This window comes from Saccopteryx leptura, chromosome 2 (assembly GCF_036850995.1).
Source record: "Saccopteryx leptura isolate mSacLep1 chromosome 2, mSacLep1_pri_phased_curated, whole genome shotgun sequence".
NCBI classification, from domain to species: Eukaryota; Metazoa; Chordata; class Mammalia; order Chiroptera; family Emballonuridae; genus Saccopteryx; species Saccopteryx leptura.
Window position 1 is genome coordinate 373,294,223 of NC_089504.1, and position 126,462 is coordinate 373,420,684.

The following is a 126,462-nucleotide window of genomic DNA, read 5'->3' on the forward strand; positions in this document are numbered from 1 at the left end:
TACTCTCATTCTACAGACCAGTCAAAATCCACATCAAGATGAGTCTCAAGTTAGAAAGCTCTTCCTTTGGGCTCTCACAGGCTCACCACCTATGCAATGAGCTGCTTTCCCCCATACGTACCTATTTTGACTCCCTGGTTCTAATATGTAAGGTCTACCGAAAAGTTCTGTTTCTATCACAAGTTTAGACACGTAAGCACGTTTATTTGGTGCATGTGTGCCTCTCTATTTTTTATCACTTAATGTATACATACTGACGTAGCAAATTAACTAAAACAAAGTTGATTCACGCCACTGTAATTTTTACGAATTTCAACAAGGAAGAAATGCTACAGAAGCATGTCGCATCCACCATATTGCCCGGACTTATCACCCTCCGACTAGCACTTGTTTTTGTCCTTACAAAATTTTTTGAAGGGCAAAACACTAAAAAATGAAGAAGATATCAAACAAGCACTGGTTCAATTTTTCGCATCAAAAGATAAAACATTTTTCAAAAATGGGATATACAAATTGCCCTCACGCTGGCAAAAAATCATTAATAATAATGTCAATTATATTATTTAATAAAGTTTATTGACGGTAAGAAAACTTTGTATTTTGTTTTATTCCAAAAATGGACAGAACTTTCCGGTAGACCTTATATTATTGAAAGGTCAGCAACAGGTCTCTAATCAATAAAGAATAACTTCAGAAATATTGAGAGTAATTTATTAAGATGCAACCACCACTCAGGAAGCAGCTTTGCACAAGAACCTGGTTCAATAGCTGTAGGATCAGATGGCTCTCTAGCCTTCTTTATGTCCCTTTCCAATCGAGAGAAGGTGCTTGTGCAGACTTTGCACTGGCAGCTCTTTCTTACTTAATGCATTACTCTGGTGACTGTTCTTATCCACTGACCCTAACCAACACCATCAATTCTCCCTTCCAGCCAATAATAAACTGCAGTAGGCAGTTTTACTCCATGAAGCATTAAGATATTTTAATGAGGAAAAACCCATATCTTATTCTTATGTTTCTATTCAAAGACACGCAAAACCAGTTTTTTCCTGCCCATCCCTTCTAACTTTATTTGTGACCGTGTAATAAAGGCCAGTTTAAAGATTTTTTTAAAAAAAAGTTTAAACTTTTTAAAAAAAGATTTAACAACCAGGCTAGCAAAAGGGTACTCAATACATACTTTCCTTATAGCAAACGAGCTAATATTTCAGTACAATATCGCTTTACAGAATATATACAATACACATATGTGCACAAAGCAAACACTAGAGGCTCAGAACAGATTTGAAAAACAATATTCACATTGATTACAATAACTCTAAAAATGATTGTAACGTTCAAACGGCACTTAGTTTACAAAAAAGTCACAAAAATATATATATATATATATATGTAGTCACCAAGAACTATGGTTCCTGCAAAATACTAATAGCCAGATATTAGTATACAAAATGTGAAGTTCTGACATTGTATACATTTTTAGGAAATAAAACAAAATCCAAAAAAGAACCATTTTTGTTACTTTTGAAAGTCAAACATGCCAAGTAACTTAGCTATGGCAACTGTCACCAAGTAAAGCCATACTTGAATGAGATGACAACTGGATACAGAGCTGGTGACCTGGGACCTGGCCCAGGTAAGAGGGCTGTACTGGTTCTAGGAGGGTCGACAACATAAAACACCCATCGGCCTCATTTAACTCACACTTCCTCCCAGCATTACCATCCCCCAAGGGTTTCACTAAAATTCAGTGCCCCAAAAGAATTATAACTAGCAAGGCCTCCCCCCACTTCCTTGATGTTGGGCGATAGGTGAACATGAAAGCATGCATCAGCTAAATAGAGTGGTCATCGTCTGGAAGACTGTGGTGCAGTTTCCTCCAAGGCTGGCTGTGCTGACAGTACTCCAGTTTGAAACGGAGCCAGAGCTATACGTTAGCTCTGTAAAATACTGAGCTAATGTAGCAGCAAATATGAAACTACAGAAACAAAGTTTTATTTAAAAATTCATTTCTGTTACATCAAACCAGACATCAGTTTCTTCTATTGCTGATTTATGGTCTATTATCTCGATCTGACTTTCTCATTTTGTTGCTGTGGAAAAAGAAGTGTCCCAAACCTGGAAAGTTTAATTTACTCTTAAAAATGGAAATACAGGAATTTTAAAGTAAAAGAAAAAAAAGGTCTGTTCTATAAGTATCTCTCACAAATATATATATTTAAATATTAAAATAGGTTACGTAGGATTTTTATAAAATGGCTTTTGAAAAGATAGTAGAGGTGCACAGACGCCACATACTACCCTTCAACTGGACGTAAGGTGCCATCAAGGGGCCCTGCGAAGAGGCGGGCAAATCTCATCTGCTGCGGGAGCACCGGTAACAACAGAAAAATCAAATGTATTACTGGGGGGACTTGGATTGAAGCCAAAGTTTACCCTTTCAGGGACTGGTGTTTTTGGACTATATCTTAAACACAGGCATTAGAAGCCATCACTTTGTACAATGAAGAAAATGAATCAAGTTCAACGATCTGACTCCTTTCAAACACCCGATGGCACACACGCATCGCAGGCACCTGGAGGTGGAGCAGTGCAACCCCCTCCCCCGGTCACTACGGAACACTCTCAGTATGAGAGACTTTACGCATCTGCCAACTGGAAAATTCAATTGATAACTCAAATAAAAGAAAAATATACTTATAACCTAATCATAGAAAAGGTTCTCTCTAGAAAAAGGTGTTTCTAGAAGCTGCATGAAGGGTTCCCACATTTAGATGACCACAGTCCCCACTCACACCAAGGGGAACAATGGGTGCTATGAGGTGACGGGCTCCTTAAAGTAGGGAAGACTTATTCTTCCTCAGCAGGTACTTTGGTAACCTGAACATTTATTTATAGGACATTTTTAAAAACTTAACTGAATGAAATCTAGATATGGTTAGATGGCATTTGGGAAAACATGGACAATTTAATAAACATCATGAAACTATAACCCCTCAAACCATTAAGCCAAATGTTATCAATAAATCATCACAATGGATCCCAGGGCTCTAAGCTTAATCAGGAATAGTATGCAATGGAAAGGAGAAAGGCAATCAAAAACTTTGATTATATAAACCAGCACTTCAAACTGAAAATTAAAAGATGAGTTTATTTTTTTAAAAAGTTTTTGTTTTCTACCAATGGTCTGAACTCTTAAATTCTTTGTTAACTATTGTGTAAACAGGAACCTTGGCATTAGTTGGAACTGACCTGGGTCCTATACCGAGGGAGCTTACTTTCACTCAAGTAGCACGAACACTTTAAGGCAGCTCACTGTTGGGATACTGCCCAACGGAGATTCTGATAACAATGTCTTACATCTGTGCACAGACTATTTGCAAAGATGTAAAGACATGGGCCTATTATTTTTTTCTATCATGAAAATATAGTCACTACGATACAGTGAAAATACCTAACTGTATAGTTTAATGCTGTATCAAGTTAAAAAAGTACAACTGTGAGATCACCAAGAATCTCCATCCCATAATCTGGCCGATTTAACTTTCCACTAATAAATCTCAACATACTGATAATGTACAAATGAACTGCCCACAGAGGGTCTGTTCTTAGGTGAACCTGGAAATCGGTTCAATTTCACTTCACTGGTTAATATTGCTTTTTGCAAATCTGTCTTGCTGCCATCTTTCTATTGTCACTGCATTCTGTCAAGCAACTGAAAGATAAAAATGGGTATAGGCAAAATAAAAAATTACTTCATTTAAATTTTGATGATTTTTAACTTAAAGCCTGTGTTTAGGTATAAATATTCCTCATGGACGTGTTCACGATAACAGAGCTTCACCCTATTGTTTCACTGTGTCAGGAAAAAAAAATCAAGTTTCTACAGTCTTCTCTCAGTAACTTTCAAAATCTAAATATATTATAAATAAAGCATTTAATGTTAATAACTTACAGTGGAAAGAAACATTTATTACCTTTTGGCAACTTTGGGTCCTTTCAAAGTGAACTTTATGAGTCCCCCTAAATTAATATCAACATCTAGGAAATTATGACCCCTTGCATGGGTGTATTTCAGAGTTACAACTTCACATTTTGAAGATGAGTGAAAATAGAGTTAATTGCTGTATGGAAGTTTCTAATTCTCTTCAGCAGTTCCTTAAATCTCAAACTCCTTTCAGTTAATATTATAATTTTAGGATTGTTCATTCAATCAAGTAATAAGAATTCTCTCCATGTAGTATGGTACAAATCACCACACAGCAAGATATTTTTCAGGGACTACAAAGCTAAGAGAGACTAAAACACAGTCTGAGCATCTTCAAAATATAAAAGCCACTAAACTAGGTAAGTGGCCTCTATTTGGACTGAGATGAGTACAAGAATAAAAAATAGTAAGAAAATACTGAAAGAGCAATACAACTTTCAAAGGCTCCCTGGGAATCCTTTACTCATTGGGAGGGCCTGGCTCAGTAGTTGGAAGGTAACAGTTGTGTTACCAATAATAAGTACATTAGATGTGCTGCCTAGTCCATTCCACTTGGTAAAATACTTTAGTGAAATGGACTTTTTTTTAAAAAGTCAAAGGCAGGGGTCCCCAAACTTTTTACACAGGGGGCCAGTTCACTGTTCTTCAGACTGTTGGAGGGCTGGACTATAAAAAAAAAACCTATGAACAAATCCCTGTGCACACTGCACATACCTTATTTTAAAGTAAAAAAACAAAACGGGAACAAATACAATATTCAAAATAAAGAACAAGTAAATTTAAATCAACAAACTGACCAGTATTTCAATGGGAACTATGGGCTTGCTTTTGGTTAATGAGATGGTCAATGTGCTCCTCTCACTGACCACCAATGAAAGAGGTGCCCCTTCCGGAAGTGCGGCGGGGGTTGGATAAATGGCCTCAGGGGGCTGCATGCGGCCCGCGGGCCATAGTTTGGGGACCCCTGGTCAAAGGGCATGTGTGATAACATGAAATCAAATTACTGTAATCCAGATGGTTGCTGAAATGTTAAAATGTAAGGCTCAATGAGGCTATTTAAACATTTTAGTACACTCTGTCTCAAAAAAATCAAGAACTTTATTTTAAAAACTGACAATGTAACTAAATGTGTAACTGATTATTTGAAATAAAAATTACTTAAAATTCAAATTAAGAAAAATCTATTTAAATATATTTGAGGGCAACAATCTCCATCTGCTTCCTTTTACAGAAAACGTAAAAGAACCCACCCACCAATATGAATCCCGTTGTTTCTGAATGTGCAGTCACCGCCATGTGACGCGCCACTGTCAGAACTCACTGTAGCCACAGACACCGGCGAGTGGGGCTGCAGGAAGTGCGGCCCCAGCTCTACTCCAATGTCAGGACACCTATTTGGTAGCTTAAAAATGGAAAATAAGCATTTTTCTTGTATAAAATACTTGGTTTTAAAAAGGGAATTTATCGTCTACCCTAAAATTGAAGCCCTTTAAATATCACAGTCACCCACCTGGGATTTAAGACAAGACAGCTCTACTTAATTATTCTAAACTGGATTCTTTTATGTTTAGTTATGATAGTTTCTCACGAATGAGATAATGTAACTGGCTTTCATCCGTTTGCAATGTTCTCCATATATTCTGGTAAAATTTACATACAGTATTTAAACACCCTTCACTTAGATGAATTTTAAATAAATCTAATTAAAATGATATATAATTACCCCTTGCAGCTTAGTTTTCTAAAAGAGATCCGCAAGCTAAATACCCCAAAACTGTGTATCAAGGAAAATGTAGAGCCTCCCTGGAATAGAGAAAAGAAGGCCTCTGTTTATATTGTTTTATGTTAAATACTAGTTAACCATATTGTTAAGGTCTGGAGAGTAAACAAGTAACCAAGGATGCATTTACATAGTATTATATTCAAAATTCATAAAACTTGAAAACCTGTGCAATCTGTGATTACTAAATGAGAAGCTAAATTTCCCTCGGGGAAGAGCAGCCAGCGGGGCAACCCCGTTCTGAGAACACCCAGTGCCGGACCACCCAAACCGTCCCTGGCCGGCTGAGTGCGTGGGAGAGCAGTGCTGAAGTGTCAACCAACAAAATCCCCAAAGGATGCTAATATATTTCATTAACCCTATTTCTCTCCTTTTTCTTTCTTTTTAAAATAACCTTTAGATCTGAGGGTCACAATCTTTGTCTTGTCCATATAAAATTTAAAAATTAACGTTGACACTTACCTACTGGTAGGCATAACAGTTTTCAAAGTATATGACGTTACAAACAAAAGCTCCTGACCTTTTTAGCTGAGAGGCAGCAGTACTCTCACTACTAGTCCGTTGGAGAAAGTCAACCCTTTGAGTAAAGAAGTGTAAGTCCTGGGAGCCCACCACAGCAGGCAGTGTTGGCTTTCCCGAAGGCAATCCATACACGCCTGGGAGCAAAGGGGTAAAACAGGTATGCAGGAAGATAAGGAGCTGAACCGAGTTCAAGACGGCACACTATGCAAAGAGGCTGAAAGACAATTAGCCTAAAAACTCTCCATCTCCAATGAGTTTCCTTTCCCTTCCTTTACATTTGTGGGGGATAAAATAAATTACAGAATTAGCAAATTTTAAGAAATGAAAAAATTATATTAAAACTTAAAAATGTATTTTATTACTAAGGTCTAGCACCTGGAGAAAATTCAGATCTTTTTTATTGAGTGAGAAACTATTTTATTTCTTTTTCTCCTGATCTAATCAGGTGCTTTCCTAATTATTAAACTTTGGGGACATACATAGGGAAAGAGTTATTTAAAAGTTCACTGTTCACGAACTCATAAACATTTAGGATCAAGGTAAGTGATAGTTTTAAATGATACTAGATCAAAGTACACTCCAGCCAAGAAGAGTACCATATAAATTTCGACTATAAACCAGGTTTCATTTTTCAGCAGCAAATGAGGTGTTATTCATTAATTTTAGTTTTCCTTTCATCTAACAAGTGTTTTCTCCCCCAGCTTTATGAGTCACTAACCATCATTTATAGCCTTTTCTCATCTTTTACATTATTGCTTACAGTGTGTAGAAACTACACTAATTGATTTTAATAAACTTGGCAATGTCTAAAAATATTTTTGAACAAGGGCACTATATCACTGTCATATGGGATTTCTGTAAACAATCTTAGTTGGGTTAAGAACATAGCCTTACCAGAGAATTCTTTATTTTGTTCAAAACAGCATAATAAAAACATCCCCAACAATACACAAACCTACATATAAAATATAGAGTATCTCCAATATTTTTCCTTTATATAGTATCATGACCATATATATATGCAGAGAAAGTATTGTTGATGGGGCAAGAGGAAAACTGATTTAGGCAGTGACCTAATTAGTCAGATATTAACATTCAAAGACCAGGTAAACAATTTTATCGAGAAAAGCAGTATTAAAGAGTTCCTATGAAACTGAGATTTACATATTACATTCTCCATTCCTGGTCATTTCATGCATAGCTTAACTATTCTCCATCATGGTTCTTTGCCTTCTTTTATAGAAGTAAAATAAGAATATCTGGAGGACTGCTACTATTAAGGTACAGGAAATGCTTATCCCAGTATCAAATTTTCACCATGAAGAATCAGAATAGAATTGACAAAACTTACCAAAAAAAGAGTACCGGTATGTTGGATTTCAGAAGTATTTATCCTAATAATTTTTAAGAAAACTTACCATAAATACTTCCCAAAACAAGTGGCTTTACAAAATACTGTACAATGTCAGGTGTATAGGAGTAGATGTCTATTCAGGCCACCTGTCAAATTCTTTTTAATAATTTGTTTTTGGTGTACCTTTTCATCCCAGGAAGGTCAATATTCATTTAATCAGAGCGTAATGATCTGTTGTTAGCAGACCTTTACCAATGGAAATCGAAACTGATATGTTTTAAGTCAACTGGTTCTCCTGAAGTCTCATAGTTTTCTTTCATGTTTCAACATGTTACTGTGACTTACAGAACCAACCTCCCAGCCATCAAAAATAAAACAACTGCAGGGTTTACAAAGTAACAAGGAAAATTTTTCCCCAAACCCTTTTTTGTTTAAAAATTAAATTAAAAAGTACAAGACAAAGCACAGGCACTTTCCAAAAACTAAAATGAAGCCAAACCATGAAATTACTCAATAGTTATAGAAGACAGCTCTGGTTTTGGGGGGTCCTCTCTGGCTGCCTCGGCACAAGCACTGGTCTTTGGCTGCTCTGGCATTTCTTCCTCCTTCTCTGCCAGTCCACCAAGAGACCCCAAGGGAAAAGTGCTTTCACAATTCTGGGTTGAGGAGACCTGTGAAATCACAGGCATCTGAACAGAGGAGTTGTTTTCAAAACTGTGTTCTCCAAGATCATACTGAACAAGGGTCTCTTCTTGCTCGTGGTTTAAGTAGTCTGGTACTAGGAAATCACTAGACAAGAGGCAAAGGATGAAACACAGAGTTAATTTTCAAACTGGTAATAAGACAATAAAAAGACCTGATTTGTAAAACAAGATTGGGATTTTTTCTTTCTCTAATTTTTGAATGAAGATCAAATTCAGGAATTTAATTTCTAAACTGTCCTCAATATGAACCAATGCAATTCATTAGAGCCAAGTACCTCAGCTCTTGTTACCAGCAACAACAGGTAAGACTCAGTGTCACCTCGAACACCTAAATAGTCATTCTTGTTTTACATAAAAGAGTTTCTGTTAAGCAAAGATCATTTAAATAACTTATGCTTAACCTTTCTTGGACTATATATTTATTAAAAGGTATATATTGGGCCCTGGCCGGTTGGCTCAGTGGTAGAGCGTCGGCCTGGAGTGCAGAAGTCCCGGGTTCGATTCCCGGCCAGGGCACACAGGAGAAGCGCCCATCTGCTTCTCTACCCCTCCCCCTCTCCTTCCTCTCTGTCTCTCTCTTCCCCTCCTGCAGCGAGGCTCCATTGGAGCAAAGATGGCCCAGGCGCTGGGATGGCTCCTTGGCCTCTGCCCCAGGCGCTAGAGTGGCTCTGGTGAGTGACGCCCCGGAGGGGCAGAGCATTGCCCCCTGGTGGGCGTGCAGGGTGGATCCCGGTCGGCGCATGCAGGAGTCTGTCTGACTGTTTCTCCCCGTTTCTAGCTTCAGAAAAATTAAAAAAAAAAAAAAAATTAAAAAAAAAAAAAGGTATATATTGGCCCTGGCTGGTGGTTCAGTGCATATAGAGAGCATTGGCTTGGCATACGTATGTCATGAGTTTGAGTTCCGGTCAGGGCACACAGAAGTGACCATCTGCTTCTCCCTCCTCTTTCTCCCTTCTCTCCCTCATCCCCTCCTGCAGTCAGTGGCTTGACTGGCTCGAGCATGGCCCTGGGCGCTTAAGATAGCTCTTTTAAGAATAGCTCGGCCCCAGATGGGGTTGCTGGGTAAATCCCAGTCAGGGTGCATGTGGGAGTCTGCCTCACTATCTCCCCTCCTCTTATACCTTAAGGAAAAAAAGGTATATAAACCTAGTTTTATTACTTCCTGAATATAAGTTAGTTAAGAAACTAAATCCTTGTGCATAAATTATCTTAAGCAGAATCTACTATACAGAAAATTGTAAAAAACTAACAAGTGTATCCTGCTGTTAGATTTGGCATATGAAAACTAAAAAATTACATTTGACTCAGAATTTGCAAATGAATGCCATGAAATTAGTTATATTACAGTCCTCAGAGGCTATTTAGTTTCCTGATAACTCAAAGTATTTAATAATGTATTAATATAAATTATAAGTATTTAGTTACTGAATATAAAATATACCAGAAATTTAGTAACAGTACATATATTCTTGAGTAGTGAAATCAGAAAAGGTCTTTAATTTCTTATATTTCATACTTTTTTATATTTACTAAATTTCAACTATAAGTATTTTCATGGTTAAGACATTGATAAATAAGTCTTATCTTAGATGCTTTCTTTAAATCTTTATTGCTTTATTATATTAGAAATGTCAACTAATACATTGAATAGTTATTTTATAATTGTTCAGTATTAATAAGAAAATTAAAGTCTGAGCATCTGTAAAAGCAATTTAAGATGTGTTATGTTATACTATACATTCTATAAAGTTTTAAGGTATTAGATAAGAGAAGTGGAGGACAGAGGGACTTCGTATAGGAAAGATATTGACAGTCGGAGTGGTTAACGGGGACACTATTTTAGTCCCAAACAATGTTTAATATGACACGGATAATCTAGATGTAGTGATATGATAACCAGATGCTCAGTTAGAAATAATTACCTTAAAGCAAATGTCTGATCTGAAAAGCAAAATCTATGCAGAAATATTTGAAATTTATTGAGAAATAAGATTTAAATAATAAAAATCATTTAAAATTTAAGGTTCATTTTATAAGAAACTGAGCATTCCTACACATGTATATTAAAAATAGACAACAAAATTTTATATGCAGAAGGAGTCTTAGGAAACACCTTTCAAGCTTACACTTTATCTTTTTCTAAACTTTCAAGCTTCTCCATCTGTTAGTGACATATTCCATCACAATAGCGGTTAGTGGCAGAGCTAGAAGTAGGATCTGACTCCCTTGCATACCCTATATATCAGAAAGGTAATTCTATTATAAATTAGTAATAGTAAAAGCATGAAGCTGAAAGAAAAAAAGAAAAACTTGATTTGACCTAAATAATCACATCCATTACAACTGCTACTGAAATCTCTCTTATCTTATATTCTTTTATACAGAATTTTGAGAGAAAGAGAAATGGTCAAAAATTTTACGAACATCCGAAGAGTCTGAAATGACCCAATATCACTGAGTATGGTAAGCTTTCCAATACCGCCTATTTAAGATCCACTATAGAATTACCTTAACCTTGTATTATTAAAAAAAAAAAAGGGGGGACAGAAAACAAAAACAAAAACAAACCCAATACCTAAGAGGATAAACAGTCTACTCCTACAGGAAGAGAGTTCTAATTTCAAATGTAATAATATATTTAATTGTATATACTTAGAAGATTCAGCAAAATTTTATCAGATCAGGAGATCGGAGGATGGACAGTGGGAACTTAAAAGGATTGTGACTGATTACCAGGCAACCTGATAGAGCAGACTGCCCTAAAAGCAGGAAAAGAGAGTTGAGAAAGCAGTTTTCCTGGTTCGGTTTTTGTTGTGCACCTCACCTGCTCTGGAAGTAGTTTGCTAGCTCTGACGCTTCATGGTTCAGACTCCTCAGGTGCACGATTAAATTTCCAGAGTTGGTGAACATGGCGCCACATGTTTTGCACTCGTAAATCCGAGGCTTGCGGATAATATGCCGGGAAACCCTCATGTGGTGTTTATATTCCCCGAAGGAAGTGAAAGTGGCACTACATATCTGGCACCGGAAACAGCGTTTACCTTCGTGCTTTAGGCGATGCATCTTTAGCGAGTAAGCCCTGGTGAACTTTTTCCCACAGCGGTCACACTGAAATGGTTTAATTCCTATAAAATAAAGCAAAACAAAGTATTATCTAAAAACAAAATGGACAGAAGGGTCATAAACCTCCCAAACTTCTGAACTATAATTTTGCAGCAATAGAGAATTTGAAAAGACAAAATCACCAGCAAAAAATAAATGCTAAATCATTATCTCAGAAAAGGCACAGAACATCTGCAGTCATTACTGCTTGTTTAAAAAGACAGAAAAGCAATGGGGGGTGGGGTAAACAAACTAATACATTGATTTCTGAATACCCTTCTAAATCATCTATTTTGAAGACTTCAAAAGACAACTACAGTATTTAAATAGAATCCAAGTCTCCATATAACATTTATTTCACTAAAGTAGTAAAGTTTACATTGGAAAGATGTGAGAAAGATCAGTACCTACCCTTCATTCCAAACCTCAGAGAGAAATAAGAAGATAGAAGAAATATTATAACTTCTCTGAATATAATTAATGATCAGGACAGAACTACCATTTGGGCACTTGGGTTTTGGGGTATTTAATGTAACTGTGATAGAAAAATATGTAGAAATTAACATGTACATTATAAATTACATTAATGGTTTCTAACTTATTACTGCAGTTTTGGCAAAAAAATTTTAAAGCCTTCACAATATTATCTGTTGATTTAACAGTCATAGGGAACTGGTAGTAATCACCGAGTATAGGTGTTTTACCTACAAGAATCTTGTTGCCTTTATGTGATCACTGAACTTAAGTTCCAAATCTGCTTTATATATCATTTATCCAAAATCTCTTTCATACTAAAAAAGGATTACAAAGCTAACTAGTCAGGACACAGAGAAATTGAGGATTGCAGAATTAAAATTTTAAAAATCACTTATTTGAAAATAATTTCAAACTTCGAGAAGCTGTAAGAGCAGTACAAAGAATACTTACACCTTTTTATCTCCCTTTGCTTACTATCTGTATTGTGCTTCTCCACCTCATCACACACACACACCTCACATACCCAGTACCTTTAATTTACATAATACACACACACACACACACACACACACACACACACACACACACACTCTCTCTCTCTGCTCCAAGTTCTCATCGGAACACTTATGGAAAACATATCAAGGAAACAGTGTTCTGACAGTGCACCACTTCAGCCACAGACCTAGGTTTATCTGTTCTTATTTGACTTCTCAGAGATACCTATATATTTTTGAACTCAAAGCCACCTGTTTTCTATTTTTAACTGGGATTCCAAAATAAAATGTAGAGTACTCATTTATGGCATAACAGGAAAGATGACATTACCTGAGTGGATGAGCATGTGCTGTTTTAGGTTCTGAATACGGGTGAATCGCACCCCACAAGTTGGACACTGGAAAGGTCGGTCTGGACCGTTTGGACTTGGCCGTTCTGTACTGCTGGTAGAAGGAGCAATGTAGAGTTGGTAGGGATACTGAGCATTTTCCAATCTAAAAAACAGACCAAAGAAGGCAACCAGGCTCTGATTTTTAAGTTGAACAAACATTTCTTCTGCATTTTAAATGAACAAATGAAAAACACTTAAAAGACTTTTTGAACAATTTAACTGTTAGATGACAAGTTTCACTGACAGCGATATGAAGAATGCTATTGTCCCCAAAGGCCAGCATCTTAAGCAAGGATGTACGGCCACAGAACATATCATAAACAATAGTCCCTTAGGTATCCTTAATCTTTCAAATCCTCTTCTACCACTGCTTTGATTTAGGCCCTCATCAATTCAAGGCTGAATTAATAACTCCCTCTTTAACCTCACAGCCTTCTAAGCCATCATTCTGCTTCACAATGATCTCTCTGATTCTATTAGCTCTGCTTCAACTCCTGCAATGGTTCAGTTACCTTCATAATAAAGTCTAAACCCCTCTGTAAGGCACTCCTAGGATATGGGTTCTGTGTACTCTTCCAGCTTCATGTCTTGTCATACTCCCCAAACATGCTCTACAACAAACAGTTCCTCCTAATAGTTCTCTCAGTGCTGCAGTTTGCACATTTAACTTTCTCTCCTTGCCAATCTTCTTTGCATAGATAATGCCTAGTCATTTATGAAATGCAGCAAAATCACTGCCTCCTCCTGGAAGCCTTCTTTGACTTATCTGTGTCTTAGGCAGGTAGCTTCCTACAAAGAACAGTAGAACCCTCTCTAGATCACTCAAGATTATGTTTACTTGCCTATCTTCAACCTCTCTCCCTCCCGTAAAATTGGTTCATCTCTTTGAGAGCAAAGATTACACATTTCTTTTCTTCTTTTTTTAAAAGATTTATTGATTTGAGAGAGAGAGAGAGAGAGAGAGAGAGAGAGAGAGAAAGGCGGTGGGGAAGGAGCAATCATCAACCCGCAGTTGTTGCTTGTCGTATGTGCCTTGAGGTAGGCCTGGGGTTTTGATAGGGCAACCTCAGCATTCCAGGTCGAAGCTTTATCCACTGTGCAAACTGTACCACCAAAGGTCACATTTCACCTCTAATATCTCTACCACTTACCACAGTATCTAGTATAGAACACATAACCTCATTAATGTTTGAAATTAAGAAATCTAGGCATATTTTCATTTGTTTACACCTTCATTAATTAATTCAAGTGATTCTTGTACCTAACCTGCTGTGCCAGGTTTAGCTATTCAAAAACAATAAACTTTATTTGAAGTCTTTAAATTCTTCAAGTTTTCAACAAATACAGTTTTTAAGTCTGTCCTTAACTCTCTGTGAGGAGTTAATTCAGTGGTCAGAGACAGATTAATACTCAAGAAAATTATCAGAACATAGAATTAAATAGGGTGAACCAACAGTGGTTAATGCTGCTTTATTTTAGACTGGTGGTCAGGAAAAGCTTCCTTGAGAATTGACACTTATCTAGACCGTGATCTGAAAGTCAAGGAAGAAGCCAGCAACATTAAACTCAGGGGAGAAAACATTGCAGGGAGAATAAAAGCCCTAAGTGGCCGAAAGGTCCCAAAGCAGAAAGAAATACAGGCTATTCTATGAACTAAAAGGAGACCTACAAGGCTAAAATGTAACATGCAAGGAGGAGAATGGCTTAAAGGGACTTAGGCAGAAATCATACCATGTAGAGCTTTAAAAGACATTAACAAGGAGCTTTGATTTTAAGTGTGACTCTGTAGAAATCATTTAAGAATCTACTGCTTAGCATACATAACCTGACTTAAAAAAGACCATTCTAGTTGCTACACCTAGAATGATTAGGGTAGGGGGAATGCAATCAGGGGCTAGCTGAAGGCTACTGTAGTAGTCAAGCAAAAGATGGTGGTGACTTGGGCTAAGGTGGCTGTAGCAGAGATGGAGGAAAAGTGGACTGATACGGGATATGTTCTGGAGGTAGAGATGTGAGGACGTGCTTAAGGATTAAATATGGGGAGGGGCAATGGAGAGTGAGGAAAAGAACAAGTGTAATTACCAGAGATACTGTTTGAGAAATTGGAGGAATGATGATGTTATTTTATTTACTGAGAGGGGAAAGACCGGAGGAGTGGTCTTGAAGGGGAGTTAGAAGCCTTGAGTTCTGTTTTGGCCATGTTAAGTCTGAAACGTCCCTTATATATATCAAACAGAGTCAATCCAAAGATGACTTAGGAATTATGGGTATATGGATAAGGGTTTGACAAATACGATGTGATACCACCTCGTTATTATGAAAAATATACTAAAATGAGGTCCCAATAAACTTCTTATATAATTCCCAAATAAAATGCTTAAAATGACATACTATGTTAGTACTAACCGATCATCATCATCTGCATGAGCATTAGTGCTAGAAGTACTTTGAAGTGTAGGTAACCCTTCAGTGACACCTTCATCTACTGAGCCTGAAAACAAAAGAAGACAGCTGTCAATATTTTGGTATAAATAAGCCAAGATATTAATTGCAAGCTGTATCTTCAAGTCTTGAAAAAGACTAATGTATACGTATATCCTAAGTGTTCTATAATATTTCACTTTAAATACTGATGGAATTTAAAAAGAATTTGTATATAAGATAACAACAACCTTATTACTAAAATTCTTTTTGGAATATTTCTTTGATAAAAATTTTAGAAACAAGCAGAGCAATTCAAATGTAAACTAAACAAAAATTCATGTAAAATTAAGTATTGTAACAATCACTCAAGGAACCAATTTTTATCTTAAAAATCTTTTGTGACATATCCCTTTTATGTAGAATTAAAAAGGTAGCTACAAAGTGAACATATGTGCAACTTCCACACAAGTTCCACTGACACTCCTGGAACCCTAGAAGTCCCACCCACCCTTCCCTGGTCACAAACCCCTCCTTCCAAGAGGCAACCGTTATCTCAAATACATGTGCCTATAAACTAGGGGTCATTCTGCAGGGATACAGCTATGTACCACCAACCACCATGTACTATCATATTACAGTGGCAAAGTGGAGTCACTGAGGGTGCAACAGTGACCATGGGGCCGTTAAGCCAAAAATATTCAATATCATGCCCTTTCAGGAAAACTCTGCCATTATCACCATGAACACTATAGTTTAGTGTTGTCTGGTTGTAAACTTATATAAATTGAGTCACACTGCATGTATTCTTTTTTTTTTTTAAAGTATTTATTCATTTGAGAGAGGAGAGAGAGAGAGAGAGAGAGAGAGAGAGAGAGAGAGAGAGAGAGAGAAAGGAGAGACAAGGGGGGAGGAGCAGGAAGCATCAGCTCCCATATGTACCCTGACCAGGCAAGCCCAGGGCCTTGAACCTGGGGCCTCAGCTTTCCAGGTAAATGCCCCATCCACTGCACCACCACAGGTCAGGCACACTGCATGTATTCTTGTGTCTTGCTTCTTTCCTTCAATACTGTGGACTTATCCATGTTAGTACAGGTAAGTAAAATTTAAAAACTGTCTGATATTCATAACCTATTTCACTCTGAATGGACCATTTCAGGCTGTTAAGAACAATGCTGCTGTGAATATTTTTGGACAAGTAACTGAATGCATATATAGGAATTGAATTGCTGGCTCCTAAGATATGTTTATCTTTGACTTCATTAGAAAATGTTAAACTCTTTTCAAAAGAGATTATACAAAATTTACATTACTACCCAGTGTATGAGGGTTATGTTGTTCCACATCGTTACAGATACTTGGTATTGTCAAATTTTTAAAAATTTGCCAATCTGGTGGGTGTGTTGCAATATTTTACAGTGGTTCAAGTTTCATTTCCCTTATTACTAACAAGGGCAAACACCTTTTCATATATTTATTGAACCTTTTTTGGAAAATGTCTTTTTATTGAGTTGTTTGCTCTTTTATCATGAGTTTCTTCTATCCCGAATACAGGCCCTTTGTCAGCGATACATGTAACAAGTATTTTTCCTTCTTCCGTAACTTTCCTTTTGTGGTTTCTTTTGATGACCAAAGTTTTCGATTTTAATTTAATTGAATTTTGTCTTTTCCTTTACAGTTATAGCTTTTAGATATTGTTTTTAAAAATCCCTCCCTATCTCAAAATATCTTACAAAAGATTTGTATTTTGCCCTTGACATTTACTTCTTTTTGAAAATCCACCTGGAGTTGATTCTGTGATTGAACACATTTACTGACAAGCCCGTCTTTTCTTCTCTGCAGTGCATTAAACACACAGTATGCGTCCAAGTTTTCTACTCGTTCCTTCCACTTGTCAGTATCTGCCTCGGTGCCAACCATCAGTTAACACAGCAGATCTTCTTACCTTATTCTTTATCTTCCTGAACATCTTAACTATTCTTGGACCTTTGCATTTCTTTATATATTGCATAATCAGCTTGTTGAGTATAAGTGGTAATAATCATTCCACTTCTCTCCTTTTATTAATTTGGAAATTACATGATCATAATATTTTCCCATTCTTTTTTACTGGTAACTTCAGAAATTAGACCCATACTTATCAAAGTCTAAAATTAAAAAATTCATTTACTTCCTTCTGGATAATACAGTATAAGATCTTAGAACACTTAACTCCATTCCCACTTACTTCCATTCTGCAATTTATAAGTTATCGTGTGATATTTTACTTTGTTTTGATAAAGCCTCACAAGACATTATGACTTTTACACAGCAGTGTTTACCTATACTTGTCTACATACTTACCTTTCTTTGCTCTTCATTCCTACTTGTATGTTAGACCTTTCATCTGTGCTCAGTTTACTTCTGCCTGAAGTCTACCCTTAAGAATTTTTTCAACTTTTAATTTCTCAATTACAGTTGACACTCAATATTATATTAGTTTCAGGTATACAGTATAGTGGTTGGACATTTACGTAATTTATGGAATGATCCCACCAATAAGTCTAGTACCCACCTGGCACCATATGTAGTTATTACAATATTACTGACATTCACTCCCTATGCCGTACTTGACATCCCCAGGACTATTTTATAACTGCCAATTTGTACTTAATCCATTTTCCACCCATCCTCCAACCCCTCCCCCCTATCCGGCAACCATCAATTTGTTCTCTGTATCTCTGAGTTTGTTCATTTGTTTTTCAGATTCCACATATAAGTAAAATCATATGGCATTTGTCTGACTTATTCACTTAGCATAATACCCTCTAGGTTCCTCCATGTTGCTGCAAATGGCACGATTTCATTCTTTTTAATGGCTGAATAATATTCTATTGTATGTATGTACCACACTTAAGAAATTTCTTCAGTAATGATTTGCTAAATTGTTTTCATTACTTTGAAAATGTCTTTATTTCACTTCCATTCTTGAATGATACTTTCACTGTGTGTAGACTAATAGATTGGTAGTAATTTTCTTCAGCACATTGAGGACATCATTCTACTGGCTTCTGACATTAAAAAGTCCTATTCTTCTCAAGGCATTGTCTTTTTTTCCCCCCACTGAATTGTCTCTACAATGTGTCTAGTTTTGTTTCATTATTCTTATTTGGGATTTGCTGGGGTCTTCCGTCAATTCTGGAAAATTCTCAGCCATTCTCTTTTCTCCATTTAGGACTTCTGTCCAACCTATATTGGCATTGTCCATAATCCCTATCTTCTCTACTGTAGTCTTTACTATTGTCTCTGTGATGGTTAATTTTCTGTTAACTTGACCGGGCTAAGGGATGCCTAAATAGCTGGTAGAACATTATTTTTGGATGTGTCTTTGAGGGTATTTCTGGAAGAGATTAGCATCTGAATCTGTAGAGACCAAGTAAAAATCTCCTTACTGATGCTGGTGTGGATCATCCCATCCCCTGACCAAACAGAACAAAAGCTAAAAGAAGGGCAAATTTGCTGTTTGCTTGAGCTAGGATATCCGCATTCTCCTGCTCTTGGACAGCAGCCTTCCTGGTTTGCAGGCTTCTGGGTCTGGACTAGAAAGAACTACACCACCAGCTTCCTGGGACTCCAGCCAGCAGACGTCAAGCTGTGGGACTTCTCATCCTCCATAATTATGTCAGTGTATCTCTCCTAATAAATCTCTATCTATCCTCTTGGTTCTGTTTCTCTGGAAAACCCTAATACAGTCTCTTCTAATTTATCTTCTGATTTACCAGTTCTCTTTCTGTTAAGTCCCATCTGCTGCTAAAATGTGGACTGAGTTTTTTATTTTGGTCATTTTTCCCCCCTAGAAGCCCTATTTGTTTTTTTCTCAAATCTGCTAAATTACTTTCTAGTTTACTATTCTCTGCAATTTTTGTCCAAACTTGTTTACTTTGTTAAACATAGTAAGCATATTTCTTTTATATCTGTGTGAAAACGATGTCAATTGGCTATGCCAATTTATTTCTACAGCCTGCTTTTCCCCCCACTGGCTCTGTCTGCCATGCTTCCTTGTAGCCTACTTGTTTTTGACAGTGATTATTGCCCTTCAAAATGGTTTGTAAGGAACTGATGTGCAGAAGTTAGGATGACTATGTCCCTTTTCATAGAAGCTTTATGTTTCCTTCTGCTAGGTTCCTGGAGGGCACTACCTAAACCAAATTCCCTGAGATCCTTTTGCTTCCTTCCCCAAGCAAGCAATAATCAAGATGTAAATCTGCCAGAGGACTGAGTGCAACCACAGCTTCTCAGGGCTGTGTTTCCCATCTGCTTCATCTTCTAGTCTGCCCAGTGCCAACACAACTGTTTCCACAGTCCCCTGGAGTCTGGAGGAAGGGGAGCAGGTTTCGTTCTATTGGTATAGAACTTTAGGGCCCTTACTTAAATCCCTAGACATCCCCTGGGTTTTGACTTCTATTTCCTTCACTCTGAGTTGATGAACCAAAGCTCATGTGTGTTTTGGCACACACATCTTAGGGAAAAACTGTTTTAGTGCTCTGATAGTTACTTATCTATCTGGGGTAGGCTATCCCCAACCATTTTTTCAAATACTTTTAAGGTACCTTTTAAAAAAATCACATTGTTGTTTTTACTGGGAAGGTAGATCCAAAAAACTAGACCGTCTTCATCAAGCACTGCACTTTGCTGATGTCTTTACCATATGCAAACAAGCTGTGTGCAAGAGCTGAACAGGCCTGAGCTGCTGACGCTGTGCAGTTCATTAACAGCAAGCAAACTTTTGTTTGCAACATTCTAATGAAAGCTAAAACGTACTAATCATAATAGTTTACACAACACCATATATGTGAACATTTAATAAATACCATCTGTTAATAGATACATAGGATGAAATTACTTCCCCATAAAATTTAGAATCCAGTACTTCATTTCTCTCCTTTGAAACACTTCAATTAGTTGATATTACTAGGAAACAAACACATTTTATACTTAATTAAAAATTTCTGAAAAACTAAATCACTTTTTTGCCTGACCAGGTGGTGGTGCAGTGCATAGAGCATCAATGTGGGACGCTGAGGACACAGGTTTGAAATCCCCAGGTCACCGGCTTGAGCACGGGCTCACCAACTTGAGTGCAGGATCGCCGGCCTGAGCGTGGGATTATAGACAGGACCCAAAGGCTTCTGGCTTGAGCCCAAGGTTGCTGGCTTGAGCAAAGGGTCACAGGCTTGGCTGGAGCCCCCTGGTCAAGGCACATATGAGAGATCAATGAATGAACAACTAAGGCGTCTCAACTACAAGTTGACGCTTCTTATCTCTCTCCCTGTCTGTCCCTATCTATCCCTCTCTCTCTGGCTAAAAAAATAAAATAAATTCCTTTTATGGCACCCATACTTACTTTATTAAATCATTTCTGCCAAAAAAATTGTGACAGGATTACATTTTGCCTTGACTCTTTAAATAAAGAATACTAAATAGGGCTCGGGCTGGGTGACTCAGTGGATAGAGCATCAATTCCGGCTCAGCAAGGTTGTGGGTTTGATCCCTGGTCAGGGCACATACAGGAATCAACCAATGGGTGCACAACTAAATGGAACACTAAGTGGAACAAGTTGATGCTTCTCTTTGTCTCTCTCCTCCCCATCCCTCAGATTTTTGGAAAAAATTTTAAAAATACTAAATATATGTATATTTTGTTTCTTGACAACTCACAAAAATCATCAAGAACACTAATCATTATACTCTGTTCTAATACACCGAACAGGGTTCTGAAAGGAGACAGTGAGTTTGAATCACCCCACTGCACCCTCACTCTTCCTGCCCCACCCTCCATCTCGCCCTTGCTGTGTATACTTAGCAGTTCTCTGCTGATTTTTCTTTTTATCTTTCCCTTAATGTGGAAGATATGTTGGCCCAACCCCAAATATGCCTATTTATCCAATTCTTGATCTTTCTGATTTTTTTTTTTTAACAGGGACAGAGAGAGAGAGTCAGAGAGAGGAATAGATAGGGACAGACAGACAGGAATGGAGAAAGATGAGAAACATCAATCATCAATTTCTCGTTGCGACACCTTAGTTGTTCATTGATTGCTTTCTCATATGTGTCTTGACCGCGGGCCTTCAGCAGACTGAGTGACCCCTTGCTCAAGCTGGTGATCTCGGGGTCTCGTACCTGGGTCTTCTGCATCCCAGTCCGACACTCTATCCACTGTGCCACTGCCTGGTCAGGCTCTGATTTGTTTTTAATTCAGATGTGGGTTAGGGGGCAAGACAATGCTGCTTTTTGTTTAAAAAGGAGCTGTTCACTTATCAATATCATGCCATTCTCACTTTTTCTTTAAAGAAAAGGGAACTAAAGACTAACATTTCAATCTGTCCTAGGATAAAAACTGTAAAAAAAATCCAGTATTTGGACCTGGTCACCATGGACACATACACAAAATAACTACTTTATAGCAATATTCTGCAATTATTCAGAATACAGGCAATATTAAATCTTATAGGAAAAACTTACAAAAAAGGCCTGAAGGTATGATTAGGGCAGGCCAGGAAGACTGATCTGACCTTTTCTCTTCACCACCAGACAAGCTATATACTACTTCTAGGCGGGGGTGGGGTCTTGGCAAAGTGAAAATAAAAGCCACTCTCCTTTGGATTGAGTCTAGTAATGCCAAGGGTTTGCTTCAAAATATGGAGAAAAAGGACTAAAATGGATTACCAGATCTTGCAGATGGTCTCTCTTAAAACAAAGCTATTTCCATAACCTAAAATATCACCTAAAGCTTGGCCTCTAGGTCCCTAATTTGATGAAGAGTGAACATGGAAAGTAAAACGAAGGGCACTCTCCTCTTGCTCATGGCTATTAAATGAGCCAAAGGCTAAAAATAAAAACCACTCCAAGCTAAATTAAGAGTTAACAAAATACATGTTTAGAATTCCATTCACACTGTGTACATTATAACACATTGTATTGCATCACTTATGTAACTATTGGGAATAAATAAATCTTATAAACTCTTTTTCCTGAGACTGTTTTTACCAATGATAACAGAAATAATCATATGAATTGGGGTTTTAACTGAACTGATTTAATAGTAGGCTATACATGTAATATTATTTTCCTAAGGTGGTAGTGATGTTTCTTAAATTACTAAAATGAAGTTTTCTTTATATACCATAGGGATTCTGCTCTCGGCAGTTGGGGCTAAGAATTCTGAACAGATCCCTCTCACCTTATGAGACAATAAAGCTGATTTAGAGAAACAATCAGCTTTATACGGTGAGGACTATCTTACTAAAAGAGACGGTACTCTCTTCCATCAATAAGGAGTGCTGTATGATAGCTTCTGTTTCATCAAACAGGCTTCTGTTTTTTGCTGCTAACCATTGTTTAAGTACTTAGGACACTTATTTTTCTTTTTCTTTTTTTTTTTTACTTATAATTTTATTTTTTTAATGGGGCGACATCAATAAATCAGGTTACATATATTCAAAGATCAACAAGTAGGACACTTATTAAAACTCTTCTCTGGTGGTGGAAAATAATCACAGTGGCTAATCACTACTCAGCATTTATCATGTGCCAGCCAGTGCTCTAAATGTTTTAAATATAATATTTCACGCCTGAGGAGGCAGCCTCTAATATTTAAGAACTGGCCTGACATTGACACTGGCCTGGTGGTCACAGATGAGGCCTGCTGTCTTCCTGTTGGACATAAAACAATCTCAAAGAACACCTACCTACATCAGACCAGGTCACATGGTCTGAAACAAAACAGAATTTTAAGCACAGATAAAAACAAGGTCATTGTGTAATCACAAAAATACCAAACATCCTCCTTTCTAGCTAATATAAATTACTGCTGCTTTAGGTCAGCTTTGGTCTATATTCCTAGACCAGTGGTTCTCAACCTGTGAGTCGTGACCCACAGGTTGAGAACCGCTGTCCTAGACATTTGTTAAGATATCATAAAGTTATTCCTGCTCTCTGACATCATCAGTCCTGAGAAAAACCCACTTTCGTAAATCTTCCCTAAAATTACCTAACACAAGCCTCAAGGCCTTCCTAACATCCACTGCCTGAGAAACTCTAAAGACCCCATGGTGTGTGATCTCCCACATTACAAACAAGCAATGAACTCAACTTGTTTAATTCTAGGTGAGCTCTTGGTGCGCTCTGGCAACAGGGCATTGGCAGATAGAGGACCCATGAAGATTCAGCCAAAGTTCTTGTTGCCTTGTGCTGGGAACCTTGGTAACAGAGTACACACCTAAGATCCCTCTTGAGGTGCAACCAGCCCTTGGCTAGGAGGTAGCTCAGGCTTAATTGAGCTCGAATATTTTCTTTTAAGTTTTAAAATTTATTTTTATTTATTTATTTATTTATTTTTAAGGTAGAAAGGTAGAGGAAGAGAGGGGGGAGGGGGAGAGGAAGACACATTGATTTGCTATTCCACTTATTCATGCATTCATTGGTTGATACATTTTTCTTTCTTTCTTTCTTTTAGTGTGCATGTGCACAAGAGAGACTGGAAGGGAGAGAGATGAGAAGCATCAACTCATTTTTGTGGCACTTTTTAGTTGTTCATTGATTGCCTTCTGATACATGCCCTGCCGGGGGTGTTCCCGCTAAGCCAGTGACCCCTTGCTCAAGCCAGTGATCCTGGATTCAAATCTATGATTCCATGCCCAAGCTGGTGACCCTGTGCTCAAGCTGGAGACTTCAGGGTTTCAAACCTGGGTCCTCAGCATCCCAGGGTGACACCCTGTCCACTGCGCTACTGCTTGGTCAGGCCAACGGTTGCTTCTTATGTATGCTCTGACCAGGGATTGAACCCACAATCTTGGCATATTGGGATAAGTTCAAATATTTCACTGAAGCGGTTCAATGCTGGGTTTCTTTTCCTACAAAAAAAAAAAAATCTTTTGGGAGTATTTTGGCTATCCAATCAGATCTATCATTGTTCCCTGGTGAAAGATTTCTATCCTTCTAACACCTGCTCCTATGAGGTCACTGTCTAGTGTGTTGATACTTGTTTACAAGAGGAATGAACTATAATGAAAGTATGGACAAAGGAATGATAAGTCCACCTGAACTGGCCCTGGAGACTGACTTCAGAAGATTTCTTACTGGCAAAAACATTTAAAAACTTTGAAAGTTCTAACATTGATAAACTTTGAAAATATTATGGGAAGTAACAGAAACCAGTAAGAAAAGACCACATATGACATGACTGCATTTATATGAAATACCCAGAACAGGCAAATTTATAGAGACAGTACACCAGTGGTTGCCTAGAGCTGGGTGTGGGATAGGAGTGAGTCACTGCTAAGGGGGTACATGGTTTCTTTTAGGGGGATGAAAACATAGACTTAGATTGTGGGAATAGTTGCGCAACTCTGAATATTCTAAAAACCACTGTAAGATACAGTTTGGGTAAATTTTGTGATATGTAAGTTATATTTTAATGCAGATGTTTCAAAAAGAACCTTATAAGGACTTCTTCAATTTTGTCTTTGTGTCTTGATAACTGCTTTGCTTATTTAAGTTTCACATGCCCAGAATCAGGCAGGAGGCTTTGTCTGGTCCCTGATCAATGACAACTGGCCTTTAGCCAAATCCTGGAAATAAAAAGTTGCACAAGCATTATTCTTATGGACTGCTGCAGTTCTCATGAGTCATCACAAGCTACAACTGCACCTCTTCCAGGCCAGATAGCTGCTTCTTTCAAGTTTTCTCACCATTAGCACTGTTATCTTTCAAATGATCAGCTTCACCAAGGACAATATGGAGTTTCAGAAGGCCATTTTGGGGGGAGTTTCTGACAGGAACAAGAGTGCTCATCTGAGATTCATCAATATTATACCAACACTGAAGTGGGAATTTTAAGAAATTAATGCTGCAGATGCTTCCAATGTATGGCTTTTCTGTCAATGACACAAGGAAGCAAGGACAGGAACAAGCACTGAGGTACATCTTTCAACACCTCCAGTGAAGCTATGAGTTTATTTTATTTTTTTTCTTTTACGGTGGACTGAGTCTTCCCTAGGCTAAAGAGTTAGGTTGTAGTGGTAGAAAAAAATCACTAGATTCTGTATTCTTGAGTAGGGAAATCCCAACTAATTTCTCCAATAGCAGGGCCACACATCACATTGATATGCTAAAAAACTTCATAAGCTTTATCTTTTACTCAGACTCTTCACTGTCCCTATCCACAAACTTCAAGAAAATAAAAGGAATTCTAAAACTGTAATTATCAAAGCACTAATAATTACCCTTAAACTTCCAAGTACTGCTGAAAGCCTTGGTGGCAATACGGTAAGTCCTCTCTAGGACCCCTATGATAACTTTATGAGTTAAAAATAGGCTGCCTTTGCCTAACTGGTGTTGGCACAGTGGACAGAGTGTCGACCTGGAACAATAAGGTTCCCAATTTGAAACCCTGAGGTCACTAGCTTGATTGCAGCCTCCTCAGCTTGAGCAAGGGTTCGTTGCCTTGACAGTGGGATCATTCTCATGATCCCAAGGTCACTGGCTTGTCTTAAGACTCTGGTCAAGGCACATATGAGAAGCAATCAATGAACAACTAAAGTGAAGCAACTACGAATTGATGTTTCTATCTCTCACTCAAATCAGTTAAACACACACACACACACACAATAGTTTGCATTTTACAAGTGGGAATTTTTGTTTCTTTTTCTTTCCTCCTTTTTATTAAATTTATCGTCATGGGAAGTTTTAGTTTAAATCTTAGGCTCTATCCTACTGCCATCTGGTAAGATTAAATACTACAGGAGAATAATCTGATGCCTCCAGCTTTACCACCAACAGGTTATGAGCTGTATTTATCAAAGCACCTTCTAAATAATTTATAATTGGAGTTTTGTTCTTCTGAAAAAGGTGCCACTAGAGAAAACTTGCCAGTGAATATCAATAAAAAGGAACTAACCAGATATTGTTAACAACTGACTCCGCAGAGTAAAACTTCAAGGTGTTCTTCACGGGACTCATGTTTCCCAACTTAAAAGACATTTTTTAAAATTTATTTTTTAGCAATCCCCATGCATTCAAGGGGGGGGGGGGGGGAGGAAGAGAGAAAACAAACAGGAAGGGACAAAGATGGGAAGCATCAATTTGAAGTTGTGACACCTTAGTTGTTCATTGATTGCTTTTTCACATGTGCCCTGAGGAGGGCTCCAGCAGACCAAGTGACTCCTGGCTCAAGCCAGCAACTTTGGGCTTCAAGATGGTGACCTCAGGATTTTGAACCTGGAACCTCAGTGCCCCAGATTGATGCTCTATCCATTGTGCCACCACCAATCAGGCACTTAAAAGACATTCCCCAATACATAACTTATTTAACCTTTTGAGTAGTATGAATGTTCATGTACGTCATCCAGAGTACGAGTATATTATGTACATCTTTAAACTTTGAGCTGGAGCAGTAAAGGAAATAATTTCAATTAATATAGTGTGTCCGTAAAGTCATGGTGCACTTTTGACTGGTCACAGGAAAGCAACAAAAGACGATAGAAATGTGAAATCTGCACCAAATAAAAGAAAGATTCTCCCAGTTTCATACCTATTCAGTGCAGTTCGATGTGGGCTCACACACAGATTTTTTAGGGCTCCTTAGGTAGCTATCCCGTACAGCCTCTACAGACTCGTCACTGACTGATGGCCTACCAGAACGGGGTTTCTCCACCAAACTGCCAGTTTCCTTCAACTGCTTATCTCACCGAGTAATGTTATTCCTATGTGGTGGCACTTTGTTATAAATGCGCCGACATTCATGTTGCACTTTGGTCATGGATTCGAATTTAGCAAGCTACAGAACACACTGAACTTTCCTCTGTACCGTCCACATCTCGACTGGCATGGCCGTAGGCTGTTCCGCTATATACACGGTATTATGTCATCATCTGCGCATGTGCACATGTTGCCATATCATCCTACAGAAACTGGGAGGGTTTTCCTTTTATTTGGTGCAGATTTCACATTTCTATCGTCTTTTGTTGCTTTCCTGTGACCGGTCAAAAGTGCACCATGACTTTACGGACACACTGTATGTTATTCTTGTTTCCATAAATTGGTTATCAAACAAACATGATTTTAAGTTAATAAAATTGTAACTCAAACTAATTTCATAAAAAAAAAACTCACTCCTGGGGGTCAGCAAGCATGAAAAAAACTCACTACTCAAAGGGTTAAGAAAATGATAGTTCTAGTAGTATCTAAAAATATCCAGTTATCATGTTTTATTCTTCCTAGTATTTCTTACAGGACCCAACACTAAACTTTAACCTAGTAAGCACTTAAAAATGCTTGAATTGACTTTATTATAGTATTGTGAAAAACACAGAAAACATTATACCTATAGAGGAAGACTGTGGACTAATCAGTAGGTCCTCTTGGACTTGTTCACTTCCTGGCACTGTCTGCTGATCACTCAGTGAACTCTGAGATGCACTGACAGGCTGGGATACTTCCTCATGAACCTCCTCATCACTTAACCTTTCTACTTTGACCCGGACATCTTCTTCGGTACCCAGAGGCAAGGTAGTTTTTGTGCTCTCACAAGTCATAAAATCAGTCATTCTTCTATCTGTCTCAGATGGGCCAGGTAATTCTAAAGTTCGGGTATTTTCTGCCTGCTTAACCTTATCAGGCTGAATCCTTCGATCAATTCCAAAAGGAAAAGTCCAGGGAAAAGCTAAAGAAGAATCAACAGCTTGATTCCTGTTTTCTGAGTAGGAAGCTGAAGAATTCAATACCTGGGGAGAGCTTGTTTGTGTGCTGCATTTTACAGGACTTCCAGGAGACATGACTATGTAGCTTTTGCGTTTTCTCCGGGATTCTCGGCAGACAGGAATGGTTCTTTCTACCACACTGCACTCTGAAGATACTGGTGAAAGGCTTCCATCTCGAGAAGTAAAATTGCAGTTAGAGTTATTTTCTTGTCCAGCATCTAGACCCTTTTCTGGTTGGCTGTTGGGAGTATTCCATAAAATGCTTGATTTCATGAACTCTGAGCAGGTGCTAGCAACACTAAACATTTGCATATAGCTGGCTGCAGCCAGAACATCAATGATATTTTCTGTGTTAATTGACAGAGTCGCTGTATAAGCATATTCCAGAAGGGGTATAAAACCAGTCACTGTAACATGATGCAAATCCAACACATTCTTGTTCTCATCCTCTGCTTGGCCTACAAGTTTGGTGCGAAAAAAATCACTGCAAGCTGCTAGTACGACCTTATGTGCCCGGAAGATTTTGTCCTGGACACGAATAGTGATATCACAAAAATGTCCATCATTTCGCAGCATATTTAGCTTTCCAAGCATTTCCTGGCTGTGGGAAGAAGAGCTATGAGTAAATGTTTTCACACCCATCTTTTCCTTCCTCTTCTTTAGATGTTCTTCAAGGATGCAAATGAATCAGAAATGACCTAAAAAATACATAAAATAAGCATTAATTGATGGTTTAGTAATTGAAATTAAAACACATTCACCCCCACATATATGGGCAACTAATTTTCAACAAAGAAGCCAAGAACAGGAAATGGAGAAAGGAAAGTCTCTTCAATAAATCAGGTTGATAACACTGGATGGCCATATGCAAAAGAATGAAGCTACACAATGATCTTAAACTAGACACCAAAGTTAACTCAAAATGGATTAAAAATTTGAATGTAGGACCTCACAATAAAATATATGGAAGAAAATATAAGTTCTAAGCTTATGGACATTGGTCTCCAAGATGTTTTTGTGAACTTGATTTCAAAGACAAGAGAAACAAAAGCAAAAATAAGCAAATGAATTACATCAAATTAAAGAACTTCTGTACAGCAAAAGAGGCCATCAACAAAACAAAAAGGCAACCAACTAAATGAGAAAAAGTATTTGCAAATGATAAGGGGCTAATATCCAAAATATTAAAAAAGTTATATAACTCAACAATAACATCTGATTTTAAAAAGTGGGCAGAGAACCTGAAAGATACCTCTTCAAGGAAGATGTACACATGGCCAACAGATATATGAAAAGATGCTTAACGTTACTAATTATTAAGGGAATACACATCAAAACTACAAGGACATACTATCTCACACGTTAGAATGACTATTATTAAAAAGACAAGAAACAACAAGTACTGGAGAGGATGTGGAGAAAACTGAACCCTTGCACACTGTGGGTGGGAATGTAAATTGGTACAGCCACTATGGAAAGTCCCTCAAGATTTTAAGACTAGAACTTCCATATGACTCAGCAACCCTACTTCTGGGTATTTAGCTGAAAAGTTTTGAAAACACTCATAAATATGTATTTATTTTTGTATTATTTATTAATTACTGTATTATTTTCTATACAAACAACTGTAAAGCTACTTTTGCCTCATCCTGAATACAGTGGAATATTATTCTGCCATAAAAGATGAAATATTGCCATTTGCAAAAACAGGGATGGATCCTGAGTATTATGCTAAGTGAAATAAATCAGATGGAAAAGAATTTTATTCATGTGTGGAATATTTAATAGTACGCAAAAAATCTGTAGACATAGACAACAGAATGGTAGTTACCAGAAGGGAAGAAGGGCTGGGGGAGTGAAGAGGGTAAAGGGGATCAAATATATGGTGACAGAAGGAGACGAGAGCACAATAGAGTATACAGATATCGAATTATAATGTTGTACACCTGAAATTTATAAAAGTAGTCAAGTTACCCCAATAAATTTAATATAAAAATAAAAATGCAAAACTTTCTCTTCATAAAAACTTCACACACTGAGCTATTTTTAGTGACTGAGGCTGATGTGCTCCAACAGAGCTATCCTCAGCACCTGGGGCCTTGCTGGAACCAATCAAGGCACTGGCTGCGGGAGGAGAAGAGAAAGAGAAGGGGGAGAGAAGCAGAGGGATGCTTTTCCTGTGAGCCCTGATCGGAATTGAACCTGGGGCGTCCACTTGCTGGGCTAATGCTTTATCCACTGTGCCACTGGCCAGGGTCTTTTTCTTTCCCCTTAAAAAGGCTTTCAAAAACTGGAGATAGCTAAGGTTTCTCTTTAAACTAAATGTCTCTTGTCCCTGTAAATGCTCCTAAAAATCTGATTAACAGAGTTGCTATTTAGATTGCTCTGCTCTGAACAATTTCTACCTCTCAATATTCCTTTATGACTAGTTTCCAGGCCCTGGCTGGGTTGCTCAGTGGATAGAGTGCCATCCCAACACACTAAGATCATAGTTTCAATTCCTTGTCAGGGCACACATGAGAAGTAACCAGTGAGTGCACAACTAAATATAACTAAGTGGAGCAGTGAGTTGATGCTTCTCCCTCTCCCTCCCTCCCTCTCTCTCTCTCTCTCTCTCTCTCTCTCTCTCTCTCTCTCTTTCTCTCTCCTCCTCCCTTCCACCCAACCCTCCCCCACCCCTTGAAATCAATGGAAAATTTTAATAATTATTTTTATTTATTTTATTTTATTTTTTTTACAGAGACAGAGAGAGAGTCAGAGTGGGGGATAGACAGGGACAGACAGACAGGAACGGAGAGATGAGAAGCATCAATCATTAGTTTTTCGTTGCGCATTGCGACACCTTAGTTTTTCATTGATTGCTTTCTCATATGTGCCTTGACCGTGGGCCTTCAGCAGACCGAATAACCCCTTGCTCGAGCCAGCAACCTTGGGTCCAAGCTGGCGAACTTTTTGCTCAAGCCAGATGAGCCCACGCTCAAACTGGCAACCTCGGGGTCTCGAACCTGGGTCCTCCACATCCCAGTCTGATGCTCTATCCACTGCGCCACCACCTGGTCAGGCTCAATGGAAAATTTTAAAAGATTTTTGTTAAGTTAAAAAAAAAGCCCTGGCTGGTTGGCTCAGTGGTAGAGCGTCAGCCTGGCGTGTAGGAGTCCCGGGTTCGATTCCCAGCCAGGGCACACAGGAGAAGCGCCCATCTGCTTCTCCACTCCTCCCCCTCTCCTTCCTCCCTGTCTCTCTCTTCCCCTCCCGCAGCCAAGGCTCCATTGGAGCAAAGTTGGCCTGGGCGCTAAGGATGGCTCTACGGCCTCTGCCTCAGGCACTAGAATGGCTCTGGATGCAACAGAGCGACGCCCCAGATGGGCAGAGCATCGCCCCCTGGTGGGCATGCCGGGTGGATCCCGGTCGGGCGCATGCGAGAGTCTGTCTGACTGCCTTCCGGTTTCCAACTTCAGAAAAAGAAAAAAATAAAAAAATAAAAAAGAAAAAGAAAAAGAAAAAGAAAAGAGAGAGAGAGAGAGAGAGAGAGAGAGAGAGAGAGAAAAGACTAGTTCCCAGAAGTGCAAATAACATGACAGGTATGATAGAATTTTAACTGAACATACCTTACTATTTTTACTTCCCTCTTTTGGACACATATATTAGTAAGGCTAAATCAGGTATTCTGACAGTCAAATCATACCACTGACATTTTGTTTACATTATCAAAAACTTAATTCAAAAACTGACTTAATAGACATGATACACTTTCCTAAATGAAGGGATAGAAACACAAGTACAAATAAACGTCCTTGATCTCAATAAACCTGCAGTCCTTATGAAAAAGAACTAAGTGCCTAAGACTACAAGAGGTGTGCTGCAGTGCTATGTGAGAGCAAAGAATGCAATACTTAATTTTCATTGTGCAAGGAAGAAGAGGCATCAGAGAGGAGAAGGCCTAGTGAAGTCAGAATTTTGTCAGGTGGTGAAGCAGAGGGAGTTTCAGGCTATCATGGGATCACAAACAATGTCAGAGAACGCGCCACCCTGTACAATGTATGTACTGTATTGGCAATTTATTGTTAGTGGGCACTATGATATTCTAAATGTGAGCATGCGGAGGGCAACATTAGTTCAAACATCAAACAATCCATTACTGAAACATCCCTTCAAATGTTATATGCAGGTAAATGTATATGTGACAGGCAAAGAAAAAAAACCCTAAAGATTTTCAGCTGAATAAATATAGAAAGGTCAGTGAATATTCTAATATGGGAAGAGAAAATGGTTAATCTGGGACTCTTTCCTGTTTGATAACATGATAAAAAGAATAAAAGGCATAAAGCCCTGTACCAAGACAGCCAAGTAAGGTCACTGAAATAATTATCTTAATCATAAATCAGATAAACTTGCTCCACAAGTAATCACAATGACACACTAGAGCAGGGGTCCCCAAACTTTTTACACAGGGGGCCAGTTCACTGTCCTTCAGACCGTTGGAGGGCTGGACTATAAAAAAAACTATGAGCAAATCCCTATGCACACTGCACATATCTTATTTTAAAGTAAAAAAACAAAACAGGAACAAATACAATATTTAAAATAAAGAACAAGTAAATTTAAATCAACAAACTGACCAGTATTTCAATGAGAACTATGCTCCTCTCACTGACCACCAATGAAAGAGGTGCCCCTTCCGAAAGTGTGGCAGGGGCCGGATAAATGGCCTCAGGGGGCCGCATGCGGCCTGCTAGCCGGAGTTTGGGGAACCCTGCACTAGAGATCTAGGATTGGTCTAAGCAAAGCATCATTTTGTTGATTTCCACTTCATAGGAATGAGATGAAGAGAAAGAAAATAAAAGGTCTATATAAAGTTTTTTATTCATTTTCTGCACCCCAATAGACTGGCTTTAAAAAGCAGCAAGAGTGCTTTGACCGGGATCATGTGGTTTAGGGAGGAGACATGCCTTTAGAGCAAGCAATACAGTTTTAATGTAGGAACAATTTATATAAAGAAAAGTATAAAGGCAAGAAATTAAACAGTATATATGGAGGATATGTGTTAAGATATGTGAATATATGTTTAACAAGGTATCGAAATGAAACTGCTTAAATTTTGGTTTAGATGGAGGGCACAAACAACAGAATCTATAAACGGAGGTGCAAGATCACCTATGTGAGAAGTTAGTGCAAAACTACTTTTCAACCTTTGAGTTACAACTACTTTCAAGGCTCAGAAAATAATTTTAAAAGATTTAAATTTATTGATTTTATAGACAGAAAGGGAGGGAGGGAGGGACAAGGAGAGAAGCAGAGGGAGAGGGGAGAGACAGAGGAACAATCTGTTCCTGTATGTGTCCTGACTGGGGACTGAACTGGCAACCTCTGCGCTTTGGAACGATGCTCTAACCAACCAAGCTATCCGGCCAGGGCTAGAAAAATAATTTTTTAATAAAATTATCAGTATGTTGTGAGTTCCAAACCCTATCCCAACCCCTCCTACTCTGCTACCAGGGGAAGAGGTTGAGGCATGTTAGCTATTTGTCTCAAGTTACAGAACACGTGTCACACCTTAAAAAATCTAAAGCGTAGGAGTCTGATTTAAACTCTGGCCAAGATTAGGAAGTGTGCTTACCATCTCCCAACAGAATATAAAGGCAGTACAGTGAAGTGGTTGAGAGGGGACTCAGAATGCTGAATTTGCTTCCTGGTTCTGCCATTTATATCTATGACATCAGGCAAGTCATTAACTGTACCTTAATTTCCGCAGTAAAATAGGGACAACAGAACCTATCTCAGAGAGTTCTGAGGATTAACTGGCCTAATACATACAAGTGCTTGTAATAGTACCTAGCACAAAATAAATGCTAATCAAACACTGGCTGCTGCTGCCACTGTTCCTACCATTAAAGATCTTTTCTTCTTACTAAACATTTGCCTCTCCCAATCCTGGAAGGGCCAGAAACTACAGTCAGCAAATGAAGAAGAGTAAAAGTGCAACGGAGGGAAGGGGGGGCCAGAAATAAAAAGGAAGCAAAAACAAAAAACAAAAAACTAGTCAGCATATAAAGAGAAGTAAAAGCACAAAGGGAGGGGGGAAGCCAGAAAGAAAAAGGAAGCCAAGAAAACCTCACTTTTCACTGAGGACCTATAGGTCTGAGGTGGGCAAGGAGGAAAACCACCTTTAACTGAATTAAGTTCTTAAAAATAATATTTTTATTTCCTGAGAATGACCAGCAAATAAATACATATATAAACTTATTTATGTATTTATTTTAATTTTTTTTCGAGAAACAGGAAGGGAGAGAGAGGGTTAAGAAGCATCAACCTGAGGTTGTTTTCACTTTAGTTGTTCACGGAGCTTCTAGCATGTGCCTTGACAGGTGCTGTGCCAGTGTTCCCTTGCACAAGCCAGCAACCTTTTAGGCTCAAGCTGATGAGTTTTTTGGGGGATCATGTGGATGATTCCCCACTCAAGCCAGCAGCCCCTGAGCTGACAAGCCCATGCTCAGAACCAGCGACCTCAGCGTTCTGGGGTTCTGGGTTGATGCTTTATCCATTGCACCACCACCCATCAGGCAGAAATTGATTAAGACTTGCCCTTCAAGGAGCTGGATGGAGAACTAACCATGCAGAATAAACTGAAATGGACAGTGGTATTGACATTGAAGCAGCAGACTAAAATAAAATGGATTCTGAATACCTTCCATAAGTCAAACTTGTTCGATATAATGGTTACACATATATGGTATAAAGTCTGATACAGCTGGAGGTATGGGATGAGAGAAAGATGACAGACTGAAAAATGCCTCGTATGCCTGTATTTATTAAATGGATTTCCCAACACACAGCGATGGAAACAAGTCTCAGTATATATTCTATAATAAAAATTACATGGACAAATACAGTTAGGAAATACTACAGTATCACACACTGTGACAAAATGTGGGATGAATTATATTTTTTGAAAAAGTCATACCTATACATAAAATGGACCATTCAGAAGCCAGCAAGTATCACTTAAAATTTTCATAAATTAGATAATTTCATTAAACACATTTCTTTTTGTGTGTAGATAAATATATGTGTGTAGTTATATACATACATGGAGCTCATTTAAAATTCTTAAGTAAAGACAGCTATTACTTAATTCCAATATCTAATGTAGAATTTATGCCACATTCAAGAGTAATAAAGATGTACCTGTGTAATAATAGTTTGTAATTTGAACTAGTAAGTCATTCAGAAAGTTTCCTTCCCACCCTTTTGATTCCAAATTACTTAGGGAACAGTACACACGCTTATCAAAGTGGTAGTGGCTAAACAATATAGACTTTAAGGAGAAAGAAAAAAATCCTATGATTTATTTTTTTTGTAGTGGGGTTGAAAAACTTTTTGCCAAATAAGGTATATAGCCTAGCTGTTAAAAGGGAATGATTTCAGTTACACAAATCTTATATTTTAAATTCTGACTTTTCCATTTACCAGCTAGGCATTATATCTTAGTCAAGAGGATGAAAATAGCACAATTCCTGGCATGAAGTAAGCATTCAATAAATGTTAGCTACTATTGTTACCAAAGAATGTGAACAAAAATGAAACAGATCAAAATTCAAAATGTCTATTTCTTATATGACAAGAACACATCTTGGATATGTATATTTTGCTATAAAAGATTAGCTTAGTTCCTAAGAATTATCACAGGATCTGTCATTAAAACAGAGTAGTAGCTCTTAAAATGTAAAGTAAGGTGGCTGCCTAAGATGATTAAAGAGGAAGTAATGAGAGACTGATAACCTTAAAAGTAATTTGGGCCTGACCAGATGGTGGCACAGTTGATAGAGCGTTAACCTGGAATGCTGAGGACCCAGGATTGAAACCCCAAGGTCGCCAGCTTGAGCGTGGGCTCACCAGCTTGAGTACAGGGTCATTGGTTTGAGTGTAGGATCACAAACATGATCCCAAGGTTGCTGGCTTGAGCCCAAAGGTCGCTAGCTTGAGCAAGGGGTCACTAGCTTCATAGCCTCAAGGCGCGTATAAGAAAGCAATCAATGAACAACTCTAGTATTGCAACTATGAGTTGATGCTTCTCATCGCTCTCCTTTCTTGACTTCTTTCTCTCTCAAAAAACAAAAAAAACCCCCAAGTAATGTGGACAGAAAAACGTGATATTTAATAAAAATTTGCATTTCTAAATACCCAGCCACATCTGAAAACTGGACATTAACCTCACAAATGATATAAGATTTTAGCTGACCCGAGGTGGCACAGTGGATCAAGTGTCCAATTGGAATGCTGAGGTTGCCAGTTCGAAGTCCTGGGCTTGCCTGGTCAAGGTGCATATATACAAGTTGATGCTTCCCATTCCTTCCCCCCTTTCTCTCTCTCTTCCTAAAATCAATAAACAAAATCTTAAAAAAAGGTAAAAAATGATACAAGATTTTAATAATGCTAAATCTGAACTGAGATACTTTCGTTCCCATCCTGCAGTCTAAGTAAAACCAATCAAGGACAGAAAAGAAGGTTAAGGAGAAGAACAAATAGAATTTAAGATACTGTACCTGTGAGAGGTATATCTGGATGAAAATGTTGTTTGTACTAGCTAACTGTCCACTATGTAGCAGATGTAACACACCAGGAGCTTTAAATATTACCTCATATGAGGTAAGATGACAATATTCTGATTTTACAGAGGAAATTGAGACAGAATATTATTTTATTCAAATAATAAAAAAGGGAGTATTTTATTCACTTATGTTTATGCCATTCTAAGCACCTAGGCCCTTACTCAATAGGTATGGGTAGCCATTGGGGAATAGCATAGTTATGCCTACATTTTATTTTATTTTATTATTTTTTTTTTTGGTATTTTTCTGAAGCTGGAAACGGGGAGGCAGTCAGACTCCCGCATGCGCCCAACCGGGATCCACCCGGCACACCCACCAGGGGGCGATGCTCTGCCCCTCCAGGGTGTCGTTCTGTCGCGACGAGAGCCACTCTAGCGCCTGGGGCAGAGGCCAAGGAGCCATCCCCAGCGCCCGGGCCATCTTTTGCTCCAATGGAGCCTTGGCTGCGGGAGGGGAAGAGAGAGACAGAGAGGAAGGAGAGGGGGAGGGGTGGAGAAGCAAATGGGCGCCTCTCCTGTGTGCCCTGGTCGGGAATCGAATCCGGGACTTCCGCATGCCAGGCCGACGCTCTACCACTGAGCCAACCGGCCAGGGCATGCCTACATTTTAAAAAGATTACCCTGCTGTTAACGCAAAGGGTAGATTTAAGGGTAACTATTATAACAATACAAGTATATGATAAAATTGAACCAAGTCAGTGGCAGTGAGAATATCTGTGTTGGAAAGGCAAGATAAAAAACATGAGAATATTTATAATAGAAGGTAAAATCATCTGAGGATGGTTGGTACTGGGGATAGGGTGGTGGAGAAGCTAGGAGAGAATTTGACCCTCGGTCTCCCAACACAGATGACTGAGTAGATGATGTTTTCACCAAACAAGACAGAGAATGAGAGGAAGAACCAGTTTGGGTAGGGATTAATAATGAATGGAAAGAAATATTTTGTTTTAGGCATGCTGAATCTGAAGCACTTCGGAGAAAAATATCTGAGTGTAATTACATGAATGAAGTTGCCAGTTCTGGTTTGGAGTTCAGGGAAGAGGTCAGAGTTGGACCTAAATATGCATTTTATATAAGTCACTGATAAATTTCATTCTGTTCATAGAGCTGAAGACATCTAAACAATGTGTGGGGAAGAAGAGCAGAAACACCAAGTTGTAAGCAACTTGGAAAAGGCAAAGCAAAAAAATTCAGTGAAAATATTTTATGGTGGCTAATTTATCTTTGATCCTGTCCAGTATTGAGCATAATACACAAGAGTCAATAAAATATGTGAACGGATAAATGTATGCCATAAAATTTCTATCTGGTTTTTCTAAAATGCTTGTACCTATTCATTATCAGTAGTTAAAAGGTGGGGAAAAAGTTGCAATTAAAACTGACAGTATTATTAACAGACACTTCTACGAAGATATAGAAATGGACAATAGGTAAATGAAAAGATGCTCATCTTTACCAGCTATTAGAGAAATGCAAGTCAAACTACATGAGATACCACCTCACACCTGTTAGATTAACTATTATCAACAAGACAGGCAATAACAACTTTTGAAGAGGCTGTGGAGAAAAAGAAACCCTCATTCACTATTGGTGAGAATGTAAATTAGTGCAACCACTATGGAAGAAAGTATGGTGGGGTTCTTCAAAAAATTAAGAATAGAACTACCTTATGATCGAGCAATCCCTCTACTGGGTATATACCCCCAAAACTTGAAAATATTGATACATAAAGACACATGCACCCTGCTTGACTTGTGGCGGTGCAGTGGACAAAGTGTCGACCTAAAATGCTGAGGTTGCCAGTTCAAAACCCCGGGTTTGCATGGTCAAGGCACATGTGGGAGTTGATGCTTCCTGCTCTTCCCCCTTTCTCTTTCTCTTCTCTCTAAAAGTGAATAAAAACTAAAAAAAAGAAAAAAAAAAAAAGAAAGACACATGCATCCCCATGATCATCGCAGCATTGTTCACAGTGGCCAAGACATGGAAACAACCAAAGTGCCCGTCAATAGAGGACTGAATAAAGAAGATGTGGTACATATATACAATGGAATTCTACTCAGGTATGAGAAACAATGACATAGTATCATTTACGACAACATGGATGGACCTTAGTAACATTATACTGAATGAAATAAATAAATTAGAAAAAGCTAAGAACTGTATGATTCCATACATAGGTGGGACATAAAATTGAGACTCATGGACATAGATAAGAGTGCAGTGGTTACCAGGGGGAGAGAGAAGAGCAGAGAGAGAGGGGATGGGGGAGGGGAGGGGTGGGGGAGTAAAAGGGGCATAAAGGACAAATATAAGGTGATAGAGAATGATTTCACTTTGGGTGATGAGTATACAACATAATCAACTGTGCAAATGATGTGGAGATGTTTTCCCAAAATCTATGTACTCTAGTTGACCAATGTCAACCTGTTAAATTTAATCGTCTAAATAAATAAAGGAAAAATTGACAGTCTTAAATTTGAATTAAAAGCATCAGCATGAATTCAAAATGTAATTCATCTTCAGCAATAAGTATTTCTAGTACACGGACTGACTTTCAAATTCCATTTTCCATTAAAAGGAACAATGGTTCTTTATAGAGAAATGGCTGATTACACTTCTGAGCCACTAAATGTCTACCTGGAACATGTTATTAACAGAGAGCAAGGTAGCCATCAAAGATTATTAGGCATGTGCCAAAACTCAGTCATCTTAAGGAAGTAATGAATGGCCAAAAATAAAACAATAAATTCAAACATAAAATATGCTTAAAGTCAGGAGTTCCTTCACATGGCACTAGAAACAAAGACAAAGCTAATTTGTCACCTTTAAAAGATGCCACTTTGCCAGAGGGCATAGAGGTTGGGCAACTGGGTGGAAAAGGTGAAGGGGCCTGGCCTGTTGTTGTGCAGTGGATAGAGAGTTGACCTGGACACTGAGCTTGCTGGTTTAAAACCCTGGGCTTCCTGGGTCAAGGCACATTTGGCAAACAAGCAAACAATGAACAACTAAATTGAAGCTACTGTAAGTTGATAATTCTCGCTTCTTTCCCTCTCTCCTCTCTCTGTAAAATAAGTAAAGTCTTAAAAAGAAAAGATTAAAAAAAAGAAAAGTAAAAGGTGAAGGGATTGAGAAGTTAGAAAATAGTCGTGGGGAATACAATCAATAATATTTCAATAACTATTTATGCTGCCAGTTTGGTACTGAACACATCGGGGGAACGCTTTGTAAAGTATGATTGTCTAACCACTGTACATCTGAGACTAATATAAAACATTAAATGTAAACTGTAATTAAAAAAATAAATTTAAAAATTACATAAAAATTTTAAAAAGGGGGGAGGGGGAGGGGTACAGAGAGAACTGGATGGAGGGTGGCGGAGGACGATCTCTCTTCGGGTGATGGGTATGCAACAGAACTAGATGACAAGATAACCTGGAAATGTTTTCTTTGAATGTATGTACCCTGATTTATTGATGTCACCCCACTAAAATAAAAATTTATTTATAAAAAAATTTTTTTTTAAAAAAAGTAAAAAGATACTACGGAATAATTATTTTGAAAACTGGTTTAAAATAAGGGAAAAAGATGAAGAATTTATTCTGCCTCTTCAATACAAATGGCATGTTTTGGTAATCAAATAAAATATGAAGGAGGTATCTCTTATAAAAATATCCCAGCTAATCAGTGGAGAATCAGAATCAGAAGATTACCATTTTGTACCCATTCCCCCATGAATAATGATTTATAACTTCACAAAAAAAGAGCAGTAAGACATTCAAAAGACAATAAAATCTGCTCAAGTTTCTAGATCCAACTACCAATACCTAAAAAATAATGAAGGCTGACAGGAATATGTTAAGCTACACCACTGCAATGTAAACATCAAATTCTAGATTGTGAGAAACTCTATAGAGACAAAAGACTTGTTTCCAACGAATAAACAAGAAAAAAAAAAGATAAAGAAGAAACTGGAAAAGGAAAGTTGTATATTAAAAGAAACTTAAAAGATATTATGAGCCAGTTAAATTGGGTGCATCTTATTTGAAAAAACAAACATACCGGTATAGACAATATATTGGTGAGTTAATTTGAAATGTTTCTATTGACCATTTCATAAGTCAAGAAAGTACTGTTAATTTTTAATGTGATAACATGACTATATATTTGATAAAAGAGCTTTATTAAGATATAATTCACAGCCCTGACCCGATGGGTGAGTGGTAGAGTGTCAGCCTGGCATGTAGATGTCCCAGGTTCTATTCCCGGTCAGAGTACACAACAGAAGTGCCCATCTGCTTCTCTACCCTTCCCCTTCTTGCTTTTCTCTCCCTCTCTTTCTCTTCTCCTCCCATCCTGAAGCCATGGCTCCACTGGAGCAAGCTGGCTCTGGGTGCTGAGGATGGCTCCATGGCCTCTGCCTCAGGTGCCAAAAAATAATGGCTCCAGACACAATGGAGCAAGATGGGCACAGCATCGCCCCCTAAAGAGCTTTCTGGGTGGCCTGATCGGGGTGCATGTGGGAGTCTGTCTCTGCCTCCCCGCCTCTCACTAAAAAAAAAAAAAAGTATAATTCACACCCCATAAAATTCACCCCTTTAAAATGTTCAAAGCTTTTTCAAAATTTGCAACAATTTTAGGATATTTTCATCACCTTGAAAAGACACCCTGTATACATTAACTAATCAACCCCTACTCCCAACAACACACTCACTTCTACCCCTCTGCCAGCTCTAAGCAATCACTAGCCTACTTTTTGTTATACATTTCCTTACACAGGACTTTCATATGAACTTCATATAATTTGTGAACTTCTGTGGCTGGCTTCGTTCACTTAACATAATGGTTTCAAGATTCATCCAGGTTGTAGCAAGTTATCAGTGCTTCATTTATTTTTATGGCAGAATAGTATTCCATTGTAGAGATATAGCACATTTTCTTCACTCATCAGCTCAAGGACAGACATAGGGCTGTTTCCACCTTTTGGCTATTACGAATAATAATGCTAACTGTATTCATATAACAAGCTTTTGTGTGGACATATGTTTGGAGTTTTCTTGAGTATGTATGTGGGAGTGAAACTGAGTCCTACGGTTAACTTTATAATTGTTTGAGAAACTGTTACACTGTCTTCCAATCTGATCCAGCAATGTATGAGGATTCTGATTTCTCCACATCCTCAACACTTCTCATTTGACTTTTTGATTCTAGATGTCCTAGAGGGTGTGAAGTGGTATATCTATCTCATTGTGGTTTTGATTTGTATTCCCCTGATAACATCTTTTCATGTGCTTATTGGTTATTTGTATATCTTGCTTAGAAAAATGTCCATTCTGTTCCGGCTGGATAGCTCGGTTGGTTAGAGCATCATCTGGAAGTGCAGAGGTTGCTAGTTCAATCCCTGGTCAGGACACATACAGGGACAGATCTATGTCCCCCCCCCCCCCCTTTTCCTTTCTCACTAAAAAATTATAAAATTTTTTTAAATTAAAAAAAAATGTCTATTCAGATGCCTTACCCATTTTTAGTTGGGTAATTTGTCTTTTTATTATTGAATTGTAAAAGTTTTTTATATAGTCTAAATAACAAACTGCTTATCAGAGACATGGTTTACAAATTTTTTCTCCCATTCTGTAGGCTGTCATTTTCACTCTCTTTATGGAATACTCTGAAGTTCCTAAGTATCACATTTCGATGAAGCCCAACTTATTTACTTATTTTATTGCTACTTGTGTGCTTTTGGTGTCATATCTAAGAATTCTTTGCCAAATCCAATGTCTGGAGGATTTACCTTGTTTTCTTCTAGGGGTTTTAGTTTTAGCTCTTAAATTTTAGTCTTTAATTCATTTTATTTTATATATGTTGTGAGGTAAATGTCCAAACTCATTCTTTCACATGGGGCTGAGCAATTTTCTCAGCACTGTTTGTTAAAAAGACTCCTGTCCACCCGCTTTGAATGGTCTCGGCACCCTGCCCTGTTGGAAATTAGTTAAGTATAATATATGGGTTTATACCTGGACTCTCAAGTCTATTCCATTGTTCTGTATCTTTACCCTTATGCCAGTACCAAAATGCCTTGATTACTGCTGCTGCATATTAAGTGTGAAGTCAGAAAGTGTGTGTCCTCTGAAGATTCCCCTTTTCATTCTTGTTTTGGATATTCTGGAATCTTCAAAAGTCCATATGAATATTAGAATCAGGTTGTCAGTCTCTACAAAAAATCAGTGGGGATTGTGTTCAATTTGTAGATTAGATTGGGAAGAGCTGCTATTTTTCAACGTTTAGTCTTCCAACTCTTGAAAAAGGGATGTTTTTCCGTTACTTAAGACAGTTCTTAGTTCCTTTAAACAATATTCTGTAGTGTTCTGAGAATGTTTTAAACTTTTCTGTTAAATTTCTTGCTTTATTTTCTTTTTGAGAGAAAGAAAGGCAGGAGAGAAATGAGAAGAATCAACTCAGAGTTGCTTCACTTTTAGTTACTCATTGATTGCTTCTCATACATGCCTTGACCAGGATGGGGCTCAACCCCAAGCCAGTGATCCTTGTTCAAGCTAGTGACCTTGGGATTATGTCGATGATCCTGCTCTCAAGATGGCAACCCCATGCTCAAGCCAATGAACCCGCACTCAAGCTAGTGACCTCAGGGTTTCCAAATAGGGACCTCAGTGTTTTGGGTCGTTTTATATACACTGTACCACCACTGTTCAGGCTTTGTTAAATTCTTTTTGATGCTATTATGAATGGAACTATAGTCTTAATTTCATTTTTGAAAGTTCATAGTATTCCTTTATAATATTTATTATTTCCTTCCTTCTGCCTGCTGAAGGTATAGTTTGCCTTCTGTTTATAGCAACCTAAGGTAGAAGGTTGATGATTCATTTGAGGTCTTCCTTCCTTCTTAATATAATATAGGTATTTACAACTATAAATTTCCACCTGAGTACTGCTAAAGCTGGATACCATAAGTTTTAATATAGTGTAATTTCATTTTCAACCACCTCAGAATGTTTTCTGATTTCCTCTTTGATCCATTGTTTACTTAGGAGTATGTTTGTTTTCAAGTTGAGTTCTTTTAAATATTTTGATATTAAACTTTTACTGGATATATGCTTTGGAAATATTTTCCATCATTTAGGCTGCCCTTTCATTTTGTTGATAGCTTACTTTGCTGTGTAAAAGATTTTTAGTTTGTTGTAGTCACACTTGTTAATTTTTCTTTGTTGCCTTTGCTTTTGGAGTCACATCCTAAAATTCAACACCTAGACCAATGTCAAAGAGCTTGCTGTCTATGTTTTCTTTTAGGAGTTTTATGCTTTCAGGTCTTACATTTAAGTCTTTAATCAATTTTTGGTTAATTCTTGTGTATGGTGTAAGATAGTGTGATCTGCTATATAATTCTTTTGCATGTACCAATCCAGTTTTCCCAACAGCATTTATCAAGGAGATTGTCCTTTCCCCACTGTATATCCTTTGTTGTAAATTAATTCACCACATATACATTAAGTATATTTCTGGTCTCTCTGTTCCACTGATCTGTTCTGTGCAAGTTCCATATTGTTTTGATATTATAGCTTTGCAGTATAGTATAGAATCAGGGATCATGATACCTCCAACTTTGTTCTTTTTCAAGATTGCTTTAGCTATTTGTGGCTTTCTGTGGTTCTAAACAAATTTTAGGATTACCTTTTCTAGTTGTGAAAAATGCCATCGGAATGTTCATAGAGATTTCTTTGAATTTGTAGATTGCTTTGAATAGTAAGGACATTTTAATGGTATTAATTCTTTCAATCCATGAGCCTGGCATATCTTTTCATTTATCTTCAACTTTTTTCATCAATGTGTTCTCATTTTCAGTGTACAGGTCCTTCACCTCCTTGGTTAAATTTATTCTTTTTGATGCAACTGTAAATGAAATTATCCTTAATTTCTTTTCCTGACAGTTTATTATTAGTGTTATCTATACACAAATGATTTCTGTAAACTAACATCTGTATCCTGCAACAAGACTAAATTCACTTATTAGTTCTAACAGTTTACTGGTGGGGACACTTTAGGGTTTCCTATATACAGTATCATCTAATCTGCAAATAGTGAGTGTTACCACTTTCTTTCCAATTTAGATCCTTCTTATTTCCTTTTCTTGCTTTACTGCTGTGAGTAGGACTTCCCAATATTGTGTTGTCTTGTTCTTGATCTTAAGAGGCAAATCTTTGAGCTTTTCACCATTGAGTATGTTACTTGTCGGTTTTTCATATGTAACTTTTATTATGTTGAAATACTTTCCTTCTATATCCCTTTTGAAACTATCATAAATGAATGTTGAACTTTGTGCCAAATGCTTTTTCTGTGTCTACTGGATAATCATATGATTTTTATCTTTCATTGTTAATGTAGTATTATCATGTTGATTGATTTGTGGATGTTGAAACACCCTTTCTTTCCAGGAATAAATTCCCTCTGATCATGATGTATGATCCATCTAAGATTGTTGAATTCAGTCTAATATTTTCTTGGGGATTTTTGCATCAATGTTCATCAGGGATATTGGCCTGTAATTTTCTTTTTATGTGGTGTCCTTGTCTAATTTTGGTGTATGTAGCAGTTTAAATTGGTAGCAATTTTAGTTTAAATGCATTCTAAAAACTACCATTTTTACTCCCACCAATGCTTTAAATGTCATATTTTACATCTTTAATTTTGTGTATATCTTAATAAATTATTGTAGTTACAATTAATTTTATTACAGCCACATGCCACATAATATTTCTATCAATAATGGATACCACTTATGAGGGCAGTTTCATAACACCGTGGTACATACATTTGTGGTGATGCTGGTGTAAACAAACATGCTGCACCTCCAGTCATATAAAAGTATACAGCACATGCAATCACAGTAGCAAGGTATACCACTAGGTTTGCAAAAGTACACACTGTGATGTTTGCACAATGATGAAATCACTGATGATACATTTCTCAGAACTTATTCCTGTCATTAAGCAATGCGTGACTGTACTTTTATCATTTAACTTTCATAGCATTTTATAGGTTATCATTTAACTTTCACAGTAGTATTATAGGTGGCAAATCCCCTACCTTTTCTATAGTATTTATTTGCCTTACAAGTGAATTTTTACTTTTATGTTTTGTTGTTACTAATTTGTGCCTTTTCTTTTCAGCCTAAAGAAGTACTTTTAACATTTCCTGTAAGGCCGGTTTAGTGGTGATGAACTCCCTTAGCTCTTATCTGGAAATCTCTTCTCTCCTTCAATTCTGAATGACAACCTTGCTGGGTTGTAAGCTTTTTCCTTTCAGCACTTTGATTAAATCATTCTCCTCTCTGGTGGCCTGCAAAGTTTCTGCTAAAAAATTAGCTTACTGTCTTATGGGGTTCCTTTGAATGCAATAAATTGTTTTTCTCTTAATATTTCATGAGGTATCTCTTACTCTTTTTTTTCTTCTTTTTCCAAATGAGAGGAGGAGAAATAGAGACAGACTCCTGCATGCATCCCAACTGGTATCCACCTGGCAAACCCCATCTAGGGCTGATACTCTGCCCATCTAGAGCCATGCTCACGACCGAGTTATTTTTAGTGCCCGAGGCATAGGCTGCTTGGTGCCATCCTAAGCGCTCAGAGCCAATGTGCCCAAACCAATCGACCTGCGGGTGTGGGGGAGGGGGAGATAGAGAGAGAAGGAAGGAGGGAGGGAGAGAGAGACAGAGGGGGAGAGAGACAGGAGGGGAGAAGTGGAAAAGCAAATGGTCGCTTTTCCTGTGTGTGTGTCCTGATCGGGAATCAAACCCAGGACATCCACATGCCTGGTCAATGCTCTACCACTGAGCCAACTGGCCAGGACCTGAGAAATCTCTTAAGACTGTTTAACTTTGGACATTTTTATCTATAATCTGTCTTGGTGTGAATCTCTTTAGGTTTGTTGTATTTGGAAATTTCTGTGCTTCCTGGACCTGGATGTCCGTTTTCTTTCCTAGGTTAGGAAAATTTTCAGTCATTATTTCTTCAAATAAGTTTTCTGCCCCTTTCTTTGTATAATGAGAATATTACTCCATTTTATGTTGTCCCATAGGTCCCTCAAACTATTTTCACTTTGTAACATTCTTTTTTCTTTTTGCTGCTGTTTGAGTTCCACTGCCCTATATTTCAGGTCTCTGATCTGTTCTTCATCTCTTCTGCTATTGTAGTGTATTTCAGTTCAGTTATTGGATCCTTCAACTCGGTAACTTCAATCTGGTGATTTCGTGTATTTTTTCTTTGAATTTCTCACTTTGTTTATCAATTTGAGCACGGGGTCGCTTGCTTGAGCAAGGAGGGGTCACTTACTCTGCTGTAGCCTCCCAGTCAAATCACATATAAGAAAGCAATCAATAAATAATTGAGGTGCTGCAACCAAGAACTGATGCTTCTCATCTTTCTCCCTCCTGTCTGTCCCTATCTGTTCCTCTGTTAAAAAAAAAAAAAAAAAAAAAGGATACAGAACTGAACACCATCAACTATCTGAATAAAACTGAACATTTAGAAGGTATTCCAAGAAAACCTGAACAGACTGATTACAGCCAATGAAATTGAAGCAGTAATCAAAAAACTCCCAGCAAAGAAAAGCCCTGGACTGGATGGCTTCACAGACAAATTACACCAAACATTCAAAGAAGAAATAACACCTATCCTTCTCAAACTATTCCAAAAAATTCAAGAGGAGGGAACACTTCTAAACCCATTTTATGAAGTAAGCGTTATCCTAATTCCAAAACTAGGTAAAGATACCACAACAAAAAGAAAACTATAGGCCAATATCCCTGAGGAATGTAGATGCTAAAATTCTCAACAAAATATATATATTAGCAGCCTGACCTGTGGTGGTGCACTGGACAAAATGTCAACCTGGAATGCTGAGGTTGCCTGTTCGAAATCCTGGGCTTGCCCTGTCAAGACACATACAAAAAGCAACTATCACAAGATGATGCTTCCTGCTCCATACCTCCCTCCCCAACTTTCTCTCTCAATTCAATAAATAAAATCTTTAAAATATTTTGGTACAATATTTGCAAATAAATAAATGTGAAACACCACATAAAATAATGGATAAATATCACACAATTATAATCAATAGATGCAGAAAAAAAGCATTTGATAAAATCCAGCACCCATTTATGATCAAAACTCTCAGCAGAGTGGGAATAGAGGGAACATATCTCAATGTAATGAAGGCCTTATATAACTAACCCACAGCCAACATCATACTCAACGGGCAAAAACTAATCAGGACCAAGACAGGGGTGTTCACCTTCACCACTCTTATTCAACATAGCACAGGAAGTCCTAGACAAAGCAATCAGACAAGAAGAAATAAAAGATATCCAAAATGGAAAGGAGTAAGTAAAACTGTCATTATTTGCTGATGACAAGATGCTGTACATAGAAAATCTTAAAGTCTCCAGCAAAAAACTACTAGACCTAATAAATGATTCTGGTAAAGTAGCAGGATACAAAATTAATATTCAGAAACCAGTAGCATTTTTATAAACCAGTGAACTATTGTAAAGAGAAATTAAGGAAACAACCCCCTTTTCTACTGCAACAACAAAAAAATAAAGTACCTAGGAATAAATTTAACCAAGGAGGTAAAAGACTTGTACTCAGAAAATTATAGGACACTGAAAAAAGAAATTGAGGACAATACAAATAAGTGGAAGCAGAGACCATCTTCACAGATTGGAAGAAGTAACATTGTTAAAATGGCTATACTGCCTGACTGATGGTGGCACAGTGGATAGAGTGTTGGCCCGGGATGCTAAGGTCCCAGGTTTGACACCCTGAGGTCACCAGCTTCAGCGGGGGGTTTACCAGTTGACTGTGGGATCATAAGCAGGATCCCAAGGGGTCCCTGGCTCGGCTGGAGCCCCCCAATCAAGGCATGTATGAGAAAGCAATCAATGAACAACTTAGGTGTTGCAGCTACAAGCTGATGCTTCTCATCTCTCTCCCTTCCTGTTTCTGTCTCTCTCTCACTCTCTCTTGCTAAAAACAAAACAAAAAACCCCAAAAAGTCTATACTACCCAAAGCAATCTACAGATTCAACACAATTCCTATTAAATATCAATGGCATACTTCACAGATATAGAATGAATATTCCAAAAATTTATATGGAACCAGGAAAGAACCCAAATAGTCTCAGCAATCTTGAAAATGAAGAACAGCCTGACCAGTGGTGGCGCAGTGGATAAAGCGTTGACCTGGGATACTGAGGATGCCCAGGTTCAAAACCCCAAGGTCACTGGCTTGAGTGCCAGCTCATCTGCCTTGAGTATAGGCTTGCCAGCTTGAGCACAGGATCACTGGCAAGAAGTGAGCCATTAACATCTAAAGTGACAAAACTATGAGCTGATGCTTCTCATCTCTCTCCCTCTTTGTCTCTCTGGCTCTGTCTCTCTTTCTAAAAAAAAAAGAGACATTGTTTCCAAAGTATGTTCTCTGATCCTAAAGGAATAAAACAAACAAACAAAAATCAGTAACAGATTTTAAAAATCCCTAAACATTTGGAAATTTTAAATAATACATGGATCACAGAGCAAGAGTCAAGGGTAGTATGTTAAATTGAACAAAAACAACATACCAAAATTTATGGGATGCAGCTAAAATAAGTGTTTAGAGGGTGTGATGCTATGATTTATAGTAAATATATATTTGGTCTTCATTCCCATTTCTGGCATAGAGCTCCTAAGACATTTGGAATTTCCTAAGTGATGACAGCAAAGATGTTTCTTGTTAATGTTAATTAACTGACTTTTGGAACATCCTTAAGGATGGAATTGGTCGCCAAGAACACCAATCATCTGATTGGAGTGTTGAAAATTTCATTCCCACTCCCCTGACCTCCAGGGAGGGGAGAGGGTACAAAGGTTGAATCCATCATGCCTATGTAATCAGGCCTCCATAAAACCTCAAAAGGATGAAGTTCGGGAGCTTCTGGGCAGTTCAACATGTGGAGATTTGGGGAGATTGGTGCATTCAAAGAAAGCATGGAAGCTTCATGCCCTTTCCCCCCTATACCTTGTCCTATGCATCTCTTCAATCTGGCTGTTTCTGAGTTATAGTCTTTTATAATAAATCAGTAATCTAGTAAATAAATACAAAGCTTCCTTAAGTTCTATGAGCTGCTCTAGTGAATTAATTGTACCCATGGAGGGGATTGATGGAACCTCTAATCTATATATAGCTGGTCCGTGAGAAGCAGAGGTGACAACCTGGACTGGTGACTGATATATACAAAAAGGGTTAGGGGGCAGCAGTCTTATATAGGACTAACCCCTTAACTGGAGAGTTTGACACTATATTCAGGTAGAGTCGGAATTGAGTTAAATTGTAAAACACCCAACCGGTGTCAAAGAATTGCTTGTTATTGTGGGGACCCTCCCTCCCACATTAGAGTTGAATGCATAACCCCTTAATGGAAAATTTATGCCATTAAAAGCTTGTACCTTGCCCTGATGGGATAGCTTGGTTGATTAGAGCAGTGGTCCCCAACCTTTTTTGGGCCACGGACTGGTTTAATGTCAGAAAATATTTTCACGGAACGGCCTTTAGGGTGGGACGGATAAATGTATCACGTGACCGAGACAAGCATCAAGAGTGAGTCTTAGACGGATGTAACAGAGGGAATCTGGTCATTTTTTAAAAATAAGACATCGTTCAGACTTAAATATAAATAAAACAAAAATAATATAAGTTATTTATTCTTTCTCTGCGGACCGGAACCAAATGGCCCACGGACCGGTACTAGTCCGCGGCCCGGGGGTTGGGCACCATTGGGTTAGAGCATTGTCCTGAAGTGCAGAGGATGCAGGTTTGATCCTCAGTCAGAGCACATACAGGAACAGATTGATGTTCCTGTCTCTCTCTCTCCCTTCCCCTCTTGATAAAATCAAGTTAAAAATTAAAAAGAAAAGCTTCTATTAGAAAATGAGTGGGGTCTCAAATTAGTAATCTAGAGCTTCCACCTTAAGAAGCTAGGAAAGAACAAAGTAAAACCAAAGCAAGCAGAAGGAATGAATAAAGAGCAGAAATCTATAAAAATGAAAAAACAGAAAAATCAATAAAACCAAATATTTGGTCTTTAAAAAGATCAATAAAATTGATAAAGCTCTAGTAAAATTGTCGAAGAAGAAACAAATTACTGGTATCAGGAATAAAGGAGAGGATTACCAACTGTTGAAGTGTTGCAACTAGGCTCAAGATAGAGTCACTTATGCTAAGTTCAGCAAACTGGAACTTAACTAAGTTTCTATGCTTGGCTCTTCCAGAAAAGAAAGGCCTAAGCCAACCAGTCAGGTAGCTCGCTTAGTACAAGCTATCCAACTGGGCTGCAAGACATCTCTTCTCTCCATAGAAGGAAAGTAACCCTGCTTTGCACACTCAGCAAATGCCCATTATAACTTCCTTGCTCCTACGCATTTTGGTCTATAAAACCCTCTCATTTTATACACTTTGGGAGTCTCTAGACTGGATGCTGCCAGATTCATGAATTGCTGAATAAAGCCAACAAGATCTTTTCAAAATTTATGATTGGTGGATATTTTTTCTTTAACACACTACAGATATAAAAAGCAAAAGAGACTACTACCAATAACTGTACACACAGAATTTGACAACAAAGATAATATGAACCAATTCTTAAGATAAGCACACACAAAATTCAACCAAGATGAAATACATAAATACATAACCTGAATAATGCAGTGACTGTTACAAAATTGAATTCATAATTCAAATCATTCTAAAAGAAATCTGCAAGGCCCAGATGGTTTCACTACAGAATTCTACCAAACACTTAAACAAGTAATACCAATCATAAAATTTCTTCCAGAAAATAAATCTTCTCATTTTATGAGGCTAACAGAACTCTGATATGAAAGCCAGACAAACTCAGTACAAAAGAGAAAACCGGCCCTGGCCGGTTGGCTCAGTGGTAGAGTGTTGGCCTGGTGTGCAGAAGTCCCGGGTTCGATTCCCGGCCAGGGCACACAGGAGAAGCGCCCATCTGCTTCTCCACCCCTCCCCCTCTCCTTCCTCTCTGTCTCTCTCTTCCCCTCCCGCAGCGAGGCTCCATTGGAGCAAGGATGGCCCGGGTGCTGGGGATGGCTCCTTGGCCTCTGCCCCAGGCGCTGGGGTGGCTCTGGTCGCAAGGGAGTGACGCCCCGGAGGGGCAGAGCATCGCCCCCTGGTGGGCGTGCCGGGTGGATCCCGGTCAGGCGCATGTGGGAGTCTGTCTCTCCCCGTTTCCAGCTTCAGAAAAATACAAAAAAAAAAAAGAGAAGACCACACAACAATATCCTTTGTGAACATAGGTGTAAAAATCCTCAACAAAATATTTGCAACTGGCCCTGGCCAGTTGGCTCAGTGGTAGAGCGTCAACCGGCATGTGAAAGTCCTGGGTTCGATTCCCAGTCAGGACACAAGGAAAAGCAACCATCTACTTCTCCTTCCCTACCCCTCCCTATTCTCTTTTCTCCTCCTGCAGCCATGGCTTAACTGATTCAAGTGTGTTGACCCCAGGCGCTGAGGATGGCTCTGTAGAGCCTCTGCCTCAGGCGCTAAAAATAGCTCAGTTGCAACAGCAAGCACCAGCCCCAGATGGGCAGAGCACTGGCCCCAGACAGGGGTGGCCAGGGCAGAGCACATGTGGGAGTCTGTCTCTCAATCTTCTCTATCTCCCTTCCTCTCACTTAAATTAAAAAAAATATATATTAGCAACATATTACTGGTTGGCTACTAGCTGCTTTCTCCCTAAGATCAGGAAAAAAACCCATGAGGTGTATACATACTGGAAAGGAAAAAAATACATAACTCTTCCTACTTATAAATGATTATGTACATCCATGGAATCTGAAAAAAAAAAAGAAAAAAAAGAAGAAGAAGCCTCCTAGAGTTAGTAAGTGACAGGATACAAGGTCATTATAACAAAGTAAATTGTAGCCTAATTGATGGTGGCATAGTGGATAGAGTTCAAACTGGGATGCTGAGGTCCCAGGTTTGAAATCCTGAGGTTGCCAGCTTGAATGCAGGCTCACCAGCTTGAGTGTGAGATCACAGACATGATCCCACAGTTGCTGGCTTAAGCCCAAGGTTGCTGGCTTGAGCAAGGGGGTCACTGGCTCAACTTGAGTGCTTAAGGCAAGTATGAGAAAGCACTCAATGAACAACTAAAGTGACACAACTATGAGTTGATGCTTCTCATTTCTCTCCCTCCTCTCTGTCTCTCTTGCTTAAAAAGAAAAGTCAATTGTATTTTTAATACATAGTTGCAATTAATAGGAAATCTAAACTTAAAAATTTCAATGTCATTACAACTACAGAAAAAAGAACAAAAATATTTAAACATAAATCTAACAAAACATGTATAGAGCCTACATACTGAAAAGTAAAAGCACAGATAAAAGAAATCAAGGAAGCCTGACTAGGCGATGGTGCAGTGGACAGAGCATCAGACTGGAATGCAGAGGACCCAGGGTTGAAACCTCAAGGTCGCCAGTTTGTGTGCGGGGTTGCTGGTTTGAGCATGGGATTGTAGAACGACCCCATGGTTGCTGGCTTGAGCAAGGGGTCCTTGCTCTGCTGTAGCCCCCCCCCCCCAACAAGGAACATAGAGAAAGCAATCAATGAACAACTAAGGAGCCGCAACAAAGAACTGATGTTTCTCATCTCCCTTCCTGTCTGTCTGTCCCTATTTGTCTCTCTCTCTGTGACAAAAAACAAAAACAAAAACCTCACAAAAAAACAAAAACCAAAAAACAAGAAAATAACCCTCCAGGTAGAGAGTCATCTAGTTCTACCACCTTCTAATACTTAAATCATTTGATGGAAGTTATCACAATCATAAAATCCTGGTATTTCGCAGTATCACGTTGATCATGAGTGCCTGCCACTTCTAACTGTTCACATTTCTCTTTTCTAAGTTGGCAACTGTCATCAGTATTTTAATTAATTTAGCCCTGACACATGACAAATGATGTTCATGTGTGATACACCTCTATGGACAAGGCCAGATTTTAAAACATAATTGTATAAAATATTTACCATGTAAAATTTGCCGTCCTAACCATCTTTAAGTGTACATGTCAGTGGTATTAAGTACATTCACACTGCTGTGCAGCCAACACCATGACCTATTTCCAAAACTTTTTCATTGGCATGGCAAGATATTGACAATACTCAAAAGAACTACAAGGAACAAATGCACACATCACAGACTTTATTTTGGCATAATATTCCCTAAAGGTGTTTACAAAGTATGTAAAAAATAAAGTCAGGCCCTAGCCAAATGGAACAGGAGATAAAGCCTTGACCAGGCATGCCAGAGGTGGCAGGTCTGACCCTGGTTAGGGCACATACGAAAAGCAATCAATGAGTACACAACAATGGAACTAAGTGAAACAAGTTGATGCTTCTCGCTCTTTCTCTCATATCAATGGGATAAAAAGAAATAAATTCATCCATTTCAACATATCAAAAGTTTTCATTTTTGTATAAAGAAAAAAATGTATCCAATTGCACTTTTAAAAATTAAGCTTTGATACTGAGAAGGAATCCTGATTTTTTTGATTCTCCACCCCACAGATATTTAAAAGGCAGCAAATATGTAGGTAAAATTTATAGAATTACATTGCGTATTATGTTACTGCAAATTTCTTCATTGTATCATTCTTGCTTGTAGACAATATGGATGTACAACTCACACTTTGCTTAGTAGTCCTCATTATAAATGTATAAAATGAAACTGAAGTACCTATAACAATGACAAATACTTCAATAATTCATAATTGCCACAACTATGAATGATACTATACATTAGTAATGGTTCTTTACAATAAGTTGTAGCACTTAACATATGGAAGCCCCATTCTTTAAGCTCTAGCTTTAATTCACAACTGATAAAAAGACACCAATCACAGAGCCTCTGGTAAAAGCTGCTCTTTTGAGGACGCTGAGTAAAGTTTCTCAAGAATAGGACTCCCTATAGCAACTTTGGAAATTACCAGTCTTTGAAGATCTATTCTAGATCAACTATGGGAAGACATTGTGTTCTGATAATCAATACAATACTAAGTGTCTCCAAAGGAATCCTATGCCAGACTGTGAGGTATGACTCTGGAACTGATAGTGTTTGTTCTCTAATACTATATACATTACTTTCACGGCTTGAACATTATTTTAGAGGTTAAAGAGAGAAAGGTTGGAAAAAAAGACCATAAAGAGGCAATTTATTTCCCCTCCACAACTAGGAAAATACCCCTCAGAAACAGAATGAAGGAAGTAGAATGCTAAAGCATATTTAGCTTTAGGGTATTAGGAGATTATTTTATAATTTAAGAGAAGCTTAGCTCAACAAACATTTATCAGGTGCTACATACTGTGCTAAGAAGTCTAAAAGAGTTATTTAACCAAGTCAGTAACTTGATGGAAACTGGGAGTGAAGCTCAGATTGCTTGATTATTGGAGTCCACCATTTTCTGCAAAAATCAGAGTTAAAATTAGGACCTGGAGTCAGTACTCTTAAATTACTAGCACTCTTTCCATTGATTTGCTAATAGTGTAAGAATACTTCTGTTTCCATATAGAAACAAAGTTCTTATTAAAATAAAATTTATCTTATCACTTCTAGAAATCATGTTGTCTATTCAAACTAGTAATCAACTATCCTGAAAGTGACAAACTGCTTTTATACAAATAAACAGATTGGGATGGGAAAAATTATGACTCATTATGGTAAATACCTCTCTAAACTGTCAAAATGATAGAAAGTCAGGCAATTTCTGTAACAAAATGATTTTTGAAAAAAAGAAATTGCTATTGGGCCAGAATTTTTAAAAGCTGAGGTCTCAGCTGATGAGTATTTGTTGCAAAACAATCTAGCAAAACAACCCCAAATTACCAGAGTATCATACTGCATATCGCTAGCCTGGGAAAAAGATCAAAGTACAGTTTCTACTGAATGCATATTATGTTCAAACCATCATAAAGTTGAAATATTTTAAGTAAGCCATGCAAGTCAGGGACCGTCTGTATATGGAAAGTGCCCACTGCCTAGCATACAGCATATATACAAGAATATAATATAGTACTGAGTAATAGATGAAGTATGCTTATTGATAGATCTGTGACTCTATCATGATGATGAATTCTGGCTGAATTCATCTTGAATCTCTAATGCCATCATCCTTCCTGAACTTCAATTCTGGGCCTCTAATGACTAGCTAGATTGCTAGACAATTCCATCTTTTAAAACTCACCATCTAAAAATAAACTCAAGTTATTTCTCCTCAAATGATAATATACTGCAGATTTTCTAATTCTGTTAATGTGTTTCAATTGCCCAGTTACCCAGAGCTTAAAATCTGGCACTCACTTTTGATTCACCACCTTCCATCTCCTTTCAAAACCTAGAAATCTTCCTCCAGCTATCCTCCCTTCATAGACAAATTTAGAAAAAAATAGATACTTCCCTACTTACTTACGAATGTTTACTGATAAATCAAAGTCATTCTCCAGAGCAAGAGGGTTAATTATGTCCACTACCAAGAGAAGGTAATAATGGTCTTCCAAGATCATTTAGTCTTTGCTCTCTAGTCTTCATTAGTTTGGTCTCTCTGTGCTTAGTTTTGAGGTGCTGGTTATGGCTATTATTAAATCCAGCATAATCAATAAGTACAAAAATTTTAAGAATCTGAAAGTGTTAAACAGAGGTATGTAATTATAGTAAAAATAAAATGCAGAGCTAAATATATTAATAAAGAGAAAGCATACTGCCCCTATGAATGGGATAAATCACTGAATAGTATAAATGATTTTAAAATACCCACAACAAATCCTGCAACATATGAAGATGTTATACTTACATAACTGACAATAATCAACAAATGACAAGGAAAAATAACTGGTGAAATGGACAAACTTCTGAGTATGTGGATAGAGTAGAATCAACACTAAATGGCACGATTTCAAATTCTTTAGTCTTAAGACCCCTTTATACTCTTAAAACTTACTGAAAATTCCAAAGATCTTTTGTCAACTATATTTATTAACAGTTACCATATTATGAATAAAACTTAGAAATGTAAAAACTGATTTATTATAATATAAGCCCATTACATGTTAATGTATTTTTTAAAAAACATTTTCTGTGATACACACATAAACAAAAAGGATAAAAATCACAGAATCACAACAGATGGAGAAAATGCATTTGACAAAATCTAGCATCCATTTATAATAAAAAGTCTCAACAAAGTGGTAACAGAGGGAACAGATCTCAACATAATAAAAACCATATATGACAAACTCATAGCTAACATCATAACATCATATTCAATGGGGAAAAACTAAAAGCATTTCCCTTAACAACAGGAAAAAGAAATGTCCACTTTCACCACTCTTATTGAACATAGTATTGGGAATTCTAGCCACAGCAATCAAATATTACATAAAAAATAGTTTAATATTTATTCTACGAAATTTGTCATTGTTGTCAATCTAAGCAAGAATATCTGTCTATATATATATATATATTTTTTTTTTATTAAAGGAACCACACTTTTTATTATTTTTTTATTTATTTTTATTTTTTGTATTTTTCTGAAGCTGGAAACGGGGAGAGACAGTCAGACAGACTCCCGCATGCGCCCGACCAGGATCCACCCGGCACGCCCACCAGGGGCAACGCTCTGCCCACCAGGGGGCGATGCTCTGCCCCTCCGGGTGTTCGCTGTTTTGCGACCAGAGCCACTCTAGCGCCTGGGGCAGAGGCCAAGGAGCCATCCCCAGTGCCCGGGCCATCTTTGCTCCAATGGAGCCTTGGCTGCGGGAGGGGAAGAGAGAGACAGAGAGGAAGGAGGGGGTGGGGGTTGGAGAAGAAAATGGGCACTTCTCCTATGTGCCCTGGCCGGGAATCGAATCCGGGTCCCCCGCACGCCAGGCCGACGCTCTACCGCTGAGCCAACCAGCCAGGGCAGAACCACACTTTTTAGAATAGATTCACATGAGTATTCATTTTTTTTTAATTTTATTTATTTATTTTTTACAGAGACAGAGAGTGAATCAGAGAGAGGGATAGACAGACAGGAACGGAGAGAGATGAGAAGCATCAATCATTAGTTTTTCACTGCGCATTGCTACACCTTAGTTGTTCATTGATTGCTTTCTCATATGTGCCTTGACCACGGGCCTTCAGCAGACCAAGTAACCCCTTGCTGGAGACAGCGATCTTGGGTTCAAGCTGGTGGGCTTTTTGCTCAAACCAGATGAGCCCGCGCTCAAGCTGGTGACCTCGGGGTCTCGAACCCGGGTCCTCTGCATCCCAGTCCGATGCTCTATCCACTGCGCCATCGCCTGGTCAGGCGAGTACTCATTTTTGAGAACATGCTTTTACTTACTCTGACCACTAATAAACATGTATGCGATCTTTATTTGATGATGGTTTATTTCCTAAGGGTCTTCCCTAAGTGTTTATTAAATTTTCCGGAAGAATTCCAAGTGGGCTACTATATCTGAATTATAAAAATATTATTTACTTTTATAACTAGCCATTTTCTAACCAAATAAAGAGTGCAAACATAAATGAAATAGAAAATAGACAATCCAGCCTGACCAGGCAGTGGCACAGTGGATAAAGTGTTGGGACTGGGACACAGAGGACCTAGGTTAGAAACCCCAAGGTCGCTGGCCCTGGCCGGTTGGCTTAGTGGTAGAGCGTCGGCCTGGTGTGCAGAAGTCCCGGGTTCGATTCCCGGCCAGGGCACACAGGAGAAGCGCCCATCTGCTTCTCCACCCCTCCCCCTCTCCTTCCTCTCTGTCTCTCTCTTCCCCTCCCGCAGCGAGGCTCCATTGGAGTAAAGATGGCCCGGGCGCTGGGGATGGCTCCTTGGCCTCTGCCCCAGGCGCTAGAGTGGCTCTGGTCGCAACAGAGCGACGCCCTGGAGGGGCAGAGCATCGCCCCCTGGTGGGCAGAGCGTTGCCCCATGGTGGGCGTGCCGGGTGGATCCCGGTCGGGTGCATGCGGGAGTCTGACTGTCTCTCCCCGTTTCCAGCTTCAGAAAAATACAAAAAAAAAAAGAAACCCCAAGGTCGCTGACTTGAGCACGGACTTATTCGACTTGAATGCGGGCTTGAGTGTGGGATCAAAGACATGACCCCATGGTTGTTGGCTTGAGAAAGGGATCACTCGCTCTGATGTAGCCCTGAGTCAAGGGACATATGAGAAAGCAATCTATGAACAACCGAGGTGTGCTGTAACAAAGAACTGATGCTTTTCATCTCTCCCTTTCTGTCTGTCCTTATCTGTTCCTCTCTTTGTCACAAAATAAAGAAAAAGAAAATAGACAATCCACAGAAAAAAATGAAAGCCAAAACTTGTTTCTTTCAAGAGATAAGTAAAATTAATAAACCTTAAGCTAGATTGATCAAGGAAAAAGTAAGAAAATGAAAGAGGTGGGGCAGAAGGAAAACCTAGGAAAGAGAGATACAGAATGACCAGGATGGTAGAATGTCCCAAAAAATCAAGAGTGTAGAGTATTTTCAAAGGAGGAGTGGTTGACAGTGTCAAATGCTACTGAAAGGTCAAATAAGATATAGATCAAAGTCTATTTATTTTAGCCACAGGAGTCACTGATGACCTTATAATAGCACATACAGAAGAGGTAACAGAATTAGATGCTGGATTGCAATAGACAAAGATAACGAGTATACAGAAATGAGGAAGTGAAAATTGTGAGTCCAGACAATTCAATCTTAAGAAGTTTGGTTCTAAAGATAAAGCAAGGGATTAGCTGGAGGGAAATAGGGTTTAAGGGAAGATATCAGCATTTTTATAAAATGGAAGAAACTAGACAACTCCCCTCCTCAGAGTTTTTTTTTTAATTGTGATAAAATATAGAGAATTTTTTTTTTTTTTGTATTTTTCTGAAGTTGGAAACGGGGGTGGAGGGCAGTCAGACAGACTCCCGCATGCACTCGACCGGGATCCGCCCGGCACGCCCACCAGGGGTCGATGGCTCTGCCCATCTGGGGCGTTGCTCTGTTGCAACCAGAGCCATTTTAGCGCCTGAGGCAGAGGCCACAGAGCCATCCTCAGCGCCCAGGCCAATTTTGCTCCAATGGAGCCTTGGCTGCGGGAGGGGAAGAGAGAGACAGAGAGGAAGGAGAGGGGGAGGGGTGGAGAAGCAGATGGGCGCTTCTTTGTGTGCCTTGGCAGGGAATCGAACCCGGGACTCCTGCACACCAAGCCGACGCTCTACCACTGAGCCAGCCGGCCAGGGCCGAGAATTTTTTTAGTGAGTGAGTGAGAGAGAGAGAGACAGACAGACAGACAGGAAAGGAGATGAGAAGCATCAACTCATAGTCAAGTCTCTTTAGTTGTTCATTGATTGCTTCTCATATGTGCCTTGGGGGTGGGCTCAAGCTAGTGACTATGGGGTCATTTCTATGATCCCACGCTCAAGCTGGGGACCCAGCACTCAAGCTGAATGAGCCATGTTTAAGCCAGCAACCTAAGGGTTTCCAACCTGGGTCCTCAGCATCCCAAGTCAACACTCTATCCACTGTTCCACTACTGGTCAAGTGAGATTGTTTTAACTGTTGTTAGAAAAAGACCCAGAGAAGAAGGAAAAGTTAAAGACACAGGATGCAGGTGATAACAGGTAGCATAATGCCTAAAGAACTGAATTCAGCACATAAGTCTAAGAACTGGCCCTTAAACAGGAGACCTAGTGATGGGAGAAAGAGAAAAGGAAGGGGATAGTTACAGTTCAGTTTATAGATGACTGGAAAGAAGCAGTACCAATTCTTGTCTGATAGCTTGGCTTTTATTTCTCTTTGAAGTTTAGGTAAACTGTTGAAAAGAGAGGAGATAAAGTAGAATTTTGAGGAAAATGGAACATGAAAAATACGCACGGAGAAAAGAAAAAAGATGGCTAGGAAGCACTGAAAATGCAATTGAAATTGAACACCACAAATTTGTACTGGCAAAAAATTTACAGCTTTTGAGGTCTATCTCAATAATCTGTCAAAAAAATCAGTAGCTTTAAATCAGTTTCTAAAAATTTATAATAATCATTAGTTGACAGTGCTTACATAGTATTTAATATGTACCAGGCATTTTAAAAAAGTTTTTACATATTAAATAATTTAATTTTCACACAACCTTTTGGGATAGGTATTACTTGGTTATCTTTATTTTACCAGTAAGGAAATGAAGCATAGAGAAGTTAAGGAGCCATACAATAAGTATGAGTCAAGTTTGAATTTAGGTGGTGTATGCTCAGTTTGTGCTCTTAACACTATGCTATTTTGCCTCTCAAGGTAAAGCTAAGTAAACCTAATTCAAGAAAACAGAAAGAAATAAGAAAAAAATAATACCAGTTGGGCTGAAAAACCAAGAGACAGTGATTCCTGTAAACAAAAATAATTCTCATAGAAATATGGTTTGTCTAGTTTTATATTGCACATAAAAGGCACCAAAGATAAAAGAAACTGTCCTCAGACAGGAATGAGAAGCCACAAAAAGGAAATGAGCAGTGTTGGAAAATCCAAAGGAGAAAAGCAAAGAACCAGGGAAGAAGTAAAACCCAAGAGAGTCAATGTGTAAAAATGAGAAAAAGGTAAAAGTGGATGACCAGTAAACACCAGTAAGAGAAAAATGAAATGAAAGCAAGTGTATCTGAGATTCTGAAAACTCTTTCATTTTTTGCTGTACTAAAGAATTTCCTAATTCCTTTTCTTTTTTTTTTTAGATAGAGGAAAAAGAAGGGAGAGAGAGAGAGAGAAAGGGAGAGGAAAAGAGGGGGAGAGGGAGAGAAAAAGGGGAAGGGAAAGGAGAGAGGGAGAGAGAGAGGAAGAGGGACGGGGGGATAGGAGGAGGGAGGGGGAAGGAAGGGGAGAGAGGAACATCAATTTGTTGTTCCACCTAGGTATGCATTGGTTGATTCTTGTATGTTCCTTGACCCAGGATCAAAGCTGCAAGGATGCTCCAACCAACTAAGCAGTCTGCCAGGGCCAAGAATTCACTAATTTTATCAAAGAGCACAAATAAAATATTTAATAGCAGGTAGAATTGACTATGCTTGCATACTAAGAGTAGACTAGAACTAGAATTAAATACTTAGCAGGTTAAGAACTGAATTAAAGAGAAAATCATTTAAAAAAGGAATGATCTAAAGTTGCTTCAAAAGCCAGAGGGTAACAGTTGGATAAAATCCTGATTCCAAAGATTCATGGTCTTGGCTATATGCTATCCCAAGATGTTTGTGATTATGCTAAATGCATCAAATCAAATGAATGGCAAATCACACCAACATAAAGACATATACCATTTAAGATAGCAATAAAGTTGAAAACCGATTATCAAATATTTGTAATTTTAAGGGTTTTTTTTTTTTAGCTATACAAGAAAATGATTCAAATGAAAGAACATTTGATGTGGAGACAAGGAAGATGTTCTCCAAAAACAGTGATATTACTAAATTTCATTCACCAGTTTTCACTCTTATAAGACAAAATTATCAATGTGAAATATAACAATGATACAAGTCAGTGATTTATTCCAGGATCAGTTATGTAAAAATGTGCTGGCTAAGGTCACCCTTGGCACTAATAATAATGTAAGTGAATAAATTAATGTAATACTCAATGTGCCCTTCAAGCAGGAATGTAATATAGATCTAATGTACCTTTATATTTTTAAAGACACATATACAATTATTATTTTAGAACATGTGACTAAGAATCTAGAGATTTCTAGCTCACTACCTAAAATGGGGTGAGAATTTTTAATATAAAGAACAAAGAAAACCAATTTCACTCCAATAAATTTAATAATAAAAAAGGACAAAGAGAAACTAACATAGCTTTTGGCTTAACAGGAGATAAATTTCAATCAATTACTCTGTGGCACATAAGAAACTATCTGTTTCAGTCATGAATGTGGTGGCATTTAAGTAAAAACGGCCCATAAAACTTATATAAAAAGCACGCTCAATAGTCTACAAAATACCAGAAAACAACAGGGAATTTATATACATATAATATATGTAATATTTATAAAAATTATAGTTGGAAGAAACTTTATTAATTAGAAACCCCCTAATAGAGGAAATCCCTTTACAACAGTCTTTGATACTTGACTATTTTTAGTGACAAAACAGGTTTATCCTTTACAAGGATAGGAAGACTCACTAAAAAAATTTTAAAAACCACTGTAAACACAGAGGATATAGCATGTTGCTGGTTTTGTACAACTGTCAATGAATTATGATAAGAATATATTTTTAATCACTCCAACATTATGAAAAATTCCAGATATAGCAAGTTTAAAGAATGTTATAGGTTAGCCTAACCAGTTGGTGGCGCAGTGGACTGGACGTCAGACTGGGACGCAGAGGACCCAGGTTTGAAACCCCGAGGTCACTGGCTTGAGCACAGGCTCACCACCAGCTTGAGTGCAGGGTTGTTGGCTTGAGCCCAAAATCGCTGCCTTAACTGCAAGGTCACTGGCTTGAGCAAGGGGTCACTGGCTCTCCTGTAGCCCCCTCGCCCCCTGCAAGGCACATATGAGAAAGCAATCAGTGAACAACTAAGGAGCTGCAATGAAGAATTGATGTTTCTCAACTTTTTCCCTTCCTGACTCACTGTCCCTGTCTGTCCCTCTCTTTCTAACTCCCCCCCCCTCACACACACATACACACACACACACACAAATTATAGGTTAATGCCTAAATAGCCAGACCTAGGTTCTACCATTATCATTCCACTATACTTGTTTTATCACATATCTAAACATCCATCAACCCATCTTGACTTTTAATGTTCTACTTTTTAAATGCCTATTATAATGCTATCTAAATGCAGTTTCTGAAGCAAGGTCTGATACACTAAGGTCTGATATAAGCATGACAAGCATGTGGGGGCTTTTGGCAGGTGATCTTCAGTGTTGCTACAGGACAAAAATCAGTCATGTAGTTTCTTTAATTCATGGTGAGTGAAAATATATTCACTTTTATGATGTTATATGTAAGTTGTCAGCTGTAACAAAGTAGTTAAGCACTAACTCTGAAGACCAACAGACTTGCGTTTGAAACCTAGATACTGAGCATGCTCTTTACTTCCTAAATAAGATACTAGCAGCATTATCAGTGGATTAATGTGAGATTTAAATGAGATGATGTATAAAAATCTCACAGTGCTGGGCTTTTTGAACGGGTTCAACAAAAGTTAGTAGTCATCATCATTGTATCTGGTCCATTCAACTTACCAAAAAAGGCCTAGCTGGTATGTGGTTATAGATACCTACGTTCCTGTTTTCGGCTGTTTTTTCATCACCTGTGTGTTCTAATAATCTTGGGCAACCTGTTTTTACTAAGATGAAAGACAGAACGAATGTGAATGGGTCCAAAGCACACATTCTCCATTGCCCCACTGGACCTCCTAAAGGAAACAGATGTCCTTTCTCTCACCAAATGCAGTGGTAGTATACACAGAAAAATGCATCTTTTGCTTTTCAGCACCCAGTAATAGGCAGCTGATAAACTGTCAATTATGCTGTCTACTTTAGACAACCATTCCTCTTTCTTAGTCTCATTTGAAGACCTAAATATAATTTCTATCAAATTTTGCCCAATACAAACAAAATGTACTAATCCTCAGTGATCACATGCCCAAATGCCTTTTATGTATATCTGCAGGTAGCATTGTATATGCCAGTTTTGTTGGGCTGCACACATAAAATATATTCAAAAACTTCTACCAACTACATGCCTCTTTAAAGACATAATTTTCAAGAAAATCTTGTAAAAACAAGCTTGAAGTCTACTTCTCTGCTCACCTCTAAAGATTAGTCTGTTTTTTCTATGCCAGAGGAATCAAAATCTAATTGCAAAATTTAAAAGTAGTACTCCTGTATTTCTTAAAGTAACATACTTTGTCTACTACTAATCTTTCTGCAGTTAAGATATGAGAATATATTAGTTTGTAAAAGGTATAGCAAAGGTAAAGAATAATTCATCTTAGAAACTAATTTGGGTGAGACTTACCTTTTTTTTTCTTTAAGGTGTTAGGTTTTTGTTTTGTTTTTTTTTAATTCATTTTAGAGAGGAGAGGGAGAGAGAGAGAGAAGGGGGGGAGGAGCTGGAAGCATCAACTCCCCTATGTGCCTTGACCAGGCAAGCCCAGGGTTTAGAACCAGCGACCTCAGCATTTCCAGGTCAATGCTTTATCCACTGCGCCACCACAGGTCAGGCCTGGGTGAGACTTCTTTAAGCATACTTGACTGTGCTGGCGTGCCAGCCTACTCTAAGGAATCTGAAGTTTTCCTCTCCCCCTAAGGCTGGTGACCTTGAGAACCCCGACTCCACTGTCCCTGCCGCCCCATCCTCCCCTTACACCAGGTGGGCCCCGAAGTAAGCAGTTGACCATTCATGGTTTATGTCCCCTTTTCCACCAGTGATCACTATAACTGGAAGAACCAAAACTCATCCTTCTCTGCTAACCCCTATGGTCTAATTGCTTTATTAGAATCTATTTTCTATACTCACCAGCCCACTTGGGACAATTGCCAGCAGTTGCTTCAGACTCTCTTCACCTCTGAAGAGAGAGAGAGAATCCGGGCAAAGAGGCGAAAGCTTGTCTTGGGCCATGATGGCCAGCAGACCACTGACCCTGCTTGCCTTGAGGCGGTGTTTCCCCTTGCGTGCCCCGAATGGGACCCCAACAAGACTTCAGGTAAGGAGGCTCTCGAACAGTATCGCCAGACTCTAATGGGAGCTTTGCACCAAGCCACTAGCAAGCTCACTAACATGTCTAAGGTATCTGAAATTATACAAGGGAAAGACGAATCCCCAGCAGCTTTCTTAGAACGTCCCCAGGAGGCTTACCATGTTTATACTCCTATAGACCCAGAAGCCCTAGAGAACCATAGGGTGATTAATATCGCTTTCATTTCCCAGTTAGACCCAGACATTAGACTCAAATTACAAAAGTTAGAAGTCTTTGAAGGAAAGTTATTGACCAAGTTAACAGAAATAGCCCAGTGGGTTTATAACAACAGAGATGACCCAGTAGAGTTAAACAAAAAGGTAACTAAAATCCTAGTGCATGCATGAGAGGAAAACCAGGGGAAAACAAAGCCCCCCACCAGGAAGAAACCAATGAGCCATTTGCAAGGAGGAAGGGCACTGGAAGAACAAACGCCCCAAGCTGCAGCAATCTAAAACCATCCTTGAAGCAAAAGAAGACTGAAAAGGTCAGGGTTCAACAGACAGCCCTCAGGAGCCCATAGTAAAGCTACAAATCGGGGACAAAAATATAGACTTTCTAGTTGATACAGGGGCCACGTTCTCAGTTCTGAACCAACAGAGGGACCTCTCTCAACTAAAAGGACCTACATCCAGGGGGCCACAGGAAAAACTAGAGCCTACCCCTGGACCCAAGCCCACATAAGCAATCTCGGAGCAAAAACTGGGACTCACTCATTCCTTGTAATGCCTGACTGTCCCTATCCTCTGATTGGGACAGATTTACTTCATAAGCTACGGGCCACTATCTCTTTTAAAGGGGCAGTGCCGCGGGTAGGATTCCAGGACCCCCAAGCTACTATCCTAGTAACTTGCCCCTTAAGTGAGGAATATCTCCTAACTCCAGGACCATCAGGCATCAAGGACCAGGACACTACCCTCTTGTGGAGGTGGCAACAGACTATCCCAGGGGTTTGGGCTGAATCAAAGCATCCCGGGATAGCCGCCCATCAGCCGCCTGTCATATAGTTCAGCTCCTCGCAACACAACCCCAGTTCACATCAGGCAGCACCCAGCGAGCCAGCGGGCCAAGTGGGGTATAGCCATCCATATTTGGCGGCTAAGAGGCAGGAATCCTTGTACCCTGCAAATCCTCCTGGAACACACCACTACTGCCAGTTTAGAAGCCGGGGACAGAAGATTTCAGACCAGTCCAGGACTTAGGGGAAGTAAACGAGCAGGTAGAGACCATCCATCCCACGGTCCCTAACCCTTATACCCTACTAAGTTTACTTCCGCCCGACCGGGACTTCTGTATGGTTCTTGACCTGAAGGATGCCTTCTTCTCCACCCTGTTGGCACCGGTAAGTCAACCCCTTTTTGCTTTTGAATGGGTTGACCCAGAAGCAGGGGAAAGCGGGCAGTTAACATGGACATAGTTGCCACAAGGGTTTAAAAATTCCCCTATGCTGTTTGATGAAGCATTATGCCGGGACCTGCCAGACTTTCGCAGGGAGCACCCTGAAATTACTGTCCTCCAGTATGTTGATGACATTTTGTTAGCAGCTCAGACCTTAGGAGACTGAGAGACTGTTACGGAGGATTTACTGTCTTGTGCCAACTCGGCTATAGGGTATCAGCTAAAAAGGCTCAACTGTGTGTAAAGACTGTCACCAACCTAGGATACAGGCTCCAGGAAGGAAAAAGAATCTTATCAGAACAAAGAGTACAGGCTATCCTAAAGATCCCCTCTCCCAAGTCCAAGTGGCAAGTGCGAGAGTTCCTAGGTGCCATAGGGTACTGCAGACTGTGCATATTAGGCTTCACAGAAACAGCAAAGCCATTATACACCTGTTCTGGGGGAAGGGAAGAAGCGCTATGGTGGGACTCCGAAGAAGAGAAAGCCTTCCAAGAGTTAAAAAACACTCTAGCCCAGGCACCAACTCTAGCGCTCCCAAATTTAGCTAAGCCTTTCCAGTTGCATATCAGTGAGACTCGAGGCATTGCAAAGGGGGTACTCAGTACCTCGGACCCTGGAAGAGGCCAGCTGCATATCTGTCCAAAAGACTAGACCCAGTGGCGGCTGGATGGCCAAACCGTCTTTGGGCCATTGCCGCCACGGCCCTTCTTGCCAAGGAAGCCGAAAAGCTCACCTTTGGATAAGAGGTCAAGGTTGTAGCACCGCATTCGGTAAGAAGCTCTGCTCCGCAGCCCTCCTGACCGGTGGATGTCCAATGCCTGAATCACTCAATACCAGGTAACTTTGCTTGACTCTGCCTGCATTAAGTTCTTGCAGACTTCTACCCTCAATCCAGCCACTCTGCTCCCTGACGACGATCCAGAGGCCCCCTTACATGACTGCCTAGACCTCCTAACTACAATAGCCAGTAGTCGTGAAGATCTCACTGATCAACCCCTATCGGTGGTGAAAGCCACTCTTGGATGGAAGCAGTTTTGTACAGGAGGGAACTTGGAAAGCAGGGGCAGCAGTAGTGACATAGGATAAGGTAATCTGGTCTGCAGCACTCAATCAAGGCATGTCTGCACAGAAGGCATAGCTAATTGCCCAGGCCCTGCAGTGGGCAAAGGGAAAGCGTGTCAACATCTACACAGATAGCAGGTATGCGTTTGCCACTGCTCACGTACAAGGGGCAATCTACAAGGAGAGAGGATTATTGATATCAGGAGGGAAAAACATTAAGCATGCCCTCGAAATTCTTTTTTTCCTAGAAGCAATATGGTTACCCAAAGAAGTAGCCATAATCCAGTCATGGGCACCAAAAGGCCAACACCCCAGAGGAGTTAGGAGACGCCTTTGCAGATGGAATAGCAAAAGAGGCTGCACAAAAACCAGTGGGGCTCCTCAAAATCCTCCTGGTATTGCCAGGACGTACTCTACAATCGTCCCCAGAATATTTGGACTCAGACAAAGCTCTAGGGATCTCAAGGGCTACTGAGGATCTGTCAGGCTGGAAAGTATTGCCAGACTCCCGAGTGCTAGTCCCCGAAGTACTCGGCAGAAGTTTAGTCTAAGATTTGCATGCTGGGACCTACCTTGGTGGGACTAAACTCAGAACTGTTAAAAACTGATTTCTAAATTGCCAGATTAAATCAGGTCGCCAAGGAGGTAAGCCGGAGGTGCCAGACATGTGCAAAGGTCAACCCCAGCCCAGAAACAGCCCAAGGGACTGGATATTGACTGAGAGGACAGCAACCTGGCAAACAATGGGAAATAGTCTTCACTGAAATGCCGATGGGGCACGGAGGGCATAAGTATCTGCTAGAAGTTGTAGTTACTTTCTCAGGACGTGTAGAAGCCTACCCTACTCGGTCAAAAACAGCTCAGGTAGTCACTAAGAAGCTTTTGTCTGAAATTATCCTCAGGTTTAGCCTACCTGTTGCAATGGGGTCTGCTAATGGCCCAGCTTTTATAGCTGCCATAACCCAGAATTTGGCTAGAGCAATAGGAGTAAAATGGAATTTACACTGCATATACAGGCCACAGAGGTCGGGACAGGTAGAAAGGATGAATCAGAGACTTAAAGATGTTTTAACTAAACTAAGGTTAGAGACTGGTGAAAACTGGGCGAGTCTTCTTCCCTTTACCCTCCTTAGAGTCTGGTGCACCCCCTACGTAAAAGGTTTAACTCTATTTGTAATAATGTTTGGAAGACCCACTCCTCTCCTTCCCAAGCTCGGAGAAGAAAGCCTAGCCCAGATTTCTAATTCTAATCTCGTAAGATCCCTATAGGCTTGGAATAAAGGTTTACAGGAAACCAACTGCCTAGTATGGGAGGCACACCCTGACCCCAAGGAAAGAACTTTAACACTGGTCAGTCGCAGACCCAGGAGAATTTGTTTAGCTGAAAAAGCGGGACTCGGACACCCTTGAAGCCAAGTGGACCGGTCCCTTTCGGGTCCTTAACACACTGACAGCTGTTAAGGTAGAAGGAAAGAAACATTGGATCCATTGCTCCCAAGTCAAGAAGGCTAAGCGCCCCGAAAACAACCAGAAGTAGGCAACCCAGAAGACTGTACACCTTACTTGGTTACAGTTCAAGTGAGTTTAATCATTTTGTTAAGGGTTCTTGCAGGAGGACTCCAGGAGCACCCCATCCCAAATAGCTTTACCTGGCAGCTAACAAGGACCACCGATGGTGAAATAATCAGCCAAGTGACCACTCCTGGGGCGCCAAAATTTGAATTTTACCTCTGTCAGATGTTAGGAAGCTCCTGGCCCAACCCGAGCAGAACTGGTCTTGGGGACATCACAGTAGGGAACAGCAGGATGTTAGACAGAGTACAATACCATACTTGGTTAAAGCAGCATGGCTGTGGCACAATCAGTAAAGAGCGCGGACTCTGGCGAACCGACCATTACATATGCCCCTCATCAGGACCACCGAGGTGTGGCAATGCAGTACAGGACTATTTTTGCAAGGAATGGGGCTGTGAGACCATAGCTACTTAGAACAAGGACCCGCTCCTTGACTTTAAGAGAACTGTCTGCTGTAAAGCCCCCACTGAAAATTGTGCCATAGGTGACTGCAATCAGGCTGTAGTACAGCCAAAAGACTTTCAAAGTGACGTTTGGGAAGGGGAGAAAACTTGGGGTCTCAGATGGTATGTTGACGGGCCTGATCCGGGAATCCTATTAACTATACAGAAAAGGCTTACCTTGCAAGTCCATAATCCCATAGGACCCCTTAGGAACATTAGCTCCGAAGGACTACCCCTTCAGCTCCCCCCCAGCCCAGTCACGCCACATCCAGAACCTGTGGCCAAGCCACCCAGAGCACCCCCTAGTGCTCCTAGGGTATCTAGCTTCTTAGCCCCCACATAGCTGCCCCAAAGTTCCCCAAGGTAACTACCTCAGAGTCCTCCAGGAGGGGCACCACCCCAGCAGCAAATCTTCAACACCTTCCAGATCGTTTTTGATTTTCTCAATCATACCTCCCCTAATATGACTAAGGACTGCTGGCTTTGCCTTAATCCTGAATCCCCTTATTACATAGGAATTGGGGCTAACCGGAGCATAGGGAATGAGGAAGGAGACATTCGAAAGCTTAGTGTCACCAGCATCTCCGATAAAGACTGTCGGTGGGGACATACCCCCAGACTAACCTTAGGAGAGTTTCAGGGACGAGGCACCTGTTTCTCACCTAGCAATTACTCCCTAGACACCTCCCCCCATCAAGATGCCTGCACCTTCAGAAACGAAATTAGGGACTGCCAGTTCTGGGAGGGTCAATAGGACAGTCGCTATTGTTTAGCAGCACCAGAAGGAACTTGGTTTGCTTGTACTATGGGTATCTCTCCCTGCATTTCATCTTGGTCTCTCACTAGCTCTCCCCAGTTGTGTGTATTAACCCATATCTTTCCACAGGTTTATTACTACTCAGGGGAAGGAGGAAGAGAGCACTTAGGTTTAGAAGAAACAGGCCTCATAAAAAGGGCACCCGTACTAGTTCCTGTATTAGTAGGTCTAGGGATTGCTGGCGCAGCAGCCACAGGAACAGCAGCTCTAGTAATTGGACATCAAAATTACAAGAAGTTAAGTGCCCTATAATAGACTATGACCTTAAAACTTGAAAGAAATGTAGAGAAACTTGAAGACTCCCTCAGCTCCCTTGCTGAAGTAGTTTACAGAACAGACAGGGCTTAGACCCTCTGTTCCTAAAGAAAGGAGGTCTCTGCCTAGCTTTAGGAGAGACTTGCTGTTTCTATACTAATCACTCAGGAGTAAGCAGAGAAAGTTTCAGCCAACTTAGAAAAAGACTCCAGGACAGAGAAGAAAAGCACAAAGCTGAAAGAAACTGGTATGAAAATTTATTCTCTTCATCCCCTTGGCTCACTACTTTGCTTACTGCTCTTACCGGACCCCTCATTTTACTTATAGTAGGGATCATCACTGGTCCGTGTATTATTAACTGCCTCACGCAGTATGTACAAAAAAGAATTCAAGCCGTAAAGCTTCCAGTACTAAGGGCACATTATCAGCCCACCCATACCGATGAGGAAACAATGATTTGATTCCCCGATAAAACCAGTAGAGAATGTGCTGGCATGCCAGTCCATGCTAAGGACCCCTGACTCAATTTAGCTCAACTCTTAAGAGGAACTAGTTTATAGCTATAGCTGCAAGTAGAAAATTTTTACAAGCCTCAGCAGTTAGGCTCAGATCTAATCTTGCTAACAGAGAAAGGATGCATTTTTTGTGCTTCAGCCTTGCAGATATTGCAGGAAGGCGGTTTATTACCTTTAGAACAATGTGTACTTTTGCAAGATATTGTGCAAATGTGCTGAAACAACTGTAAACTTGTGAGTTTTGCCCTTAAATACCTCTCTCCCCCTGAGCTTGGGGCTGTTTGTTGCTTCCCTGCATGGACTGCCAGCGGACAGTCGCGGGCCGGCTAATAAAGGCTCTCCAAATTCTTAATCAATTTGGGCTCTGGTTCCGTTTCCTCACGAACTACACTGCAACATCAAACATTATTTTGACTTTATTTATTTATTTTTTTTAACAGAGACAGAGAGAGAGAGTCAGAGAGAGGGATAGATAGGGGCAGACAGACAGGAATAGAGAGAGATGAGAAGCATCAATCATCAGTTTTTTGTTGTGACACCTTAGTTGTTCATTGATTGCTTTCTCATATGTGCCTTTACCGTGGGCCTTCAGCAGACCAAGTAACCCCTTGCTTGAGCCAGCGACCTTGGGTCCAAGCTGGTGAGCTTTGCTCAAACCAGATGAGCCTGCGCTCAAGCTGGCGACCTCGGGGTCTTGAACCTGGGTCCTCCGCATCCCAGTCCAATGCGCCACTGCCTGGTCAGGCTATTTTGACTTTTTAAAAGATTTTATTTATTGATTTTATGGGGTGGGGGAGAGCAAGAAATATAGTTGCTTCACTTTAGTTGTTCATTGCTTGCTTGTTACTTTTTGTGTGTGTCTTGACCAGGCAAGCCCAGAGTTTCTAACCTGCGACTTCAAGAGTTCCAGTTTGATACTCCTCTATCCACTGCACCACCACAGTCCAGGCTACATTATTTTTACTTTTGAACCATGTATATATTTTCATAGTCAAAGAAAAAAATCTCCAAAGAATCTTAAAATAAAAAATGAAAACAATGAACCATATTAAATTGGCAGTATAACCAAACAGAGAAAAGTACTTTCAAGTGATTTCTGAACACAGTAATTATCTGATTATACATCCTTCCTGTAATAATTCTAAGGACAAAAATGCAAAAAACTTCTTCAAGTTTACTCAGAAGTTTACTGATAGTAATAATATTGGTACGGTAATTTTGAAATTATTTTATGTATACATAGTAAAATAAAGCAAGTACGCTAATTTTATTAGGCATCAAGATTTCCATCTAAAACAAAAGAGACAATTATAAAATCCAAGAAGTTAGGAAAAGTCTGCTACCGTGTTTCCCCGAAAATAAGAGCGTCTTATATTAATTTTTGCTCCTAAAGATGCGCTAGCTCTTATTTTTCAGGGGATGTCTTATTTTTCCATGAACAAGAATTCACATTATTGTTGAACAAAAAATCAACATTTATTAGTATACTGTAGTCATGTTATCACAAACATCAGCATAACCAGCCAAACTCTGAATTCCATCAAGATTTTCTTGTGACTCTATTTTCATGTACAACAATCTACCCTGTTTCCCTGAAAAAAAGACAGTGTCTTATATTAATTTTTGCTCTTAAAGATGTGTTAGGTCGGCCCTGGCCGGTTGGCTCAGTGGTAGAGTGTCGGCCTGGCGTGCAGGGGATCCGGGTTCGATTCCCGGCCAGGGCACATAGGGGAAGCGCCCATTTGGTTCTCCACCCCCACCCCCTCCTTCCTCTCTGTCTCTCTCTTCCCCTCCCGCAGCCAAGGCTCCATTGGAGCAAGGATGGCCCGGGCGCTGGGGATGGCTCCTTGGCCTCTGCCCCAGGCGCTAGAGTGGCTCTGGTCGCGACAGAGCGATGCCCCGGAGGGGCAGAGCATCGCCCCCTGGTGGGCAGAGCGTCGCCCCTGGTGGGCGTGCGGGGTGGATCCCGGTCAGGCGCATGCATGTGGGAGTCTGTCTGACTGTCTCTCCCGTTTCCAGCTTCAAAAAAAGAAATAAAAAAAAAAAATAAATAAAAAAGATGTGTTAGGTCTTATTTTCAGGGGAGGCCTTGTATTTCAAAGCCTGAAAAAAATTGCACTAGGTCTTATTTTCAGGGGATGTCTTATTTTCAAGGAAACAGGGTATGTTAAATTTGAACTGGAGATATCAGTATAAATTATTGATTGTGCAAGCAAGTAAAAAACCAGTTTTAGTTTTTTCCTCTGAACAGGCCTAAAAGCACTTACACTCCAGCAACAATGAATATGCCAAACAGCCATATCTTGCTTTCTACATACCATTTCTCACTAAAAACAACCAAGACCACTTAGATCAACAGCCCATTCCAGATCTGGAACAAAGAAAGTAACAAGGCCAACCTGGGATAATTTGTGCCAAAACACACTCCAAGACTAATAATGGCAAGGAGTGTTAAAAAGACAGGAGTCAGTCAGGAAGGGGTCTTACTGTCCAAATTTGGGACAATTTGATCACCAAAAAACAAAACATGAAACATGGTTACAATAACATGAACAAATTAAAACTTATGTGCCCTTAGTGGTTATTCCATAAAAAAAGAAAAGAAAAATCTCATTTGCCACCACTGGTGATGACTGTTTCGCCAGCTCTTTATTCTGAATATTGCTAATGAAAGAGAAGAAATTAAATATTTGCTTTGTATTTCTAGGAAAAACTTTAGTTCACCCTGGATTAATTAAGAAAATCTTCCTTACAGAAACTCACCAGTAAAATAACAGATACAGAGTCATCAGTGGATGCTAAATCACCAAGCAAAAGGGAGTCAGAAACAAGATAGTTGCTTGGTGTTACACAGTACTACCTCAAGATTACATACAAATCAATAACAGGCAAACTACAACTTTGCAGCATATTGGTAGTCACCACCCTAATCAAGTAGTCACATTTAGCATCACTGATAGTGTGGCAAGCTGATATTATGTACCTCCTCTATGACACAGTATGAAGTACAATAGCATCCCCTATTAAATATTGTTGCCAAAGAAAGTTTAACTTAAGCTAATCAAGCTTTTCTTCCTTTTTTTTTAAGAGAGATTGAACCAGCAACCTCTGCCCTTCTGGATGAGGCTCCAATCAACCGAGCTATCTGGCCAGGGCTTAATTTTTTTATTGACTGATTTTTAGAGAGACAGAGAGAGGAAGGGAGAGAAAGGGGAGGGGGAAGGGAAAGCACTCATTTGTTGTTCATTGGTTGCTTTCCGTGTGTGCCCTGACCGAGGATCAAACCAGTAACCTTGTCTTTTGGGACACTCGAACTGCCTGAGCTAACCCGGCAGGGCTAATCAAGATTTTCTTTGGGGCTAACTTTCACTAACAGAAAATTCAGGGGGATAGAGGAATAAGTTAAATGATACTATGAGGAAACAGACAAGTCCATAATATAAGAGCATTCTATGTGTATGACAGTTTGGTTAACTATCAGAAAAAAAGGAGATAGATATTATTCCTTTAAAAAAATTATGCATAATCGCCTAATGTAATGTATGAATCTTGACTAAATACAGCTACTAAAAAGAGGCTTTGGAATATTAAGGAAATTTACACAGGTTGATAACCAGGGTTAGTAGGAGAATGTACTTGTTTTTAGCAAATGCATGCTGAAATACTTGAATGTCTTGATGTTTACAATTTGCTCTCAATTGATACAGGAAGGAAAAAGAGAAGGGGAACAATATGGCAAAATATTAATCACTAAATTTAGGTAGTGGAGTATTCGTTGTATTTTTTTTTCTCAACTTCCATAAGACTGAAATTCTTGATAATAAAGTTAAAATAAAAGTGTACCTGTTCTGAGAAGTCTAGTAGAAAATACACCTACACGGGAATAATATCTGGGCACAAATCTCACCTCTATTACTTAACTAGTTGTATGGCCTAAGGCAAGTTACTTAATATCAGTTAAGTTTTCCTCTCATCTATAAAACTCAAGCAATAATATCTAAATCATTAGGTCGTTCTGAGTTAAGTAAGATCACATATGTAAAATGCCTAGCAACGTCGCAAAAAATAAGTAAATCTGTTTTTCACAATTAATGAATGCAATCTCATCCTAAAATACAAGACTATAGGAAAACATCATTTTCACATTCCATGGTAAGAGACTACATTAGGTAAAATTACATATCTATTGGCAGTCAACGTGAAGTAATTGGGGAAATGAAGATATATACTTTTTAAAATCCAGTAATTCCAACTGAAACCCCAAACAGCTAAAATCCCTACCTATCTAAACCATATGCCACTAAATTGTTAAGTTTGCTTTTGGTAATAGCCTATAGTCGAGTAAAAGAGTAAGAAAATAAGTAGAAGTTAGGGAATTTTTCCCTGACCACAACAGATCGACATACAGTACTTACCTACCTGTATGCTGAATTTTTTTTTTAAATTTTTGCCACCATTTTTGAAGTAAGTTCTAATAAAGTACGCAATTATTGGGCTTTATTCTGAATTCTGGTTGCGATTCACGTAACTCACAAGATGTAACGTACTTATTTCACTTCAGGTAAGTAACCCCTTTTTCTGGTTAGGCCAGCAGAAAATGACTAGATTCTGAGGGATGCTCAGGTAAAGAAGAAAAAGAGGCGACTGTATTTTTTTCTTTTTTTAGGAAGTGCCATTCCTTTTCTTTCCAGTACCAGGGAAGAGGCAGTCAGGTCTCGGGCTCCCCGGTTCGCCCAGGTGAGAGGAGCTAGCACCTCAGCCTTCGCTGGGTTAGGGTGCTGTGAGCAAATGGGCGTGCAAACGACGTGTACACCCTGCAAGATCGGGGTAATTCCTCCTCATCTGCGGGGCCCAAGGCCAGTCTCCTCGAAGGATTAAATGCCATTTAGGGGACCCCGTGGGGTGTCGCCCGGAGAAGACGGGGGACCGCCCCAGGCTTTCCATTTCGTCCGGCGCCCCGCTGGGGGACGCGCGGTGTCAGCCACCGGGCAGGAGCTCCCCGAGGGCACAGGCGGCAGGCAGCGCTGGCCGCTACCCAGCTCGGGCCGTCCGGCCCGTTCGCCCTCCCCTCCCTTCCCCTCCCCTCCCCATTACCTGCGGGCGGCGGCGCGGGGGACCGGAGGCCTGGTGTTCCTCCTCCTCCCCGCCAGGCTGTGGCGGCGAGGTGGCGGCGGCGGCGGAGGCGACAGCCCGGGGGGAGGGGGCGGAGCGCGCGGCTCGCTGCCTCTCTCCTCCCCCGGGAGACTGAGGGGACCCTATCTCGGGCCGCCGCGCCTAGGCCCGTGAACGGCCCGTGGCTGGGGCATGGCGGCACACAGCAGCAACGTGCCAGCGAGGTGGGAGTGTGCGAAGCCGCGCGAGGAAAGCACCCGTGGCGCTCGGAGGAGCCGAAGGGGAGGAGCGAGGGGACGGCCGTTGGAGGGCGGTTGGCCGAAGGCAGGCAGCGGTTTAGGGAGCGCGGCGACGGCTCGCGTTTTCCCGGCTTGGGGGGGTAAGGGGAAAGGGAGTGAGGGGAGGGGAGGGGGAGGTTGGGAGGGAGCCGCCGCCGCGCGCGTGCGGGACGGCGCCGCCGCCGTTGCCGCTCCGCTCACTCCAGCCTGTTTGGGGGCACTTTGTTTGTGTCCCACAATGCTCTGCGCGGGCGGCTGGGCTGGAAAAGGGGAGGGGAAGTGGGCGGGGCGAAGCGAGTTCGGGGGCGTGGCGGTGGTAGTGGTGGTGGTGGTGGTGCGGGGGGGTGGGGAACAGTTCGGCGCAAGCGCAGATTGAGCGGCTCGCAGTCGCCCCTACTTCAACTGTGAGCGACTCGGTCTGCTTACACGCTTTTCGGTTTCGACATTGTACCTTTTCGTGTGTGTACACGTTCAGATTTACGTTATTTACTTCATAAGCTCGGCCCAATTTGTCTTTCCTTTGGCTGTTCCCTCAGCCTGCTTCCCGTTCGCGTTGACAGATGCATCTGGGCATGGTTCACGCTTCTTGCAATTTTTCCCTCTTTGAACTAAAAACGAAAGAAACTCCGTTTGCTCGAGTGGTTTCTGTAGCGGGGCTGAAACCGGAACACCCTAGACCTTTTCGGTGAGGACGGTTAGCTGGTAATCCGCCCATACTTCACACTTGGAAACTGTGGCCTGCCAAGAGGTGGCCTCAGCCAGGTGACGGTTCCGCTTCCTTTGTAGACGGCCGGCCCCTGGCCCGGTATCCCCAATTCCGTACCGCCTTTGCCACTCCACGACATCCTCTCAGTGCCCCGAGGTCGCTGTAGCATTTCTCTGGGCGTCCTGGCGAGAGATGCGGCTCTGAAATGTCTGGAGAAAGTGAGTTTAAGTCTGTCTCTGCCCCCAACACAGTGCACTTAGAGCTGGAGCAAAAACTACGCCTATTCTTTCCACGATCCTAAAACTCACTTTATTACACCGTCACTTCCCTGGGATTTCCACGGAGAAAGTGTGCGGGCCATCAAGTGGCAAATACTGCCTGGGAGGTTTCAGAGTTCTTGGTAAACTGCAAAATCGTGTGAAGTGTTAAAACTCCCGGGACCCTAAGTGTTAGCGTCCCCGGGCCTGGTAGGCATGCGTTTGGGACCAAGACCTGGTGGGAAAGGGGGGCCTTCAAGTCAACTCTCCCAGGTGACGCCAGCCCACCTGCTGGGTGCTTGGAGGTGAATTGGGGTTGTGGCCTGGAGGCCCAGAGGCCTCAGGCGCTCTGCATTTGCGTACTTTATTTTCCCACACCTCCCGCTTTTAACAGAAAGACTTCAAAGTGCTTTGTGCAAGGTGAGCTGACTTCTTCTTGGAGTGGATTTTTCTTGGTGACATTTTACATTAATCCCTTCCCTGAGACACAAGCAGCCAAACATCCTAGCACCCTAATTCTAACAATTGAAATCACTTTAAAAATAAAGGTAATAAAAAACGTCTAATTTTATAGTCCTTTGCCGTTTCCAACAAGTATATGTAATACTTTTCAAGTGTATATAATATTTCATTCTCAGAGTGGCTGTAATACATAAGTTTGACTAATTTTCCCACCATCAGTTTTATTCCCATTTTAGAGATGAGGGAAAACCATAAAGATGTGAATTAGGCCCAGAAAGCTTTGTGCTGAGATTTGAAGAAGGGGAAGAAAACAAGTAGGAATGTTTACCCTAAGAAAGCAGGGCTAAGAAGGGGCAGGAGCTTGAAGCCTTGGTAGGGTGTGTATGTGTTCAAGTGCAACTACAAGAAGAATCAGTGTGGGAACAAAGTGTTAATGAACAAAATGTCAATATAGTAAACCTGAAGATCTAACTTGCTTTTTAGAGCATCCCATCTAGTAAGCTTTTCATACAGTGTGGAAGGCTTTGATAGGCAGAAACTGGGTAGAGTGAGAAAGTTATTAACAAAGGAAAAGAAAGGATTGTCTCAGGCAAGGTTACCACTTTTCCTTAGGTGAAGGCAGGAGGTTTTATCAGGCAGATTGCCTCAACTTCCTTTGGGGGATGGAATGAGTCCAGGTGACAGATTACCTCATTGGTACTAACAGAGAATTACAGACTGACACAAGATTGCATTCCTGGAAAAGGTTGAAACTGCAATTAGGTCAGGTATGAAACTGGGTTTGGGGTCATGGGCTTTAGCCTAAGTGACTCCATTTTGGACCTGTCCTTTTCTCTTTAACAGTAGTCAAGCAAATTCTATCTACCTCTCCTAGGGCATTTAATAGGACAGTCAATAAAGACAAGTCTTTACTTAGTCTTTCTCAAGGGACTGAGGTGGCCTCTCCTTTCACGGCAAAACTAACAGTGCTGACCCAAAAAATACCCTTCTTTAGATTGTTCTCTTGTTGTCTCTCCCTTCCTCACCTTTTGTGCTTTTCTATTTGTCATGGTACATTTTCAAATTTTATCATCCTCTTTTCTGCCCCCAGCCCCCACCCTAGGTTGGTGAATCAATTAAACAAGAAATGGCTGTTGGGTCCTTAGGATACAGTGCTAGATTCTTGGAGCTGATGTGAGGATTAAGTATGTAGGAGCCCTCTTTTCTGTTTTGACTTTGGGCAGGGTCAGACTCCATGGCTTCTGCAGCCTACCATCTTTCTTTTTCCTGGGCTAGTAGAGACTTGCCTTTCTCTGACACTAGATTAGATAATACTGCTGGGAGGATGTTATGAAACCAAATCTTGCACACAGGTGAAACAAACAAACATGTACAGTATTGGGAACCTTTAATTAGTAACCTGGTGTGGATGATTCTAAGGAATTTAGAGTCCAGGAAAATAAGTTTTATTTCAGTCATGAGCTGTTTAGAAGAAGAAATGCTGGCAAAAAATAAAATAATTTAAAAAGGCACTTTCTTGTGGTAGACTATTAGAGCTGAATGGGAACCTTGTTATTTAGTCCACAACATCTTTTAGGGCAAGAATGTTTTCTATGCAACAGGAAGATATCTAGTTTGACTTGAATGATTCCAGTGGAGGAGAGCTCACTACTGCACAAATAATCCCTGCTCCTTCATTAGATTGTCCCAACTAATATTTTTTTAAAAATTTAATCTTGGCCCTGGCCGGTTGGCTCAGTGGTAGAGTGTCGGCCTGGTGTGCAGGAGTCCCGGGTTCGATTCCTGGCCAGGGCACACAGGAGAAGCGCCCATCTGCTTCTCCACCCCCCCTCCTTCCTCTCTGTCTCTCTCTTCCCCTATTGCAGCCAAGGCTCCAGTGGAGCAAAGTTGGCCCTGGCGCTGAGGATGGCTCCATGGCCTCTGCCTCAGGCACTAGAAGGGCCCTGGTTGCAACAGAGCGACGCCCCAGATGGGCAGAGCACCGCCCCCTGGTGGGCATGCCGGGTGGATCCCAGTCGGGCGCATGTGGGAGTTTGTCTGACTGCCTCCCCATTTCCAATTTTAGAAAAAAAAAAATTTAATTTTGCTTCCCCACCGTGAAACTTACACCTCTTCTAGTATCCCATATTATCATCCACCCAGGTAAGCAAGTCAGCTTCACTACTTCACGCTACTACATCTCAATTCCAATACATCAAGTCCTGCTGAAGCCATCCATTCCTATTGCCAGTATCCTAATCTAAGACTTAAGTGGTTTGTGCCTAGAGAATTGTGATAAATAAAATGACTACTCAGCCACCATCTTAAGACCAATGCAAGCCTGAAGGAGGAAGAAGGCCTTGCTTACTCAGTAACTCAGCTCAGACCTCCCTTGCAGTCAGATGCTGATAAGGGATGGTTGAGTCAGGGTGCAAACAATTTTGTGGAACTGTGGTGCCTCTCTCAACCACCAACAGAGGAAGCTATCTTGCACCTGCAGATGCAGCAATGTCATCCGCTTTTGCCCAAAGCCCCTTGACTAATCCATATAAACCCTGCCCTATCTCTCCTTCAGGGCTGACACCCTTTGCTAGTCTCAGCCCACTTGCACCCAGGTGTTTTTATAATAAATTTTCCTTTGTGAGCACACCAGCCTTGTATTTTTGGTTTGGCCCATGGTTTCTGGCTTTCAAATTGAAATACCACTTTTCTGGTTTCCCAAATATATTCTCCCTTCTTTGCCTCTCTACATGGTGGACAGAGTTATAATGCATGGCTATAGTATCATAACACAATGCCTTCCTACTGTTCTTAGGATAAAGTCCCAAACTTTTAGCATGGCTTTTTCAACACTACACAATATGGGCCCTTTCCATATCTTCAACTATCTCTCATACTCTTTCAAACAACATACCAGTCACAGAATTTTTTTTTCCCACATCTAAAATACTGCTTTCTCGCCTGACCTATGATGGCACAGTGGATAAAGCATCAACCTGGAAAGTCTGGGTGGTTTAAAACCCTGGTTTTGCTTGGTCAAGGAACATATGGGAAGCAACTACAAGTTGATGCCTCCCACTCCTCTCTCTCTCTCTCTCCTCTCTCTAAAATGAATAAATAAAAATCTTAAAAATAAAATAAAATAAAATGTTGCTTTCTCTCCTCTAATAAATACATTATTCCTTCTGTGAAGAAATAGTTCATTCCTTAATTCCTCTCAGTCTTCAGATCACTTATACATATACATACATACATACATACACATATATGATCTTTATTGATATATAATTCACATACCATAGAATTCACCCATTTAAACTATATAATTCTATGGATTTTAGTATATTTATAGAATTGTGCAACCATCACCACAATAAAATATTGAATATTTGCATCACTCCAAAAAGAAACTCATATCCGTCAGCAGTCCCACCCCCCAACTCCTCAGCCCTAGGCAGCTCCTAATTTATCTACTTTTTCTGTCTGTACAGATTTGCCAATTCTGGATATTTCATATAAATGGAATTCACATCTCTTCTTGACCACCTTCCCCTGACTCCCCAGATTATGTTAAATCCCATGGTATGTATTCTGAAAGCTTTCTGCAGATTTCTAACCCTGGTCTAATTCCCACTGTTAATTCTAATGACTCTTTTGTCATTCACCACTGTAATCCCAGAGCCTAGTACAACGTCTAGCACACAATAGGTATTTGATGAATGTTTAATGGATGAATGAGTCAGTGATGGAATAAGTGAAGGTGAATGCCAATTTTATCAGTTAGTAGAATGACAGGTTCCCAATACGTGTGACTTTAGGGAAGAAGCTTGTGCTTCAATAAACTTACCCATTCCTGTGCAAGATGCTAGAATATCCAAGCTTAAAATTCCTACTTTAGATTTTTGAAAACTCTAGATTTTAAAGATGCAACTATTGAAATACAACTCATGTTCAGAAAGGGAATTGTTGGGCTTTTTTATTTAATGAAAGGAAGAGGGCAGCGGTTTGATCTCAGTGACTAAACCTTGTTTGACAGTGTTTGCTCTCAGCCCCACCTCCCCATCAGCCACAACACTATTTTTCTTCCCTTTCACAGGAGTCACAGCCAAACTTCTCAAAACTATTTTGGTTCTTTACTTTCGCACCTTCTTTACTTCCCAGCTTCTCTAAATTGATTTTCCCTTCACTCTACCAAAGTGTATCTCCTTAAAGTTACCAATTATTTCTATGTTGCCAAACCAAAGGATGTTTTTCACCCTCATTCTACTGGACTTCTGAGCAGCATTTGGTCTCACTGAGTACTCCCTGCAACGTGAAGTTCTCCCTTCCTCATCTTCCCTGACATTCTTCTCAGTGTGCTACCAAGACTGAGAACTAGTGTTTATACTACCTTCCTAGACCAGTGGTTCTCAAAATGTGGTTCCTAGACCTACAGCTTCAGTATCTATCACTTGTCAAATAGTTAGAAATCCAAATTCTTAAATCATACCCAGACCTACTGAATCAGAAACTCCAGGCTTGGGGTCTGTTGATTTGGATTTGAGTGAACTCCCCAGATGATTTGGATCCATGCTCAAGTTTGAGAACCAATGTCCAGGCAATCCCATTCACTTATACAAACTCTGCAAGCTATGATTCTTACATGGATACTAGTAGCCCAGATGTTTCTACCCAGCTCCAGATCTACCCATCTAACTGCCTGCTTGAGTATCTCAAAGATACCTCAGACTGGGCAAGACCAAATTGATGGCCTCCTTCTGTAAACATGGTTCTTGCTCATTGTTTTTTAAATCATAGAATGGTACCACTTTAGATCCAGACACAAAAATCAAAAACCTGTGTCATCCCTGACACTTCCCTCATACTCATCCTTGCCAGGCACTTAATTTATTAACTTATAATAAATTTTAAGTTAATTTTAATAAGTCAATTTTACTTTCCAAATTTCTTTTAAAAAAGCATTTTTTTCCTATGGAGAATTTCAAACATAAAAAATAGACGAGTTTGAAAAAAATGGAAGCAGGTACCCATCATCTAAGTGCCCATATCCAACCAATGGCCAATGCTGCCTCATCCATATCCCCATCCATTTTCTCCTTCCCATATTATTCTGAAGCAAATTCCAGATATATATTATTTATAGCCTATCTCTCTAAAAAATGATAAATGTATAAAAACACGCCATAATACTATTATCATAATGTTGCGGCGCAACTTGTGAGGAAACAGAACCAGAGCCCAAATTGACAAATTGGTTAAGAATTTGAAGAGCCTTTATTAGCCGGCTGGCGACTGTCCACTGTGGGAAGCTACAAACAGTCCCTAGCTCAGGAGGAGAGAGGTATTTAAGGGTAAAACCCACAAGGTTACAGTTGTTTTAGCACGTTAGTACAATATCTTGCAAAAGTACACATTGTTCTAAAGGTAATAAATCGCCTTTCTGTAATATCTGCAAGGCTGAAGCACAAAGAACGCATCCTGCCTCTGTTAGCAAGATTAGATCTGAGCCTAACTGCTGAGGCTTGTAAAAATTTTCTACTTGCAGCTGTAGCTATAAACTAGTTCCTCTTAAGCGTTGAGCTAAATTGGGTCAGGGGTCCTTAGCATGGGTTGGCACGCCAGCACACATAATTTAAAAATAGCAATGATTTCTTAATATAAATACAAAACTTTCAGTTAGTATTCACCCTTCCAACAGACCTATTAATGTTACAATTTTTCTTTCTTTCTTTCTTTCTTTCTTTCTTTCTTTCTTTCTTTCTTTCTTTCTTTCTTTCTTTCTTTCTTTCTTTCTTTCTTTCCTTTCTCTCTCTCTCTCCCTCCCTCCCTCCCTCCCTCCCTCTTTCTTTCTTTCTTTCTTTCTTTCTTTCTTTCTTTCTTTCTTTCTTTCTTTCTTTCTTTCTTTCTTTCTTTCTTGCTTTCTTTCTTTCTTTCTTTCTTTCTTTCTTTCTTTCTTTCTTTCTTTCTTATAATTTGTTTCAGTAAGGAGTTATATTGTGTTTGGTTGATATATCTTTTGTTCTCTGTCTTATTTTTTCTTTGTTGTTTTCCCTGTACTTTTAAACTTCCGTTTAAGAAACTAAGTTTATTTTTGCCTGACCAGGCAGTGGTGCAGTGGATAGAGTGTCAGATTGAGACGCAGCAGACCTGGGTTTGAAACCCTGAGGTCGCCGGCTTGAGCACCGGTTTGAGCACGGGCTTGAGCACTGGCTTGAGCACTGGCTTGAGCGCGGGGTAGCTGGCTTGAGTGTGGGATCATAAATGTGACCCTGTGGTTGTTGGCTTGAAGCCCAAGGTCATTGGCTTCTACAAGGGGTCACTCACTCTGCTGTAGCCCCTGGTCAAGACACATAAGAGAAAGCAGTCAATGAACAACTAAAGTGCCCCAACAAGGAATTGATGCTTCTCATCTTTTCTCCCTTCCTGTCTGTCTGTCCCTGTCTGCCTCTCTTTGTCTCTGTCAATAAATAAATAAATAAATAAATAAAAGAAAAAGAAAAATGAAACTAGGTTTTTTGTCTGGCTTTTTTTTTTTTTTTTTTTGAGTGAGAGAGACAGAGACAGAGAGAGAGGCAAAGAGAAGGACAGACAGAGACAGACAGACAAGAAGGGAGAGAGATGAGAAACATCAATTCTTTGTTGCGGCACCTTAGTTGTTCACTGACTGCTTTCTCTTATGGGCCTTGACAGGGGGCTACAGTTGAGCCAGTGACCCTTTGCTCAAGACAGCGACTTTGAGTTTCAAACCAGCGACCTTTGGACTCAAGCCAGTGTCCATGGCGTCATGTCTATGATCCCATGCTCAAGCCAGCGACCCTGCACTCAAAGTGGTGAGCCTGATCTCAGGCCGGATGAGCCCACGTGCTCAAGCCAACGACCTTGGAGTTTTGAACCCAAGTCCTCAGCATTCCAGGCTGATAGTCTATCCACTGCGACACCACCTATTCAGGCTCAGGGTTTTTTGTTTTGTTTTTTTTTCAATTCAGACCAGTCCTCTTTTTCCATATATGATGTGATCCAGTTCCTTAGAAATTCTGCAGATAGAATGCACCTGCTAAAAGATAGATTTCTGTCAGTAGTGGAAGAAAAAAAGAAAAGATATGGGAAAAATTGATGAATACCTATTACAAAAATAGAATAGTATACACTAACACTTGCTCTATTTTTATTTTATCTTGTTTTTATTTGTTAGCTGCTCTTTTTGATTGTTGACAAGATTTCCAAAGTTGAACTCAAATATAAAAAATGATTTAGGATTTTGATTCACCACAGGCAACATACATATTAGAAGTTCTTCCTTGCTTCAAAATAGAAACCAGTTTAAAAAGCTCCTAGGTTTATCCATAACCAGTTTCTTCTCATAAGCCTTGTTATCTGCTAGGTTGAGTGGGAAACTGCCCATATGGTTTGATTTTGATGTCATATGGAGGAGCTGCTCCATTCCTTAAATTACCCTGTGCTAGAATGAATATACTTCTATTATGAGATTGAACATTTAGACACCAATTCCCTTTACTTAAGGCAAATTCTCCATTAAATTCAGCTGGCTCTCCAATCTATATCTGTACATCAAACATTTTCACTAAACTGTGCTCCTAAATTGTCATCTGGTTCTGCTCTGCAATCACCCCAAATGCAACCTTTCCGAACGGAATTGATCCCTTTTATCTCAGACTTATTTTTTCATCCGAGTTTCTCATTTTGGTGAATTGTACTACCATTCACCAAATTTCCCAAGTGAGAAACCCAAGAGTCTTCCTGAGACCCACGTCCAATCAATAATTAGTCTTCTGAGTCATGATCATGAACATTCTGTCTACTAGTTTCCATGGCCATTACCAATGCCTTCATTCAGGTTCTGCATCCTTCTCACTTGTATGATTGGAGAATCAAGCCCTTAATCTGTCTACTCCCCATAGTGTAGCCAGGGAGGTCCGCTATAAAGGCAGCTGATCACATCATTCCTGTGCTGAAATCTTATATAATGGCTATTTATAGAATAAAGTACAAACTCCCATATTACATAAAATATCCATTTTCAGAACCTCATCCAGCTCTCCAAGTATTCACTCTCCTCCATCCACCCTGCCCCACCATTTATCATATTTTTCCAGTCTGCTCATATTCTCTTCACTGTCTGTGTCTTTTTTCATAATGCTACTCTTGCCTGGGAAGCCCTTTCCCACTTCCTTTAGCTAACTCCAGATGTTCATCACTAACAGCCTTTGGAAAGTGGTTTCAGATAGTTGAAGTGTAAGCTAAATGCGCCTACCTATGTGCTTCCTTAATTTTTTATACTTACCAATATCATGACACTTATCACATGGTTGTCTGTTAATTTTATTTCCACCTTTTCCAAGCAGGTTCTAAGTCTTTTATGACAGAGCCTATTTTGTGTAACTTTGAAAGCTGAGGATCTAACAGAGAGCTGACATTTGGTTAGCACTCAGTAAATTTTGGTTGAATAAAGGGAAAAAATTAAATGACACTTAATGACTGGTTTAAGAGGGTATTAAAACATATTTTATATTCAATACAGTTAAATTTTTTATTGTAAAATATACATAACACAAAATTGAGCATATTAAGCCTTTAAAAATTTTGTACTGATTGATTTGAGAGAGAGAGAGAGAGAGAGGAAAGGAGAGAAACATTGATTTATTGTTCCACTTATTTGTGCATTCATGAGTTGATTCTTATATGTGCCCTTATCGAGGATTGAACCCACAAACTTGGTGGATCAGGATGATGCTCTAATCCAACCTAGCTACCCAGTCCGGACCATTTTAACCACTTCCAAGTGTACAACGTAGTGACACTAAGTACATTCAAATTGTTGTGCACCATTACCATTAATTCTTTCCAGAACCTTTTCAATATCCCAAATGAAACTCAGTATCCATTAATCATTAACTCCTCATTCCAGCCTCCCCACAGCCCTTGGTAAACTCTATTCTACTTGCTATTTCTATGAATTTGCCTATTGTTGCTAACTCAAATAAGAATCATGCAGCCCTGGCCGGTTGGCTCAGCGGTAGAGCGTCGGCCTAGCGTGCGGAGGACCCGGGTTCGATTCCCGGCCAGGGCACATAGGAGAAGCACCCATTTGCTTCTCCACCCCTCCGCCGCGCCTTCCTCTCTGTCTCTCTCTTCCCCTCCTGCAGCCAAGGCTCCATTGGAGCAAAGATGGCCCGGGCGCTGGGGATGGCTCTGTGGCCTCTGCCCCAGGCGCTGGAGTGGCTCTGGTCGCAACATGGCGACGCCCAGGAGGGTCGCAACATGGCGACGCCCAGGATGGGCAGAGCATCGCCCCCTGGTGGACAGAGCATCGCCCCTAGTGGGCGTGCCGGGTGGATCCCGGTCGGGCGCATGCGGGAGTCTGTCTGACTGTCTCTCCCTGTTTCCAGCTTCAGAAAAATGCAAAAAAAAAAAAAAAAAAAAAAAGAATCATGCAATATTTTTCTTTATGTGACTGGCTTATTTCACTTAACATAATGTTTATTTTATTTTTTATTTTGAGTATGCTTATTAAAGTTGGGAAAAGTGAAACAAGGAGAGCTTAGGGTAGGAGAAGCAGCAGGAGAGAGCCTAGGTGGGGCTGCTTTGGTCTGAAGAAATGTTATTGGAAAGAAATGAGCTAGGTGGGGCTGCTATTGGCTCACTGAAAATTCAAAGAAAAGGGGGCATCAAAGAGAGGATCAGGGCATTAGCCTGGGATGAGCTGCTTCAGTCCTCTGCTCCCCTTGTTGTAAGTCTCGTGGGGACCCTTGGAGTTTAGGAGATGCACACCTGTCAGAAAGAAAGGCATGGGCGTGCTCCCGGGAGGGAGAGCGCACCCTTAGCGTAATGTTTTCAAGGTTCATACATGTTGTAGTGTGTACCAGAATTTCATTTATTTTTGAAGCTAAAAAATATTATATATATATACACACACTACATTTTGTTTATCCACTCATCTGTTGATGGACATTTGATTTATCTCCACCTTTTGTTATTGTGAATAATACTAAATATTGGTCTGCAAGTATTTGTTTGAGTTCCTGCTTTCAATTTTTTTTATATACATACCTAGAAGTAGAATAGCTGAACCACATTGTTATTCTAATGTTTACCTTTTTGGGGATCCACCACACTGTTTTCCACAGTGATTTTACCATTTTACATTCCCACCAGTAATGAACAAGGCTTCCAATTTCTCTATGTCCTTACCAACACTTTTCTTTATTATTATTATTTTTTTTAGTGAGAGAGAGGGAGAGAAGGAGGGAGAGAGGGAGAGAGACAGAAAGACAGATAGACAGGAAGGGAAAGAGATGAGAAGTATCAACTCATAGTTGTGGCACTTGAGTTGTTCATTGATTGCTTTCTCATATGTGTCTTGACTGGGGAGCTCCAGGTGAGCCAGTGACCCCTTTCTCAAGCCAGTGACCTTGGGCTTTAAGCCAGCGACCTTGGACTCAAGAGAGCAACCATGGAGGTATGTCCATGATCCCATGCTCAAGCTGGTGACCTCAGGGTTTCAAACCTGGGTCCTCAGCATCCCAGGCCAATGTGTATCCATCCACTGTGCCACTGCCTGGTCAGGCTTTTCTTTTTCTTAAAAATTTTATTTATTGATTTTAGAGAGAGAAGAGAGAGGGAGAGAGAGAAGGAGGAGAAAAGTGGGAAACATCAAACTCATATTAGTTGCTTTTCATATGTGCCTTGACCAGGCAAGCCCAGGGTTTGAACCATCAACCTCCAAGTCAATGCTTTATCCACTGTGCCACCACAGATCGAGCATTTCCTTTTTTTAAAATAGTACTCTTCCTTTTGAGTATAAAGTGGTATTTCCTTATGGTTTTAATTTTAATTTCCCAAATGGCTAGAGATGCTGAGCATCCTTTGTGCTTTTTGGTTAATTGTGTATCTTTGGAGAAATGCCTTTTCAAATCTTTTACCTACTTTAAAATTGGGTTATTTTTTCATTCATGACTTACAGGAATTCTTTATATATTCTACATATATTCTATACATTTTCTTCCTTTTTGTGGGCTGCCCTTTGATTCACAAAAGTTTTTAATTTTAATGATGCCCAATTTATCTATTTTTCATTTATTGTTTGTGTTTTTGGTGTTATATCCAAGAAATCTTTGTCAATGCCATGAAACTTTTTCTATGTTTTCTTCTATGAGTTTTATAGTTTCAGCTTTAATGTCTAGATTTTTTATCCAATTTGAATTAATTTTTAATAGGATGTAAGATAAGGGTCCAGCTTCATATAATTGAATGTGGATATCTGGTTTTCACAACACCATTTGTTTAAAGACTGTCCTGTGAACAGATGATGTGTTGTGGAATTGTGCACCTGAAACCTGTATAATTTTGTTAACTAATGTCACACCAATAAATTCAATGAAAAGGAAAAAAAGAAAATAATTTGATTGCATATATGACAGTTTATTTCTGGAATCTCTACTCTATTTGATATATTTATATGTTCATCTTTATGCCAGTACCATACTGTTTTGATTATTGTGGCTTTGTATTAAGCTTTGAAATCAAGAAGTGATAGCCCTCCAAATTTGCTTTTCTTTTTTCAAGATTATTTTGATTATTTGGGGTCCCTTGAGATTCCTTATATATTTTAGAATGGATTTTTTCTTATTTCTGAAAATATGTCATTGAGATTTTGATAAGAATAGCAATAAGCTTGACCTTGAGGTGGCACAGTGGATAGAGTGTCAGATTGGGATGCAAAGGACCCAGGTTTGAGTCCCTGAAGTTGCTGGCTTGAGCGCAGGCTCACCAGCTTGAGCCCAAGGTCACTGGCTTGAGCAAGGAGTCACTTGTTCTGCTGGAGTCCCGCAGTCAAAGCATATATAAGAAAGCAGTCACTGAACAACTAAGGTGCTGCAATGAAGAGTTGATGCTTCTCATATCTCTCCCTACATGCCTGTCTGTCCCTTGTCTCTCTCTCTGTCTTTCTCTTTGTCCCTGTCTCTCTTGCTAAAACAAAACAAAGAAACACACAAAAAAATAATAGCAGTGAATCTGTAGATTGCTTTGGATAATATGTCTTAACAATATTAACTCCTCCAATCCATAAATATGGGCTACCTTTGCATTTTTTTTTCAAATAGTAAGAGAAAGTTTTACTTATTTCTATTATAATTTATTTCAAAGGTAGTTGAAGTAAGTCAGCAGGGTTGTGTAAACACAGAAAACAAGTTACAGAAGCAAAAAATGGGCCCTTGGAGTTTAAGAGAGGAAGAGACAAAGGTAACACATCTGGGGTGGGGAGGGGGAGAAAAAGGGAAAGACATGGGCATGCTCCTGAGAGGAAGAGCCTATTTCTGTCTTTAATTTCATGCAGCAACATTTTATAGTTGTAAGTGCACATTTTTTTTCTTTTTCTTGGTTAAGTTCATTCCCAAGTATTTTATTATTTTGATGCAAAGTAAATGGAATTTTCTTTTCACATTGTTTGTTGCTATTGTATAGAAATACATGATTTTTCAGTATTGATTTTGTATCTTGCAAGGTTTTTAAATTTTTTTGTTCACAGTTTTTGTGTGGAATCTTTAGGGTTTCTACATACAAGAGCATGTCGTGTGTGAATACAGATAATTTTACTTCTTTTCCCCCCAGTTTGAATATTTATTATTAGTGGAATTAATAGAATGAAGGGTTAAAGCATTACTGATACAAAAAGAATTGACAAAACTCAACATTCTCTCATGGTAAAAATAATAAAGTAGGAATACAAAGAAACATCTTCAACATAATAAAGGTAATAGATGAAAAATGCATAGCTAACATTATACTCAATTGTGAAAGGACTGAAAGCTTTTTCTATAAGACCAAGAATAAGACAAGAACACTCACTTTTATCAATTCTATGCAAAATAGTATTGGAAGTTCTAGCCATAGGAACTAGGGTGAAATGGCAAAACGTCTCAAATTTCTTGAAATGCATAAATCATGAATCCCCAAAGCCCAAAGAATTCCAAGGAAGACTGTCCAAAGACAAAGAGATCATCATCTTTTTTTTTTTTTTTAAGTTAGGGAGAGAGACAGATAGGAAAGGAGAGAGATGAGAAATATCAACTTGTAATTGTGACATTTTAGTTATTCATTGATTGCTTCTCATACATGCCTTGACCTGGGGGCTCCAGCTGAACCACTGACTCTTTGCTCAAGCCAGTGACTTGAGCTCAAACAGTGATCTTGGGCTTCAAGCAAACAACCTTTGGGAAAAAGCCAGTGACCATGGTGTCATATCTATGATCCCATACTCAAGCCAGCAACCCCATACTCAAGCCAACAACCTTGGAGTTTCAAACCTGGATCCTCAGCATCCCAGGTTGACACTCTATCCACTGTTCTACCACCTGGTCAGGTGACAAAGAGATATTCTTGAAAGCAGCAAGAGAAAAGCAAATCATCACATATTAGGAATCCTCAATAAGATTATCAGCCAAGCCTAACCAGGCGGTGTTGCAGTGGATAGAGCATCGGCCTGGAATGCTGAGGACACAGGTTTGAAACCCCAAGGTTGTCAGCTTATACATAGGCTCATCTGGCTTGAGTGTGGGGTCACTGGTTTGAGTGTGGGATCATAGACATGACCCCATGGTTGCTGGCTTAAGCCCAAAAGTCCCTGGATTGAAGCCCAAGGTTGCCAGCTTGAGTCCAAGGTCACTGGATTGAGCCAGAGGTCACTCGCTCTACTGGAGCCCCCTTGCTCAAGGCACATATAAGAAAGCAATCAATGAACAACTAAGATGCCATAACAAAGAATTGATGCTTCTCATCTCCCTCCCTTCCAGCCTGCCTGGCTGTCCCCCCTTGCTAAAAAAAATTTATGTGTGTGTGTGTGTGTGTGTGTGTGTGTGTGTATGTCAGCCAATATTTTACCAGAAACCTTGGAGGCCAGAAAGATGTGGCATGAAATATAAATGTTTAAAGATAAAAACTGTTAACCAAAATAATCACATCTTGTAAAACTTACCTTCAAAAATAAGGGAGAAATTAGCCGTTGCTGGTTAGCTTGGTTGGTTAGAGCATCATCCCAAAACACAGAGGTTGTCATTTTGATCTCCAGTCAGGACACGTACAAAAACAGATCAATGTTCTTCTCTCTCTTTCTCAAATCAATTTTTTTTTTAAAGTAAGACAGTCCAAGGAAAACAAAAGCCAACAAAATTCATTACTTCTAGACCTGCTCTATAAGAAATAGTAGAGAGAGTGCTTTGGGTTAATATGAAAAGATGCTAGACAGTAACTTGAAGCTGTATAAAGAAAAATCTCTGATAAAAGATTTGACACCAACTTATAAAAAATAATTACAAAGCTAAAAGTGTTTATGTTATTTTGTACTGTTTTGGGTTGAATCTTATCAAATTTGGAATGTTTTTTGCCATTATTTCCTCAAATAATTTTTCCGCCTTTTCTCCTCCTTCTGGGACTCCCATTTGTGTATGCTGGTCTGCTTCATAGTGTCCCACTGGTCCCTTAGGCTCTGTTTACTTTTCTTCATTTTTTTGGTTTGTTTCTGCAGTCCAGACTCCATAATTTTGACTGTCTTATTCTTAAGTTTGCTAGCTCTTTCTTCCGCTTGTTCAAATCTGCTCTTGAATCTTTCTAGTGAATTTTTCACTTCAATTATTGTCATTTTCAGCTTCAGAATTTTTTCCAGTTCCTTTTTATAATATTTTCTATTTCTTTGTTAATATTCTCATTTTGTTTATATATAATTTTTCTAATTTCATTTAGTTTTTTTATTCATTTTTTAATTCTTTGAGCATAGTTAAGTTTGGTCTAGTAAGTCTGTTATCTGGACTTCTTCAGGAATGGTTTCTGTGAATTTATTTTGTTCTTTTGAATGAGCCCTATTTTCCTGTTTCTTTCTATGCCCTATGAGTTCTTTTTGATGAAAATTGGATATTTAACTATTATATGGTAACTCTGGAAAACACATTCTCCCCTTTTCTAGCATTTGCTCTGGTTTTTGTTTGTTTGTTTATTGTTAAAGGCTATAGTAGTCTGTTTTCAGAGTTTTCCTAACTATTTTTGCAGAGACTACTTTTTGTCATGTGTGATCACTGTTGTCTGTTCTGTTAGCTCACAGTCAGATGATATTTTGACAGAATTCCTTGAATCTCATGCAAGTTTCTAGTGTTTGCTGATTAGCTGTGTCCTAGAGCATTCTTTTAGTGCTTAGCTAGGATTGTCCTGAGCCCAAGCCAAAAGCTTGATTTTCTCAGGGCTTTTCTGAGCATACGTCTTACCTGGATGTGCATGTGGCTTCCTAAATTTTTAAATATATTTGTCTTCTTTTGAATGTCCCAATTTTCCTGTCTCATCCCAGCTTTTCCTTTGGGCCTTAGATGGACTAATTTATGTCTCCACCTATAATCTCTTACCCCTGGATGCTGCATCTATTGTCATCTTGCGAGCTTTATAAGTACTGCCCATCACTTTTTCCACTTGAGTTCTGAGTTACAAACAACATAGACAAGTTCCCTGTGTCAGTCCTTTAAGTATCCACCAGACAATTTATAACAAATGTACACAATAATTTCAAAAAGATCTGCTTTGCTTTTTCTAGTTTGAGGTATGGTACTAAAAACCATGCTGCTATCACCTCAAGACCAAATTACTGACATGCTAGAAAGTGGTAGAGTAATGATGAGTAAAAATGCCACAAAACTTGCTTGGCGGCTGAAAGCCTTTGACTGTTTTCCAGAGCTGCAGTAAGGTTGGTTTAGACAGTTTCGGCCTTTTTTTTTTTTTAAGTGAGAGAAGGGTAAATACAGAGACAGACTGCCACGTGTGTCCCTATCTGGGGCTGATGCTCTGCTTATCTGGGCCGCTGGCAACTGAGCTATTTTTAGTGCCTGAGGCAGAAGCTCACAGAGTCATCCTCAGTGCTTTGGACCAATGTGCTCAAATCAATTGAGCCATGACTGTGGGAGAGAAAGAGAGAAAGAGAGAGAGAGAGAGAGAGAGAGAGAGAGAGAAAGGTGGGGTGGAGAGACAGATGGTGGCTTTTCCTGTGTGTCCTGACTGGGAATCAAACCTGGGACTTCCACACACTACGTTGACGCTTTACCAGTGAGCCAACCAGCCAGGGCAGTTTCTGTCTTTTGAAAAAATGTTTCTGTAGGGGTAGATACAGAAAATAAATTCATAGTAACCAAATGGGAGGTCAGTGTGGAGGGGAGGAGGGTGAAAATACCAAAAGCAACTAAGAAGTACAAATTGATAATAATAATAATAATTATGGAGATCTAAAGAACAGCATAGGAAATATAGTCATTAATAGTGTAATAATTATGTATGGTATCATTTGGGTACTAGACTTATTGGGATGATCACTTTGTAAGGCAGTGGTTCTCAAAGTGTGCGCCAGGGCACACTGGTGCACCCTAGAAGATTTCCAGGTGTGCACTATGGTATTTCAGAGAAATATGTGCCTGTTGGGGACCAAAAAACCAACAAGGGTTTTTGTAGTTTAGATTTTTGGGGGACAGAGGTGTGGGGAATTGACTGTAAGCTGACAGTCTGCCCAACCCCTCACCTCACTTGCCTGATTAGGTTGCAAAAGGCTGTTAAGCTGTGGTGCTGGATTTTTTACACTACCCCCCATGTTTCTTCTATCCTTTGTTTGGTGTAAAGTTAAGATGATATGTATGGTGGGGGTTTTCTGCATTTGGTAAAATTCTTGGGTTGCCTTGAAAACATGATCAAAGATCTCATTGATTTGCTAATGGCCCACTTTGCGCTATAAATAAAGCAAGATGTGGTTTTTGGGCACGCTTTCTTCTTGCCAGCAGCAATTACAGGGCCCTCCCAACCCTGTATTTTCTTAATTCCGCACCGTTCACACTCGGGACCTGGAATTACTAGCTGTGCTGGTTCTCAGTATGTGCCCAGATATAAAAATAAATATAGTTACTCTATTATACCATTTCATTATGGAAATACCGCTTTTGTTAACACATCATTATTATATTTATTATTAACACATCATTATATTATTTTTAGATAAATACACCCAAATAAAATGGATAGATTTCTCAAAAAGAAGAATGATATTGAAGAATCCGATTCTGGGAGTGAGCAAAAGTTAAGTGTAAATAAAATAGAACTTGAAGGCTGATGGGCAGAATTTAATTTATAGCATTTTCCATCACTTAACACTGAACAATACGATTGGACTAGAAACCCATTCATGGAAGCTTCAAGTGATTTTGGTTTAACATTAACAGAAGAAGAGCTGGCAGCTATATCTACTGATCGTGGATTGATGATTAAATATAAGGAATTATCTCTTGAAGCCTTTTGGATTTCTATAAAAGAAGAATATGTGGCAATATCTAAAAAAGCTTTGAACATTTTGCTATTTTCAACATCCTATTTATGTGAGTTAGGATTTTCTACCCTTAACACAATTAAGAGTAAAAAGAGAGGAATTCTTTAATGTATTGACGAGGAAATGAGAGTTTGCCTTTCAAATATATGCCCAAACATTGAAGAAATTGCTAGGACACATCAGGCTCATGTTTCTCATAAACACAAGAATGAAAAAACTTAACACATTCATGCTGGGACCTGCCGAATTTACTAAATCTTACTAAGATTTTATCTATACACATAAAAAGATAACTTTTTTTAAAAATTTTTAACCCCTTTTTAATGAATTCTAAAAAGCATAACTCAAAAAATGTAACATAAAATGTTTTTTAATGAAAGAATAAATTTAATTTTGTCATATTTATTTATTTAATTACCATAAAATCACACTTGGACATTATATATTTTTTCTTTAATATTTGACTTAATTATTATAACATTTCTCAGAAATTTGTATATAGTGCACCTACAATTATTTGTAGGATTTTTTTTTTTTTTTGTATTTTTCTGAAGCTGGAAATGGGGAGAGACAGTCAGACAGACTCCCGCATGCGCCCGACCGGGATCCACCCGGCACACCCACCAGGGGCGACGCTCTGCCCACCAGGGGGCGATGCTCTGCCCCTCCAGGGCATCGCTCTGCCAGGACCAGAGCCACTCTAGCGCCTGGGGCAGAGGCCAAGGAGCCATCCCCAGCGCCCAGGCCATCCTTGCTCCAATGGAGCCTTGGCTGCGGGAGGGGAAGAGAGAGACAGAGAGGAAGGAAGGGAGGCGGGGGTGGAGAAGCAAATGGGTGCTTCTTCTATGTGCCCTGGCCAGGAATCGAACCCGGGTCCCCCGCACGCCAGGCCGACGCTCTACCGCTGAGCCAACCGGCCAGGGCATTTGTAGGATTTTAAATGTGCCCTGACTTCAAAAAGTTTGAGTACCACTGTTGTAAGGCATATAAATGTCTAATCACTATGTTGTACACCTGAAGCTAATATAATATTGTATGTCAACTATAATTGAAAAATGGAAAAAATGTTTCTGGGGGGAATGAAAGCTTAAAGCTTCCTAGTCTGCCATTTTGCTGATGACTTCTTCAACAAAAGTTTACCTTATTGGACTTTCACCAAGGGGGCATCAGAGGACTTGTGGAACCTAAACGAAGGTGTGTAAAATCATAAGAAAAAATAGTAGGAACAAAGAGCCACTCTTAGCCACAGCTGAGACAGTTGAGAACTGATGAGTTTATGAAATGAGTTCTGTTCAGGTAGCATAAATTGCCTGGGAGCTGGTACCTGCTGACAGGATGGAACAGCTGCAATTACATGCTACAGATGGTTGGGTCTGATTGCTGGATGCAAATTAATTCTCATCCATGAAGGGTCTTGAGCCATGCCAGAAATGACCAAGTAGAGGAATATGTGAAAAGAATGAGATGGTTGATTCTGGCACTAAATTAGAGCTTCCCTTCAGAGCTCAAAGAATCTGTATAATTCAATTTATTCCTAATGGTAGCTGTCATAGTAACTTGTCTCGACCTTCACTGTGGTTCATAGCTGTATCTTAGAAGTGACTTAGGAAATAAGCTTTTAGTAACTGCCTTCATTTCTCCATTTCCACACTCCCCCTACCCCAACAGTAGTATCCTCTGCCTCTCCTTTGCTTCCGACTCCCTTCAATAAAGATATGCTCCAAGGAAATAATATGCTAAATGAATTCATAGTAAGGTACATATTGTCAATAAGACTTGAATATAAACCTTCCCAGAGGCTGTTGCATTTTAAGAGAAGTCTATATTTCAAGCTAAAGAAAATTTCTAATTCTGAAATTTAATTCTAATTCTGAATGTTAGCTGTTCCATAGTAAAGAAAACTTAGAGAACCTGATTCCAACTCAGAATATTTTTCTGTTTTCCATACTTCTGGTAGTATGGAGAAATTCCAGATTATAAAAGGGCTTTAGAAAACCAAATTTCTCCTCCCCATATCAAAAGACACTCTGGGGCTGATGTGAGTATGACATCATTGAATAATGACCTTTTACACCCTTCCAGCCAGACATTAGGGATAAAGCCAAGACCTTGACCACAGTGTGCAGCCAGGTCAGAGAGATTTTCACCTTGGTACAGGAAAAGACTGATGAGCAGAAATAGAACAGATCTAATTCAGGATCTTGACTATTTTAAAGGCTAATAAGCAGCCTCCATACGTTTATACGGCCTTTCTTCCTAGTCATTGACAAAATCTTCCTTTAGATACAGTACAAGTGAGGAGCTGCCAGTGCTAAAAGTATGAAGCCAAGAGTGGGAAATATACTGCTCACAAATATTAGGGGATATTTCAAAATTAATATGAAGCGATAAAAAAAGAAGCATTTGATTTTTTTAAATTAAACGACATCAGAAAAGCAAACAAGTCAAAGAAAGTTGTTTGGTTATGCAAATGAGATGCAAAATCAACTTTTATTTCATTGGTGAAAATGAAAGGCTGAAAGTACTGGAGTATCTGCACATTCCCTGATCTCTTAATTTTTGTGAGGAGTGTACATTATCACTGTGATTGAATTTAACCTCTCCCAGCCTCTGTTTCTTTGCTGTAATGTGGGAACAATAATATCTATCAAAGAGAGTTAGAACATTTTTTATTGCAAACTACAGAAAGGCATGTTCAACTAGGTAAGTAAAAAAAAAAAAAAAGGAATTTAGAGGTTTTCATTCCTGCATGTCTAAAGGCCACTGGCTTTTGGGCAAGGCTGGCTACACAGACCCAAAGGATGCCTTTAGAACTTCCTGGCTCTCTGTTTCTTAGCTCTGCTTGTTTTTACTTAGCTTTATCCTGAGATAGTTTTAATTTATGTGTCATTTAAGAAGACCTAAAACACTTATTTCGCAGCTTAACAATTCCAAGAAAAAATTTAATTCAAATATCATTTCCGGCCCTGGCTGGTTGGCTCAGTGGTAGAGCGTCGGCCTGGTGTGCGGAAGTCCTGGGTTCGATTCCCGGCTAGGGCACACAGGAGAAGCACCCATCTGCTTCTCCACTCCTCCCCCTCTCCTTCCTCTCTGTCTCTCTCTTCCCCTCCTGCAGCCGAGGCTCTATTGGAGCAAAGATGGGGGCGCTGGGGATGGCTCTATGGCCTCTGCCCCAGGCGCTAGAGTGGCTCTGGTCGCGACAGAGCGACGCCCCGGAGGGGCAGAGCATCGCCCCCTGGTGGGCATGCCGGGTGGATCCCGGTCGGGCACATGTGGGAGTCTGTCTGACTGCCTCCCCATTGCCAGCTTCAGAAAAATGCAAAAAAAAAAAAATCATTCCCAGGGAAGTTTATATTGTCTTGTTCAGGTCAGATGTCCAAACCCTGACCTCTGGATGGTGGAATGCTTTTGATTGGCCAGCCTAGGTCATATGTATAACCTTGTGATTTGGCCACTATATCCTAACTGCTTTTCAAAGATCTCATTGCCTGGAGGGAGAATTTCCTAAAGCATTCTGGGAGCAAAGGATGACAAAGTATTCTGGGTGTAAAAATATAACTATAACCTACAAAACCTACCAGTACAGGTTAAAACATCTAGTAAGCATACATGGGAAAGCTGTTTACAAACTACAATTACAATTGAAACTTATTATTCAAATAATTATTAATAGCATGATCATTAAAATAAAAAAAGCTGTATTATATGAAGCTAGCTTTACAAACCAGTGGGAAAAGATGTACTGTTCAATAGCAGGTGTGGGATAACTGGATAGGCCTCTGAAAAAATGAAAGTAGGAGCCACACCTCCCACCATATACATGTACTCCACAATGACTGGAGATTTAAATGTAACAATGAAACCAAAAGAGCATCAGGAGAGAACTCTTTTATAGTCTCGAGATGGGTAAGGTCTTCCTAATCATGATTCAAAACTCTGAACTCATAAAGAATATGACTGATAAACAAAAATACATGAAAATTCAAACATTTGTATGGTGAAGAACATCAGCTGAGAAAAAGTAAAAAGGCAAAACAAATGGAATGAAGAGCAGTGATGTGTTGATGGCCAGCACTATTTCACCAGAGTTGATGATTACATTTTTAGAAATTTTGCAAGGTGGTTTGTCAAACATAGCCATTGCTTAAAATTCAGTTATAGAAACTTATAATTAAAGAAATCATGTTACAAACAAAGGTAATAATGAATCCAAACTCATCACTTTCTAATTGTTCACATGTTACTGTCACCCATGCTCTAGACTCTAGAGAGGTTATTTACATCTATTATCTCTGTATTGTGGAGATAGTATATGATGGTCCGCTGCACATCTCTTCCCAACTCCACATTTACTGATGTCATGTCGGCAGTTTGAATTTGTCTGTGGTGGGGCTATTTACATCATGGAAACTGGCAAATGCTATAACCAAGGTTTATTTTCCTCAGAGATTATTGTTAAACATTAACCAACACACCACTGGAAAAAAGGTTTTGCAATTACATTACAGAAAAAGGGTTAATCTTCCTATGCATAATGAGCTCCTATAAGCCATGTATAGCTTCTGTTACCTAGTAGAAACATCAGAAAGGTATTAAGTGTCCATTCATAGAAGTAAAGAGGTGCTCTGTGTCACAAGAGAAATGTAAATCAAAACCATACTGAGATTATTTTTTACCTATTAGATTACAAAAATCTAAGTTAGATAAAACTCTGTGGGCAAGGCTGTGGGGAAACACGCATTCTTATACATTGCTGGTGAGGATATAAACTTGTATAACCCTTTGGAAGGCAATTTGCCATATATATATATATATATATATATATATATATATATATATACAAATACATAGATTGTTTGATCTAGTAACATGTGTCTGGGAATGTATATTATTTTTATTATATTGTATAGAATGCTTTTATTTTTTTAATAGCAAAAGATTGAAACACAAATATCCCTTCACATGATCTGGTTTAATCAATTGTGAAAGATTTAGACATCTGAAATTGACCAGAAATATATATATATATATAAAATTGAAGATACTTTCCAAGTTGAATATGGAAGAATCTCTAAGCTACATTCTTCCCTCCCCCAGTCTTATTGAGATATAACTGATATGCAACACTGTATTAGTAATGATGATATGATATATGTATACATTGATTTGATATATGTACATTTGATACATGATTTGATATATGTACATTTGATATATGTACATACAATGATTTGATATATGTATACATTGCAAAATGATCACCGCAATAAGTTTACTTAACATCTATCATCTCACAGTTACAATTTCTTTTTCTTGTGATAAGAGCTTTTGAGATTTACTCTTTTAGCAACCTTCAAATATACAATACAATATTTTTAACTATATATATAGTCACTAGTACATTACATCCCTGGAACTTATACCTGGAAGTTTGTATCTTTTGACCACCTTCACCCATTTCCCCCATCCTTAGCCCCTGCCTCTGACAACTACCAATCTGTTCTTTGCTTCTATGAGTTCACTTTTCCACATATAAGTGAGACCATATAGTATTTGCCTTTCTCTGTCTGGCTTATTTCACTTAGCATATGCTCTCAAGGTTCACCCATGTTGCTGCAAGTGGTAGGATTTCCTTCTTTTTAATGGCTGAATAATATTCCATTGTATATATACCACATTTTCTCCATTCATCAAGTTATATTATTAAGTGAAAAAAAAGCAAGGTTAACATCATCAGAATGTAGAGTATGTTATTTTTTGAAGAACAAAATAAAAATATAGTTGTATTTGACTTGCATAAACAAAGTCTAGAAGGATAAACAAGAGACTAATGAAAATGGTTGGGGGGCAAGCTGCAGTATAGGATGTGGGAACTGGATAGGTAGGGAATGGGGTGAGAACTAAATTTTGCATTATCTTTTTACACTAAAATAAATGTTAAACTATGTCAACATAATACCTTTCTATGAAATTAAATGAAAAGAATTAAATTAAAGCTTCATTGAAGAGCACTCGATTGTTTAATTCACTAGGCATTCAATAGTCATTGAGCGTCTACCATGCGGCAGGCACCATTCTAGGACCTGCGCCAGAAGATAGCACCAGATCATGTAAGAGCTGGCTTCTGTCACATACACCGCTCTTCAAATGCTGCATCTTCTGTTATACCTAACAGTTCTCTCTTGTCCCATCTAGTCTCATATTCATGACCTCAGCATGGTAATAGTATCCCCCAGGCTATTTAGGTCTCATAACAATTTAGTGTTTGTGTTCTCTGTATGCATTTTTTTTTCCTGTTTCCACATCTTTGCTGGATTTATTTATTTATGAGAGAGACAGAGACAGAGACAGACAGAAACAGACAGGAAGGCAGAGAGATGAGAAGCATCAGCTTATAGTTGCGGCACTTTAGTTGTTCATTGACTGCTTTCTCATACATGCCTTGATGGGGGAGGGCGTCTCCCACCAAGCCAGTGACCCCTTGCTCATATCTCTGCAACCTTGGGCTTCAAGTCAGCAACCTTTAGGCTCAAGCCAGCCACCATGGGATCATGTCTATGATCCCACGCTCAAGCTGGCAACCCCACACTCAAACTGCTGAGCTCGTGCTTAAACTGGATGAGCTTGCGCTTAAGCTCACAATCTTGGGCTTTTGAACCTGGATCCTCAGCATCCCAGGCTGACGCTCTATCCCCTGTGTCACTACCTGGTCAGGCTACTGTTTTTATATTTGAGTGAGTTGTTTAATGTAGTTGGTAGAATATGATATCTTTATTTATTCATTTTTTTTTTTAGAGAGGAGAGAGGGGGGGAGAGAGGGGGGGGGGAGAGAGACAGGGGGGAGGAGCAGGAAGCATCAACTCCCATATGTGCCTTGACCAGGCAAGCCCAGGGTTTCGAACCAGTGACCTCAGCATTTCCAGGTCGATGCTTTATCCACTGCGCCACCACAGGTCAGGCAGAATATGATATCTTAAAAGCTCAGGGATTTAATTTTATGGATAGTGAATAAATAGACAAAAGTTCCGGTTGAGCTTACATTCTCCAGATATGAAAGATATGATGGAGTGCACCTTGTCAGTATCAGAGATTATGCTTGTGGGTTCATAGTTATTATTATTTCTGCTGTCCTAGAGGAGATCGCAAAACATTACACATGCCCATGCATACACACCCATATTTACCCTTATTTATGAATATTAGGCTGCTGTCATATTACCTAAAGGCTGTGTCTTACTGACGGCATATCTAGAGATAGGTGTAAATGAAGTAAACTTTCTATGGTGTCTTGCTCTGTCCCCCAGTACTAAGGATACTGTAGATATTTGCTATGCCTCTGGATCAGATTGATGGGTAAACTTCTGGATTGGGGGACTTATTCTCATTCAGAATGAAGCCAAATGGTCAATAAAAATCAAGGCCCTGACTTTTTAATATCCTATTCTATCAACCACAATAAACAACATACTCAAAAAGAAAGACAACCAAGATGTGAAAACGTATATAGAGAACACTATGCACAGAGAAGAACACAACATTAAATTATTGCTAGACTTTAACAGCCCCGGAGGATATTTTTACCATATTGAGGTCATAACTATGAGCCTGGATTAGAGAAAAGAAAACTGTTGAGTGGGTATAATGTTAGGTGGCATTTGATGTGTGGTTTGCATGTGTCTGAAGATACAACTTCTTTCGCTTTGGAGCTCCACTTACATGGTCTGGGGCCAATTTCCAGTGCTCCTACAGGACCTGTGTTCTCTTTTATTACAGCTCCTATTGCAGTTTTCCTTTTTCATAATTGTTTAATAGGTGGTGAGCTCCTTAGAAGGAAGTACACAAAACAAAACAAAAGAAAAAAAGAAGAGGGAAGTACCCATTTCCTTCATGTTCCCAGCCCCTAGCACAGCCCTGGCATTTAGAATGCTCTTAATAAGTGTTTGTTGAAAGAGTGGTGGAGACATGCCCTAGGAAGCAGGAAACTGGATGACATTGTAGGTATCTCTCTGGTTGGGGGATTTGGAGTCCAAAAGGCATGCTTTGTTTTCTAGTAGGGTGGGCTGATGGACGACTGTTTTCAGAAACTATTAAGATTTTCTCCTCCAGTTAGCCTGCACTTTGCACACACAAGGCAGCTGGCTCAGCACAGCCGACTGGGACAGTTTTCAGCTCCCTGCCAGCCAGTGAGGCTCTCTCATCAATCTGTCCCAGTCTGTCCTCCCACTCCCTGCCATCTGACTGTAATCCAGTCCCCTTCTTTAGATTTCTCTGATTGCCAGGCCTGCTGTTCTCATCTCTGTCCATTGCTGTCGGAGCTGCTCAGACTCGGGCAGCCATGAAGGACTAAAGAAAAGTGAGTTCATCTTCAGAGCATGTATGCAGGCAGCCAACTCCTCCAGGTTTGATAAAGTGACCCAATCTATTTGGTATTTACTGGGCAGTCACACAGGGACATGTCCATTCTGGGATGTCCCTCAGCAAGACAGATGCTGCTTTAGCCAGATTTGCCAAAGGTCCTTGAATGGAGTTTTTGGTGGGAGTCATGGGAGGTCAAAGTACACTGTCCACCCCTCCCCAATTCTATTACTCACCAGTTTTGCCTTAATAGTGAATTCCAACAGGAATTTCTGTTCTTAATTTTATTTAGAGTTTTCCCAAATTGAAATCCCTCACCTTGCCTATAGATGCAAAGTTAAAAAACTCAAAAATTGTGGCTTTCAAATACAATGCACTATTTTGTTTCTGGGGGTAAAGAATTGGCACTGTCTAATGATTTCTATCCTGATGTACAATGTCCTCTGATTGTGTATTATACGTTAGCACTCTGGACTTGAAAGAGACAATTGTGTAATGTTTGCCTGTTGAGACTGATCATCTCAGCTGCACAGTATCACATACCAGCTGGGCTTGTCATTCTCACATCCAACAGCTTTTAATTGTTGTGTTGCCCTTTAAGGGCAACCTTGCTCAGAGTCTGGAGAACAAAAACTGGGACCTACCTAAATATCAGCTCCTTCCCACCCCGAGAGAAAAGAATCCATTTAGATGGAAAGGATTTGAGTTTTCTAGTTGCCAGAGAGTGATCATGCCTTAGAAATTTCCATTATCCATTAAATCTAAATGCGAAGGCCAGGGGATTGCTTCTTCCTAATAAAGTTAGGAAGTATATCAGGCAGAAAAAAAGGGGGGCTTGCATGATTATGCCATAGGTTGGAGACTAAAATAGAAGAAATGCCTTAAAAGTCATTGTCAGGACCCCATTGGATACAAGTAACAGAAAATGCCACTCAAATAAATAAAACTTTTATTGTCTCACCTAACTGAAAAGTCCCGGGTTGGAATGGCTTCAGCACGGCTCGATTCCAGGACTCAAAAATATCTTCCAGATTTGGACTCGTGTTCTCTATAGCTCAGCTCTTCTTGCCTCTACCACTGTGTTCTCAGGTGGGTCTTCCTCCTCTCTGGCAACTCAGATCACAACTCTAGTGGAAGTCCCAAGATTGAATGTCACTTGACCAACTTGGGTCATGGTTCTCATTCCGAACCAATAATAATGGCCAGGAATTCTGGAGGTGAAAGGCAGGGTCAAATTCATCAACTTGAACCATGTCCACTAGCAATAAAAAGTGGTGGGTATTCTCTATGGATGAAAATTGGCATTGCTACCAGAAAAATGAGGCTGGATATTGAACAAACAAACAAACAAACTGAGGTTCTGTGCCTTCATCTCAATTTCAAGAATGAGTGTCTTTGGCGATTTGTAATTTAAGCCTCATGTCTTCTTTCAGAACCTGTCTATAATAAAGATGACTATTTATTGAGTGCCAGATATGTGTGAAGTGCTTTACATACATCCTCGCATTCAATCCTTATGATCTGCTAGTCTAAATAAGAAGATGGAGGCCCGGGGAGATTAAATTACATGTTGTTAAACACACAATTATTAAAGAGTAAGTAATTATTCAATCCTGGCTTAACTCCAAAGCCCATGCTTATTCTCCTTTTGTGTGTTTCCCAAACTTGCCCATTTACAAGACTTTCTGCAGTATTTATTAAAAATACATGTTCTCAGGCATCCTCTCCTTCCCTCCTCCCCCAAGACTGTGAGTCAGTAAGTCTGGGCTAGTCTGGAAATATCTTTTGTTAACAAGTGTGCTCCATGATTCTAACGATCAAACTAATTTGAAAATGCACAATCTCATGCTGCCTCCCACAGGTGAAAAAAACCTGCAAATGGCCACGGACCACTGCTAGCCTCTCTTCCTGTTTTCTTCCTTCCTCCACAGGTGGTCTGGGGGGATTGTCTTAGCTGCTGGTCATGCTCAGTCCTCTTTCTCCAAAATGGGGTGCATAATATACTGCTCACAAAAATTAAGGGATATATCAAAATGAATATGAAGCAATAAAAAGCATTTAATTTTTTTATTAAACAAGAACATCAGAAAAGCAAACAAGTCAAAGAAAGTTGTTTATGCAAGTGAGATGCAAAACCAACTTTTATTTCATTGGTGAAAATGCACTATACAAAAGGCTGAAAATACTGGAATATCTACATGTTGCCTGACCCCCTAATTTTTGTGAGCAGTGTAAGTCCCACTGGTGTACAAGAAGACAATATTTTCCCTTATTTTTCTATATCTATTTAGTTTTCTTCTAAAAAAGAAATTTGGCTTTACTAAAATTTGATATGTAAATTGACAGTGGCATTCTCTCTCAACCACAAAACCAAGGCCATCTATGATACCTTAGGTGTTGTAAGAGGAGAGTGAGTGTCCTACACAAAAGAAGGTTGATGATACCCCTTCCTTTGTTAGCTCCCAGGCAATTGAGGCCTTATCTGTCCCTAAGTGGAATTATAGAGTACCATATTTCCCTACATATAAGATGCGCCATTTTTCAACAAATTTGGGGTCTATTCCAAGCTCCTTTGATGAGGCGAGCATAATTCTGATTCCAAAACCAGGCAAAGACAACACAAAGAGAGAAAATTATAGGCCAATATCCCTGATGAATATAGATGCTAAAATCCTCAACAAAATATTAGCAAATCGGATCCAACAATATATGGAAAAAACCATACACCATTATCAAGTGGGATTTATTCAGGGAAGGCAAATCAATCAATGTGATTCATCACATAAACAAAAGGAAGGATAAAAACTACATATTAATTTCAATAGATGCAGAAAAAGCATTTGATAAAATCCAGCACTCATTCATGATCAAAACTCTCAGCAAAGTGGGAATACAGGGAACATACCTCAACATGATAAAAGCCATCTATGACAAACCCACAGCCAACATCATACTCAATGGGCAAAAATTAAAAGCAATCCCCCTAAGATCAGGAACAAGACAGGGGTGCCCCCTTTCACCACTCTTATTCAACACAGTCCTGGAAGTCCTAGCCACAGCAATCAGATAAGAAGAAGAAATAAAAGGCATTCAAGTTGGAAAAGAAGAAGTAAAACTATCATTATTTGCAGATGATATGATATTGTATATAGAAAACTCTAAAGTCTCAGTCAAAAAACTACTGGGCCTGATAAATGAATTCAGCAAAGTGGCAGGATATAAAATTAATACTCAGAAATCAGAGGCATTTTTATACGCCAACAATGAATAGTCAGAAAGAGAAATTAAGGAAACAATCCCCTTCACTATTACAACCAAAAAAATAAAGTACCTATGAGTAAATTTAACCAAGGAGACTAAAGACTTGTACTCGGAAAATTATAAAACATTGATAAAAGAAATCAAGGAAGATACAAACAAGTGGAAGCATATACTGTGTTCATGGTTAGGAAGAATAAACATCATAAAAATGTCTATATTACCCAAAGCAATCTATAAATTCAATGCAATACCAATTAAAATACCAATGACATACTTCAAAGGTATATATCATATATTCCAAAAATTTATATGGAACCAAAAAAGAACACGAATAGCCTCAGCAATCTTAAAAAAGAAGAATAAAGTGAGATGTATCACACTTCCTGATATCAAGTTATACTACATGACCATTGTACTCAAAACAGCCTGGTACTGGCATAAGAACAGGCATATAGATCAATGGAACAGAACAGAGAACCCAGAAATAAGCCCACAGCTCTATGAACAACTAATATTTGACAAAGAAGGTAAGGGAATACAATGGAGTAAAGACAGCCTCTTTAATAAATGGTATTGGGAAAATTGGACAGCTACCTGCAAAAAAATGAAACTAGACCACCAACTTACACCATTCACAAAATGAACTCAAAATGGATAAAAGACTTAAATGGATAAAAGTCGTGAAACCATAAGCATCTTAGAAGAAAATATAGGCAGTAAGTTCTCTAACATCTCTTGGAGCAATATATTTGCTGATTTATCTCCATGGGGAAGTGAAATAAAAGACAGGATAAACAAATGGGACTATATCAAACTAAAAAGCTTTTGCACAGCTAAAGACAATAAGAACAGAATAAAAAGACAACCTACACAATGGGAGAACATATTTGACAATACATCTGATAAGGGGTTAATAACCAAAATTTATAAAGAACTTGTAAATCTCAACACCAGGAAGACAAACAATCTAATCAAAAAATGGGAAAAAGAAATGAATAGACACTTCTCCAAAGAGGACATACAGATGACCAATAGGCATATAAAAAAATGCTCAACATCACTAATCATTAGAGAAATGCAAATTAAAACCACAATGAGATATCACCTCACACCAGTCAGAATGGTGCTCATCAACAAAACAACACAGAATTAGTGCTGGCGAGGATGTGGAGAAAAGGGAACCCTCCTGCACTGCTGGTGGGAATGCAGCCTGGTGCAGCCTCTGTGGAAAACAGTATGGAGATTCCTCAAAAAATTGAAAATCAAACTGCCTTTTGACCCAGCTATCCCACTTTTAGGAATATACCCCAAGAACATCCAAAAGGAGAAATGCACCCCCATGTTTGTGGCAGCATTATTCGCAACAGCGAAGATCTGGAAACAGCCCAAGTGTCCGTCAGTGGACAAGTGGATTAAAAAGCTTTGGTACATTTATACTATGGAATACTACTCAGCCATACGAAATGATGACATCAGATCATTTACAATAACATAGATGGACCTTGATAACATTATACGGAGTGAAATAAGTAAATCAGAAAAAAACTAAGAACTATATGAACCCATGCATAGATGAGACATAAAAATGAGACTCAGAGACATGGATAAGAATATGATGGTAACGGGGGTGGGGGGATGGGGGGGATGGGGCTAGAAAGGAGAGAGAGGGAGTGGGGGGAGGGGAGGGGCACAAAGAAAACCAGATAGAAGGTGACAGAAGACAATTTGACTTTGGGTGAGGGGTATGCAGCATAATCAAATGTCAAAATAATCTGGAGATGTTTTCTCTCAACATATGTACCCTGATTTATCAATGTCACTGCATTAAATTTAATAATAATAATAAATTTGGGGTCTAAAAACTGGGTGCGTCTTATTCAGTGGTTGTAGATTTTTTTTTACTTGTATTTCTCACTTTTTCGCACTAGTTTTTGTGCTCATTTTTGAAGACAGTGCTTCGTCTTCAGACACAGATGAAGACAAGCTAATGGATGGGAGTTTTGACAGTGATGAGGAGTTGTATAAATTTTATGATGAATAAGACTTAAGTTCAATGCCTTTATGTAATACATGTTTTTTTCAAATTTTGGGCCCCCAAATTAAGGTGTGTCTTATAAATGGGAGCACCTTACACATGGGGAAATACGGTATATTATCTCATTTGCTCCCTAAAGTCACCGGCTCAGATAGTTTCAGAGACAAGTTTTACAAAATCAACAATCATAAAATCCTTATATGTATTTTACCTGTTTCAAGTGATAGAAAAGGGGGAAACTACCCAGACCTTTTTATAAAGTTAGTGTATATAACTTTGATACCAGAGCTGACAAGAACAAAACAAGGGAAGAAACTTATCTATTAATCACACTTAAGAATGTAGGTGCAAAATTCCTAAATGAATATTAGCAAATTTAATTCACTAGTGTAGTAAAAATAATAGGTATCTGATACTTCTCATAAATAGGATCCATGCATGGGACATAGTCATACATTGTCATTCTTTTTCTCTTTTTATTGTCCTTGTAAGCTGAATGGTGGGGGGCTAGTTCTTTCTTGCCTCTGAATAAATGAAAAGTCATTGACTATTTTAGCCACATTAAGTAAAAAGTCCTTTGATGTATAGTCCCTGGTAATAGTCAAAATTTTCAGTATCAGAAGGTTAAAGCTTATCCCTGTCCTTCATCTGAGCCCACAGCAGGTGGAGTAAACAGCATGGTAGCATGCCACATGTTTTCCTCCACTGATTTTCTCCTCCATCCCAGCCCTCATTACTTGCTCTCTGACTCCTCTAGGATTGAACCAGGGGAAGGGAGAAGGGCAATAAAAAAAAGTTCTACTTGCTAAACACTGTTTTGAACTGGAATCAGAACACCCTGGGCTGGGTAGAAGTTAAAGCTAGCTGTCTTTTTCTGTCATGGAGCCCTTCTGGGAGTCTTATTATTCCTGGGAATCCCTCATCTGCAATTTCATTCACGCGGGAGAATCTTTTCTACCTGCTTACTTGGATTCCTCCCATAGCAATTCTTGTTCTTTCTTGAAGCTGGCCTTCTTAAGTGGAACTAAGATGAGTCCACAAAAGGAAATTCTTCCTAATGACCCATAACTGGCCTGTGGGAAATATCTCCATCCTTCGCTCAGATTAATTCTGGGAATGTGAGAATGCCTCGCTTTGCTCAGCATCTGAGCAGCTACCAGCCAGTCTCTCATGGTTCACATTTCTCAGACGTTAGACACTTTCTACATTGTCCTTCAAGCTCTAAAAGATTCTGTGAAGAGCAAGGGGCCAAGAACCTAGATTCTAGTTTAGAAAAGGAAATGCTCAGACTTGTCTTAAGAGATGTGAAGACTTATTTTTAAATGTTTTAGAAATTAGACCATAGTGGGATGATGCCAGAATTGAAAAAGATATCGATGGAATGAGATAGGAGGCCCAGAAACACTCACATAGATCTGGACATTCGATATATGATAAAGGTAGAGTTACAAATTCATGGGAAAATGATGGCGCTTGGAATATTAATTATTCATATGTAACAACACAAAATTGGATCTCCCTCTTACACTAAAGGTTGGCTATAATCTTACAAGTAAAAAACCTTTAGAATTTTAGAAGAAAATATAGGTCATCATGACCTTGTATATAGAAAGGTTTAAAAAACATTTTTCCATTGATTATCAAAACATATCAAATATATATGTCAAATATATATTGTATATATATATATATGATATATAGGCATCAACTTGTTCACTTGGTTGTTTCATTTAGTTGCACACTCATTGATTGCTTCTCATAAGTGGCCTGACTGGGAATTGAACCTGTGACCTTGGTGTGCTGGGAAAATACTTTATCCACTGAGCTACCCAGCTAGGGCTAGAGAAATTTCTTTATTTCTTTTTTTTTTGTACCTCTCTGAAGTTGAAAATGGGGAGGCAGTCAGACAGACTCCCGCATGCGCCCGACTGGGATCCACCTGGCTTGCCCACCAGGAGGTGATGCTCTGCCCATCTGGGGCGCCCGCTCTGTTGCAACCAGAGCCACTTTAGTGCCTGAGACAGAGGCCATAGAGCCATCCTCAGCACCCAGGGCCAACTTTACTCCAATGGAGACTTGGCTGCGGGAGGGGAAGAGAGAGACAGAGAGGAAGGAGAGGGGGAGGGGTGAAGAAGCAGATGGGCGCTTCTCCTGTGTGCCCTGGCCGGAAATCGAACCCGGGACTCCTGAACGCCAGGCCGACACTCTACCACTGAACCAACCGGCCAGGGCTAGAGAAATTTCTTAAGCTTTATATCCAAACCTCAAGTTATATAAGAAAATGATGAAGAAAATTTTAATTACATTATATTAACATTAGACATTCTGAAATAACAAAAGATACTGTAAACAAAGTAAAAACACAAATTGCATGATTGTTGAAAAGATTTTTAAAATGCAAACTCTGACAAAGAAATAATATCCAGAATATAGAAAGAAATCCTACAAACCAATGATGATGATGATGATGATGATGATCATAGCCAGGCATTGTCTTAAGCTCTTGAGATATATGAACTCATTTAATTTTTATCATAGCCCTATGAGGTAGATGTTTATTTTTCCCACTTCACAGATGAAGAAATAGGTACAGAAAGGGTTTGATAACTTGTTTACAGTCACACAGCTGGTAAGTGGTAGATCTGTGCTTCAGTTTAGGAGTCTGGCTCCAGTTCCTATTGTCTTAACTATTATGTTTGCTCTCAAACTAGTAGAAACATACACCCACAACGTCAATGCACATATCATATATAAGAAGAATCTCCACCTCCCTAGAAATCAGAGAAATGTAAATTAAAGTACCAAGGTGAAATCATCTCACACCCATGAATCGAATAAAAAAATAAAAAGTCTCAATATTAAGTTTGAGAGAGGATGTGGGGAGAAAATGGGAACTTTTGTACATTTTTGGTGGAAATATAAATTTGCACAACCATTTTGTAGATCAATTTGGAAAGATCTAGTGTATTTGAAGGTGCTTATACCCTATGACTCAAAAGTTTTACATCTAGAAATATACCCTAGAGAAATTCTTATCCTGTGCACAGGGAGATGTATTTAAGAATACTCATTGCAGTGTTGTTTGTAACAGCAAAATTTGAAAACCTAAGAATTCATCAATAAGAAAAAAAAAAGTGGTATACTTATATGATGAAGTAACATGCAGAAGTTAAAAATGAACCAACAATACAGGGGGTCCTCAGGTTACAACACAGTTCCGTTCCTACGAAAGTGACCTAACCCGAATTTTGGTGTAAGTTGAAACACACCCTAGCCTAAGTCACTTACTTATCCTAACACAGTTGTAAAATCATAATCTAGAACAGGGGTAGTCAACCTTTTTATACCTACTGCCCACTTTTGTATCTCTGTTAGTAGTAAAATTTTCTAACTGCCCACAGGTTCCACAGTAATGGTGATTTATAGAGTAGGGAAGTAACTTTACTTTATAAAATTTATAAAGCAGAGTTACAGCAAGTTAAAGCATATAATAATAATTACTTACCAAGTGCTTTATATCAGATTTTCGCTAAGTTTGGCAGAATAAATCTTTATAAAACAACTTATTATAGTTAAATCTATCTTTTTATTTATACTTTGGTTGCTCCTCTACTGCCCACCATGAAAACTGGAATGCCCACTAGTGGATGGTAGGGAACAGGTTGACTATCACTGCTCTAGAACATAAAAATATAACTAAACCACAGAAAAAAGAAAGGAACATATACTGTACATTGTACTGTACTAACAGAAAAAATGACAAAAAATGAATGTAAAAAAAAATTTCTTACCTTTATTCCTGTGGTTGGCTTGCACACTGGAAGGGGCATTGCAAGGTGGGAGAGAGTGACCTATTGGGAGGGGGAAGCTGGAGAGGCAGGAGAACCTGCAGCAGGTGCTGGAGATGCTGGGTCAGGGGAATCAGGATTGCCTAAGGAACATGCAGGAGACGCTGGAGATGAGTCTACCTGTACTACAGGTGTTTCATCTCGAGAAGCAGCTGATGTAGAGGGTACAGGATCTATTTGCAGGCCTCTCTATTTTGTTTTTATTTTTTATCTTTTTTGAGAGTCAGAGAGAGAGAGAGAGAGAGAGAGAGAGAGAGAGAGTCAGAGAGAGGGACAGATAGGGACAGACAGACAGGAAGGGAGAGAGATGAGAAGCACCAATTCCTCGTTGCGGCTCCTTAGTTGTTCATTGATTGCTTTCTCATATGTGCCTTGACTGGGGGGCTATAGCAGAGCGAGTGACCCCTTGCTCAAACCAGTGACGTTGGTGTCATGTCTATGATCCCACACTCAAGCCAGCGACCCCGTGCTCAAGCTGGTGAGCCCATGCTCAAGACAGATGAGCCCGCGCTCAAGCCAGCGACCTGGGGGTTTTGAACCTGGGTCCTCTGCGTCCCAGTCCGATGCTCTATCCAATGAGCCACCACCTGGTCAGGCAGGCCTCTCTACTTCTTAAAGAATTATTCCAGGCTAGTCTGAAACTAGTTTGCCCATGTAGTCCATAAGTACAATGCTAATGGCATAAGCCAAAACACTCATGTCTCAATTTTTTAAAGTTTTTGTGGGAGTGAGTGTTGTAAACTCGAAACATTGTATGTCGAGACTATCATAACCTGAGGACCCCCTGTATATACAACAATGTGGGTAAATGTAAAAAATATAGTATTGTGTGAAAAAAAGTGTGGTTGAAATAGATGCATAAAATATGGGGGTTTCAGTCAAGGTGATGGTGAAGGTAAATGCAGTACTTGAATCCTCCCATCTATATAAATAAAAATGTAAATGTTTGTTCAAAATCTTAAATCTCTGAAAGTTCTTCACTGATTGCTTTGAAATTTTGACACAACATTGCATTCAAATACGTGCGCTTTTGTTTTTATATATCTACTATCATATAGATGTCACACCTGTGACAGGTAAAAACATGCTTTTTTGAAAAACAGCGCCATCTGTTGGATGTAAAAGCAACACACGCTATACTAAATATATATTTTACGATTCCATTTCAATGTTATGGGAGAAATATAAATCGTACATGGCTGAAGATATTTTCCATCGAATACTCAAGGAAAATTCAAATATGAACATGGATTTCACAGCAGAAATCTACAACGAAGCATTGATAATGATTGAAGATTTGTGCTTAGAAATTGTGAACAAAGTTCTCAATCAATTGGGAATGCCATCACCGAATCGATCTGCTGCTGCTTTGTTCGATGTAGAATTGCGTCGTGAACAAAATTACAACATGGGCGATCTTTTGTCGTATGTGCAATCAAACATTCTTAAGCTAACGCTTAAGCAAAAGGGCATTTACGATCAAAGAATGCAAACTGTCAAAACAAGGTTGGAGAAATCTTCTTAGATGCGCCAGGAGGAACTGGTAAAATGTTCCTAATTAGATTGATTCTGGCAGCAATTCAATCTCAAAATGACATAGCCTTAGCTTTTGCGATGTCCGGAATAGCTGTGACATTGCTACCAGGTGGAGGAACTGCTCATTCCGCTTTGAAATTGCCATTGAACATGCAATTCATTGAAATTCCCACGTGCAACATTTCCAAAGCATCCGGGATGGGAAAAGTATTGCAGAAATGCAAACTTATTATTTGGGATGAATGCACAATGGCACACAAAAAATCGCTCGAGGCTTTTGATCGATCATTGCAAGATTTGCGTGAAAACATCAGACCATTTGGGAACGCATTAATATTGCTTGCAGGAGATTTCAGGCAAACATTACCTGTAATTCCTCGATCGACACCAATGGATGAAATAAATGCTTGCCTGACATACTCTACTTTGTGGCGATATGTAAAGACGTTAAAATTAACTACAAATATGCGTGTCCAGCTGCAAAATGACCGATCAGTGGAGATATTCTCCCATCAATTGCTGGAAATTGAGAACGGAAAGGTGCCGGTTGATCTGACCTGAGGACAAATTTTATTGCCTCATAACTTCTACAATTTAGTGACGTCAAAAGAAGAAATGGTTGAAAAAGTATTTCCCAATATTCAAACCAATTATAAGAATCATGATTGGCTGAATGAATGAGCTATTCTTGCGGCCAAGAACAAAGACGTCTACAAACTTAACAACATTATTCAGTCTAACATTCAAAGAGAGGCAGTCACATACAAGTCTGTCGACACTGTTGTGGAAGCAGATGAAGCGGTTAATTATCCAACAGAATTTTTGAATTCACTTGACCTGCCAGGGATGCAACCGCATGTACTGCAATTGAATATCAGCGTGCCAATTATCATGTTGTGAAATATCAACCAGCCAAAGCTTTGCAATGGCATGCGGCTTGCTGTAAAAAAAATTAATGAGCAACGTCGTAGAAGCAACAATCTTGACAGGACTTTTCAAAGGTGAAGATGTCCTCATTCCTCACATTCCTATGATTCCAACAGATATGCCATTTCAATTTAAGAGATTGCAGTTCTGCCCTGGCCAGTTGGCTCAGCAGTAGAGCGTCGGCCTGGTGTGCGGGGGGGACCCGGGTTCGATTCCCGGCCAGGGCACATAGGAGAAGCGCCCATTTACTTCTCCACCCCCCTCCCTCCTTCCTCTCTGTCTCTCTCTTCCCCTCCCGCAGCCAAGGCTCCATTGGAGCAAAGATGGCCCGGGCGCTGGGGATGGCTCCTTGGCCTCTGCCCCAGGTGCTAGAGTGGCTCTGGTCGCGGCAGAGCATCGCCCCCTGGTGGGCAGAGCGTCGCCCCTGGTGGGTGTGCCGGGTGGATCCCGGTCGGGCGCATGCGGGAATCTGTCTGACTGTCTCTCCCCGTTTCCAGCTTCAGAAAAATAAAAAAAAAAAAAAAAAAAAGAAAAAAAAAAGAAGAGATTGCAGTTCCCAATTCCATTGGCATTTGCAATCATCATCAACATAGCTCAGGGCTAATCTTTAGAATTGTGCACTTTAGATCTAGACACGGATTGTTTCTCACACGGACAATTATATGTTGCATGTTCTAGAGTTGGCAAACCAGACAATCTCTATATCTTCACAGACAATGGAACAACAAAAAATATTGTATACCCACAAGCATTGTGAAATTAAACATATTAGAAACATGCGCTTTCTCTTTTCTTTCTTTTCCATTTAACCAGACTGAGCCACAGCAACGTGTAGCCGGGTACAGCTAGTAATCACATAAAAATTGAACTGCCTGAACAACCATCATTCTGAACTATCTGAAATCTACCTAAACAGAAGCCATGTTGAGATGGGTAGAAGGGGCTGAGACATGGAATGGGCTGGTCCCACACCCACGTGTGACTCATAAAAAATGGGAGGGATATCTCAGCTATGGAGGTCCCTGCTGAGAAGCAGGGGGTGCCAGTTCCCACACCAGGCCCCCAGTCCCACACCAGGGTTCTAGTGTCAGGAAGAGAACCCCATAACTTCTGGCTGTAATACCAGTGGAGATTGTGCCTGGGTGAGATGGAGGCCTCCCACAATAAAGGCCTGTGCACAGACGTACTTAGACTCACTTGCTCTGAGTTCCAGTGCTGGGGCAACAGGGACACATGGAGATGAACTAAGTTGTCTCACATGAGAGCAGGAGCTGGAGATGCAGCTTCCTCTCACACAGAAGTGCTGGCAGAGGCCATTGTTCCTTTTCTGAGACCCTCCCCACCCCACAGAGTCAGCAGGCTGGCACCATATCTGAGTCTTCATCAACCTAGATAACACTGTTCACCCCACCCTGATGATTCCCTGAGACCCCACCCCACCCAACTCGGAGCCACCCAAGCCATTTCCGATGCTTTTTCCATACAAAAGCCTTGTCTTGGCTTATGCTTCAGACTTTCCTAAAATCTCTCAAACAAGCAGCATCTGGCCTCAGTGTGCCCTGTACCTCTCACTAAGTGGCTATAGACCCAGCACTAATGGCAGTCAACCTTGGGTCACAGCTTGGTCTCTCCTGGACACCTCCAAGCCTGGCACAAGTAGCAGCCATCTGCAGGTCACTTGTAGCTCATGCTGGGTGGTCCTGGGTACAGGTGGTGGCTGACTTTGGCCTGCACCTCCCAGGAGGCACTAGAAGCATTCAGTGGACAGCTTCAGACCATGCTTGAGCACCACCCAACCTCCTCCACAAGGGACACACTCAAGGGCAGAAGCAGATTGAGGTTGGTTGAGGCTCCACATGCAGAAGAAAATGTTGGGTCCCTTAAAAAAAAAGAGAGAGACAGGGAAAATAAAAATATATGTTAACTATATTTTTAAATAAATAAAAAATATTATGTACTGTTAATGTTAAAATTGCATGTATGAAACCAAACTTGGTTGTCATTAGAAAAAAGGGTTATGTTGGGGTTTTGCGGGGCCCAGAGTGAGGGCCCAGGGTGTGTGCCTGGCGCCTGATGTTAAATCCGCCTCTGCTCAAGGGGCAGACTCAGCGGGCACCAGCGCACCACTGAAATAAGTCCCGCTCTGTGGGATCAGTCCCTGCTCAGCTGATCCTCCGTAGTGGTCACAGCAAATTTTTGCAGCCAATCAGTCTGGGGGTAAATCCCTCCCATTGAAGTGCCAGCAGCAATCCATTACAACAGGAAGATGTACACAACCCACGTGAGGTGGGGAGGGGGAGCATCTGGAGTGCCCAGCTTGGGTGATCAGGGTGGTTGTGCCACTGAACCTTACAGGACACTTACTACATAAAGGCATGCTACCACGCCCAGGAAAAAAGCAGTTATGCCTAATACATAGAAACAAACATGGGGAGGCAGCCAAAATGAGAAGACAAAAAAATGTGTTCCAAATGAAAGAACAGAACAAAACTCCAGAAAAAGAATGAAACAAAATGGAGACAAGCTTCTATTAGATGCAGAGTTCAAAACACTGGTTATAAGGATGCTCAATGAACTTAGAAGAAGAGTAGATGAACTTAGTGAGAAATTCAAGAAAGAGATAGGAAACATAAAAATGGAGATAGAAAACATAAAAAAGAAACAGTAAGGAATTAAGAATACATGAACTAAAATGAAAACTACATTACAGAAAATCAACAGTAGAGTAGATAAAACAGAGGATCAGATCAGAAATTGGGAAGATAAGGAAGCAGAAAACATCCAATGAGAACAGAAAAAAAAGAAAAGAAAGGAATTTAAAAAATTGAAGATAGTATAAGGAGACTCTGGGACAATTTCAAGCACACCAACATTAACATTATGGGGTACCAGAAGGAGAAGAGAGAGAGCAAGGAACTAAAAACCTATGAGAAAAAATAATGATAGAAAGCTTCCTTACCCTGGTGAAGGGACTAGATATATAAGTCCGGGAAGCACAGAGTCCCAAACAAGATGAATCAAAAGAGGACCACACCAGACACATAGGGTTTACAATTGTGTGTGAAACACAGTTTATTCTTGTACTATTAATTATTGTATTTTTCCATGTGAACAATTGTAAACCTATTTTTGCCCCATCCATATAATTAAAATTCTCAAGGCTGAAGACAAAGAGAGAATCTTAAAAGTAGTAAGAAAAAAGCAGTTAATTACAAGGGAGCTCCCATAAGACTGTCAGAAACTATGCAGGCTAGAAGGGATTGGCGAGAAATATTCAAAGTAGTGAAAAACAGGGACCTACAACCAAGATTATTCTACCCAGCAAAGTTGTCATTTAGAATCAAAAGATAAAGAGCTTCGAGACAGTTAAAAGCTAAAGGGGTTCATTACTGCTAAACCAGTATTATAAGGAATGTTAAAGGATCTTTAAGAAGAAAAAATATGAATAATAAAATGACAACAAATACATATTTATTAATAATTTTTTTTTTCACAGAGAGAGAGTCAGAGAGAGGGATAGACAGGGACAGACAGACAGGAACAAAGAGGTGAGAAGCATCAATCATTAGTTTTTCGTTGCATGTTGCAACACCTTAATTGTTCATTGATTGCTTTCTCATACATGCCTTGACCATGGGCCTTCAGCAGACCAAGTAACCACTTGCTCGAGCCGGGCCTTCAGCAGACCAAGTAACCTTTTGCTCGAGCCAGTGAGCTTGGGCTCAAGCTGGTGAGCTTTTTGCTCAAACCAGATGAGCCCTCGCTCAAGCTGGTGACCTCGGGGTCTCGAACCTGGGTTTTCCGCACAGTCTGATGCTCTATCCACTGTACCACTGCCCGGTCAGGCTATTAATAATTATTTAAGTGCAAATGGATTAAATGCTTCAATAAAAAGACATACAGAGGTGCCAAATGGGTACTTAGACTTATTGGGGTGATCACTTAGTTATACAAGGTTTACTCACTGGGTTGTACCCCTAAAACTCATGTAATATTGTATGTCAACTTTCTTGTAAAGCAAAAAATATTTAAAGTAAAAATATACATATAACATAATACTATTCTATAAGATTAATACATCTACAAACAATGCCATTTAAGTTATATGCATACAAAATGTGTGGTAAAATAATAGAAACTTGAAAGAAAATGATAAACAATATATTCATGGTAGTGTTTACCTCTAACAAAAAAAGAAATGTAGTGAAAATAGGGATATGTCCTCACAGGGCACCTTAGTTATGTTTACTATGCTTAATTAAAAAAAAATTGGAAGTCGATCTCTACATATCATTTCCCTTGGTGAAATGGCTGATTCCAGTTCTGGGGCAAGAAATCTATATGATGAGTCACAAAAAACTCGTTTTGCAAGGAAGCTCTCCCAAACTATTTGAAACCATGACAAAACAACACAGGAACATCTTTGAAGGAGCTCCCACTGGCAAATGTGGGGCAATTTCTGCATCAAAAAGGATGATAACTACTGTGGATTAAAATCTGTCAAATACATAAAAACCATGAGTTTATAATGATACCTAAAAAAAAATGTATAAAAACCTAATAACTTGTCGTTGGAAGTTGTTGGAGACATAATTTACTATTCTAAAAATGAATGATTAAGTATTTCTTTTATCTTTCTTATGCCACTATATTTATTTCAGGGTAACTAAATATTTGATAAAAGTAGGTCTTATAATAGAAAACTTCCCACTAATAAATGAAGAAAGAATCATAGAATTTTAAAAATGCACCATTTTCAACCTCTAATGAAATAATTGATCTAGGCAACATTAATTAATGATCACAAGCTGAAATATCAATTCTCTATAATGGAATGGTCAGGCTGATATCACCCACACTCTGTAATCAATCATAGCTCCCTCCAAAGTGGGACAGCCAAACTTTATATGCTTCATGAGGTGATGCAACAGGAAGTATCTCTTATAATGTTTCTTGTCTAAAAAAATTGAACATGATTCTAATCAAGTCTTTAGAACTGCTACTAGTTTTTGGGAAATATAAGAGATAAAAGAAATACTTAAATGCTAAGAATATGATTGGGCCCTGGCTGGTTGGCTCAGTGGTAGAGCGTCAGCCTGGCGTGCAGGAATCCCGGGTTTGATTCCCAGCCAGGGCACACAGGAGAAGCACCCATCTGCTTCTCCACCCCACCCCCTCTCCTTCCTCTCTGTCTCTCTCTTCCCCTCCTACAGCCAAGGCTCCATTGGAGCAAAGTTGGCCCGGGCACTGAGATGGCTCTATGGCCTCTGCCTCAGGCACTAGAATGGCTCTGGTTGCAACAGAGCAATGCCCCAGATGGGCAGAGCATCATCCCCTGGTGGGCATGCCGGGTGGATCCCGGTTGGGCGCATGCAGGAGTCTGTCTGACTGCCTCCCTGTTTCCAACTTAAGAAAAATACAAAAAAAAAAAAAAAGAAAAAGAAAAAAAGAATATGATTGGCAAGATCCAAAAGATGGGATATGCTATAGGAAAGACGACCCAGTTTTATTAACAAATCCCCACTATGCTGAACAGAAAGTGGCATTAGAGAAAAACAGAGGGTAAGCTATTACAGAAAAAAAAAAAGACTGAGGAATGATAGCAACCCAACGCACTTGAGAGGCCCTTGTTTGGACCCTTGTTTGAACTAATCTACAACAATAAGATACATTTGAGAAAATCAAGGAAATATGCATAGGGATTGGTAGTAGAGGATGTTAAGGAATTATTGTTATTTTTGATAAGTGTGATGAAGGCATAGTGATTATGTTTAATAAATGTCTTGAGCATTAAGATAAGGACCCTTTAGACAGACTGTGGCATGGTGAAATGCCTTGCAAATGGTGTTGTACCCCCAACCCCTCAGGGAACATTAACGAACACAGAAACCAGTCAGACACTTCACTCAGGACTGTATATGGTACAGAGCATAAGAGGAGAATGGAATATAAGTGGAGAGGAGCAGATTTCCTGCCATTTGATGAGGCAAATTTTGGAGCGAGCACCAGCGTTTGTGTGGCTTCTGCAGCCCCTCACTCCAAAGTAGGGGCATCCATGAGATCAGTGCAGGTAGGAGAAGGGCACTGTGTTCTGGGGGCATCAGGCAAATTGTGGGAGCTGCCAGGAGGAAGCTGTACTCTTACTACTGGTGAAAACTGCACCTGGACCGGTCAGGGTTTCCTCTCCAGGCTAATGTGGCTTAAGGACATTGGGCAGACACTTACAGAGCGTAGATTCAGTGTTCTATGAACATACATAGAGCCCCAATCCAGTAGCAAATTCATTTTACAGTTAGGGAAACATGCACAAAACCATTTAGCTTTTTATATTTTAGAAAGACTGGGCAAGAACTGCCTCCACATTTCAGGCTACTACTCTAACAGCTGTGTGCTTGTAAATCTTTCTTAATTTCCTGCACACCATTTTCTAAAACACAGGAAGACTATCAAGAGAGTTGCAGGGCCTTGGCTGGTTGGCTCAATGGATAGAGTGTCAGCCAGGCGTGAGGATGTCCTGGGTTTGTTCCCCAGTCAGGGCACACATGAGAAGTGACCATCTGCTTTCATCCCTCTCCCTTTCCCCCTTCTCTCTCTCTCCCCTCTTGCAACCAGTGGCTAGGTTGGTCCAAGCAAAAGCCTTAGGTGCTGAGGATGGATGGCTTGGTTGATTTGATCATTGGCTCTAGACGTGGGTTGCCAGGTGGATCCCAGTCAGGGCACTTGTGGGTGTCTGTCTCTCTATCTTCCCTCCTCTCACTTAAAAAGAGAGAGAGAGCGAGAGAGAGAGAGTGAGAGAGAGTTTCAGGCTTCAGTCCAAAGGTATTAAGAGCTTCTATCTTCTTTCTGAGCATTTATCAAGAAGGTTGTTCTCACAAACCAAACTGTGAGAACATTTGCCAGAGTTTCCCAGGAGCAGGATTAACTTTTCCTGCTAGGTCAGAATTAGCCTTCTCATGGTCTTCACACTTCTTGAAGCATTGGGCCACTACCAAGCAGGAGCTATTCTGTTCCTAGAAGCTGATGCTCTGCTCTTTGGATTTGGTGACGATTCTCCAGTGGAATATGGGGCGTGGAATGTTTCTGTGGCAGTTTGCCAGTGATGAGAAGACAGTTGTCCCAAGAACTTCCATTTGTGGGCTCTGAGCTGTCCAGGGAACCATCTGCCAAGGTGATCCTGGTGGTCTTGCGGGGAGAGAAGGTAAGAGCACTTGAAGTCAGCTATGTTTCTGACCATGCCTGCTGACGGAGGAACTGTGATGGTTGATTTCTCACATTCCCCACCATTAAGCAGTTTCTTTTGATAAATTCCCTTCTTGAAAATTCCCTAGACTCTAATCTGGGAATTATTTTTTGATGTTGAAAGACTTTTGCATTTTGGACTTATTTAGACCACATCTACTTTGTTTATAATGAGTTACTATTACAAGTTCAGTGTTCATTTGTACTCTCTGTGAAGGCATGGGTCTAAGGTGTTCATGAGAAGAGGATGAAAAAAAATAGTGTGTCTTTTCTGGACTTCATGCAGGTAGTCCCATATATGTGCCAGCTATTGGAAAAACAGAGACTATTATTGAGCAGAAAACTATTAAAGAGGTCTAGATTGAACATTATGGCTTTTCCAAGGCATTTTATCTAAATCAACCTCAGTTGCCTAATCTTCAATATAAGGCTAATAATAATTAAGGTGAATATTGGCAAGAGGTTTAACCTGGTGAATATCTGGAGTGAGTTTTCCTTAAATTTGGGAAATACTGACAATTTATCCCATTCATGCAATTATTTACTATTGTTTTATATACTCATTCATTCATACATTCCTTCACTCAACAAATATTCATTGAGAATATAGTATATGAAATTAACAATGTGTGATACTATGGAGGCTAAAATAAAAAGTTTCTGCCCTCAGTAATTACCATCTTAATTGAAGAGAGAAGATGTGCATGAAAAACTGTAATGCAGAGTGTGTTAAATACGGGAAGGAAGGTGTCAAGTGCTATGAGAGTTCAGAAAAAGAGAAATTGCTTCCAGGAGGGAATTTCATGGGAGACTCAATAAAGGATGCAGTGGATGAATTGAGTTTTTTTTATTTTTATTTTATTATAATAATTTTATTTTTTTTAATGGGGTGACATCAATAAATCAGGATACATATATTCAAAGATAACAAGTCCAGGTTATCTTGTCTTTCAATTATGTTGCATAACCATCACCCAAAGTCAGATTGTCCTCTGTCACCTTCTATCTAGTTTTCTTTGTGCCCCTCCCCCTCCCCCTTTCCCTCTCCCTTTCCCCCCTCCCCCTGTAACCACCACACTCTTATCAATGTCTCTTAGTTTCACTTTTATCTCCCACCTACGTATGGAATAATGCAGTTCCTGGTTTTTTCTGATTTATTTATTTCACTTCGTATAATGTTATCAAGATCCCACCATTTTGCTGTAAATGATCCGATGTCATCATTTCTTATGGCTGAGTAGTATTCCATAATGTATATGTGCCACATCTTCTTTATCCAGTCATCTATTGACAGGCTTTTTGGTTGTTTCCATGTCCTGGCCACTGTGAACAATGCTGCAATGAACATGGAGCTGCATGTGTCTTTACGTATCAATGTTTCTGAGTTTTTGGGGTATATACCCAGTAGAGGGATTGCTGGGTCATAAGGTAGTTCTATTTTCAGGTTTTTGAGGAACCACCATACTTTCTTCCATAATGGTTGTACTACTTTACATTCCCACCAACAGTGGATGAGGGTTCCTTTTTCTCCACAGCCTCTCCAACATTTGCTATTACCTGTCTTTGTTAATAATAGCTAATCTAACAGGTGTGAGGTGGTATCTCATTGCAGTTTTGATTTGTATTTCTCTAATAACTAAAGAAGATGAGCATCTTTTTATATATCTGTTGGCCATTTGTGTTTCTTCCTGAGAGAAGTGTCTGTTCATGTCCTCTTCCCATTTTTTTATTGGATTGTTTGTTTGTTTGTTGAGTTTTATGAGTTCTTTGTATATTTTGGATATTAGGCCCTTATCTGAGCTGTTGTTTGAAAATATCATTTCCCATTTAGTTGGCTGTCTGTTTATATTGTTGTCAGTTTCTCTTGCTGAGCAAAAACTTCTTAGTCTGATGTAGTCCCATTCATTAATTTTTGCCTTCACTTCTCTTGCCATTGGAGTCAAATTCATAAAATGCTCTTTAAAACCCAGGTCCATGAGTTTAGTACCTATGTCTTCTTCTATGTACTTTATTGTTTCAGGTCTTATGTTTAGATCTTTGATCCATTTTGAGTTAATTTTAGTACAGGGGGACAAACTGTAGTCCAGTTTCATTCTTTTGCATGTGGCTTTCCAGTTTTCCCAGCGCCATTTATTGAAGAGGCTTTCTTTTCTCCATTGTGTGTTGTTGGCCCCTTTATCAAAGATTATTTGACCATATATATGTGGTTTTATTTCTGGGCTTTCTATTCTGTTCCATTGGTCTGAGTGTCTATTTTTCTGCCAATACCATGCTGTTTTGATTGTCGTGGCCCTATAATAGAGTTTGAAGTCAGGTATTGTAATGCCCCCAGCTTCATTCTTTTTCTTTAGGATTGCTTTGGCTATTCGGGTTTTTTTATAGTTCTATATAAATCTGATGATTTTTTGCTCTATTTCTTTAAAAAATGTCATTGGAATTTTGATGGGAATTGCATTAAATTTGTATATTGCTTTGGGTAATATGGCCATCTTGATTATATTTATTCTTCCTAACCAAGAACAAGGAATATTCTTCCATCTCATTATATCTTTTTCGATTTCTCTTAACAATGGTTTATAGTTTTCATTATATAATGAATTGAGTTTTGAAGTATAAATAAAACTTGAATGGGCAGATATGGAGTGAGGCTGGGGGGTTGGGTGGTGGCTATTCTGAAGGCCCAGCGAAGGCCTGAGCAGAGACTTGGAGATGAAAATATATGGGATGTATTTGAGGAAACTATAAAACATCTAGAGATAAATTGAAAACTGAAAGATGTATGCATGGAAGACTAATTAGAAGACAACTGCCACAATTCAAGGGAAAGTTAGTGAGGATCTTAACTCAAGGGTTGGAGGAGAGAAGAAGATGGTGACAGCTCTTCAGGAAAATATGACTGGGGCAGTGAAAAGGAAGGGATTGAGGTAAGAAATGCTGGAGGTAAGAATCCTCACACTTGCATCTTTTCTTCAAGGTTGGTGGTCACTTCTCCAAACTGTAATGTCCCTCCATTCTTTTATTTGAATAGCCCTGGTCTTCATATCCAATCATCTGTTCAGAACAAGTCATAGACTTTGACCAAAGAGTGATACTATTTGCATCATGATCTTCATTGTGGAGGGTATTTGTGTTTTGCTTAATTTGCTCTAAAAGTCAATGAGTGAGTGAGTCAGCAACGTTTATTGAGGCCATGTCCTACTCTCCCCCACCCCGTGAGTTCAGGTGCTCACTAATTGTCCTTGAACTGGGGCAGTTATCTTCCAATTGATCTTCCGCTCAGACCTTTAACAGTTTACATTTTCCTCTAGGTTATTCATAGTTTGTCAATTGTATAAAATATGTTTGCATGTTTTCATTAAGAGTTTATTAAATAAATCTGATTTTTAAAATTTTTAATTAAGCCTGACCTGTGGTGGCACAGTGGATAGAGTGTTGGATTGGGTCGCAAAGGACCTGAGTTTGAAGCCTCAAGGTCAACGGCTTGAGCATGGGCTCATCGGCTAGAATATGGGCTCACCAGCTTGAGCATGGGGGTCACTGGCATGAGTGTGGGATCATACACATGACCCCATGGTTGCTGGCTTGAGTGCTAGCTTGAGCCCAAAGGTCACTGGCTTGAAGCCCAAGGTCACTGGCTTGAGCAAGGAATCACTCA

At 39.6% G+C, this 126,462-nt stretch overlaps 1 protein-coding gene, 1 long non-coding RNA gene and 1 other non-coding gene across 6 annotated transcripts; 2 read left to right on the forward strand and 1 right to left on the reverse strand.

Annotated features, from left to right (window-relative positions):
- Positions 1 to 922: 922 nt before the first annotated feature.
- ZBTB44 (zinc finger and BTB domain containing 44) lies at positions 923 to 77,049 on the reverse strand. Of its 3 annotated transcripts, none has more exons than XM_066365244.1 (6): positions 76,548 to 77,049; positions 27,596 to 28,669; positions 15,220 to 15,304; positions 12,753 to 12,916; positions 11,173 to 11,473; positions 927 to 8,433 (listed from the first exon to the last, which is right to left on the reverse strand). In XM_066365244.1, the coding sequence occupies exons 2-6, from the start codon at positions 28,611 to 28,613 to the stop codon at positions 8,151 to 8,153; spliced, it is 1,851 nt and encodes a 616-aa protein (XP_066221341.1). In that variant the 5' UTR covers positions 28,614 to 28,669; positions 76,548 to 77,049; the 3' UTR covers positions 927 to 8,150. The 3 variants fall into 3 exon arrangements, with proteins under 3 accessions (XP_066221344.1, XP_066221341.1, XP_066221343.1); XM_066365246.1 differs by having other exon boundaries at positions 8,291 to 8,433; positions 11,390 to 11,473; positions 76,548 to 77,048; XM_066365247.1 differs by lacking the exon at positions 76,548 to 77,049 and having other exon boundaries at positions 923 to 8,433; positions 27,996 to 28,153.
- TRNAS-GGA (transfer RNA serine (anticodon GGA)) lies at positions 8,789 to 8,864 on the forward strand. The gene has a single exon. It is a non-coding gene; the product is annotated as a tRNA-Ser (tRNA).
- LOC136392731 (uncharacterized) lies at positions 76,756 to 96,013 on the forward strand. 2 transcript variants are annotated; one of them, XR_010748975.1, is made up of 3 exons: positions 76,756 to 76,889; positions 81,739 to 81,829; positions 95,279 to 96,013. It is a non-coding gene; the product is annotated as an uncharacterized lncRNA (long non-coding RNA). The 2 variants fall into 2 exon arrangements; XR_010748976.1 differs by lacking the exon at positions 76,756 to 76,889 and adding an exon at positions 77,190 to 77,247.
- Positions 96,014 to 126,462: the final 30,449 nt, after the last annotated feature.

Bases quoted from the DNA above. Each gene is read 5' to 3' on its own strand.
- ZBTB44 (XM_066365244.1), bottom strand. From the start codon at position 28,613: ATGGGTGTGAAAACATTTACTCATAGCTCTTCTTCCCACAGCCAGGAA. The intron at 15,305-27,595 runs GTATAATGTTTT...TTTTGTTTTCAG, and splicing joins TCCACAGTCTTCCTCTATAG to GCTCAGTAGATGAAGGTGTC. The intron at 12,917-15,219 runs GTTAGTACTAAC...TCTGTTTTTTAG, and splicing joins CATGCAGATGATGATGATCG to ATTGGAAAATGCTCAGTATC.